This window comes from Myotis myotis, unplaced genomic scaffold, assembly GCF_014108235.1.
Source record: "Myotis myotis isolate mMyoMyo1 unplaced genomic scaffold, mMyoMyo1.p scaffold_m19_p_1, whole genome shotgun sequence".
In the NCBI taxonomy this organism is placed as follows: Eukaryota; Metazoa; Chordata; class Mammalia; order Chiroptera; family Vespertilionidae; genus Myotis; species Myotis myotis.
Genome location: NW_023416313.1, coordinates 151288688 through 151415609, shown reverse-complemented (window position 1 = coordinate 151415609; position 126922 = coordinate 151288688). Strand labels below are relative to the sequence as shown.

Here is a 126922-nt window from a genome sequence, read left to right as displayed (position 1 = left end):
AGATGCAGCATTATCTTCAAACTTTGTTAGATCTATAGTCTCCCATTCCTGTTGTCCAAACTGTAATTTAAAGAGCTCATCCACTATATCCAGAATGAGCCTATTTTCAGATATCCACAGAACTACCTATCTCCATTAATTTCAAACTCCTTATCTCCACATACAGATCAAACAAGACAGATGCTGGTCAACCAGGAAGTTATGACATTGTGAAAGAGAACAGTCCATTTCCTTTTCAAAAACTACTTTTTTTTTCTAAGCCTTCTTGCAGGTAGGTGTGCTCATGTAACTGAGCTCTAGTCAGTAGAATACAATTAAAACTGATATGCAACACTCCAGGCCGAACCCATGCATGGTCCTTGATGACGGTTGATGTAATTGAGCATGTTGACCTAGGAAGCTGAGTTTGAAGGTGATGGACTCAAAGATGGAAAAAGCCTGGGTTCCAGAATCCTCACTTGAAGAATAATCACCTGTCAATTAGGAACATCCATTTGGATTTTAAGTGAATAGTAAATAAATGCCTTTCATATTTGATCCACTAAAAAAGAATATTGTTTGGAGAGCAATAATGTGAATAAAATATTTACATTTTGATAAATGTATACAGAAAACAATCTGTGGGTGTCTATATCAAAAACTATACTTGTAGGCTTATTTCCTTCAAATCTAAAACAGCAGGGGGAAAATTAAGGAAACAATGTTTATGAAGGACAAATTCTGATAAGTGAAAATTTTGAGTCATAGAGTGAGTACATTTTAAATTTTGGTAAATGAGGCCACATTTCCTTCCAAAGAGGTTTCAGAGCTTTCCTCATTACAGTTACTTTTCTCTCTGTCCTTAGCATCAGGGCCTAGCTTTTCAGACTGTACTGCTGGCCTCGCTCTTCAAACTGGGGCTCATAGTGAATATAGGAACACTATCAGATGCCTCCATTATGACGATATGTGTCGGTATCAATTGAGATAACATGCAGTATATTCTTCAGTTAAAACTCTTTCATCCAAGGTGAACCAATGTCTACACTTTTAATTGAATACCTTCCCAACTTAAGGCCAAGAGACATATGAAAACTTGCTCAAAGTCACTAATTATCCAAGAGATGCAAATTAAAATGACAATGCAGTACCATCTCACACGTGTCAGAATGGCTATCTTCAACAAATCAACAAATGACAAGTGCTGGCGAGGATGCGAAAAAAAAGGAACCTTTGTGCACTGCTGGTGGGAATGCAGACTGGTGCAGCCACTGTGGAGAACAGTATGGAGTTTCCTCAAAAAGCTAAAAATGGAACTCCCATTTAACCCAGTGATCCCACTTCTAGGAATATATCCCAAGAAACTCAAAACATCAATCAGAAAGGATATATGTTCATAGCGGCAAAATTCACCATAGTTAAGATTTGGAAACAGCCTAAGTGCCCATCAGCAGACGACTGGATTAAAAAACTGTGGTACATCTACACAATGGAATACTATGCTGTGGTAAAAAAAGAAGGAATGCTTACCATTTGCAACAGTATGATGGAACTGGAAAGCATTATGCTAAGTGAAATAAGCCAGTCAGAGAAAGATAAATATCACATGAGCTCACTCATTTATGGAATATAATGGACAACATAAACTTATGAACAAAAACAGATTCTGAGACAGAGAAGCATCGATCAGACTGACAAACCTCAGAGGGAAGGTAGGGGAGGTTGGGGATAAGGGGGAGAGATCAACCAGAGGACTTGTATCCATACATATAAGCCTAACCAATGGACACAGACAACAGGCGGGTGAGGGCATGAGTGGGGAGGTGGGGAGGACAATGCAGGGGATAAGGACACATATGTAATACCTTAATCAATAAAGAAATTTAAAAAAAATTATGAGCCCCCCCCAAATGTATTGCTCAAACAGAGAAAATTTTGGTAGTGTAATGAAGTCCTATTAAAAATTATTCAGGGGTGAGAGAAACTAAGATGGCGGCATAGGTAAACACCTGGAAATTGCCGCCTCCCACAACAATTGAAAATTACCGCAAAGGACAGAGCAGACATCATCAAGAACAACAGGAAGGCTGGCTGAGTGTAAATTCTACAACTAGAAGGAAAGAAAAGCACGCTGAGAGCCAGAGGAGCTGCGGAGGTGAAGTGCAGAGGTACAAGTGCAGAGGTACGGCGGCTAGGTGCGCACGTGGAAAGGGGGTGGCACCTGAGGACGTAGCTGTCTTTTTGAATCACAAGCTCCCAACTGCTCTGAAGTCTCTGGGGACCCAGGACTCATACGGGGAGAAGCTGGTCTGTCCGGCAGCAGGCGAACTTGAAGGCGGCTTTCCCTCAGAGGTGCTTGCAGCAATTAGCGGGTCACTGAGACCCACAACTCCGGGCGGAGAATCAGCCATAGCTCCTTGATCTGCCCTTTGATTCCCTGAGACCCCGCCCCACCCAGGCTGTGGCAGAGGCTTTTGCATGTGAATGTACCTAACTGCAGCCGAGCCAGGCAGACCCGGAACTTCCAAGAGAAGGCCCAAGGCCCCGCAGCGGCTTGCATTGCTTCACAGCTGAGCCTCTTCGTGGCTCCTGCTGTGTGGCCTCAGGCAGAGGCTGAATTAGCACCTCCTTAGATCCAGGAGCCACTGTACCCAGTGGTCAGAGGGGGACCATCCAGATTGCAACTCCTCAGATCCATAAGGGACACACTCAGGGAGCAGACTCAGTGAGCACCAAAGCCCCACTGAAGCAAGTCTTGCCCCAGAAGGGTGTCTTCAGCACAGAAGTTCTCCCACTTTAGACACAGCTGATTCTCACAGCCAATTGTCCTGGAGTTCAATTCCTCCCAGTGGTCCTACAACAACCAAGGCACCAAGAGTGCACCAAGAGTGTCCACCCCAGGTAACTGGGGAGGCTGAGCCACTGGGCCCTACAGGACACCTGGCGTGCAGGGCCACTCTATCAACACAGGGAAACAGCCAAAATGCGGAGACAAAGAAACAGGTCACAAATGGCAGAAATGGAGGAAAGCAAACGATTGGATACAGAGTTCAAGGCCACATTTATAAGGTTTTTCAAGAATTTTATGGAAACCGCCGATAAATTTAATGAATCCCTCAATAAGTATAGGGAGACCATGGAGGACATGAAAAAGGACCAACTAGAAATTAAGCATACACTGACTGAAATAAAGAATAATTTACAGAGATCCAGCAGCAGAAAAGAGGATCCCAAGAATCAAGTCAAAGATTTGAAATACAAAGAAACAAAAAATACCCAACCGAAAAAGAAAAAAAAAAGAGATTCCAAAAATATGAAGATAGTGTAAGGAACCTCTGGGACAACTTCAAGTGTACCAACATCAGAATTATAGTGGTACCAGAAGGAGAGAGAGGGCAAGATATTGAAAACCTTTTTGAAGAAATAATGACAGAAAACTTCCCCTACCTGGTGAAAGAAATGGACTTACAAGTCCAGGAAGCGCAGAGAACCCCAAACAAAAGGAATCCAAAGAGGACCACACCAAGACACATCATAATTAAAATGCCAAGAGCAAAAGATAAAGAGAGAATCTTAAAAGCAGCAAGAAAAAGACAGTCAGTTACCTACAAGGGAGTACCCATACGACTGTCAGCTGATTTCTCAACAGAAACCATGCAGGCCAGAAGAGACTGGCAAGAAATATTCAAAGTGATGAATAGCAAGAACCTGCAACCAAGATTACTTTATCCAGCAAAGCTATCATTCAGAATAGAAGGTCAGATAAAGAGCTTCACAGATAAGAAAAAGCTAAAGGAGTTCATCACCACCAAACCAGCATTATATGAAATGCTGAAAGGTATTCTTTAAGAAGAGGAAGAAGAAAAAGGAACTCTTACCATTTGCCACAGCATGGATGGAACTGGAGAGCGGATAAAATACCACACGATCTCACTCATTTGTGGAATATAATGAACAACATAAACTGATGAACAAGGACTGATCCAGAGACAGAGAGGCATTGATTGGACTGTCGGGCCTTGGAGGGAAGGTAGGGGAGGGTGGGGGTAAGGGGGAAAGATCAACCAAAGGACTTATATGCAAGCATATAGGCCTAATCAATGGACATGGACAACGGGGGGGTGAGGGCATGAGCGGGGGGGGGTGGGGGGTAGAGGGTAACGTGGAGACAAGGACACATATGTAATATCTTAATCAATAAAAAAAATTAAAAAAAAATTACTCAGGGGTGACATTGGTTATTGAAATTATATAGTTTTCAGGGGTACAACTTGATAATACATTATCTGTATATTGTATTGTGTATTCACTATGCAGATTCAAGTCTAATTCCATCACCATTTATATACCCTTTACTCTCTCTACCCTCCCCAAACCCTCTTCTGATCCTCCCCCCACCCTCCTTTCTCTCTTACTCCAATACATGTAATAAATATTGTTCAGGAAAAATAAAAAATAAAAATAAATAAATAAAAATCTCCTCTTCAGTCATTCTTCAGCTGGTATTTCAGGGTGAATATTCCCCAATTTAGTTCAGTTTCCATTAGATTCTGGGAGGAGGTGGAAAAAAGATCCACTTACTCTGCACCATCTTCCAATCCTCCCCAATTTCAGTCAGGGCTCTCTTGGTAAAGGAGAATCACTTCTGTATTCCAAGGAGAAAGGAAATTAGCAGCTTACATGATGATTGGGAGGGTTGGGGAAGCAATATGGAAACTGCTGCTAGCTTGTGAAATCAGACCTTTAATTGGCACACTCTAACCCAAAGCCATATAGGAAAGTGGTGCTGGGAAACGAAGCCCCAGACCTCTGTACAGTGCAGAGGACGGTGGAGAAAGAGGAGGATGATACGAAATTGACAATCTGGTACAAACAAATTAAGCCAAATACCCATATCAAGGGTGAAAGGCACAAGGATGCCATCAGAGCCCATGGCTCTCCCTGTGTTAGTAAAGAACCTCGTGGATGCCCTGAGCAGAGTTCCTAGGGCAAATCAGGTCTAGGCAAATGCTGTGGTTTAATAATTTAGCCAGCTTCCATTTCCTTCTCAAATTGCCAAACTGCCTAGAAGTCTCAGATATGGATCTGATATGCACACATTATTCCAAAATTCTGGTGCCACGGGCTATCTTTCCCACAGCCTGCTCATGCCCTCAAGCATCACTTGGCTCCTCAAAGCTCAGACCCCAAAGAGCAAGATCCAGAAAGAGAAAGGAGAGAGACAAAATAGCGGCTGTATAGACGGACATGTCCTGAGCCTTGTCCCGGAGCAGATAGAGTGAGCAGCTGAAACGAGTAACATCCAGCCCGAATTGGTGAAGGAGACTCGGCTGGGAGACGGTTTGTAGCCGGGAAGGGCAGAGGACCCCTGGAGAAAGGTAAAGTCAAGGCTCTGGGAAGGATAATCTGCCAGACCTCTGAGCCTTGAGGGTCAGAGGGAATCCGCACGGCACCGAGCCATGTCCTCTGGGGCAGGCAGTGTCTGACTGTGGAAAGAAGGTCCTCAGAACTGCTGGATGGCAGGGGACTCTAGATCTGGGTCCACAGTCAGGAAAGGCTGAAGAGTGCTGGCAAGAGAGGAGTGCGCAGAGGTGCAGCTTCTGCCATCTCTGTGGCCTGTGCCTTTCTTCATTGAGCCTAGTCCATAGGACCTTTCGGATACAGACACTTACCCGTGGCTGGAGTGTGGGAGAAGGTGCGGACTTGTGGAATCTGGGGAGAAAGGGGGTTCCAGGAGAAATGGCAACGAGTTTGGTTCTGAGTCATGCCTGAGCCCGCGATCTGGGCAGCCATTTTGTCCTGAAGAGATAGTCCCTTCCTTCCAGTGTCCAGGCAATCAATACGGCCACACTCAGATTCCACCCTGAATGGTATAAAGGATTTTAAAAAAAAAATCTAAATAGTCCCTGAGTGTCCAAAGGGATTGGCCTAAAGAGAGACCTTCAGTCCCAGCAACGGGAACCTGAGAAACATTACAGTACAGAAGACTGGGATCTTAAGCCAGCCAAAGGAACAACACTTCACTTTTTCATTTTTTTTTAAATATATTTTTATTGATTCTTTACAGAGAGGAAAGGAGAGAGACAGAGAGTCAGAAACATCGATGAGAGAGAAACATCAACCAGCCACCTCCTGCACACCCCCTACTGGGGATGTGCCCGCAACCCAGGCACATGCCCTTGACCGGAATCGAACCTGGGACCCCTCAGTCTGTAGGCCTACGCTCTATTCACTAAGCCAAACCGGTTTCGGCTATTTTTTTTATTATTATTTTGTTACCTCTTTTTTTTTTTTTTCTTGTTTCTTTGTTTTCCTGTTTTTGTTTGTTGCTTTATTTTCTATTTCTTTTCACATTATTCTTCCATCACTCTATTTTATTTTATTTTTATTTGCTATTTTTATACCATTTTGAAATCAATTTTTTGGTAAATTTATTATTATTATTATTTTCTCTCTTTCTCTTTCCTCTTATCCACCCATCCCCTTCTACTTTCTCTATACTGAACTGAGATCCTCCCTATATTCACCCAATTCTCAACCTGATTTTCTGTATACAAGCTCAGCCTCTACAGATTCTGCCCCCACCCTCTTTGCTGGGGGTTTGGTGTTTGTATTTTTTTTGTTGTTGGTTTTTGTATTTTTTTTTTGTTGGTTTTCAATTTTCTATTGGTTCTGTGGTGTTTTACCCCCCTGCCCCCATATATATATTCTCCTTTTTCTTTTCTCTCTTATCTTTTTCTCTCTCTTCGATAACATTTATGCTGTCTTTTCTCTCCCCTAATTCTCTTTTCTCAGATGATCACTTATACTGGGGTTATTGTTGTTGTGAGTACATTCGTGCTTTGTTCCCTTTGTGTTGTGTCTTGTCGAGGTGAATTTTATCCTGTCTGGCCAAAGAGAGAATCTTACAGGCTGCAAGAGAGAGACAGAAAGTTACATACAAGGGATCTCCCATTAGATTATCAAATGATTTCTCAACAGAAACACATCAGGCCAGAAAACAATGGAAGGAAATTTACAAAGTGATGCAAAGCAAGGGACTGAATCCAAGAATACTCTATCCAGCAAGGCTATCATTCAAAATTGAAGGGGAAATAAGAAGCTTCACAGACAGAAAGAGAAAGGAGTTTCCTCCCTTGCCTATGTCCTCCCTGGGGCACCCATTTGCAGGGCCCAGAGCCTCCCTGATAATTGACACGAATATCCAAGGCCATCTGCTTTCGGTGACACGAGAGGGGTATGGCCTGAACCTATGGCCCCATAGGGCAGCCACATCATTGTGCAAAAAAAAATGACAACTCAGCATTTAAGTCATAAGCATACCCTATAGCGGGGGTCATTTTGTTACACTCCCAGATGTCTAACAGGGGAGGTGGTGGTATAATAAGTGCAGGAGAAAAAGAGGGTTTAGAGCAGGAAGGTAAATTCAGTTGAACAGAGTTTAAGCTGTCTGCAGGATAGCCAGGGAGAGGCAGCCAACAGGGCCCTGGAGCCAGGATTCTGTTTGTTCTTCTTGTTGAGAGTACACAAAATCAGCAGCTGCAAGCTCCCTAGCCCTTCCCAGATTCCCTCTTGTTTCTCCAGGTGTTTCATGCACTAAGGGTCATACTGCTACAGTCATCTCTCCAAAATCCTGCAGATCTGTCTCCCTCATTTCCTCTGCCACATCAGTCATAACTGTTTACCAATAGTCTGCCTGCTCTAGGCCAAGGTACTGTGTGTGATGCCTCGGTCATCACAGAGCAGTCACTTGATAAATATTTGTTGAATTAAATTAATAGGAAAGGCTAAAGTTGTTTAGGTTTTTACACTTTAACATGTTTCCAAGTCAGATTTGAGGAGGAGCTGGTCAGGGCCAGGTTGAGCCAAAAGCAAGAAGAGACCATTTATGCCTCTTTGTGCTGCCACATCCAAATCCACCAGCTAACGAATCCTAATTCATCAGCTCACTGCTGTGATGTAGACAGAATAATCCAGACTAGAGGAGGTCATTCTGGTCAATTCTAGAGGCATGGAGTTCTGGCTTAGAAGGAAGCAACTCACTCCTCTCCTCCCCAGCCTTACACACTGACTTGGTTGTGCTTGTCTAAGACAAAGCGTGATTAGTAATCTTCGCCCCCTGCTTCCCTTTTAATATGGTTAGAGGGTGCAAAAGCACTGGCCACCTGGTACCTGCTCCTTCTGAAGGTCTGAAAATCACATGATGGAGCTGAGCAAGATAGACCCTGAGGGTTGTACCTTTACTTTGTCATGTAGAGAATCCAACCCCAATCCTACACCAGTTATAGTGCTGTGTCTTGGTGGTAGAATCAGAACTCCAGGCAAAGCTAATATTCTAATACTTTATTGAAGGGCAAGGCAGCAAAAGTGAAGAATAGAGTGTGAGGGAGGGAGAACAAGCAAATTCAAAGGGGCCAGTTTACAGGCCTGTCCACAGTCTCACAAGAAACACTGCCAGGTGAGAAGGAATGGGGCCCAGGGCAAAAAGTGGAAGTGTTGACTTTACTAGTACAGGGGAGCACTGACATTTCATTCACTATAACAGAAGGAAAAACAGAGCTGGGACCCTATGTAGGGGTCCATAATATTTTTTAGATTGCTTCTATAGTTTCTGTACAATCAGAAGCAAGATCATCATCAAACCATGAGAAAGTGGGAGAGGTTGCAAATTTGAGGAAAAAGGAGACATTATGAAATAATGGTCTATAAAAATACAAGAAAGTGAATCAACTAGGGAAGTGAAGTGGTTTGAAAGAGGACAGCGCTAAAGAGACTCCTAAGGTTACTGTCCATGAGTTTAAAGGAAGTTCCTTTACCGTTGTTGTCAAGAGAATATCACTCGCTTGTTTTACCATTGTGCGGGCAGCCACCGCTTGCCAATACTGTCACGAGAGTGCACCAAGAACGCGGAAGGCTGATGGGCCTTGGGCATTAGCAGGGCTGATGCCAAGCACCAAGTGTTCAGATAGTGGTGGCACAAGGCAATTCCCTAACCTGATAATCCTTTTACTGTTTACCAAACTTTACCTTTGGTCTGCCTGTATGCATTGCAAAAGGGCAGATGGTATTCAAGTAAATAAAAAGCGGACTGGCCAGAGGTCAGTGTGCTCTTCATGAAAGAGACACCACCTGGCCCCCACCCCTTAATAATTCATATTTCTTGTCTAGTGTTTTCATTTGTGCATAGGCCCCTCCTTCAGATCCTGAACCCAGCTGTGCAGGTCACAGCACCATTGTTGTACCATTTTCCCTACTTCAACTTTTTCTCTAGCAAATATCATTTGCTGATGTGCTGTTGGGGAGTTAATGGAGAGTTATACTTATGCAGGGTTGGGGTTTTTCCCAAAAACTTCAAGAGAGGACGAGAAGAGCAAGGGAACAGCTACACATACAGAGAAGTGACTGTAAGATGGAGTGTAGATTCTAAGCCAGGTAAGATAGAAGCTGAGGATGGGGGGGGGGGGGGGGGAAGGGACATGAAAAATTGGCAGGTCAATGGATAGTAGATTCCATTATGATTGAGAAATGATTGAATCGGGCTATGGGAGGAAGTGTGGTACAAGTTTAGTGAAAGAGTTGGATGCTTGTCATCAATATATCAGGGAATGCCGTTATTGGTAAAGCGTGGTCTCAGGCAAGAATCTGGGAGTGGGTGGGTTGGTGGAGGGAGAAGAAGGATTACTGGATTGAGGAGATCAGGAACTAAGAAGATCATCTCTGTGGATATTAAAATTTCTAATAATTAAGACAGGCCTAGTACTGAGAAGAGAGGCAAATAAAACAGTGCTAAAATCTTCAAGAAATAAGGAGTTATAAGCTGGAGGTCAGATGACAGCAAAAAGTAGGATGATGCCAGCAGACTACCAAAAAAGACTGGTGTTCACAATATGCAAATAATCCTTAATAATCAATAAGAAACAGACAAACAATTCAATAAACAGAATGAACAGGCAATTTATAAAAGAGGACCCATCAGACTTGTAAAAAGAACCAACCTCACTGGTAAGCAAAAAAATGCAAAGTAATATGAGATGCTATTTTACAGGTATCAGAATGACAAATATGAAAATGTCTGAGAGCATAAATATTAGGAATGAGGTGAAGGAACAGGAGCTCTCATACAAGTATAAATTGGTACAATGACTTTGGGAAAACAAATTTGGCGATGTATAGTATAGATCAAGATATGTGTGCTCTTTGATCCAGCTTCCCCCTTCCAATATAAACTCTAGAGAGAAGCTCACACATGTGTGGTGCAAGGAGATGGGCATGAGGATGTTTGTGACAGCATTACATGTGCTAGGTTATAAAAACCCAAATGTCCATTAACAGGACATGGATAAGTAAATTGTGTATATGTATGCAATGAGGATGCTCTGTCCTGTGCAGTGAAAGTGAATGAACTATCAATGCATGTGTGAGGTTCAATTCCAAAAACATAAAGTGGATGAACACCGGTGAGTTGTAGAATTATATTACCACTTTTGGTAAAGCTTAAAAGCAAGCAAAACAATGTGTATTATTTATGAATGCATGTATAGTAAAAATGCAAAAACATGCCCGCCCAGTGTGGCTCAGTGGTTGAGCATCAACTTATGAACCAGGAGGAGGTCATAGTTCAATTCCTGATCAGGGCACATGCCCAGAGTTTCTGGCTTGATCCCCAGTAGGGGGCATGCAGGAGCCAGCCCATCAATGAGATCAATGATTCTCTCTCATCATTGATGTTTCTCTCTCTCTCTTCCTCTCCCTTTCTCTCTGAAATCAATATATATTAAAGCATGGACAAGAATGATGCACACAACTTTTGAACAGTGGCCACCTGTGGGGAGTGTGGAAAGAGGGCATCAGGGTCTTGAAGAAGCAAAGTCTTCTCTTTGATTTGCAATGTTGTTGTTTTTTTGAGGTCTTAACCCCTCCCTAGCCCCCCAAATTATTAGTGAAATCCTGGTAACCCAGGCTCTCCCCTGTTTAGAAGAATCTCCCCACTTCTCCACCCTCACTCCATTACTCTCTCAGGCAGAAGCCCCTCCTCTCTTTCTTCCCTCTTCTTGACTGGGTTTGCACTTTTACAAAAAAACAGAAGAGCATTTGGCTTTAAACGCTTTTGGCCTTTCCTCTTGCAAAAAAAGTCCCAGGAAAGGAATTACAAAAGACCTAGATACAAAGGACCTGTGTAGAGTAGGGTGGGGTGAGGTTGTGTGGAGGCTGAGAAATGATATGGTGAGCAAAACACATTGGTACAATTAATAAATTAACTTCTCAAAAAACAATTCTGGTGCATAATCATAGCCTAATATTTTTGTACTAGAGGTCCAGTGCATGAAATTCGTGCACGGGGGGGGGGGGTCCCCTCAGCCCAGCCTACACCCTCTCCAATCTTGGGCCCTTCAGGGGATGTCCGACTGCCAGTTTAGGCCCGATCCCCAGTCGGACATCCCTCTCACAATCCTGGACTGCTGGCTCCTAATCACTTACCTGCCTGCCTGCCTGGTCACTCCTAACTGTCCCTCTCCACCCCCCCTCCCACCAGCCGATCACCCCTAACTGCCCCCCCTGCTGGCCTGGTTGCCCCCAACTTCCCCCTCAGCTGGCCTGGTTGCCCCCAACTGCCTCCCCCGCCGGCCTGGTCACCCCACGCAGCCTGCCTATTCAGTCATTTGGTCATCCCTCACTAACCCCTTACTGGCCTGGGCGCCCCATGCAGCCTGCTTGTTCAGTCGTTTGGTCATCCCTCACTAACACCCCTGCTGGCCTGGTCATAGGCAGCCATCTTTGTGAGGGCATGATGGTCAATTTGAATATTACCTCTTTGTTATTTAGGATTTTTCCACCAGGACCCATTTTTATTTAGATAACTTCTTTCGTTTCAATTTCTTATTAGATAACTAGAGCCCCAGGGCACAAAATTTGTGCACTGGGGGAGAGTGTCCCTCAGCCCAGCCTGCACCCTCTCCAATCTGGAACCCCTCAGGGGATGTCCCACAGGAATCAGGCCTAAACTGGCAGTCAGACATCCCTCTCACAATCCGGGACTGCTGGTTCCCAACCCCTCGCCTGCCTGCCTGCATAACTGCCCCTAACCACTTCTGCCTGCCAGCCTGATCACCCCCTAACCACTCTGCCTGCTGGCCTGCTCACCCCCACCTGCCCCACCCCCGGCTGGCCTGATTGCCACCAACTGCCCCCTCTCCCAGCCTGCTCACCCTCAACTTACCCCCCTGCCAGCCTGTTCACCCCCAACTTCCCTCCCCTCCTGGCCTGATCTCCCCTAACCACCTCTGCCTCAGCTCCGCCACCATGGCTTTGTCCAGAAGGTCTCCCAGTCTAATTAGCATATTACCCTTTTATTAGTATAGATAGAGGCCTAGTGCACAGGTAAGGGCCGGCTGGTCTGCCCAGAAGGGGATCCTGGATCAGGGTGGGGGTCCCCTTGGGGGCAGGGCCAGCCTGGGCGAGGGGTCTAGGGTGATTTTCAGGCCAGCCACGCCCCCATTGGGGTGGGGGTCCCCACTGGGGGGCGTGGCCAGCATGGGTGAGGGGCTGAGGGCCATTTTCAGGCTGGCCACACACCCTTCGGGGTGGGAGTCCCCATTGGGGTGTGTGGCCAGCCTAGGTGAGGGGCTGATGGCTGTTTACAGGCTGGCCATGCCCCCATTGGGGTGAGGGTCCCTGTTGGGAGGCATAGCCAGCCTGGGCAAGGAGGTGATGGCCATTTGCAGGCTGGCCACGTCCCCATTGGGCCATTTGGGGGCAGTTAGCAGGCCGGCTAATCCCCCAGCTTTGTCTGGAAGGATGCCCGGAAGGTCTCTGGAAGGTGTCCCGGTCTAATTAGCATATTACTCTTTTATTAGTATAGATTCTGCAGAGGCACTGATAAATTCTGATTTTTTCATAGTCTTTCTTTCTAAGGACCTTTTTTTAAAATATGTTTTTATTGATTTCAGAGAGGGAAAGGGAGAGGGAGAGATAGAGACATCAGTGAGAATCATTGATCAGCTGCCTCCTGAATGCCCCCTACTGGGGATCCAGCCAGCAACCTGCACATGTGCCCTGCCCAGGAATTGAGCCCTGACCTCCTGATTCATGGGTCAGTACTCAACCATTGAGCAACAACAGGCAGGGTTTTAAGGATCTTTATAAGCCATGAAACTTTTATTTAAATTTGTCATTTATCCATGAACATTTATAATAATGCTTTTTTGTGTGTTAATCCTCACACAAGGATATTTTTTCCATTGATTTTTTTCGAGAGTGGAAAGGAGGGCGGGAGGGGGAGAGAGAGAAATATCAATGTGAGAGAGACACATCAATTGGTTGCGTCCCGCACATGCCCTGATCATGGCTAGGGAGTGAACCTACAACCGAGGTACATACCCTTGATCAGGAATCAAACCCTCAACCCTTTGGTTCGAGGGACGATACTCTGTTACCAGTGAGAGAACGAGAGGAGGCAATGAGATCTCTGTTCTTGTCTTCTTGAGGGAAAGATTTCTATCAAGAGGCAGTGTAGCAAAGCAAGCAGGAATGCACTGCCCACAGCAAAAATATACTTAGCAGAGTGAGACAAGGAAGGGCCAAGAAGCAACAGGAGCGCCTAGGCTGGGCTGCCTTAGCTCACTGGGAAGTCATGGAATAGGGGGCCTCAGAGAAGGGTTCAGGGGCTTTATCTCTCTGTTCAGTGTCAACTTACAAGCATTTTTGGAGGGCCCAAACATTGCATAACCGTGCTCTTAGAGTCAGGAAATCTGAAAAGTAGAATTTCCAAACACATGTCACAAGCATGAACATGCCACTCATAGAAACACAATTCATCATGACAAATATCAAGAGGATCCAGAAATGCTTTAGAAGTTCAGGCAACACACACACACACACACACACACACACACACACACGCGCGCGCGCGCGCAGGGTTCATGTCCACTTCCTTACCGAGGTCCTTTCTCTCTTACTGCAATCATCATCCCATGCCCCCTGTCTGTACTGTCCCTGGGAATGTGAACCCGTCTTGCTCCAGGAACTTTTGTTACCAGGAACCTAGTTGGGGCAGCTTTGGAGGCAGGATATTGAGGGATTATTCAGGGACATTACAGGTGATTCTAAGGATGTCACATTATCTTAGATATTCTCATGATTCAACAAAGGGCTTGGGAGTGTGGTGGGCAGGGAACGGGGTGAATTTAGGGGAGTGTCAAGAAAGACAAAAGGGAACAGGATGAAGCCCTTATATACCAGAATAACAGGGCCATCAGCAGAGTTCCATGATTGCTCTGGTCCCAGGCTTCTGTTCAAGGATCAGAGACTTAAAATTTCCAGGTATATGATTAGGGGGGAGGGAGAGAGGGGGTCCTATACCTTTGTGTTAATTTATATTTTGCACATAGGTCAGTGAATAAGGATGACCCACATAATTTCTGCTCTTCAGAATTTATTGAGATTTCCTTGTTAATTATTACATAAAATTCTCTATAATCTTACATCTTGCCCATTAAAGTGTTGATTTCAGAAAGATATATGTTAAGTTACCTGGTAACATTGTGGGTTTGTCAATTTTAAATTTATGTGTTAAGCCCTGGCCTGTTTTCTCAGTGGTTAGAGAACTGGCCCTTGAACTATAGGGTCTCCAGGTCGATTCTGGTCAAGGACACGTGCCTCAGTTGCAGGCACGTGCAGAAAGCAAGCAATTGATGTGTCTCTCACTTCGATGTTTCTTCTCTGTGTGTCTCTTCCCCTCCCTTTCACTCTCTCTAAAAATCAATGGAGAAAGTGTCCTTGGGTGAAGATTAACAACAAAGAAAGTTAAATTTATGTGTTAAGTACATAACAATAACTACTATAATTATTGTTTTATGTATAGTTAATGAATATAAATCATTAAACTGTTTTAATACCTTTTCCCTTGAATTATATTTTGTCTAATTATAATATTATCTTACTTGTCCTTTAATATTTGCCTGCTATGTCAGCATCTATTTCTTTATTGTCAATCTTCCTTAGCCATTTTGTTCTAATTGTGTCTGTTGTGAATTAAATTTAGCTGGGTTATTAAAAGATTTAATTTGAGAGGCTCCATCTTTTAGTATGTTAACTTAACCCATTTGCATTTATTATGAACATTCATGTACATTTGGACTTATTCCTGAAATCATTTTTTTATTAATTAAATCTTTATTGTTCAGATTATTACATTTGTTCCTCTTTTTTCCCCCCATAACTCGCCTCCACCCAGTTCCCACCCCACCCTCCTCCCTCACTCCCCATCCACTGTCCTCATCCATAGGTGCACGATTTTTGTCCAGTCTCTTCCCGCATCCCCCTCACCCCTTTCCCCCCCAAGAATAGCCAGTCCACTCCCTTTCTATGCCCCTGATTCTATGATAATCACCAGTTCATTCTGTTCATCAGATTATTCACTTGATTTTCAGATTCACTTGTTGATAGATGTGTATTTGTTGTTCATAATTTGTATCTTTACCTTTTTCTTCTTCTTCCTCTTCTTAAAGGAAACCTTTCAGCATTTCATATAATACTGGTTTGGTGGTGATGAACTCCTTTAGCTTTTCCTTATCTGTGAAGTTCTTTATCTGACCTTCAACTCTGGATGATAGCTTTGCTGGATCAAGTAATCTTGGTTGTAGGTTCTTGGTATTCATCACTTTGAATATTTCTTGCCACTCCTTTCTGGCCTGCATATTTCTGATGAGAAATCAGCTGACAGTCGTATGGGTACTCCCTTGTAGGTAACTGACTTTCTTTCTCTTGCTGTTTTTATGATTCTCTCTTTGTCTTTTGCTATTGGCATTTTAACTATGATGTGTCTTGGCGTGGTCCTCTTTGGATTCCTTTTGTTTGGGGTTCTCTGCGCTTCCTGGACTTGTAAGTCTATTTCTTTCACCAGGTAGGGGAAGTTTTTCTGTCATTATTTCTTCAAATAGGCTTTCAATATCTTGCTCTCTCTCTTCTTCTGGCACCCCTATAATTCGGATGTTGGTACGCTTGAAGTTGTCCCAAGGTTCCTTACACTATCTTCATATTTTTGGATTCTTTTTTTATTTTGCTTTTCTGGTTGGGTGTTTTTTGTTTCTTTGTATTTCAAATCTTTGACTTGATTCTTGCAATCCTCTAGTCTGCTGTTGGGAGTCTGTATAATATTCTTTATTTCAGTCAGTGTATGCTTAATTTCTAGTTGGTCCTTTATCACAACCTCGAGGGTCTCATTAGATTTCTTGTAGATCTCATTAAGTTCATTGGCAGTTTCTAGAAAATTCTTGAAAAATCTTAAAAGTGTGGTTTTGAACTCTATATCCAGTAGTTTTCTTTCCTCCATTTCTGTCATTTGTGTCCTTTTTCTTTGTCTCCGCATTTTTTATGCTTCCCTGTGTTCATAAAGTGGTTTTTTCTGTGCTGAGTGTCCTCTAGGGCCCAGTGGTTCAGCCTCCCCAATTACCTGAGGAGGACACTCTTGGTGCACCCCCTTGTGGTCTTTGTGCACAGTCTTGTTGTAGTTAAGCCTTGATTGTTGTAGTTATCACTGGGAAGAATTGACCTCCAGGCCAATTGGCAGTGAGAATCAGCTGTGTCTGCAGTGGGAGAACTTCTGTGCTGGAGACACCCCTCTGGGGCAAGACTTGCTTCAATGTGGCTTTGGTGCTCACTGAGTCTGCCCCCTGAGTGTGTCCTTTATGGTTCCACAGAGCTGCAAACTGGATGGTCCCACTCTGACCTCTGGGTTTCCTGGCTCCTGGATCTCTAGGGAGGTGCTAATCTAGCCTTTGCCTGAGGCTCTCCAACAAAAGCCTCCCTGCAGGACTTGGGCGGGGCAGGTCCCACTGGATCAACAGGGCAGGGCTAGCAGTTATGGCTGCTCTCAGTCCAGCCCTCAGAGGCTCTGCTTCTCAGTGTCCCGGTAATCGCTGCAAGCCCCTCAGAGAGAAAGCTGCCCTCGAGTTCCAACCAATGCCAGATAGTCCCGCTTCTCTCGTATGAGTCTGGGTCCCTTAAGACTCGCCCAGAACTGGAGCTCAGAGCCTGAGACTCCGTCCTGATTGAAAACGACAACCTCGCCCTCAGCCTCCAGCCTGCTCCGCATGCACCTCCGCACCTTAGTATTTTACTTCTGCACTGCGCCTCCTCTGAGTCTCGGTATGCTTTTCTCTTTCCTTCTAGTTGTAGAATTTCCACTCAGCCAGCCTTCCTGTGGTTCTGGATGATGTCCGTTCTGTCTTTTAGTTGTATTTTTGAAGTGGTTGTTCGAGTCAGCAAACTCCGGTGTTTACCTATGCCGCCATCTTGGTTTCTCCCTGAAATCTTATTTTGTGTTTTTCATTATGCTGTTTTTTTCTTGTTTTCTTCCTTTTATTGTATTAATCCAAGTTTTTTAAAAAAATACATATTTTTTAATTGATTTCAGAGAGAACAAGGGAGAGGGGGAGGGAGAAAAAAATGTCAATGATGAGAAAGAATCATTGATCGGCTGCCTCCTGCACACCCCCTACTGGGGATCAAGCCCACAACCCAGGCATGAGCCCTGACCAGGTATCAAACTATGACCTCCTAGTTCATAGGTCGATGCTCAACCACTGAGCCACAGTGGCTGGGCTAATCCAACTTTCTTCTGGTTTTTTTTGTGGTTACCTTCCCAGGGGCTGATACTCTTACTCAGGGGGTGATTGACAAAATGGCAGTGATTCAGAGAAGAGTTCTAATGGCCTAGGCCCGTGGTCGGCAAACTGCGGCTCACCAGCCACATGCGGCTTTTTGGCCCCTTGAGTGTGGCTCTTCCTAAGCCTTGGGAATACCCTAATTAAGTTAATAACAATGTGCCTACCTATATAGTTTAAGTTTAAAAAATTTGGCTCTCAAAAGAAATTTCAATCGTTGTACTATTGATATTTGGCTCTGCTGACTAATGAGTTTTCCAACCATTGGCCTAGGCTCCTCCAAATGCAAGTACCCTGTTCTGACAATTACCCAGGCCCCTCCTACTCTTTCTATCTGTTGCCTCTGAGCTTTGGGGCACCTACAGCTGCTCTCACCTTTTACTGCTGTTCTCCCATGCACGTGTTTTGAACTGGAGCTTTCTGTAGAAAGTTAACTCTATCTATCTTGCAAGAATTTCTCAATCCTTAATTTTCATAAAGTTTTTTGTGCTTTTTTTTTTTTTTACTGTATTTCTTTGGTTTTGTTCCCTTTCTTCCTTCTTTAAAAAGTACCTTTTAGTGGTGAAGGGAAAGAAGAGAAAGCTGAAGTACATATTTAATCTATCACTGTTATTCCATCACAGCTTATTTACTTTTAGGCTTATTTACCATATTTTTCTATGTAGACATTTATGCTAATATAATTTCAGCCATGCTGTATATAAGTTTGTGTCATGATTTTTCAGTTAGCATTTTAACAAAAACATTTCAGTATTGTTACAAACTACTTATGAACACCCTTTTTAATGGCTACATATATTCCATCAGTAACATGCATCCCATATTCAGCATTTAAGTTTATCTATTTTTTCAACTATTACAAATTGCATAATAAATGTCCTTATTCATAAATCTGTTTTTATATGTAAAATGTTTTAGGTGAATTTATTCACATCTTTAAAGGTCCCGTCTCAAATACAGTCACACTCTGAAGCTGTAGAGGTTAGGGCTTCAACATATGAACCTAGGGGCAGGAGGACACAATTCAGTCCATAACATTTCTTGAGATCAACAGAATTGAACTTGCTTGGAAACCCAGAGATTTAGCTAGTAAGTGCATGGTTGTTTAGAGCTGTTATGTTGAATACAGATGTGAACTTGTCTATTTTCAGAGCCCTATGATTTTGTTCCTGGGAAGGGTTAGGTTAGCTTTCCATATTGTGCAACAGCTTAATAAACTGGGATAGATCACTCAGAAAATGGAAGAAGAATTAAGACAAAAAAAAATGAACACTAGAGAAACAATGATTGGCTATTTTAGTCATGAGGGCCTAGAATAAAGTTTATGGCTCCCTGAGTGTGATCATCATTTATTTATGTCAAAATACCATTTTGTAAAAACCTCCACAAGCTTTTTTCCCTCATAAGAGAAAGTCCCAATTCCCATGGTGTTACCGCACCATTCCACCTTACCTAGACCCTCTGCTGTCTCTGCTGGTCACCTCTTTGTTCCACCCCAGGAGCAGTCCTCAGCTAGTGACTGACAGGAGCTGGATGTGCCCCTGGGCTGGTAACCGCCTGTCTGGTTTGTCTAGGACTTAGCAATTTGCTGGAATGTGGGCCTTTCAGTGATAAAACCTGGAGTCCTAGAAACAGGGATTCTTGGTCACCCTAAGTCCAGTCCTTTGTCCTCCCTAGCCAGGTAGCTCAGTTGGTTGAAGCACCATCCCATACATCAAAAGATTGCAAATTCAATCGCAGTTCAGGGCTCATATGGGTATCTCTCTCTCTCTCTCTCTCTCTCTCTCTCTCTCTCTCTCTCTCTCTCTCTCTTGTTCTTTCACTCTCACTCTCCCTTCCTTTCTCTCTAAAATCAATAAACATATCCTCAGGTGAGAATTAGGAAACAAAACTATTGCTCAGAGTTCCTCAAAAAGATTGACCTTCAGTTACCAATAGACATAACTCACTTGATAATGTACCATTTATGGGCTATCTTCCCTTCTCACTCCTTCCACTCCCCTAACATTGCTTCCCAAGGCCATCTCCAAAAAACTACTTGATTTTTAAATGTGATTCTGAGGTAGGCAACCCAAGACAACTATTGTTCCTTGATCTCCCCATAAGATGGAGGGAAGGTTTGGGATGAAAGGTGTGGGTTTAGAGAAAGTTACTGAAGAAATGAGGTATTGCTGAAACAGTTACAATGAAACAGTTGCCATAGGGTCTTTGGGAAGGTAGGGCTGGACAATATGGCCTGGAGTTCAAGAGATGTGAGGTATAGGCACTATGAAAGATTTTTAAACAAAGGGGGAGTGGCTGGACTTTTATCTCAGTTGGATCAGAGTCATTTGTGATGTGGGAAAACAACTTGCCTCCCAGAAATGCTGACACATCTGGTATATCTGATGAGGAAACAATTGCTGTTGCTTCAGGTGAAGAGCTGAAGGAAGAGGAGTTTGCAGCAGGTGGGGAAGGGGACAAGAACTTGGACCAGGGTGGTTGCAACAGACTTGGGAAAGATAAGAAGAAAGCCCAATGCAATTTCTTTGTGGAAGAATAGATGTATGGAGAGAAGTACAAAGGTGACTCTCAGAAGACCACAGTGATATTCTTTGTTTGGGGGTGTGGAGGTGAGTCAGGCAAGTATCACTCAGGCATCTACCAGGGACCCAGCATTGCAGGGAAGCCCATTTGGGGAACTGGTCATGGAAAGGATATGAGCAGCTCTGTGCTTCCTGGTATGTTTAAAGGATGGTAGGACACCTATCAGAGACTTCAGTGGTACCCTCCCACGAAGGATGGGTGGAGTCAGATTCTAACATGGTTCATGGTGATTGTTGTCTTCCCAGGTTCTTCCCCAGCTTTGGGTCCAGGAGGCCGGAGGCCAGACAATGACTAGCATGTTCAGAGCCACATCTTGGGCCTTTAAGGGTCTTCAATGCTCCTCAGTCCTCTCAGCAAGAATGAGCAGCAAAACAGCAGATAGAAGCGGTCCACTGGCTGGGAAAGTAGCTGTGGTCACTGGGTCTACAAGCGGGTGAGTGAATGGGAGTCCATGTAATGAACAGATTTAGAGTCCATCCCAGGGCAGGGGAAGTCCTTCTCACATATCCTTCCTGACACCCCCATCTCATTACACAGCTCTGGCGTTTATCATTAACCCCAAACTCAGTGTGTCTTCCTAAAACATCCCATTTCTAAGTTCCAAGAATGATAAGATTTGGAAAATCAACTGCTTCTGGCTCACTCAGAGCAGTGTTTGAATCTAGTCTCTGCCACTTACTGGCTGGGTAACCCTAAGGTATTTAACTTATCATCATCGGGACAGCTCTCTCTCCCGATCCTTCATGGGCAGGTGGCCATGGACTTTTAGGGTCCTGGTCTAATAGGGAGAAGCCAGAGACCTATTGGTCTCTCAGACTTAGAGAGTCCATTGACTGCAGAGTGTTCACTGACAGTAGGGCACTGGACAAGGCGATGTCTCAAGATCAGCTCAGAGAGCTTACATAGATGACCCTCTCCTGGTCGCATCTCTTCCTATGTACCTCCAATTCCACTTATCCTCTAACTGCCATAATGGGCCACAGTCTTTAATGAGTCATTACCACAGAAAGGAGGGGGGAATTCTGGTGTTCAGGGGTTCTGTCTTCCTTTTGACCTTTCATGGTCAAATTTAGATCGCTTTATTTTAGAACTGTTAATATCCCAGACTTCCACATCACCATGATGTTTTATTTTTTTTAAATATGTTTTTATTGATTTCAGAGAGAGGAAGGGAGAAAGAAAGAAAGATAAAAACATCAACGATGAGAATCATTGATTGGCTACTTCCTGCACGCCCCTTAATGGAGTTCCAGCCAGCAACCCAGAAATGTGTCCTGACCAGGACTCAAACCATAACCTCCTGGTACATAGGTCAATGCTTACTACTGAGCAAAACTGTCTGGGCCCCAATGATGTTTTAAATCTGCATGTCCCCATTGCCTAGCCCTCATCACAAATGAGTAATTGAAAACTCTATGTTGCCCCAGCAGTTTCTATAAAAGAAGGCTCGTATGCCTTCTGCCCTTGATCACAGATACTCAACCAGCCCAAGTCAAGAGTGCTTCAGACCTCCTTAAGGTAAGGAGGTGGAGAATGGAGGCAGAACACTTTCTCAGAATCGAAGTTTTTAAATTGCAGGACAGAGGAAAGCTTTAAGGCTTATAGAAAGTGCAATTTACACCTGAGGCCTCTGGCTAGAACCAAGGGAGAAAACACTGGGCAGTTAAAGATTCTCTACCATTCATGCTGGATGCCCCGCACATGTACACGTGTTCTGAAGGATCATTACTTTTTAAAAGTTCCCTTCAATTAAATTGTTATGAAAATTTTCTTATTCATATGATTATTATACATAGTAGAGGCCCAGTGCACAAAAATTTGTGCACTCGGGGGAAGGGGAGGTCCCTCAGCCCAGCCTGTGCCCTCTCGCAGTCTGGGACCCCTCAGGAGATAACAACCTGCTGGCTTAGGCCTGCTCCCAGGTGGCAGAGGGCAGGCCCAATCCCTAGGTGCAGCCCCTGGTCGGGCTCAGAGCAGGGCTGATTGGGGAGTTGAGGCGCCGCCCCCTGTCATGCACAGAGCAGGGCGGATCAGGAGGCTGCAATGCCACCCCCAGTCACACTCAGGGTAGGGCCAATTGGGGGGTAGGGGCACCGCCCCCTGTCACACTCAAGGCAGGGTCGATGGGGAGGTTGCGGCGCCACCCCCTGTCACGCACAGAGCAGGGCCAATCAGGGGGGTTGGGGCTCTGTACCCTGTCACGCACAGAGCAGGGTCAATCAGGGGGTTGGGGAGCTCCCCCCTGTCACGCACAGAGTAGGGCCGATAGGGGAGTTGGGGCACCGCCCCCTGTCACACACAGAGAAGGGCCAATCAGGGGGTTGGGGCACCGCCACTGTCACACTTAGGGCAGGGCCGATGGGGAGGTTATGGCTCTACCCCATCACACACAGGGCAGGGCCCGTGGGGGGGGGGGGGGGAGTTGGGGCGCTGCACCCTGTCACACACAGAGCAGGGCCAATCAGGAGGTTGGGCACTTCACGTTGTCACACACAGAGCCGCAGGGCGATCAGGGGGTTGGAGAGCTCCCCCTTATCAGGCACAGAGCAGGGCTGATCAGGGGGTTGGGGCGCCTTCCCCTGTCACGAACAGAGCAGGGCAGATAGGGAGGTTGTGGCCCCGCCCCCTGTCACACACATTGCCGCAGGACAATCAGGGGGTTTGGGTGCTGCCACCTGTCACACTGATCCTGGTGCCAGGAGGCCTTGCGGCTCCACTGATTCTGGTGTTGGGAGGCATACTACCCTTTTACTATATAGGATAGAGGCCTGGTACACTGGTGGAGGCTGGCTGGCTTGCCCTGAAGGGTGTCCTGGATCAGGGTGGGGGTCCCGCTTGGGTGCCTGGCCAGCCTGGGTGAGGGGATGATGACTGTTTGCAGCTGGTCACACACCCTTCAGGGTGGGGGTCCCCACTGGGGTGCCTGGCCAGTCTGGGTGAGGGGCTGAGGGCTGTTTTCAGGCTGGCGGGTGACTAAAGCTCCCAACTGCTCCTTTTTTTCTTTTCTTTTTTATTCTGGGCCAGCTTTAGTTCTGAGGCTTGGCTCCAGCTCTGAGGCCTCATCTGCTGAAAGCAGGTATCTGGTTTGTTTGGGTTCTATAATCGAAACACGGTTTCAACTCCAGCTCTGAGATCCCGGCTGGCTGAAAGCAGGTTTCTGGAGTTTGTTTACCTTCTATATTTGTAACAATGTTTCAAATTGCAAGCTCAGAGGCCGGCAGCAGCAGGCGGGGAATGTTGGCTTCCTTCGTCACTGAAGCAAGCAAGCCTCATGTTCGCTTCAAGCTGCCTGGCTGCCGGCCGCCATCTTGGCTGGCAGTTAATTTGCATATCATCCTGATTAGCCAATGGGAAGGGTAGCGGAGTGACACCAATTTGCATGTTTCTCTTTTATTAGTGTAGATAGTTGTGAGAATTAACTGGGTTAGTCTTGGTGAAGGCCTGATGTATAGAAAATGTTCAATAGTTCCTCTTTCCCACTCGAAAGGTTTGGAGGCAGTTCTTGAACCACACTGTGGAACTCAATTTGTGTCTAATGATCAGCCTCCCAGGAGGAGGGTGGGGAGGGGTGAAGCCGTCATAGCCATCTCTGCCCTCAGGATTGGCTTCTCCATCGCCCGGCGTCTGGCCCAGGATGGGGCCCACGTGGTGGTCAGCAGCCGGAAGCAGCAGAACGTGGACCAGGCACTGGCAGCGCTGCAGGGGGAGGGGCTGAGCGTGTCTGGCACCGTGTGCCATGTCGGGAAGGCTGAAGACCGAGACGGGCTGGTGGCCACGGTGAGGAGATGGGTAGGGTTTGGAGCTAGAAAGAGGAAGAGTGGTTATTTTAAAAACATAACCTGATCAAATGAACAAACGAACAAGCGCAGGAATGAAGGCTGACCATGTGCTCGGCATTGGTTACTCCAGAGCCTGAACAGGTTTACAGATCTGGGTGGAGAGATGTTTTAAGTCTGATGAGGAGAGACAGCTCTCCACCCTCACTTGGTGTGGTCCCCTCCTGGATTTAGCCAAGCAGAGACCCAGGGAGAGCAAACAGGAAATACCTCCCACTGCAACAGAAAACTTCTTTTGCTTCCTGATCTTAGTCCTCATTGCCCCGTTCTCCCTGCAGGCCCTGCGACATTCTGGGAATGTTGACTTCCTGGTGTGTGTGGCAGGAGTCAATCCCTACGTGGGAAGTACCTTGGGGAGCAGTGAAGAGGTCTGGGACAAGGTGAGGTCTGGGGACACCAGGTAGGGCTGACTGGATGTCATCCTCACCCTCTGCACGACCCTCTTTCCATCTCAGCTCCCACACACTTTCCCCTCACAGACTCACTGCCACCAAGCAGACCAGGTGTCTGGACTCTGACCCTTAATTCCCCATCTGTGAGACGGAGGTAAGAGTGTATACACCAAGCATGTCAAACTCGCAGCCACCACGAGTTTGACATGCTTGCTACACTCTAGTTCTGATCCCCACTGTTCATGAGCTCCCAGTTTGCTGGGAAGGTCCAACAGAGAGCCAGATCATCACAATAAATGTGGGGCACAGAGAAGGGAATGACTCCCTTCCTTGCCTAAGAATGCTTCATGTCCAAGGCTTAAACTCTGAAATCTAGCTGTATTAGTTTCAGAGGGCTGCTGTAACAAAGTACCACAGCCCAGGTGGCTTACACACAGAATTTATTGTCTCACAGTCTTGGAGGTCAGAAGGCGTCAGCAGGGTTTGTTCCTTCTGATGGCTATGAGAGAATCTATTCATGCCACTCCCCTAGCTACTAGTGGTTTGCTGGCAATCTTTGATGTTACTTGGCTTATAGAAAGAAGCATCACTCCAACCTCTGCCTTCATCTTCACATGGTATTCTCAGTGTGTGTGCGTGCGCACGTGCATGTGCAAACTTGCCTTCTTAGGACACCATTCATTTTGAATTAGGGCCCATTCTATGACCTCATTTTAACTATGTCTGCAATGACTCTAGTTCCAAATAAGGTTATATTATGAGGTATTAGGGGTTATGACTTTAACATAGAGTTTGGGTGGTACACAATTCAGCTTATAATACCAGCCTTCCCCAGACTCAATTGGCCAGTGCCTTCTCAAACCCAGATGGGGCATTTTTGTCTAACCAATACCCTTACAGACACAGGGAGACATCCTGCAGACTCTGGGTCTTATGCCTGCAAAGGCTTCCTGATCCCCTTATTCCAGCATTTTCAGGATGCCTCCCCTCCCCCCCCCCCATGTATGTCAAAGAAAACCAGCACTCTCCCCACTTCCCATTGTCAGAAGCCATCACGCCCATGTATTTGCTAATACAGTGAGAACATGCACTGGACTGAATGTCTCTCCTCCCCCACCCTCATTTGCTCTGATTTCAGATCTTGAATGTCAATGTGAAGGCCCCAGCCCTGCTGCTGAGCCAGCTGCTGCCCCACATGGAGAACAGGAGGTGAGGGCAGGGAAAGGGAGAGGGATGGAGACATTAAGTGTCAAATACGAAGCAGAGGTGGTAAACAAGAGCCAGGTGTTGAGTTAGATCTTTCTTCTGGGCAGCAGGCTTAGCTGAGCCAGTAACACAGGAGAAGTGAGAATTTGACTTTCAGACTCTATCCATAGTGTCATTCTCTCATAGCTAGAATGCCCATGGAATCTGGCAAGGACTCTACTAGTAGCACAATAAGGGATCTACAGACAGAAAGGTCCAGAGTCCTCACAGCTTTCCTGGAATCAGAGGAATGCATGTGGTCTCTCTAGACTAGTGAAAGTTTAACTTCATATTTCTAGGTCACAAAAGAGAAAAAAATCCTGTCTTCTTGCATGAATACCCAATTTCTAGAGTGCCCAGAAATCAGCAGGAACTGGAAGAGAGAAACGGAATTCTAATGACAGGAAGGCCCAGAGTTCCCATAACTGTCCTGGAATTGGGGAACTGAAAGTGGCCTCTCTTAGGCTGCATGCAGCAGGTCAGGGCACAAAAGTCCAGGTTGATGACACTGAGGCACCCTGCAGCCTGTCCATAATAAGGGTAGTGGAGTTTCCAAGTCCCACTCAACTCTTATCTCTCAAACTTTTTTACTCTTGGGCTAGCCATGTCCTCCATTATCTTCCCCATCATTCCTGCTCTGTGTGTGTTGCACAGAATGACCTCTAGATCCAGGATGAGTGAAGGGAAGAGGTCAGAGACAAGGCTGGACAAGCAGGATGTTGCTAAATTATGGATAGCCTTGAATGTTGTGATAAGGAATGTTGGCAACATTTAGGAGACGAAGGTGAAAATTATATGATTGTTTGTTTTAATTATTTTAGGCATACTTCATCTTCTCCCTAAACTAAAAGAGAGCATGAAGAGAAAACACTTGCAAGACAATGAAAGTATTTTGATTTACGGGCCTATACAGAATAGATACTGAGGGAAAGGGAATGAGTAGGCAAAGGGGAAAAGAGAGGCAAGAGTGCAGATTTCTCAAGAGGACAAAACAGGTTCCAGAAAGGAATTTTAGTCTACAGTATCTGATGTGAAAGTAAACTGGAGGGTAGAGAAGTGAGGTCTGAACAAGGGTCATTAGAACTTGGTGAGTGAGGGAGCACTGAGGATCCTTAAGAAAAACTTTTCCAGAGGATTTGGGGGTAGGATTGTGGGGGCTGTGGAGCTTCTGAGATTAAGATTCCAAAGGATCCACTAGGAAGTACTTTCAATATTACTCTTAAGCATGCCTAGTATAGAACACCCTCAAAGCCAGTAAATGGAACGATAGTCTAGAATAAAGGCAAGTGTTGGCTGTATTTGATAAAAGTGTTCATATTAGTACTCCTTAATGGATTGAGCATCCAAGTGTGGATGAAAACATAAACTTGGTCCTGGTCCTCAGAATGCTCTAGGCCAGAGGAGATAGGCTGAAGGAAGGCAGGAGCAGGCTCTAATCTGAACCTAAATTTCTTTCACTCACTTTCATGGTCCACCATCTCCACTTCCTTTCATGCCCCAGATGTGTCTATTTGCTTCACTTATATGTGGCTCCATCGTATTTATCCCATCTTTCTCTTCCCAGGGGAAGCTCTGTGGTTCTGGTCTCCTCAATTGGGGCATACTTACCAGAAGCTGTAAGTATAAACTTCTATGATGCTAGATGAAAAGGAAGGAAATAGCCCCATTTGCCAAGAAAAGTGGAGAGAGCCAGGAAGATCCCAGAATAGACCATTGCTGGTGGGGCACACCTATACCCACATTTGATCAATGGGTGTCTCAGACCCTCCTTCTCCATAAAGGACACACATGGCAGGCTTTTAACCTTTCTTTGTGAGATTCTCAATTATCTCTGCATTGCTGAAGAGATATATTTATGCACACAGGCCTAGGGATCCAATAGAAACTCTCCTCCTCAGTTACTTATTTGCCATCCACTTCCCTTTGTGTTCACAGAGGCTAGGGGCTTACAATGTCAGTAAAGCAGCCATTCTGGGACTCACCAAGACCCTGTCATTGGAGCTGGCACCAAAGGATATCCGGGTGAACTGCCTAGTTCCAGGACTAATTGACACAGCCTTCAGCAAAGTGGTAAGGACCAAAGACAACTTCTGCTTCTGCCACACTGAGTGCCAGGGTCCCTTCCCCTACCAGGCCATGTCCCAGAGACACTTTGCCCTGTGGCCTCTTGTTCTGATGCTCTGGTCCACCACCTTTGGGATCAGCAGCAAAATCAGGATTGTAGTCCTCTGTGAGGGACGAGCCCAGAGTGTCCCCCAGAAGCCCCTCCACAAAGGTGTTTATGGTGTGGTGCCATTGTGATTACATCTGGATGAGCAGCACTAACCTTTTGACTTTTCCTTTAGCTGTTTGAGGATCCAGACTTTTGGAACCATATGAAGGGTTGCCATGGAATACAGAGGTAGGTTGTGCATGAGGCAGTGTCCTTTGTAGATCTGGGTTAATGTAACTTCAGACCTTCATGATGAATAAAGATCACCATCACATCTCTGCATTCCTCTTTCTGAGATTTGAGCCCTGGGGTGAGTAAAAGTCCCTGTAGAGCCCACATATCTCCACTTGCAGCCTTTCTCTCATGACCATAGGGGTCTTGATTTCCCAGCATCTGACAGGAGCCCAGGGCTCACGGGAAGCATCATCACTCTCAACCCATCTCCTCTTTCCATACAGAGTGGGTCAGCCTGAGGACTGTTCGGGGCTGGTGTCCTTCCTCTGCTCTCCAGATGCCAGCTACATCACCGGTGAGAGCATTGTGGTGGCCGGCTTCTCACCCCACCTCTGAAGGACATGAGCTCAGAGCTCGGGCTTGCCTCTCATTGTAGAAGCGCCCTGTGCCTCTGGGGCCACTATGTTGGGATGCCTCTATAAATGATGAGCCTGTGCTTCAAATACACACTTTAAGTTCAACATAATTAGAGTATGAAACAATAAAGAACATCAGAAACGAAAGTTTACAGCATGAAACTGTCATTAATGTTTTCACTTTTCTTCAGCCCTTTCCCACCTTGGTAATTAGGAACCATGGTCTGAGAGATTTTATCAGAGTTCTCAGGGATGAAAGTCTGGGCCATTCCATGAGGGATGAGCAACCTAGACTATAGGACTTGCTGACTAAGGGTGAAGGGAATTTAGAAAGGGTGTAGACTGAGCTCATTTGTAGCTGCGGGTAATTCCTGGCACACTGACTTTCTCAAGCACCTGCATCTCCCAGCACCATGGGAGATTGCTTGGTTGTACACAGAAACAACTCAGAACTACAAGAGAGTTAATATGAGGAGAGACAACCCTCTACAACAGAGGAATGGAATGAATGAATCAATGCTGAGCCTCACCAGTTGGCTTTTCAGAGTGTCAGGCAAGAATGAGACTCTGGCCAGGCCTGTGTGGTTCAGTGGTTGAGCGTCAACCTATGAACCAGGAGGTCACAGTTTGATTCCAGGTCAAGGAACATGCCCAGGTTGCTGGCTCAATCCCTGGTGTGGGGCGTGTAGGAGGCAGCCGATCAATGATTTTCTCTCATCATTGATGTTTCTATCTTTCCCTTTCCCTTCTTTTCTGAAATCAATAAAAAAAGAAAAAATGAGACCCTGTTACTCACAGTGATAACCTTCACAATAATATTGACTTTTTTTCTTCATTGTCTCATTTTCCCCACTTGTTTCTTGACCTGGGTCATAGTTATATAGGCATTGGTTTTAAAATACTTAAACTCTACATTTACATTTTATTACTTTTTGTATATATATTACATTTCTCAATTAAATCTTACAATATACTAGGTGTGAGTAGGACTTTGGTTTTGATTCATTGTAACGTCAATGTAAGAATTCATAATTTAAACCTGTTTGGGGGCAGCATCCGGGAGGCGGTGGGAAGACCTGAGAAGCCACCTACGTGGGCGCTGGGTGTGGGGTTCAGTCCTCGACGGGTCTCCCAACTGTGGCCACGAGGTCACCCTCCTCACGGGGTCCCTGGGGCAGCCCCTCCCGGGAATGGCTTGCTGCGCAGCCTCACCTTCCAGGTCCTGCCTCTGGAGCCCTGGGCACCAACAGCCCGGCAGGACTCAGTGATTGTGGAAAAAGTGCAATAAAATGTGAATTGTGGGCCCTGCAAAAAAAAAAAAAAAAAAAAAGAATTCATAATTTAAAAAGTAATAAATAAGATGACATATAACTTGGAGGGGAGTAAACAGAGTTAGACTACTTTAGGTTCATATATTTTCTATGTCTCAGTTAGAATCCTAGGAAGAAACAAATAAACTTTTAAACTGAGTAATTTGAGAAGGGTTTCATAAAAGTATCATTTACAAAGCTGTGGACAGGGTTTAAGGAAACCAATAGTGGGGAGCCAGCACCACCTCTAGGCCCAAAGGAAAAGAGGCGAGAACAGATGCAGGAACCAAATGGGGTAGCTCTAAGGAATAGGCCAACAGACAGGTACCCCAGACTTGGGTAGAGTCCCAGCCCACGCATTGTGACCTAGCAGAGGGATTTGGGGAAATAAATACCCAACCAGAGGGAAGGGGCCAGTTGATCAATCTATACGGATCAATCTCCTGAGGCACAGAGCAGAGAGAGGAAGGGAGGAAATAGGCTATGGACAGGTAAACAGAAGCTATCCAGCTAGAGTAGGAGGATGGTAAAGTTATTAATCTTAGATTTTGACAGTTAAGCTAATGCATTGTAATTTCTAGAGTAACCACTAAATGAAACCAGAGATATTATACCAAAGTAGCCTACAGAGAAAAATAAAATGACTTTAAAAATCAATCCAGTGTGGTGAGGGCCTGAGGTGGGCAGGTGCTGGATGGAGGAGGGAAGTGGGAGGAAAATAGAGGACATCTGTAATAATGTCAACAATAAAAAGTAAACAATCCAGTGGTTGAGAGTCAAACTATGAACCAGGAGGTCACAGTTCAATCCCCCATCAGGGTACAGGCCCAGGATGTGGGCTCAGTCCCAGGAGGGGGGATGCAGAAGGCAACTGATCAATGATTCTCTCTTATCATTGATTTTTCTATCTTTCCCACTCCCTTTCTCTTTGAAATCAATAAAAAATAGATTTTTTAAAAAAATGAAAACAAAACAAAAATCAATCCAAAATAAAGCTTAAAAAGAAAATACCAAACACGTAGGATAAGTAGAAAATAAAAAATAAGAGGATGTATATAAACACAAATCTATATATAATATATGTATACTAGAGGCCCAATGCACAAAAAAATTTGTGCACTGGCGGGGGAGGGGGGTGGGGAGGTGTCCCTCAGCCCCACTTGTGCCCTCTCACAGTCTGGGACCCCTCGGGAGCTAACCACCTTCTGGCTTAGGCCCGCTCCCTGGGTGGCAGATGGCAGGCCCAATCCCTCGGTGCCTGCCCCGGCTCCCCAGGTCACGCACACAGCAGGGCCAATCCGGGGGTTGGGTCGGGTTGCACACGGGATGCCCAGGCGGGCAGGCCGATTGCTGCTGTGTTGCCCGACCACCCCAGGTCGGGTCGCACACGGACGCCCGCCGCCCCGGGTCGCAAATAACAGGCCCAGATGGCGGTGGGGCAGGCGGGATGGTGCTGTCCCGCCCTGCCTGCAGTATGCAAATTAGCCGCCATCTTTGTTGGTGGTTAATTTGCATATTGCACTGATTAGCTCATGGGAGGTGTAGCAAAGGTACGGTCAATTACCATATTTGTCTATTATTAAATAGGATATATATATATATATATATATATATATATATATATATATACACTAGAGGCCCAGTGCACAAAATATGTGCAGTGAGGATGGGGGTCCCTCAGCCCAGCCTGCACTCTCTTGCAGTCTGGGACCCCTTGCTCCTTACCATCCACCTTCTCACTGCTCCATACTGCTCAAGTCACTGCTCCTTAGTGCTGCCAAAGAGGCAGGAGAGGCTCCTGCTACCACCGCTGTGCTCGCCAGCCATGAGCCTGGCTCAGAGCTTCTGGCTGAGTGACACTCTCTCTATGTGAGCACAATGACCACCAGGGGGGAGCTCCTGCATTGAGCATTTGTTCTCTGGTGGTCAGTGTGCATCATAGCAACTGGTCATTCTGCCGTAACGGTTGCTTAGGCTTTTATATACATATATATGTATGTATAAATAGACTGACTGCTTTACTTTTAAAAAAAAGGTTATCAAACTGGATAAGAAAGGAAGCAAGGAATCCAACCATATGCTGTCAACAATAAACACATATGAAGTGTTAAAGATAAAATCTCAAGTATATAAGAAGGTTGAAATTAAAAGCATAGAAAGGGGTATATATACTGTGTTGAGGGCCCCCAAGATCACAGTCAGGCTTGATGATTCACTAAAAGGACTCACAGGACTCAGAAAAGTTGTAATACTCATAGTTTATTACAGTGAAAAAATACAGATTGAAATCAACAAAGGGAAGAGGCAAATCGGATAGAGCCCCAGAGCAACCAGGTGCAAGCTTCCATGGGTGTCCTCAAAGTGAAGTCATATGGGAACATGCTTAATTCGCCTAGCAACGGTATTGACAATTACATGCAAAGTGTTGTCAACCAGGGAAGCTCACCCAATCCTTGGTGTCCAGAGTTTTTATTGGGGGTTAGTTATGAAGCACTCACATGACTGATCTTAACTACTCAGTCTCCAACCCTCAAGAGATCAAACTAATACAGTGTGTCCCAAGGCCTCAGGCACACAAACACTTATCAGGAAAAATACTCCCAGTTTATCCTCCAGGAGGCAGTCATGGGCCAGTACTAAAAACAGGCCAATTTGGGGAATGTGTAGTTTGACCACACAGGCCTGCTGAGTTAACCCTTTCCTGCACATATATAGATGCTTTAAAAAAAAGAATTTATAGCAAAATATATGTATAATTAGATATAAGGAAGGTAACTTCATTTAAAAAGATCCAACTCAACAGAACAATATGTAAAATTTAGCTTACAGACCTAATGAGGTAGCTCAGTTGGTTGAAGCATCCCCCATACACCAAAAAGTTTATGGGTTCAATTCCCAGTAGGGGCACATACCTAGGTTGGGAGTTCAATCTCTGATTGCAGCATGTATGGGAGTATCAATTTTCTTTCTTTCTTTCTTTCTTTCTTTCTTTCTTTCTTTCTTTCTTTCTTTCTTCCTTTCTTTCTTTCTTTCTTCTTTCTTTCTTCTTTCTTTCTTCCTTTCCCTTTCTTTCTTTCTTCCTTCCTTCCTTCCTTCTTTCCTTCCTTCCTTCCTTCCTTTCGTTTCTTCTTTCTTTCTCTCTCTCTCTTTTCCCCTCCTCCCTTCCTTTCTCTCTAAAAATCAATAAAAATGTATCTTCAGGTAAGGATTAAAAGAATGTTTTTTTTTAGCTTACATAAACATAACCTTAAATTACATAAAAGAAACTTGGACAGAAATACAACAAGAATCAGCAATTATGTTGAACTTTTCTTGGTAACTGATAGCATAAGCAGATCAAAAGTCACTATGGCCCTAACTGGTTTGGTTCAGTGGATAGAGCAGGGGTGGGCAAACTTTTTGACTCGAGGGCCACAATGGGTTCTTAAACTGGACCAGAGGGCCGGAACAAAAGCATGGATGGAGTGTTTGTGTGAACTAATATAAATTCAAAGTAAACCTCATTACATAAAAGGATACAGTCTTTTTTTTTTTAGTTTTATTCATTTCAAACGGGCCGGATCCGGCCCGCAGGCCGTAGTTTGCCCACGGCTGGGATAGAGCATTGGCCTTTGGACTGAAAGGTCCCAGGTTAGATTCTGGTCAAGGGCATGTTCCTTGGTTTCAGGCACATTTCCAGTAGGAGGTGTGCAGGAGGCAAATGATCGATGTTTTTCACTCATCAATGTTTCTAACTCTCTATCCCTTTCCCTTCCTCTCTGTAAAAAAATCAATAAAATACATATTTTTTAAAAAGTCACTATGAGCATAGAAGATTTAAATGATGTGATTAACAAATTTGATTTAATGGTCATATATAAGATCATACACAGCATACACATTATTTTTATGAAAACTGACCATGTTCTAGACCAGCCGTGGGCAAACTATGGCCCGCGGGCCAGATCCGGCCCGTTTGAAATGAATAAAACTATTGGAAAAAAAAGACCGTACCCTTTTATGTAATGATGTTTACTTTGAATTTATATTAGTTCACACAAACACTCCATCCATGCTTTTGTTCCGGCCCTCCGGTCCAGTTTAAGAACCCATTGTGGCCCTCGAGTCAAAAAGTTTGCCCACCCCTGTTCTAGACCAAAATGTAAGTCTCAAAACTTTTTCAAATTATTGAAATTATGTAGGTTGTATTATTTGACCACAATGCAATCCAACTGGAAATCACTAATAAAATGAGAATTATACTGTCCCTATGTGTTTAGAAATTAAGGGTATACTTCTAAATTACCTTAGCTTGAAGAAGAAATTATAAAGGAAATTAGAAAATATTTAGAAGTAAATAATAAGTAAAACTTTCACTATCTAAACTTACCAAATGCAGTTTAAATAGTACTTAGAGGGAAAGTTATATCTACCTTATTTATATTAAAAAATCCAAAAATTAATGAAGTAAGCATCACAAGAAGTCTGAAATATATATATATATATATATATATATATATATATATATATATATATATATAAATTAGAGGCTTGTTGCACAAAGGGATTCGTGCAATAGGCCTTCCCTTCTCCTGGCTGCCGACACCGGTTTTCCTCCAGCACCCGGGACCCAGGCCTTCACTCCTGCCGGAGCTGCCTTCCGTCCTCCGTCTTCGCAGCCCCAGCCAAAGCCGCCTTCCATCTTCCGTCTTCACGGCTCCGGCTCACCTTCAGTCTTCACTCTGCCGCTTGGAGCCTACGTATGCAAATTAACCGCCATCTTTGTTGGCTGTTAATTTGCATATTGTGCTGATTAGCCAATGGGTGGTGTAGTGAAGGTACGGTCAATTACCCTGTTTGTCTATTATTAGATAAAATATATATATATCAAAATAAAGTATAAATAAGAATATAATGAAAATGTGAATGGAGATTAGCAAATAGAAAACATGTAATAGAAAGAATTTTTAAAAAGAATTGGTTCTGTTAAAAGACTCAGTAAAAATGACAAAAATCTGGAGAGAGTGGTTAAGAAAAAAGAGTTAGTGGAAAATAGTTAATATCAGAAATAAAAAAAAGAGGAGTAATAGAAAGGCTTTAGACATTTAAAATATTGAGATATTATGCTAATAAATATGAAAATTTAAGTAAAATGGAAAAACTTCTAAAAAAAATAAGCTGACTCAAGAAGAAAGAGAAAACTAACCAGTCCTATAACATAATCAAAATCTTCCTACATAGAAAAACCTCAAGCCTAAATGCTTTCACCGATGAGCTCTACAGAAAAAAAGTGCAAAAATGATGTTACTGATGTTATTAAATATACCAGAAAGAGAAAATGTCACACATTAAGAATATTTTAGGGAGGCAACTAAGATGGCGGCATAGGTAAACACCGGGAAATTGTCGCCTCACACAACAATTGAAAATTACCGCAAAGGACTGAGCAAACATCATCCAGAACAACAGGAAGGCTGGCTGAGTGTAAATTCTACAACTAGAAGGAAAGAAAAGCACGCTGAGAGCCAGAGGCGCTGCGGAGGTGAAGTGCAGAGGTACGGCGGCTCGCGCGGGCGAGCAAAGGGGGTGGCGCCTGAGGATGCGGCTGTCTTTTTGAATCACAAGCTCCCGACTGCTCTGAACTCCGGTTCCGGGAAGTCTCTGGGGACCCAGGACTCATGCGGGGAGAGGCTGGTCTGTCCGGCAGCGGGCGAACTTGAGGGCGGCTTTCCCTCAGAGGTGCTTGCAGCCGTTACCAGGACACTGAGACGCGAGACTCCGGGCGGAGAATCGGCCATAGCTGCTTTCTCCGCCCTTTGACTCCCTGAGACCCCGCCCCACCCAGGCTGCGGCAGAGGCTTTTGCATGTGAATGTACCTAACTGCAGCCGAACCAGGCAGACCCGGAACTTCCAAGAGAAGGCCCAAGGCCCCGCAGCGGCTTGCATTGCTTCACAGCTGAGCCTCTTCGTGGCTCCTGCTGTGTGGCCTCAGGCAGAGGCTGAATTAGCACCTCCTTAGATCCAGGAGCCACTGTACCCAGTGGTCAGAGGGGGACCATCCAGACAGCAACTCCTCAGATCCATAAGGGACATACTCAGGGAGCAGACTCAGTGAGCACCAAAGCCCCACTGAAGCAAGTCTTGCCCCAGAAGGGTGTCTTCAGCACAGAAGTTCTCCCACTTTAGACACAGCTGATTCTCACAGCCAATTGGCCTGGAGGTCAATTCCTCCCAGTGATTCTACAACAACCAAGGCACCAAGAGTGCACCAAGAGTGTCCACCCCAGGTAACTGGGGAGGCTGAGCCACTGGGCCCTACAGGACACCTGGCGCGCAGGGCCACTCTATCAACACAGGGAAGCTGCCAAAATGCGGAGACAAAGAAACAGGTCACAAATGGCAGAAATGGAGGAAAGCAAACGATTGGATACAGAGTTCAAGGCCACATTTATAAGGTTTTTCAAGAATTTTATGGAAACCGCCGATAAATTTAATGAATCCCTCAATAAGTATAGTGAGGCCATGGAGGACATGAAAAAGGACCAACTAGAAATTAAGCATACACTGACTGAAATAAAGAATAATTTACAGAGATCCAGCAGCAGACAAGAGGATCCCAAGAATCAAGTCAAAGATTTGAAATACAAAGAAACAAAAAATACCCAACCGAAAAAGAAAAAAGAAAAGAGATTCCAAAAATATGAAGATAGTGTAAGGAACCTCTGGGACAACTTCAAGCGTACCAACATCAGAATTATAGTGGTACCAGAAGGAGAGAGAGGGCAAGATATTGAAAACCTTTTTGAAGAAATAATGACAGAAAACTTCCCCTACCTGGTGAAAGAAATGGACTTACAAGTCCAGGAAGCGCAGAGAACCCCAAACAAAAGGAATCCAAGGAGGACCACACCAAGACACATCATAATTAAAATGCCAAGAGCAAAAGATAAAGAGAGAATCTTAAAAGCAGCAAGAAAAAGACAGTCAGTTACCTACAAGGGAGTACCCATACGACTGTCAGCTGATTTCTCAACAGAAACCATGCAGGCCAGAAGAGACTGGCAAGAAATATTCAAAGTGATGAATAGCAAGAACCTGCAACCAAGATTACTTTATCCAGCAAAGCTATCATTCAGAATAGAAGGTCAGAGAAAGAGCTTCACGGATAAGAAAAAGCTAAAGGAGTTCATCACCACCAAACCAGCATTATATGAAATGCTGAAAGGTATTCTTTAAGAAGAGGAAGAAGAAAAAGGAACTCTTACCATTTGCCACAGCATGGATGGAACTGGAGAGCGGATAAATACCACATGATCTCACTCATTTGTGGAATATAATGAACAACATAAGCTGATGAACAAGGACTGATCCAGAGACAGAGAGGCATTGATTGGACTGTCGGGACTTGGAGGGAAGGTAGGGGAGGGTGGGGGTAAGGGGGAAAGATCAACCAAAGGACTTATATGCAAGCATATAGCCTAATCAATGGACATGGACAACGGGGGGGTGAGGGCATGAGCGGGGGGGTGGGGTGGGGCGTAGAGGGTAACGTGGGGACAAGGACACATATGTAATATCTTAATCAATAAAAAATATATTTAAAAAAATAATAATAAAAATAAAAATAAATCAAAAAAAAAAAAAAAGAATATTTTAGGTACCAGAGCTGCAGCCACCAAGTCCGGATCCTACATCGCGCAACACTTAAGCCTGCCCACCATGCACTCCCGGTTCCTTTTGGTTCTAATTCCAAAATGGCAACACTCAAGGATCAGCTGATTGTGAATCTTCTTAAGGAAGAACAGAGCCCCCAGAATGAGATTACCGTCGTTGGGGCTGGTGCTGTTGGCATGGCTTGTGCCGTCAGTATCTTAATGAAGGACTTGGCAGATGAACTTGCTGTTGTTGATGTCAAGGAAGACAAATTAAAGGGAGAAATGATGGATCTCCAACATGGCAGCCTTTTCCTTAGAACACCAAAAACTGTCTCTGGCAAAGACTATAGTGTGACTGCAAACTCCAAACTGGTTGTTATCACAGCTGGGCCATATCAACAAGAGGGAGAAAGCCACCTTAATTTGGTCCAGCGTAACGTGAACATCTTTAAATTCATCATTCCTAATGTTGTAAAATACAGTCACAACTGTAAATTGCTTGTTGTTTCCAATCCAGTGGATATCTTGACCTATATGGCTTGGAAGTTAAGCGGCTTTCCCAAAAACTGTGTTATTCGAAGTGGTTGCAATCTGGATTCAGCTCGGTTCGGATACCTGATGGGGGAGAGGCTGGGAGTTCACCCATTAAGCTGTCATGGGTGGGTCCTTGGGGAGCATGGAGACTCTAGTGTGCCTGTATGGAGTGGAGTGAATGTTGCTGGTGTCTCCCTAAAGAATCTGCACCCTGATTTGGGCACGGATGCAGATAAGGAACAGTGGAAACAAGTTCACAAACAGGTGGTTGACAGTGCTTACGAGGTAACCAAACTGAAAGGCTATACATCCTGGGCCATTGGCCTATCTGTGGCAGATTTAGCAGAAAGTATGATGAAGAATCTTAGGCGGGTGCATCCAATTTCCACCAAGATTAAAGGTCTCTATGGGATAAAAGACAACATTTTCCTTAGTGTTCCTCACATCTTGGGACAGAATGGAATCTCAGATGTTGTGAAGGTGACCCTGACACCTGAGGAAGAGGCCCATTTGAAGAAGAAAGAGTGCAGATACACTGTGGGGGATCCAGAAAGAGCTGCAGTTTTTTAAAGTCTTCTGATGTCATACCACCTCACTCTCTAGGCTACAGCAGCATTTTAGTTGGAGATTGTGCATGTTGTCCTTTTTATCTGATCTGTGACCAAGAGCATCAGTTTCCTAAAGACAGAAATAGTAATGGTTTATAAAACCCAGCATCTGCATCCTGATGCTGGAGGGTCGTTATCTTTTGTAGTCCTAGACTAGTTAGTGTAAAATAGTTCTACCTCCTCAAAGGCACCACTGCCAATGTTGCTCACACTACAGTTGCCCTTCAGGCTAGATGTGTGTTCACTGTGTGTTATATAACTTGTGGTTCCTTTTTCTATAATTAGTCACATTCTGGGATCCAATGTAAATCCAATATTGCATGTTTTGTGCATAACTGTTCTAAAGGCTCTTATTCTGTGTACTGTATTATCAGATTAGTGTACATTGCCATATAATGTAAAAAGAAAAGTCTACATATAAATAATACAGCCAACTATCCAAGTGTCATACCAACTAAAATGCCAAGTAAGCCTTGAACAGTGAAAAAAAAATAATATTTTAAAATATTGTATTCCCTTATATTTTCCTCCAGTACTTTTATAGTTTCATTTTTATGTTAAACAATTTGATTTATGTATAATTGATTTAACTATAAATAATGAAGTAGTAGTCCAGCTTGGTTTTCCTCAACTCTAGCCTCTGAAAGAACTGAAAATAGGAGACTAGAGATTTTTGCCTTTCATTTGATATTTTTCTGGACTATTTCTCTTTTTTTAACCAGGCATATATACATCTTTTATAATTTTAAAACTAATTTTTAAAATGATTTGCATCTTTTTCATAATCTTTATCTGAATATAGTTGACCCTGGATTTTACACTCTCCTGGGATAGTTTTTTTTGAAGTTTTTCATACCTCCTCTCACATTATGAATCTATTATTCCCTGAGTACTGTCGTTATCCCTCCTACTAATGTCAAAACTGATGAGATTTAGATGGCAGAGGCCCGTAACTGGGAACTCAAGTAGAGGAGAATGAGCACTGGAGCCCGAGTGTAGAAGTGCCTAAATCAGGAGTGAGAGGTACATGCTATTTCTATGGACAAGAAACAAAGATAGGGCTAGGACCTTTGGCCAGATACTTTATAGAGTGAGCCCAGAAGGCCAACTTCAGCATGGCTGACTTGCTCAGAGGCTGTGTTAACTACAGAAGAAAGATGGGTCCAAGACAACTGAGAAGGTTCTCCATGTGACACATACACTCACCTCTTCTTGATGAAGCAAGCAGCCCCATCAGGCTGTGAGTCATGGGAATGGGCACTGGGACTGCACTCAGTACCATTCGCTCTAGTTAAACACCAGAAAACACCTGATCCAAGTTAGCAGAGTGGTTTAATATATGCAAAGTGCTCCAATCAGGACTGTTGCCATGGAAGAAAGCATTTAGCCCTATTGTCTTGTTCTTCTCAGAAGCTGTTGTTGGTGCAACCTAGTCTCAGGTCACAGAGCTGAGGAAATGAATCAAGAAACTGCTCAGGTCATGGTGTCACCAGGTGTGGCCTCCACATGTAGAACGGCACTGGCAAGTTTGTGGACCTGTACATGCAAATGCTCTTCCAGCAAATGCATTATTGACACCATGGACCACACCATCCAGATGAGCATGGCTGAAGTTGACAAAGTGACAGGCAGGTTCAATGTCCAGTTTAAAACCTATGCTGTCTGTGGGACCTTTTGCAGAATGGGTGAGTCAGAAAACTCCATTCTCTGGCCAAGGCTAACAGCATTATCTCACAGATGTGGAATATTTGTCATAAATAAATAGTAAAAAAGAAAAAAAAGAAATGGCTTTCACCACATGTTCAAATATGCCAGGAAGAATGCCCTACCCTAGACTACAGCCATCAGCAGCAGAGGGAACTAGGCGGAGACAACAGTACACTGAACCAAACTCCACCAAGGACAGGTAAACACAACACCCTCAAGTCCCAAGGCTTTACATTTATTGGTAAAGCTCATTATTGCTATTAACTAGAGGCCTGGTGCATGAAATTCCTGCATGGGGGGGGGGAGGGTCCCCTCAGCCTGGCCTGCATCATCTAGCAATCCGGGACCACTTGGGGGATGTCCGACTGCTGGTTTAGGCCCAATTCTGCAGGGATCCCTAAACAAGCATTTGGACATTCCTCTCACAATACAGGACTGCTGGCTCCTAACCACTTGCCTGCCTGCCTATCTCATCACCCCTAACCACTCGCCTGCCTGCCTGATCACCCCTAACTGCTTGCCTGCCTGCCTGATTGCCCCTAACTGCTCACCTGCCTGCCTGATTGCTCCTAACCACCTTTGCCACAGCCCCCACCGCCGCAGCTTCATCCAGAAGGATGTCCGGAATGATGTCTGGAAGGTCGTTTGGCTGTCCAGTCTAATTAGCATATTACGCTTTTATTATTATAGATAGTAATATTCTAGCACAGATGAGGAGCAGGCAGATCAGATTTATTGATAATTCAGGCAGCCACTGGAAGGTTTACAACTCAACAACTGTCAAAGCTCAGGCTAGCTCAGGCCTCAGGGACCGCCCTCCCACCACAGTGACAAGGACCAGCAAGGATCTCCTGTAGTGGTCAATCTAGGGGAGCAAGCCCAGGCCAACACACACAGTGAAAAACCAAATCAAAAAGGATGCTGAGGACTGAGAAAATTAAGTCCAGGTTTGCTCAAATATAGGAAGTGATAACCAGGTCTGGGGCGGGGGCGGGGGAGAGGCTGGGGAGGGAAAAGTCACTCCCTTTAAGCCAAAACCCCATGCTTCTGCAGTTGACCACAGTTCCTCATGTGTTCTGGACTCTCTGTGCCACAGCAGGATTCCAGAATTTCTAGGGATATTTCTGGGTGCAGGCAGAACTGATGGTCTCTTCTTGCCTTTGGCTCAACCTGACCTCTAAGTCTGGCTTTTCTTCAAATATGATTTGAAGACAGTTAATCCAAATATCCTTAGCCTTCATTAATTCAACTCAACAATCAATATGGAACAAGTATGGTGTGGTCATGTTATTACACAGTGCCTTAGGTCTCAAATGTTTATGTGCCATTGGTAAATAGGTGCCATTAAAGTCTAAGAAAATCAAGATAGTTGGTACGCTGTGATGGGGAAGGAGACAGATCTGCAAGGGCACCTGAAAACTCTAATTAGCTGCAATAACTGTGGGCATTGACGCCTCTGTGTGAATATAACAGAGACTGGCTTGGCGCTCCAATCCCATTTCTTCACCTGCAGACATAGGAAGCCTCCCTGACAATTAAGTTGAAGCCATGAAATAATTTTTGCCTGTGCCTGGCCCTAAAATTTCCCACAAGAGCTTTGACTCACTCTCCCCTATATGCGTTGTTGGAAGTGAAGGATTCTGAAATGATGGAGTCTCCAAGATGGAAGCAGCCAGAGTTCCTGACTTTCTATTTGAAGAAAATCTGCCCATGGGAGCCATAAAGCCTGATTGGACTGTGACACAAGCAATAAATTGTTATTGGGTTAATTCATTGAGGTTTGAAGATTGTGTGTTAGGCTGCCCTAACATTGAGCAAGTATGGATTGGGGAGGGTCAGGTAGCCATTTTCCCCACTGTTGATGGTGACCTCAAGCATAAATATGTCCCTGGAAGCCCAGAATAAAAGAAAGGAATTGGACTCCCTAGGCAGGTCTTAATCGGAGAGCAGGAACAGAGCCTCTTCATGGCCTACAGCCTCCCTGGTCATTGTCCGTCGGATGGCTTCTCCTTCCAGCAAAATCCCTCCTACTCACAGGGCTATGGCCTGTGACCTCACACGTGGATGGTGGCACCACCTGCCACCAACTTCAGGAGGAAGAACAGCTTTAGAGGAAAAGCAAATGCAGAGACTCACACCCATATTAATAAAATAGAAAGCTATTCACCAGGGTACTGTAGCTAGGGAGCCTATTTCCAGAGGTCATCCAAGATATGAATTAAGTAAATTTTTTTTAACTTTCCCTTTCCCACCCCTGGACACCTGCCTGATTGTTTCACTGTGGTGGTGTTGTTTACCGATGACATAATACTTTCTAAGCCTAAGGCGATGTGGGATCATTTAGCCATTATATAGTGACCACTCGAAAAACTTCTGTTGAAATTAATAGGTACAACTGAGAGAGCGTGGATCAGAGGCACACCCTTAGCATCTCCAAATCAGATTTGAAAAGAAGCAGTGGCCATACTAGTCCCACGGCAGTCCCACAGTAGGACCAGGGGTACCACAGCCAACTGCAGAGTCATGAAGTTCTGGCTCAGAAGGAAGAGCTCTTCCCTCCCCCACCCCATACACTGCCCACTTGTGTTTCCTGCGTCTGAACCAAAATGCTAGAGATTTAGCATCATTAACCTTCCCCCAGTGTCCCTGAGGAATTCGCACTTCCTTGGGAAGACATGATAATCCCAGAGAGGCAAAAAGAGACAGAGCCTGAGGGCAATGACCAAACCTGGTAATTTTGTGGAGAACCCAATCCTGGTTACCAGCGATGTAACAGAATTTAACAATGGAGTGTTTCAGCCCTTTGTGAATTATTTGTATAGGAATAAAAGGGCATTAAACTGAATGAGAGCCTGGATTTAGACTTCATGGCAAATGGAGTCCTCAGTCCTTCCCCTGAGGTACCTACTGGAATGTGATATATGGTTCTTGGATGCTACCAGGCATCCAAATGAACCCAAACATATCCCTCTTTGCTCCCATACATTTACATGGAAGCGGAACTCCTGAGAGAAAAGAGCCTGAGTCCCTTTGACATCAAGCTCCGATGGTGTGCCCGAGGAGCTAGCGTGTCCCCGACTGAGACCAGCTGGCACGACCAAGCTACTGTGTGGCCTGAGAGGGAGAGAAGCAGGAAGTCACAGGGGAATGAGATCTTAGCTGATCCTAAAACTTGCCCTGACCCCACCAGCCCCAAATCAGGTTTATACCCACCAAAAGGGATTGGGGAGGCTCTGAATGGTAATATTGGAGGCTGTGTCAATTGTTATGCTGTATTCCTTTGACCAGATATAACCCAGGGGAAAGGGCATTACCCCCCGCCACACACACACACACACACACACACACACACACACACACACAGTTTATAACTAGACATAACCCAGTAAGAGATGGCTCCCCTTACTGGGAAGGCTGAGGGGGTGAGAAGTTGCCAGGTGATGAATGGATTCTTTACCAGGCTGCTTTTTCTGAAGTCTTAAAATTTGATTCACAAATGATTTGAAGTCCAAAATGGGAGCAAAATATTAACCTGTTCCCACTTCTTTTTCTGATTTCTGAATATTCTTAAACAGCATTCAATCATTTTTAAAACAAAAATTATAAAGAATAAAATTTAAGTGACTTACAATACCACTTCTCAGACATTTGCTATTTTTTTAATAAATCTTTATTGTTGAAAGTATTAGACATTTGCTATTAACTATAAATGAAAGCAATATGATGCCTGGATATGGTTAGATAAGTCAAATATTATAGAAAGGTATAAAAAAATTTTAAGCCTGCCAATTTTATTTCCTAAAGGCAGCCACTACTTTTTTTAAAATGTTATGTGTCACTCAGAAAACTATTGAGTGCATATATCATTATGCATATCTGTATTTTTTATTTATGTAGATTATTCTGCACACTAATTCCTGCACTTACTATAAAAAGTTTAGGTAGACCATAATCTACTTAACCAATTCCCTATTAATAAATATTAAGTAGTTTCCAAATAGGTTATTTTGTTGTGTTTTAAGCTTTGCAATATAAATAATTCCAATATAAACATTCTAGTACATACATGTTGGCACGTTTTTACAAGTACATCTATGAAGTCAATTTCTATGGCAGACAGAAAAAGACTTGTACTTGAAGAGATTTTCCATATTGCCTTCTCCATGTGCTCCTTCCTGCCCCCACTGTGTAACAGCAGTTCTGTCTTATTAAATCATCAGGGTCAGTTAGTCCTGTCGGGATGGTGAATCTATTTCTTTGCTGCCCTTTGTCACAAGAAGCCCAAAATATTCAGATGGCAGCCAAAGCTTACAGTTCAATAAAATCCTTGCTTTTTCCCAAATGAAAGTGTTTTCTCGTTGGGAATGCTTTAAATTCACAGAGCCCAGGGATATAGGGGTGGGGAAAAATTTCCCTGAAGTTGGTCACTGGGAGTGACAGTACGTAGGGCCACCCCTGCTTCTACCCCTTGATTCCCAGAAGAAAGTGAAGATTTAAGATTCCAGGGTATCAACTCTGATGGCCCATCTCATGTGTAGGGGCCCATTCTCTCCCACCGAGGGCCCTGTCCTTGGCATAGCAGACCTGCCTTAGCTGAGAGTTAGACCTTCAGTGGAGCTCCTCTGCTCACATGGTTAAGCCCTGAATCTGATTCTCAGCTTGCTCTGCCTCTGGCTGCAGGGGATAAGAGTTTACCGTATATGCCTCCAAGGAGGTCCTCAGCTTTGACTTAGCTTTTTTTAAAAATATATTTTATTGATTTTTTTTACCGAGAGGAAGGGAGAGAGATAGTTAGAAACATTGATGGGAGAGAAACATCGATCAGCTGCCTCCTGCACACCTCCTACTGGGGATGTGCCCGCAACCAAGGTACATGCCCTTGACTGGAATCGAACCTGGGACCTTTCAGTCCACAGGCCAACACTCTATCCACTGAGCTAAACCAGTTAGGGCTGACTTGGTTTTTAATAACTGATTAATTACCCTCAGCTCTTTTCCATAGCGTGAACACAGTTACTGTTTCTCCCATATTTCTCAAATGCCTTGTAAGTAACGGTTGATGCATTCCCTTCCACCAGGCCACCGCCACAGTTCATAACCAGTGAACAATTGCACTGTCACCTTCTGTCGGCGCTCTGACTACCGGCAGTGGAACTAGCCAGGTGGCCAGTAATCCAGCTCTAAAACCCTATCTCATCATGTGCTTTCTTAGAACAGTCCTGGTACCCACTGTCCCTGCTTGGGTTTCCCAGGAAGCAGACTCTGAGATGGAGACCAACATGCAAGAGGTTTATTAAAAAGTGCTTTTGGTATCAACACCTGTGAAAGGGAAGAGAGGGAGGCAGAGTTGAGCAGACAGTGAAGTTTAGCTGCAGTGTAGTCTCAGTGGAACTCCTCCGTCATCTCTGCAGGGAGGTCTGAAGATGGATGACCCCTCAGAGCTCTCCTGAGTTGGGGGAGAGGGCTGGGCTCTGTACCACTCATTAATCAATCACTGGATGTGGGCTGCTGGGAAGGGGGCATGACCTGGGCATGGCAGCCTTCTTCAGCTAAAGAAATCCGTGAAGGATTTGATTGTTGAGAGCTTTCTGCCAGCAGCACACCAATAGCTGGGTAATAAATCCTCTAATCATGAAGGGTGACCCGGGCAGCAAATATTAGCAACCACCACATAACCTGCACTCTGGAACTAGCCATACCTGTCAACTAACCCCTTGAGTACTCTTTGTCAACAGAAAAAATGTACCTGGGGACTATGTGCTCTTTCCTCTGCTCATTCCCAGGAACAGGAACCCTGAGCAGCAGAGTGTTCCTGACATCAGACAGCCTGTGCCCTCCCAGGTGGCAGAATACAGTACAATAATACAATCATGTGGCTTTATCAGGAGACCTCAGTTCCCCACCAGATGGGCCTCTCCGTAGGTCTGCTTGAGTCTATGCACCGCATAGCAGCTTGCTTCCCCCAGAGCAGGTGGTCTGAAAGAGTGAGAAAGAGAAAGACTCAAACCCATTCAAGTCCTAATCTTTGACACCATAAACCATTCTTTCTACTCAATCCTAGGCTTTTAAAGCAAGTCACTGTGTACATCTTACACTTAAAGGTGAAGAGAATTACACTCCATCTTTTGAAGGAAGTAATATCAAATCATTGTACACATATTTTCAAACCACTACATATAGAAAAAGGTTATTTTCCAAATCAACAATGAAAAAGGGAATAGATTGGAGGAGTCAAGTAAAAAGGTTTCTGTTTTTCCTGTGTTTTTTTAATAGTAAAAGTGTAATCTTGTCATACTTTTGTAATTAAAAAATAGAAATATTAATTGAAAATGTGGCACCAGTGAACCTGAGTTAGAGCTAGACACTCATCTAAGGAGCAAACTGTGACTTACTGCCCGTCTCTGTCATGATTTTTCCTGCCTGTCCCCACCCAAGGGAATGAGGGGCAAAATGATCATTGTTAAGGGCTTCTCAGAGGAGTCATCATTTTCCTAGCAATAAACAAGGAGTCAGATGACCACTTTATTGAGAAGCAAAAGGTTGGGGGAAAACATTAGACCCATTAGTCTGTTTCCTGCATCCCCATTCTTCACCCACAATTTCATTTAATATGGAATCATTGTAATGGCTTTGATGACTTGATTACTGGCTCTGGCTGGGGTACAGGCATCCAGGGAAAGTGTCCAAGTGGGTAGACTGAGGGATTCTACACCCTCATAGACCCCTCAATCCAGGCCCTTAGGCTCACTCCCTTTCCTGTATCCCACATAGACTTCCATTCTCCAACATGCAGGGCCCATCCCAGTATCTCCAGGCAGGTAGGGGAACTCTGTGGGAGGATATATCAGTGTCCCATGGGGGAAACCATTATTATGCTAAGTGAAATAAGCTAGTCAGAGAAAGACAAGTATCAAATGATCTCACTCATATGTGGGATCTAATGAACAAAATAAACTGTTGAACAAAATAGATCCAGAGACATAGAAGCATGGAACAGACTGTCAAGTCTCAGAGGGAAGGCAGGAATGAGTGGGCAGGAGGGAAGAGAACCGAAGAACTTGTATGCATATGTGCATAACCCATGGACACAGAAAATAGCCTGGGGCAGGGGTAGAGGGGAGGGGTAGTCTAGAAGGGGTTAATAGGGGGAAAGGAGGACATATGTAATACTTTCAACAATAAAGATTTTAAAATAAATTAATTAATTTGATTTTTAAAAAGACTTAGTATGAAAAAAATGAATGCAAAATACCTGATTAATAATTTTAAACTGATAAAATGTTGAAATGATAATATTTTACATATTGGGCTAATAGATTATTAAAATTACTGTCTGTGTTTCTGTTTAATTCTCTATGTGGTAGCTCAAAATTTTACATTATACATGTTGCTTGCATGTATGACTCACATTTTTATGGGATAGCTCTGCCCTATCCTTGTATGCCCTTAGCGTACAGACAGAGGATGAGCTCCTTCTCCCTGAGTTCAGACACCTCAAAACTGTTGCTTACAGTGGAAGAGGCTTTTGACCCAAGGTATAATCAAGTTGGCTCAGTCTGAATTGATAAAACATTTTTTCATCCAAAGGAAAGCTTCAAATAAGCTATTGAAATGCGAGGTTTTAGAAATATTTGATAGTTTCCCATGTCATAGAGTGGTAAATGGAAAAGACAAGATTTGAACACAGGTTTGCATGATCCCAAAGCCCATAACCAATCAGACCCAAATAGATTGCTAAACAAAGAAATATAGAGAGGGCTTGATTAAATAATATTCAGAAAGTCTGTGCCCTCCTCTACCTGCTGCAGGATCCTACTGTCATTTCCTCCTGTCGTCCTTCCCTTTTCCAACCTAGGACAAATAGGAGCTAGTAACATGGACCATCACCACCCTTCTGACCATCCTTTAGCATCCATCTGGATAAACACACTTCAAGCAAAGCTTACAATAAACAGAAGAGGGCCTACATAACACAAGACCCTGATCAATGAGATGATGTGATTACAAGCAAAAACAGCAAGGTGATTTCAAGAGGGTGGGGAACAATTTGGAGTCACTGTAGAGGGGACTATGAAACAGAAAGGTACCATGTTGAAGCTCTGTTACTGGGAGGATAATTACTATATGATCAGGGGAGATATCAAAAATGAGAACTTTCAAGGAGGGCTGAGTTTTTAATCATTCAATTTACTAAAACTGGGTTAGAATTTTTTAAGATAAAATAAGACCTGAAGTTTGAGACATGCAAAATTTTGCCAAAATGGGTTTCCTTCTATGTCAGGAATTTTTCAGAATACTTTTCATTTTTATGGTAATTTTATCAAAGAGAAAAATCATGGGGACTGTTCTCATCTGGCCACCGTGCACAGATGATACACCATGTAGTAAATACTCAATTAAGTGATTTCCTCAACATATCTATTCATTCATTAAATGTATGTATATTAGCCATCTATTGTGTGAAAGATAGAATAAAAAGGGGAATTCACTCACACTCATGTGGTGAGATATGTCCAACATCCAGTGGAATGCAAAGGTGTGGTCTGCAGGAAAATGCATAAATTTCTAGAATTTCTGGCTCTGACTCAAGGTTATTGTTTAAGGGAAATATCTTTGACTCCCCTCCCTTTAATTGTTTGTTTTCTCCTAATGACTCACCCCCCAAAAAAATGAACACTGGGAGATGTCTTGATTGCCTTGTAGGGCACACAACTTTTTTTTTTTAGTCCTGAAAAGGACCCAACTTAGATGCACAATCTCTTACTTCCAGGAAGTATGTATCTGTTGCCATCTCAGGCTTCTTGAGGGATATTCTGACCCTAAAAGGCTTTCACTGGGGTGAGGGGAGAAGATATAAGTTGGAACATCAAACTTCCCACTTCAAACTATTCTACAAAACTATAGTAATCAAAACAGTATACTATTGACATAAAAGCAAAAACATAATTAAAAGGAATTGAGACTTCAGAAATAAACCCATGCATGTACAATTAACTAATATTTGACAAGAGAGCCAATAATACTCAATCTATTCAATAAAATTGGACGTTTACATGTAAACAAATAAAACTATACCCCGATTTTAGACCATTAACAAAAATAATTAACTCAAAATTAATTAAAGACTTAAACATAAGACCTGAAACCATAACACTCATAGGAGAAAACATAGGGGAAAGCTCCTTGACATGGATCTTGACAATGACTTTTTGGATATGACATCTAAAGTGTAAGCAAAAAATTAAACAAGTGCAACTATATAAAACTAAAAAGCCTCTGCACAGAAAAAGAAACCATCAACAAAATTAAAAGACAACCTATAAAATGGTAAAAATATTTTCAAAACCATCTATATTATAAAAGGCCAGTGGCCGGAACACCGGAATGCAGGAACAACCAAATGACCGGTCACCAGGAGGTGCATGGAGCACCTCTCTGTCCCTCCCCAAGCCCGCAAGCCACTCGCAGCAGTGGAGCAGGGTTTTCAGCTCTCATGGCTTGCACAGCAAGGCGGGGCTTGCATTGGTGAGCTACTTGTGCACAGCTCAGTGGGTCTGGGTCTCACGCAATTTCGAGCGCTGAGCCTCTAGTATTTCATAAAAGGGATTGATGTCCAAAATATATAAAGAACTTACACAACTCAACAGGAAAAAACAACAAGTAATTTGGTTTCAAAATGGGCAAAGGAGACCCGCCAAAGTGGCTCAATGGTTGAGCCTCAATCTACAAACCAGGAGTCACAGTTCCTTTCCTGGTCAGGGCATATTCCCAGGTTTCAGGCTTGATCCCCTGTGGGAGGTGTGCAGGAGGCAACCAATCAATGATTCTTTCTCATCATTGATGTTCCTATCCCTCCCTCCCTCTCCCTTCCTTTCTCTGGTATCAGTGAAAACATATTTAATAAATAAATAAAATGGGCAAAGGATCTGAATAGACATTTTTCCAATAGATATTTTAAATGAAATAAGCCAAAAAAAAAAAACCAATACTACTTGATCTCATTTATATGTAAAATCTATAACTTTTTTTAATCATAGAAAAAGAATTCAGATCTGTGGTTACCATAGTGGGAAAGGAAATTGGATGAGTATGATCAAAAGACACAAATTTCCAAAATAAGTACTCAGGGTGTAATGTACAACATGATAATTACAATTTACACAGCTGCATGATATATATAAAGTTCTTAAGAGAATAAATCTAAAGAGTTCACATCAAAAACACATTTTTCTTTTCTTTTCTTTTTGTATCTGTATCTGTATTTGATGATGGATTTTCATTAAACTTATTGTGGCAATCATTTCATGACATATGTAAATCAAATCATTATGCTCTGCACTTTTAATTTACACAGTATGTCAACTATATCTGAACAAATGATATGAGTAGTAACAAAGAAATGCAACTATAAAAATGAGATATAAATAGTTTTCTATCAATGTAGAGATAAATGTTTTAAGTACCATCTTTATGTTAAAAAGGATACCATAATATGGCATATTCATCAACAGAGCTTTTGAGAATATATGTTGGAAAATAATGTGGTAATATAATTAAGAAAAAAATTTAAAGAAGAACAAAGTAGGTGGGATCTCAATACCAGATATCAAACTGTATTACAAAGCCACTGTTCTCAAAAAAGCCTGGTACTGGCACAAGAACAGACATATAGGTCAATGGAATAGAATAGAGAACCCAGAAATCGACCCAAACCACTATGCTCAATTAATATTCGACAAAGGAGGCATGAACATAAAATGGAGTCAAGACAGCCTCTTCAATAAATGATGTTGGGAAAATTGGACAGATACATGCAAAAAAAATGAAACTAGACCACCAAGTTACACCATACACAAAAATAAACTCAAAATGGATAAAGGACTTAAACATAAGATGAGAAACCATAAAAATACTAGAGGAATCCACAGGCAGCAAAATCTCAGACATATGCTGAAACAATTTCTTCACCAATACTGCTCCTAGGGCAATGGAAACTAAAGAGAAAATAAACAAATGGATTACATCAAAATAAAAAGCTTTTGCACAGCAAAGAAAACCATCAACAAAACAAGAAAGCCCACTGCATGGGAGAACATATTTGCCAATGTTATCATCAATAAAGGTTTAATCTCCAACATTTACAGGGAACTCATACAACTTAACAAAAGGAGGATAAACAACCCAATAAAAAAGTGGGCAACGGACCTAAATAGATACTTTTTGAAAGAAGACAGAAGAAAGGCCAAAAGACATATGAAAACTTGCTCAAAGACACTAATCATCCGAGAGATGCAAATCAAAACGACACTGCAGTACCATCTCACACCTGTCAGAATGGCTATCATCAACAAATCAACAAACAAGTGCTGGGAAGAATGTGGAGAAAAAGGAACCCTTCTGCACTGCTGGTGAGAATGCAGACTGGTGCAGCCACTATGGAAGACAGTATGGAGTTTCCTCAAAAAGCTAAAAATGGAACTCCCATTTAACCCAGTGATCCCACTTCTAGGAATATATCCCAAGAAACTCGAAACATCAATCAGAAAGGATATATGCACCCCTATGTTCATAGCAGCACAATTCACCATAGCTAAGATTTGGAAACAGCCTAAGTGCCCATCAGTAGATGAGTGGATTAAAAAACTGTGGTACATCTACACAATGGAATACTATGCTGCAGTAAAAAAGAAGGAGTTCTTACCATTTGCAACAGCATGGATGGACCTGGAGAGCATTATGCTAAGTGAAGTAAGCCAGTCAGAGAAAGATAAATATCACATGATCTCACTCATTTATGGAATATAATGAACAACATAAACTGATGAACAAAAACAGATCCAGAGACAGAGAAGCATCCATCAGACCATCAAACCTCAGAGGGAAGGTAGGGGAGGATGGGAGTGTTGTGGAGTGTGAGCGACAGAATGACCAGAACTCCAGACTGATTAAAATTTAGAGAGCCTTTATTGACTGGCCAGTGTCCTCTCCTCCACTCAGGAAGCCCAAGAGAGAAGCGGCCCCGACCATCTGCAGAGTCCAATATTTAAAGGGGACAACTACATCCGTGTTCATGTTCCCATAGCAAGCAAAGCCAAGTTACAAAAGCTAATTGCGTAGTTTTAGCCAAGCTATTCACCATCCTCCTGTTATTCATTTCTGGGTAACTTAAAGGTCAGGACTATTCTTAATTGTGATCTGTCTGTTCTTGTAAGCCATTGCTCAGGTGTGTTGATCTGTCTGTTCTTTGTAGGCCATTGCTCAGGTGTGTGAGTTCAGTTCCTAGAAACTTTGCACAGGCTGTCAAGCTGCTGAGGTGGCTAGGTAATTAAGCAGGCCTAAAAAATTTCCTACTCTGTAACAGGAGTAAGGGGGAGAGATCAACCAAAGGACTTATATGCAGGCATATAGGCCTAACCAATGGACACAGACAGCAGGGGGGAGAAGACATGAGGGGGGAAGGGGGATATTGTGGCAATAAGGACACATATGTAATAACTTAATCAATTTAAAAAATTTAAAAAATTGTAAATATCTTTTGACATTATAATCTTTCAAGCAGTCTATTCTAGGGAGATTTTGTAAAATTAAAGCAACATTTAAACCTAAAGATTTTTGTTGTATTACTTGAAGATTAAAAAATTTAAATAGCCTAAATAAATACACACTGGGGGATGTTAAAAAAAAAAAATAACACCATTCTGCAGCTTTTAAAATATTTAAAAGAATTTTAATTACAAAAAAATGCTTATAGAAGCAAAAGATTAAATTGTAAATGCTGTCTGATCTCATTTTTTTTTCATTTATCTTTATTGTTGAAAGTATTACAGATGTCCCCCTTCCTCCCCCATTGACCCCTCCATCCTGCACCCACACCCCACATCCCACCCCAGGCCTTCACAGCATTATTGTCTGTGTCCATGGGTTATGCATGTACGAATATAAATTCTTTGGTTAATCTCTTCCATCCCCCTCCACCCTTCCCTCTGAGATTCTATCCTCCCCTCACCACTCCTATCAGGCAACCAATAAAAAGTTCTATTTATCTATGAGTCTGTTTCTGCTCTGCTTGTTAATTTTGTTTGTAGATTCAATTGTTGATAGATATGTATTTATTACCATTTTATTCTTTATATTTTTTATATTCTTCTTCTTCAAGAAAACCCTTCAACATTTCATATAATACTGGTTTGGTAGTGATGAATTCCTTTAGCTTTTTCTTGTCTGAGAAGCTCTTAATATGTCCATCAATTCTAAATTATAGGTTTGCAGGGCATCGTAATCTTGGTTGTAGATCATTGCCTTTCATCACTCTGAATATTTCTTGCCACTCCCTTTTGCTCGCAAAATTTCTTTTGAGAAATCAGCTGACAGTCTTATAGGAGCTCCCTTGTAGGTAACTAACTGCTTTTTTCTTGCTGCTTTTAGGATTCTCTCTTTGTCTTTAGACTTTTGCATTTTAATTATGATGTGTCTTGGTGCAGGCTTCTTTGGGTTCAGCTTGTTCAGGACTCTCTGTGCTTCCTGAACTTGTATGCCTGTTTCCTTCACCAAGTTGGGGAAGTTTTCTGTTATTATTATTTTTTAAATATATTTTTATTGATTTCCAAGAGGAAGCAAGAGATATAAACAACAAGTATGAGAGGGAATCATTGACCAGCTGCCTTTTGCACCACCCCTACTAGGGATCGAGCCCACAACCCAGGCATATGCCCTGACCAGGAATTCAACCATGACCACCTGGTTCATAGGTCAATGCTCAACCACTGAGCCACACCGGCTGAGCTCTGTCATTATTTTTTCAAATAGGTTTTCTATGTCTTGCTCTGTCTTTTCTCCTTCCAGCACCCCCATTATGTAAATGTTGGCATGCTTGAAGTTGTCCCAGAGTCTCCTTACATTATCCTCATTTTTTTGGTTCTTTTTTCTTTTTGCTGTACTGATTGGGTGTTTTATGCTTTCTTATATTCCAAATTGATGGTTTGATTCTTGGCTTCACCTGCTCTACTATTGATTCCCTTTACATTATTCTTTATTTTAGCTAGTGCATCCTTTGTTGTGACTGATTCTTTTTTATGCTGTTGAGGTCCTTACTAAGTTCATTGAGCAACCTTATAACCAATGTTTTGAACTCTGCATCCAGTAGATTGCCTGTCTCCATTTTGTTTCACTCTTTTTCTGGAGTTTTGTTCTATTCTTTAATTTAAGGCATGTTTCTTTATCTCCTCATTTTGGCTGCCCCCCCTGTGTTTGTTTCTATGTATTAGGTCAAGCTGATATGTCTCCTAGGCTTGGTAGCAGGGCCTAATGTAGTAGGTGTCTTATGTATAGGGTCCAATGGCACAGCCTCCCTCATCACCCCAGCGGGGCACTCAAGATGCAACCCCTGTGTGGGCTGTACATCCTTCTGTTGTAATTGAGTCTTGATTTCTATTGGCAGATCAATGGGAGGGATTTACTCAAGCTGATCAGCTGCAAGGACTGGCTGTGACCACAGATCACTGATCTCCAACCACCTTGGAAGATCAGCTGTGTAGGAGCCCACAACACAGAGCAAGACTTACTTCGGCAGGGCTCTGGTACCCACTGAGTCCACCCCTTAAGTGTATTGCTCATGGAGGTGTTTGAGTAGTGATGCTTTGATGTGGTCTGAAGCTGTTTACTGGTTGTGCTGGCTATGGGGTCTTCCATAGGTCAGCCACCACCTGTGTTCTTCCTTGAGCCACCAGTCATAAGCTATAAAGTGATCTGCATATGGCTGCTTCATGTGCTGATTTTGGAGGTGCCCAAGCAAGATCAAGGCTGGCTGCTACTAGTGCCAGGCCTGGGACCACTTAATGAGAAGTATGGGGCTTGCTGGGCAAGATGCTTCTTGTTTGAGATATTTTAGGATAATCTGAAGCCTGAATCAAGACAGGCCATTCCTATGGTGAAGCCACCAGAAACAGCTTAGGTGGGCCCGAAAGTTTGGTGGAGCAGGACTTCAGGGAATCACCAGGGTGGGGCAAACAGTGTGAGCTAGGTTGATAGAGTCTCAGATATGGCACCCATCTGCTGGTTCTGTGGAGAAAGGGCTCATCAAAGTAACAATGGCCTCTGCCAGAATTTCTGTCTGGGAAAAAGTTGCCCCTTCAGCTCTTGCCCTGACGCCAAGCAATTCAATTCTTCCCCATATGTCTTTTGTGCCTTTCAAGCTACTGCCCCCGCACTGGAGCTTACAGGGAGTGAGTTCAAGTGAGTCTGTGTGCAGGCTCTTTATGAGAAACTGCCTGGGACTCCAGCAGCCTCAGCCTCCCTCCCTCCTCAATCCATGTTGGTTTTTACAGCCAGAAGTTATCAGGACTTCTCTTCCTGGTACTGGAACCCTGATCTGGGGGCCTGGTGTGGAACTGGGATCACTCATTCCTCAGAGGAGACCTCTACAGCCAAGATACCCCTCCTAATTTTTATCTGCCACACATGGGTATGGGAACAGCCTTTTCATGCCTCTGCCCTGATGTGGCTTTTTCTTTAATTTCACAGTTGTAGGACTTCCATTCAGCTCAAGTCCAGGTGATTCTGAATGATGATTGTTCTGTAGTCTAGTTGTAATTTTGATGTGTATGGAGGAGGAGGTGAGTATCATGTTTACCTACACTGCCATCTTGACCAGAAATCCTCTTACTTCATATGTTTAAAGAAAAAGTGTTAGAACAAGGAAGACCACAGGAAATATGCCAAGTTTTTACATGAATTTCTCTCTGCTTCATAAAAATTTCACTAATTTTTAGCTCCCTCAACTCTTCTGAATCTTCTAAATTTTGTTTAAACACATATTACTTTGATAAGTAGAATTTTAAAAAATTATAGCAGTGATACCTGGCACACAGGGTGTTGCAATAATTAAATAAAATGATTTTTATGAAAGAATTTGCCATGGTGGCAGGCATGAGATGAGTTATCAATAAGTAATGTTTTCTTTCACTGCCAAGTAAAGATTCAGGGTAAAGAGTTTAGTACTTGAGAACTCAAGCTCCGCTCTCAGAAAAAACTACATTCATACATTTGCATTCCCATTTATAAGATGTGACACTTTGAACAAATAATTTATCTAAGCTTCAATAACTTTACCTATAAAACAAAAACCATAGTAATATCTAACATATTGAATTATTATGGGAGTTAAATGAGCTTATTTATAAAAGTTACTTATCTTACTGACTGGCAAGTAATAAGCTTTTAATAAATATTAACTACTTATATTTATAAAAGGCAAAGTAAAAGGGCAGCTAGGAACAACATAATTTGATGAACAAGAATAGATCCAGAGACAAATGGCAGGGAAGGGGGGAGGTTAGAGAGCAACCAAAGGACTTGTATGCATGTATATTAGCATAACCAATGGACACAGACACTGGGGTGGTGGGAGTTTGCCCGGGGAGGGAATGGTTGGGGATGGGGGGTCAACTGGGGGAAAAGGAGACATATGTAAAACTTCAGACAATAAAAAAATTATTTAAAAAATTATAAATAGATAGATAGCGTTTCAGAAAGGCAAAAAAAGGGGGTGGGGGCAGCTAGAACAAACAAGATAGGTGTTCCTTTAATCAGAGAAAGAGGCTCAGAATTGCATGCCAAATGGACAGTGCAGATGGAATTGAATCTTTGGCCTAATGTGAAAAAAAGAACTTATCAGATGTTTGAAATAAAATCATCCAAAGCTGGGTCCCTGGGGTAATGTCCATCCAGCTGAGAGAATCTCAGCACAGAGTCCCTTTAGGGAAGTTGGCTGTGGTCCAGCAATAGTTTCACAGGGGACAAGTGGAGAATCCAGGCTTTCATTCTTATTATTGCTGGGGGGATGAGGGGCCGGGGGGGGGGGCACATATTTTCCAACCTCAAAAAAAAATTTCCCCAAGTGCGCTGCATGTGAAAGGCCCAGGGACAGAACTCTGAGATCCAGAGGAAGTGAAGAGCAGGGGAAGGCGTATCTGCAGACAGTTCCTTGTTCCTAATCAGTGACTGAATCGACTCCAATAAAGGGAAGGTACCAATACTTCATGAATATGGGGCAAAGAAAAATATGTTATATTTTGAGTGTGGAAATGTAAGTTTGATAAAGTGCCTTTCTAGTTGAAAAAGAAACTATTACTTTCAAATTTTGTCAACTGAAAGGCAAAATTATTTTATTATTTTTATATTGTCTTCATTTCATCCTTTCTACTATTTGCCATGGGTTTTGTGACATTTATTCTAAACTACAGGGTGCTCCTTAAAATAAAACACACTAAAGAAAAGTAAAAGCCACATTGGAAACTAATATCATTTTCCTTTTTGTTTCTTGTAGGGAAGAAAAGTAAACCGAAGATGAGATGTGACTCTTCCCAATGGGAAAGAAGTAACAACACAAATCCTCTCTGGAAGGTGGTGGCTATTATTTCTCACAACACTGCATTTGAATTTTTAAACTTACCTTCTAATTCCTGTCCTAGGCTTATGAAATGGTGTTGGCCACCCAAAAGTAAAATGCAGCCTTCAGATGCCCTGTTGGGAATGTTCCCTTTCTCCTCGGCCCTGGCACAGAGGCTGACTTCATTGACACGTGAAGGGGAGATGATACCCTGCATGGTAAGTCAATCATGACACAAATAGTGATGAACTTGCTTATTATTAATTTTTTCTAGACCTCTGATTGTTACTTAATGGGTATAAATGTTTTAAAGATCTGGGTATTTCCAAATTACCTGCCAGAAAAAAAATTTATGAGTTTATATTCTCTCCAACAATTCTTCTGAATATCCTTTCATTGCATCTTCACCAACACTGCTATCATGATTATTTATCTGTGCTAATTTGAAAAGCAAAAGAAAAATTATATTTTTCATTCTTAAATTAGCAACCTTCATCCAGAAATATAGAGGTCCTATAAACCTAACTCCCACAATTTACACTAGGATTTCATATTCACTTCTTAAAATGTCCCTTCACTTTACTGAGAAGAATAGTCCTAATTGCTAAGACATTTCAACATGCAGAAATATAAATATACATCCTTAAACATCCCTTGCATTGAAAAGTAAACAAGAATACAGTAGGCCCTCTATGAACTTTCACTCAGTTCTTGAAATGCTTTAGGCCAGCAATCAGCTATGAAGTTTAGAAGCTAAGCTTGAAAAGACTGTACCCACCACATCAATATTCAATAAATGGTGGCTAAGTGATAGTTAATAGAAAATGAACTTAAATTCATGGTGGACAGTAATAAAAAGTTAATGCTGATATTTAAAAACATTTTGCCAAAAATGTTATGAAATATTGTTCTTTAATTATATAAGTACTGAAGCTATATAAGATGGGTAGTGTTGTAGCCAGTTCTTAAATTTCCCAGGGTCAGAAATCCAAAGTCATATTGTCATCTTAGAAGTAACTCTAAGGAAATAAGTAACTGGAGGGAAAGAGAGGAAGAGACATACTAAGAGACAAGTGAAATAAAGTGATTATAAAGAAAGAATGAGTTTCTCTAAGGAATTTAGTGAGCTTTTCGCTGGATTAATGCCTGAATAATAAAGTATTTCTATGTAATACCTTAATCAATAAAGAAAAGGGGGAAAAAAACTGAAGAAAATGAAAGAACGTATTTCTAGCACCACGTGATAGCATTGTGGTGAAAGTCTCCTTATTTGCAAAGTTTATGAGATGAAAGGAAAAGACTGGGCCATGTCTTTCCTCTGGAGAGAGAAAGAGATGTAACCCCTCAATTTAAAATAGAGTACGGACAGCTCCAAAGGAAGATCTTTCCAAAAGTAGAAGTACTTGAAATTAGTCTGAATTGATATGTGCTATAAGCATAAAACACATGCTGGATATTTTAGACCTGGTATTTAAAAATGCAAAAGAGCACATTGGTAGTTTTTTAAAGTAATTTCATGTTAAAATGACAGTATTTGGAATAAATTGGGTTAAACAATATATATTATTAAAATAATTTCACCAGGAAAAGGAGGGATTGACATGACAATAAAATTAAACAGCACTCAATTATCCTATATAATAAAGAGCTACGTGCTAATTAGACTGGACGGCAGAGGGATCTTCAGGACGACCAGTGGGCAGGAGGTGGGGGGGCAGGGCCGAGAGGCAGCCGGGGCTGCTGTGAGGACCAAGCCCCTTGCACGAATTTCATGCATCGGGCCTCTAGTTTTAAATAAGCTTAAACTTTTAGACATAGGAAAATTATATCCCAGGGTGCAGAGCAAATTTACAGATATGATTTAAAAATCACTAATGGTGCCGAAACCGGTTTTGGCTCAGTTTCTTAAAACTCTAGAAAAAGTTTTAAGTGATCTGAAAAACATTTTCTTATGTTCTACATAATATTTTAATCAAAGATGTAGGTGAAACACACAGGAAATTTTATCAAATTTATACGCAATAAAAATAAGAGGGAAGGCTAATATTTGAAAGTATTAAAATCTTAATAGGCCCTAACCGGTTTGGCTCAGCGGATAGAGCATCGGCCTGCGGACTGAAGGGTCCCAGGTTCGATTCCGGTCAAGGGCATGTACCTTGGTTGCGGGCACATCCCCAGTGGGGGGCGTGCAAGAGGCAGCTGATCAATGTTTCTCTCTCATTGATGTTTCTAACTCTCTATCCCTTTCCCCTCCTTCTCTGTAAAAAATTAATAAAATATATTTTTAAAAAAATCTTAATAGACTGAAACACTTGGTAAAATTTAGTCATTAACGTCTCTCACTTAAAAAAATTAATGACTCAAGCATCAGATGGGACCAATCTGGTTTTAAAGAAATCCTTGTGAACAAACTCTAAGGGCTTTGGTAAAATGATAATACAATAAAAGTATAAAGTTACTGCCAATGTCAACTAAAGTTGACATGACTTTCTAGAGATTACTAGAATACTACTGTGCACTGCATCAGTCAAAGTATGAGGAATATTGTGTTTGGTTTTAGTAAGATCACATCTTAGAAAGCATAGAACAATCACAACAAGGCACTTAGGATGGTGAGCACCCTGGGAAGTATGTCACATTCAGTTGAAGAAACCAAGAGTGTTTAGTGTAAATAGAGAAGGCTCAAAGAACACATGTGTACCTTCCTCAAATACATTTTTTAATCTTTATTGTTGAAAATATTGCATGTGTCCCCTTTTACCCCCATTGACCTCTCCCATCCCCGCCTACCCCCACCCCCCAGGTCTTCAACGCCCTATTGTCTGTGTCTATGGGTTATGCATATACATATATGAATTCATTTGTTGATCTCTTCCCTTCCCCACCCTCCCCTGCCTTTCCTCTGAGGTTTGACAGTCTATTTAATGTTCCTCAAATCTTTTTTAAGTGCTACTGTGTAGACTTATTCTGAGCAATCAGTATAATGTGGTTGAAAGAATTCAAATATGCCTAGCACTGCTACTTGTGGCTTTCATATGGCTCAATCACTACCTCTGTAATTGTTAGAAGAGTAAGAAAGAGAATGCATGTTCAAAATCCTAACAGAGTCTGTGCATATGATGTTCACATAGTGTTAACCTCTCTCCCCTGAGGCAGAAGTAAAACCAACAGGATAAATCAAGATGGCAAAATTACCCAGGAATGTAAGCGAGAACAAGGAAGTTTATTACAACTTCTAAAAATGAAAGCTGTTTGCCTTTCAGCGAGCACTTTGTCATGGATTATTCCAGCAGAAGCTAGATAACCAACTAGCAAGAGGGGAGAAGAGAGAGGGTCTTACTGCTGATTGAAGGAGAGCTTAGAGAACCCCTTAAGTCTTCCTGCTCCAAGATTCAGTGAGTTCAGATCAGTAAGAAAATGTGATTTTGTATATCCATTCTAATCCATGATATCTCTGAGACTAGTGAATATGAGCAATACATTATTCCAAGAAACAGAAGGCTTGACTTGACAGATTTTTTATTTCCTCCAGAGTACAGGAGAAAACATGTGAACATGGCACAGAACTCAACTACTCCCTTAAGTGAGTCCTTAGGACATAACACATTGACTCAATCGTCCTTTATGCTACAAAAACAATTGGAAAATAAAGACTCAGGAAGGCAGTGGTAGAAATCAAATAGCATTTAATTGGTGAAAAATTCTTAAATGATGAAAGTAATGATAAATCAAAGGCTCCAACAAATAGAATTATAACATCCCAGAATATAAGGAAATGTGTGGCTGTATCCCTTTTCCATGTCTCCTCAGCATCTATCGTTGCTTCCTAGTTTATTTTCTCTATTTTTTAAATCTATTCTTTTTATTTTACTTCATTTATCTTGATTTTGTGTAAATGGATGAATGGTGATTTGCCTCAGGTTATGGATAATGATGGGGAGCTGAATATTGCAGATCATACAGGTCAGGTAAGAGTAAAATAACTCTACATATAACTGCCTCTCTGCCCTTCTCATGTCAGTTTATTTGAGAGGGATCACCCCTCCTCTCTTTTTTTTAAATTACTGCCATGAAATAACACCTTCAACATCTCATCTTCAATGGCCAATTGATGCCATTTTATGACCATACTTGGGAATACATTCAGTTCAGCTCTTGAAGTATGTATATGCTTTATAACTTATTACAAAAAATAAGATAGTCATATAAAAATGAAAAGAACGTAATTCTACCTAAGTGGTATGATTGAGGGGTATTAGGAAGGACTCACTTTTTCCCTTCAAATGCTGTGTCACACTAGCTATAGTTACTCATTTTATTAATCCAATTAACTTTTTTTCCCCTGCAGTGAGGGACATTTTGGACATTATGCTGGAGGTCCTCTAAAGCAGTAAAAAAAAAAAAAAAAATCTGTAAAGTAGGAGCCGAAAAGCATGGAATCTTGTCCTGACCCTGTCATTCACTGGTTTGGGTTTAACCTCTTCCAGTCTTTAATCTCCTCCTATATAAAATAGAAGCCATAATCCTATCATTCCCCCACTGAGTAATTAAGAAAGCCCTTCCCAAAACAAAATACATGTTAGACATAAGGATTAACTTGTTCAAAACTAATCCCTTTCAAACTGCCCTCCCAAAGAGGAAGTTGCCTCCTGTTAATCTCCATTGAATTGGAGCAACTGTTGCCCAGTGGTTAAGGCAATTACTTTCTCTGTCACATGGCTGATGTAAAGAATCCTGCTATTTGCTTTATCATTTCCTACAACTGCAGCTGCAAAGTTTGAACCACAGCCCCCAATCACACCAGGAGAAGATCTGGTGTCCCCTTTTCCCCCAGCCACAAGCTCTGAGCCTGGGAACAGGACTAGAGCCAAGTTTTCTTCATCTTGACATTAAAATAGCATTAAGGGAGAGGTTAGCACTTCCCTAATGACACAGTTAAAAGAAAACTCACAGTTCAAAGGTTGTGGTGCTCTCTTGGAATGGAGTATCCTAGATCTCTGTGTGCCACCGTAGTTACAATGAGCAAAAGGGACCTGCACACCTGTGACAGGTCTGCAAGTTTCCTCCAGTAAATGCCACTCCAATAAATTTGGTGAGTGTGCCATCTACTAAAATCTTCACAGATGCTGGATTTAAGCCTATGCATGTGTTTATTGGATTTCTTTATCCCCAGATAAGAAAACCTGAACAGAGAATGTGAACTCTGAGCACTTAAAATGGGAAAGCAGGAAAAAAAAAGAAAAAGAGATGAAGCAAAGATGTAAGCCCATATTCCAAACTTCATCTAGATTAAACTTTTGCCTAGGCCAGTGATGGCGAACCTTTTGAGCTCGGCGTGTCAGCATTTTGAAAAACCCTAACTTAACTCTGGTGCCGTGTCACATATAGAAATTTTTTTATATTTGCAACCATAGTAAAACAAAGACTTATATTTTTGATATTTATTTTATATATTTAAATGCCATTTAACAAAGAAAAATCAACCAAAAAAAATGAGTTCGCGTGTCACCTCTGACATACGTGTCATAGGTTCGCCATCACTGGCCTAGGCCAAAGCCTGTATTTCAGAAATTCTTCTCTCTATTCTCCTTTATTCAAAATAGTTAGGCTTTCTGCAAAGCTGAATAAGCCACAAAATCAAAGAACACCAGGAATAAAAAAGATTGCACCCAAAACCTGATTTTCATAAGGCTGCCTATGTTGAAATAGTATCTGTTGGCGCTCCTCTGTTATGAACATTTGAGCACAGCTGATCCTCATTTCCCAGGAAATCCCACAGGTGTGTGTGGAGGGTGGGGATGAAGTGTGGGAAAGGATCACTCAGGAAGTTTGGCAGATTCTACTAGGTGGCCTTAGTACAATCTACAATGTAACTATCAGGGAAATGATCCTATCATTTTTTTTTTTTTTTTATTAAATTTACTAGAGGCCTGATGGACGGGGTCCCTAAGCCTGCCCAGTGATCAGGCCGATCTGTGGGGTGGCCAGCAAGGTGATCGGGGGACCCCTGCAGGCACCCACCTTGGACAGCCTGGGGCCTGCAGGCTGGGGGCAACTCCTGCATTGAGCATCAGCCCCCTGGTGGTCAGTAAGCATCATAGTGACCGGTTGTTCCATCATTTGGTCTATTTGCATATTAGGCTTTTATTATATAGGACTAGAGGCCCAGTGCATGAAATTCATGCATGGGCAGTCCTTCAGCCTGACCTGTGCACTCTTGCAATCTGGGACATCCCTCTCGTAATTTGGGACCACTGGCTTTTAACCACTCACCTGCCTGCGTGCCTGCCTAATCGCCCCTAACCACTCTGCCTGCCTGCCTGATCACCCCTAACCGCTCTGCCTGCCTACTTGATCACCTCTAACTGCTCGCCTGCCTGCCTGATGGCCCCTAACTGCTTGCCTGTTAGGCCCCTAACTGTGCCTGCTCAGTGCACATCATAGCAACTGGTAGTTCCACTGTTCAGTCAATTTGCATATTAACCTTTTATTATATAGGATTGGGGCAACATTGGTTAATAAGATTTTATAGGTTTCAAGCATACATTTCTATGATACATTATCTGTATATCACATTGTGTGCCCACCACCCAAATTCAAATCTTCTTCTGTCACCATATATTTGACCCCCTTTACCCTTTACTATACCCCATCCTTCTTCCCTCTGGGAGCCACCATACTGTTGTCTGTGTCTATGAGTTTTTGTTTGTTTTTCTTGTTTGTTCATGTGTTGCTTTCAGTTTTATATCCCACATATAAGTGAAATCATATAGTTCTCAACTTTTTCTGTCTGACTTATTTTGCTTAGCATGGTATTCTCAAGGTCCATCCATGCTTCTCAAATGGCAGTATTTCATCTTTTCTTATGCCTGAGTACTAATCCATTGTATATATATATCACATCTTTATCCACTCATCTATTGAAGGACACTTCAGTTGTTTCCATGTCTTAGCCACCATGAATAATGATCATTGAAAACTATAATGGTAATCCCTACAAGGAAGGCAGTCAATAGAGAATAAAATGAGCACTCTGGTGTGTTTGATGGTAAAAAATTGTCTTAAGAGGAAGCTTATTAGAGAGTTGTAATGGTTGTGGTCTGTGAGGGCTGAGGAGTGCCCTCCTATTCATACACACACACATACAAACATGTACTTAGCCTGTCACATGACCAAAATCCCACAAACAAAAAACTTTCCTTGGCATTTTGAAATTAGCTCTATTTATAAAGATTAATAAGGGATAGTTAATAAGCTAGCATCATAATAACATAAAATCCTATATAATAAAAGGCTAATATGCAAATCGACCAAATGGCAGAACAACAGGTTGCTATGATGTGCACTGACCACCAGGGGGTAGACGCTCAATGCAGAAGCTGCCCCCTGGTGATCAGTGTGCTCCCACAGGGAGAGCGCCACTCAGCCAGAAGCCAGCAGTGGTGGTGGTAGGAGCCTCTCCCACCTCTGCAGCAGTGCTAAGGATATCTAACTGATGGCTTAGGTCCACTCCATCCCCCAAGGCTCCCAGACTGTGAGAGGGTGCAGGCCAGGCTGAGGGACACCCCCCAAGTGCACAAATTTCATGCACCAGGTCTCTAGTAATAACATAAAATTCCTGAATGGTTTTTAATAATTTACATTTCTATAACATTTTATAATTTGTAAACTGCTTTTGTACATATCATTTTATGCAATTCTCATACCATCCTTGCTATGGAGGTATTATTATTCATATTTTACAGAGCAAGTAACATAGTCTCAGAACTTAAGTCTTTCCCTGAGGAAATGCTCCTCGGGAAGTGGGAGAGCCAAGACCTGTAATCCCAAAGCCTGTGCTTGGTTATGCCCAAACCCGAGCTGGAGCCCAGAAATCTACACCTTTCAATGGTTCCTCCATAAAATTCTGATAATATCAAAGTCTGGAGCCAATGTACCACACCTTCCTACAAAGAGAGAAATCTATATATATAAAAGCCTAAGTGACCGAACAACCAAACGACTGGTCAACCGATCTCTATGATGTGCACTGACCACCACACTCAACACAGGAGCTGCCCTCTGGTGGTCAGTGCACTCCCACAGCAGGAGCGCCACTCAGCTGACTGACGGGTGCCAGCCGTAGGGTTCATGGCTGGCAAGCCTCTCCCACCTCCGCTGCAGCGCTACCAAGTGACGATGGCAGGTGTAGCAGGGCCGGGATGAGAGGGAGCAGTCTGGGCGTGGGCTCCTCCCCAGCCACCCTCCACTTTATGCACTACTACATCCCTAGGGGGATGCTGGACTGCCGGTTTCAGCCCGATCTTCGGCCTATCCTGCAGGGACCGAGCCTCTAGTATACTAATAATGGCCTATAAATGGTCACTTAATATAGCCAAATTGTAACTTGCTTAAAGTCACTCTGTAGTTATTTTCACTCCTGGCTATCTCATGCTCCCTCCTTTATGTCACTTACCTGATATCACTGTTTTGTTCGGTATATTTGTCAGTTCTAGTTGTTTTAGGATTGAATTGCCCATGTTAAATTTTACATCTCATTTTTAAAGTTTATCTTTATTGTTGAAAGCATTACAGATGTCCCCTTTTCTTTCCTCCATTGTACAACTCAAGTTAGCTTTAGCCAGCCACCTATCTGTATTGTATAGACCAATGTTCTTCAGAGTTGGGTGTACCAGGAAACCCAATGAAGGATGCAGAAAGGAAGTATCTGAATTCCTATTTTTATTTTAATTCTAAGAAAGTTTTTGTCAAAATATTTACCAATATTTACTATAGTGATTGATAGTAGTTTGTATACAGTTTAAAAGCAAATAGTCTTATATAATAAGAGAGTGTACTCAACAACTGTATTGTTGGGGTGCCCAATTAAAAACAGAAACCACTGGTCTAGCCTCTTTCCCTATGAGCAGGAAAATGTGCTCACTCTCCTGGGGAAGAATCGGGAGGCAAAATTCTCTTTGTATATGTAATTTCTGTCGTAATCCTCACAGGATGGAAGAAAATGACCTCAGAGCCCGGTAACATTTCTCACACTGTGAGTGAGTTTATTCTCCTGGGCTTCTCTTGCCGCTGGGAAATACAGATCCTCCTCTTTTCCATATTCTTAGTGACTTACATCCTGACCCTCTTTGGAAACATGGCCATCATGTGTGCAGTGCGCTGGGACCACCGGCTCCACACCCCAATGTACATTCTGCTAGCTAACTTCTCCTTCCTGGAGATCTGCTATGTCAACTCTGATGTGCCCAACATGCTGGCCAACTTCCTCTCCCAGACCAAAACCATCTCCTTTGCGCGATGCCTGCTCCAGTTGTACTTCTTCTTCTCATTGGGCACAACCGAATGCTTATTTCTCTCCATCATGGCCTATGACCGGTTCCTGGCCATCTGCCGCCCCCTGCACTACCCCACCATCATGACTATTAAGTTCTGCAGCAGCCTGGTTATTTTTTGCTGGGTTTATGGATTCCTCTGGTTTCTGATTCCGGTGATACTCGTCACACAGCTACCATTTTGTGGCCTGAATGTGATTGATGACTTTCTGTGTGACCTGGGTCCTCTGCTGGCCCTGGCTTCAAGCTGTGCCCCAATTCCAGGGACTGTTCTTATGTGTGGCACCATGAGCTCCCTCCTCATATTTGCCACCTTTTTCTACATTATTGGCTCCTATACCCTGGTGCTGAGGGCCGTAATCCAAGTCCCCTCTGCTGCTGGCCGGAAGAAGGCCTTCTCCACCTGCTCCTCACACCTGGCCGTTGTGTTTTTATTCTATGGTTCTGTGATGATGACATATGTAAGCCCAGGAACAGGACAAGAAGAGAGCATGCAGAAGTTCACAACTTTGTTCTACTCAGTTTTGACCCCTTTTTTCAACCCCATGATCTACAGCCTTCGTAATAAAGAAATGAAGGATGCCCTGAAGAAAGTTCTAAGAGGTTCCTGAAATTGGTCTGTGACTTAGTGACTTATTCCCCAATGAATTCAAACTGTGAGTCTCCTGTCAGTGAACTTAAGAAACTGGAAAATAAGTGTGAACTTTTTGAAGGAGCTATTTCAAAATCCTAAGTGCCAGGACACTAATGAAGTCTTTCCTTGGGCAGAATTAATTGCCTCTTCCATAGTACATTACTTATACTTCTACTTAACATGTCCTTTCTTCTTTCTTGTGTTATAGTTAGCTGTTCACAAATCCATCTCCACATGCCTCCCCATCCTTATTAGACTGTGAATTTCTTAAGAGCAGAGACTATGCTTTATTTATTTCTATATTCCCAGAACCTAGCACAAAAATGTCAATAATGTCAATTTAAATAAAAATTTATATACTATTCATATTTCCTCATTAGACTATCATTCCTGACATTCAGGACAATATATAAAGAAACTATGCGGATGAGAGCATGAGTTTGTGTGTGGGGCGGGGGGGGGAGGTTGGGGGTTAATGGGGGGGATGAGGACACATTTGTAATACCTTAACTAATAATAAAAAAAAAACTATGCAAATTCTGTAACAATCTGTATTTTATATGTCCTATGGATGAAATGAAAAGAACTTTCTTAGAAAAATGTGAGATTGACCTGAATTGGTTGGACTAATCATTACATGATAATCCAATCAATGGAAAAGTCTCACCAGATGAAAATTAATGTCTAAGAAATTACCTGCTTCCTGCCCTTCACCAGTCCCTTTTACCTAATAAGGTAACTACTTTATTTCATTTTCTTCTTACTAACCATACTTCCACTACTGCATATTTTAAAACATATTATGCAACCCTTATCACCGAAATATGGTTTGGGGATCATTAGCCAGGCATCACTAGGAAACATTTATTTATTTTTATTGAAAACTATTTTTCTTTATTTTTTAAATTTTATTTTTCAATTACAGTTTACATTCAAAATTACACAGCATGATCAAGTGAGATCTAGCTCTGGGATAAAATGTGGTTTCAACATATGCAAGTTAATAATTATGATCCTTCACATTGACAAACTGAAGAAGAAAAATCATATAGTCCTCTCAGTAAATGCAGAAAAGTATTTGACAGAAAATTTAATCATGCATGAGTTTTAAAAAACTTCCAACAAATTAGGTATAGCAGAAACATACCTCAACGTAATAAAGGCCATATGAGATAAACCCACAGCTAACATCATACTCAAAGGTGAAAGCTGGGAGCTCTTCCTTTATATTCAGGAACAAGACAAGAGTGTCAATTCAACTCTAAAGGCCCAATGCACAGATTCGTGCACTGGTGGGGTCCCTCGGCCTGGCCTGTGGGCATTGGGCTGAAACCAGCTCTCCGAATCCCCTGAGGGGTCCCAGATTGTGAGAGGGTGGCTCGCAGGTGATGCACCCTGGAATCAGGCTCCCTCCTCTTTGGTTCTGGGTGCATTACCCAAGAACCACAGCTGCCAAGTCACCACAGTTCGGTAGCTCCTGCGTTGTGGTCAGTGGACTTCATAGCTACCAGTCAGAGTGTCTGCCCCCTGGTGGTCATTGCTCATTATAGCTACCGGTCCAACGGTCCCATAGGCATATATATATATATAATTGCTCTGGCTAGGACTATTACTGGAAGTCCTAGCCAGAGCAATTAAACAAGAAGAAGAAATAAAAAGCATCCAAATTTGAAAGAAATAAAACTGTATTGGTTGCAGATGACATGATCTTACAAAAATAAATAAATAAATAATAAATAAATAAATAAATAAATAAATAAATACAATTTTTAAAAACATCCTAAATACTCCACCAAAAAAATTGTTAGAACTAAAAAACTATTTCAATAAGGTTCAGTAATACAAAATCAATATACAAAAATCAGTTGTGTTTTTATACACTAACAGCATACTACCCAAAAAAAGAAATTACAAAACAATCCCATTTACAATAGCATAATAAAAAATACATAGGAGTAAATTTAACCAAGAAAGTGAAAATCTGTACACGAAAAATGATGAAACATTGATGAAAGAAACTGAATAAGAGGCAAAAAATGGAAACGTATCCTGTCTTGGTAGATTGGAAGAATTAATATTATTAAAATGTCTATAACACTCAAAACAATCTATAAATTCAATACAAACTCTATCAAAATTCCAATGGCATTTTTTACAAAAATAGAAAAAATCATTTTAAAATTTGTATTAAAACCATGAAAATCCTGAACAGCCAAAACAATCCTGAGAAAAAAGAACAAAGCTGGGGGGCGGGGGCAGGGTGGAAGAGGTCAATGGGGGGGGCGGGGCGCGGGGACAAAGGGCACATCTATAATACTTTCAACAATAAAGAGAAAAAAATAGAAAAATAACAATAAATTAATTGTCTAGCTAAAAAAAAGAACAAAGCCAAAAGTATCACACATGCTTATATCAAACTCTACTGCAAAGCTACAGCGATCAAAACAGTAGCACTAGCATAAAAACAGACTCGTAACCCAATGTAATAGCATTGAAAGGCCAGATATGTGGTAAACTAATCATGACAAAGATGCAAAGAATACACAATGAAGAAAGAGTAGTCTCTTCAATAAACAGTGTTAAAAAAAACAAATATCAACTTGTAAAAGAATAAAATTGGAATACCTTACATCAAAATTAATTCAAAATAAATTAAAGACTTACATGTAAGGCCTGAAACTATAAACGCCAAGAAAAAAAAAAAATACAAGGAGAAAGCTCCTTGACATGATATCAAAATCACAAGCAACTGCCTGGCCAGTGTGGCTTAGTGTTGAGCATCAGCCCATGAACCATGAGGTCAGGGTTCAATTCCCAGTCAGGCACATGCCCAGATTGCAGGCTCAATCCCCAGTAGGGGGTGTACAGGAGGCAGTCCATCAATGATTCTCTCTCATCATTGATGTTTCTATCTCTCTCTCCTTCTCCCCTCCTCTCTCTGAAATCAATAAAAACATCTTTAAAAAAAAAAAAATAACAAACACAAAAAAAAGATGGAGGTGGGGAAAACTACATCAAACTAAAACATTTCTGTAGAGCAAAGGAAACAAGCAAAATGAAAGGCAACCTCTGCAATGGGAGAATAATTGCAAACCATGTCTAATAAGGGGTTCATTCCAAAGTATATAAAGAAACCCTATAACTCAATAGCAAAGTAAACATATAACCTTATTAAAAACGGGCGAAGGACCTGAAAAGTCACTTTCCAAAGAAGATATGCAAATTGCCAACAGATATAAGGGAAAAAATGCTCATCATCACTAATCATCTGGGAAATGTAAATCAAAACCATAATGAGATATTACCTAACACATGATATAATGGCTTTTGTAAAATAAAATAAAAAAGAGAGAGATAGCAAATGCTAGTAAGAATATGAAGAAGCATGATTTACAATAGACAAGACATGGAAACAACCTACGTGAATAAATGGATAAAGTTGTGGAATACAGATGCAATGAAGTTTTACTCAGATCTAAAAATAGAATGAACTTTTGGCAAGCTGATTTTGCTTGTGTTTGTTTGTTTTCCAACACATGGACTTTAATCAGATTTCACCCATTGTTTTATTTATCTTGTGTAGTAACAATTTTTGAGGGATAGCATTTAGTCCAAGATCACCTGTTACACTTCAGTTTGTCATGTCTCTTTAGCCTGCCTTCATCTGAATCAGTCTTAGTCTTTCTTTATCCTTTAGCTTTGACATTTTGAAAAGATGGGGCCATTTATTTTGTAGAATGTCCCTCAATTTGGTTCATCTGATACTTCAGTAGAGTCAGGTTATGCATAGTTGGCAAGAATACCGCAAAAGTGATGCTGTGTTCTCCTCATTGATCCTATCAGGTGACAGGTGATTGTGACTTGTTCCCATATTGGTGATATTAGCTCCATCACCAAATCCTGGACATGTCCTCCAACTTTCTCTAATGTAAATTACTATTTTCCCATCTGTAATTAACAACTAACCTGTGGGGAGATTATTTGAAGTTATGTGACTATCCTTACAGTACATTACTATAAGGATTGCCAGGTAGTGGTTTTTAAGCTCTATCATCCCTTCTGCATTTATTACTTAACATTTTACTGTAAGGGTCTTTCCTTCTTCCTTACTTATTTGCTTTTGTTAATATGGATCCATGGTTTCTGATTTCATTTAATGGGTTATAACTAATTATGATTATTACTTATTTTGAAGCTCAGATTGCCCCAGATTTGGCCAGTGGGAAGCTCCTTTCAGCTAACTTCTATGACTGTAATTTTTTGAGAAAATTATTACTTCTATCACAAGGTGGTCCAGGCTTACTATCCCAAACATAGCCCTGGACTCAGCCATTTTGCTAAGGTCCCCTTTTCTTTTTCATGAATAGTGATTTGAACCTGAGATCACTAGGTGTGTTCATAGCTACTAAGGTGTCATTGCTCGTCCCTTTAGTGGACAAACTGGGGAAAATAGCCATTTCATATAATTCTTTTCTTTCACCATTTTATATTGATAGCTCCTTCCTCTCACCATGAGAAGTCTGGCTCCTAAGAAAATAAATATACTTACTCCTTTGAACAATTCTATAATGCACATAAACTTGTTTCAGAATTACTATACCCATACCACTATTAACAATAAACATACTGGAAAAAAACCAAGATGGTGGCATAGGTAAACACAGGAGATTGCTGCCTCGCACAACCACTTCAAGAATACAACTAAAAGACAGAACAGACATCATCCAAAACCACAGGAAGGCTGGCTGAGTGGAAATTCTACAACTAGAAGGAAAGAGAAAAGCATACCGAGACTCAGAGGAGGTGCAGTGTGGAAGTACAGAGGTACGGAGGCACATGCAGAGAGGGCTGGTGGTTGAGGACACGGTTGTCTTTTTCAATTGGGAGGGAGTCTCGAGCTCTGGGCTCCAGTTCCAGGCGAGTCTCTGGGGACCCAGACTCATAAGGGAGAAACTGGACTATCTGCCACCGGTGGGAACACAAGGGCGGCTTTCTCTCAGAGGTGCTTGTAGGGATTGCCGGGACACTGAGAAGCGGGGCCTCTGAGAGCAGCCATAGCTGCTTGCTCCGCCCTATTGATCCACTGGTACCCCACCCCACCCAAGCCGCAAGCCACAAACGGAGGCTTTTGCATATAAAAGGCCTGGCCCTTTGCAATCTGAAAATTACCTAATAAATGACAGTTGGCCCAAGGCCCCAGGGAACTTGCATTGCTTCAGACCTGGCTCCTGCTGGATAGCCTCAGGCAGAGGCTAGATTAGCACCTCCTTAGAGATCCAGGAGCCAGTGTGCCCAGTGGTCAGAGTGGGACCATCCAGATTGCAGTTCCTCGGATTCATAAAGGACACACTCAGGGGGCAGACTCAGTGAGCACCAAAGCCCCATTGAAGTAAGTCTTGCCCCGGAGGGTGTCTCCAGCACAGAAGTTCTCCCACTGCAGACACAGCTGATTCTCACAGCCAACTGGCCTGGAGGTCAATCCCTCCCAGTGATACCTACAACAATCAAGACTTAACTACAACAAGACTGTGCACAAAGACCACAAGGGGGTGCACCAAGAGTGTCTACCTCAGGTAATTGGGGAGGCTGAGCCACTGGGCCCTAGAGGACACCTAGTACAGAAAGCCACTCTATCGACACAGGGAAGCATAAAAAAATGCGGAGACAAAGAAACAAGACACAAATAACAGAAATGGAGGAAAGCAAACTACTGGATATAGAGTTCAAAACCACACTTTTAGAAACCGCCGACAAATTTAGTAAGACCCTCAAAAAGACGGGTGATACCGCCGATAAATGTAGTGAGATCCTCAAGAAATCTAGTGAGACCATCAAGGGTATGAAAAAGGACCAACTAGAAATTAAGCATACACTGACAGAAATAAAGGATATTATGCAGAGTTCCAACAGCAGACTAGAGGATCGTAAGATTCAAGCCCAAGATTTGAAATACGAATAAGCAAAAAACACCCAAACAGAAAAGCAAAATGAAAAAAGAATCTAAAAATATGAAGATAGTGTAAGGAGCCTCTGGGACACCTTCAAGCATACCAACATCCGAATTATAGGGGTGCCAGAAGAAGAGAGAGAGCAAGATATTGAAAACCTATTTAAAGAAATAATGACAGAAAATTTCCCCTACCTGGTGAGAGAAATAGACTTACAAGTCCAGGAAGCACAGAGAACCCCAAACGAAAGGAATCCAAAGAGGACCACACCAAGACACATCATAAAATGTCAAGAGCAAAAGACAAAGAGAGAATCTTAAAAGCAGCAAGAGAAAGAAACTCAGTTACCTACGAGGGAGTACCCATACAAATGTCAGCTGATTTCTCAACAGAAACTTTGCAGGCCAGAAGGGAGTGGCAAGAAATATTCAGTGATGAATGCCAAGAATCTACAACCAAGATTACTTTATCCATCAAAGCTATCATTCAGAATTGAAGGTCAAAGAGCTTCACAGACAAGGAAAAGCTAAAGGAGTTCATCACCACCAAACCAGTATTATATGAAATGCTGAAAGGTATCCTTGAAGAAGAAGAAGAAGAAGAAGAAGAAGAAGAAGAAGAAGAAGAAGAAGAAGAAGAAGAAGGAGAAGGAGAAGGAGAAGGAGGAGGAGGAGAAGAAGAAGAAGAAGAAGGAGAAGAAGAAGAACTAAAAGAAGGTAAAGATACAAATTATGAACAACAAATACACATCAACAAGTGAATCTAAAAATCAAGTGAACAAATACTCTGATGAACAGAATAAACTGGTGATTATAATAGAATCAGGGGCATAGAAAGAGAGTGGACTAACTATTCTTTGGGGGGATGGGAGTGGGGGATGAGGGAAGAGACTGGACAAAAATCGTGCACCTATGGATGAGGACGGGGGGGGGGGCAGTGAGGGCAGAGAGTGGGGTGGGAACCAGGTGAAGGGGAGGTATGGGGGGGAAAAGAGAAACAACTGTAATAATCTGAACAATAAATATTTAATTATTTTAAAAAACAATAAACATACTAACTTATTTAGCTAAATTAAAGTTTTTTTGGGGAGTTCGTTTGGTTCTTTTATCTTCAGATCGAGAGGGGTGAAAGTACTGTAGCTAAAATTTACTTGGACTCATCCTTTTCACTTTTCTTTAATATGATTGTTACCTATTTGATATACAGTTTAAGTTTACAGTTTATTTGATATACAGTTTAAGTTTAAGTTTATTTTATTGTTTGTTTCCAACTTTGAAGTTTTAAAAAATATCCTTGCTGATTTAACTTTTGGCATTTTAACTATGATGTTATATTATGTTATAATATGATGTTATAATATGTTAATTATGATGTGTGTTGGTGTGGATCTCTTTAGGTTCATCTTATTTGGGGCTATCTGCACTTCCTGGACATGGATGTCTGTTTCCTTTACCAGGTTGGGGAGGTTTTCATTCATTATTTCTTTAAGTGGGTTTTTTGGGTCACTTTTTCTCTCTCTCTTCTCCTTCTGGTACCCCTATAATGTGTACACCTGATGTTGTCCCAGAGGTTCTTTAAACTACTCTCATTTTTTTTATTTTTTCTGTTTCTGTTCCAAGTGGGTGTTTTCTGCTACCTTGTCTTCCAAATCTCTTTGACCCTCTGCTTCATCTAATGTGGTATTGATTTCCTCTAATGGATTCTTCATTTCAGTTATTGTATTCATCATTTCTGACTGGTTCTTTTTATGTTTTCTATCTCATTGCTGAAATTCTCACTGAGTTCATCTATGCTTCTCCCAGGTTCATTGAAGATCCTTATAACCAGTGTTGTGAGCTCTTTATCTGATAGATTGCTCATCTTTGTTTTATTTAGTTCTTTCTCTGGGCTTTTGTCTGGTCTTTCATGTGGGACATATTTCTCTGTCTCCTTATTTTGGCTGTCTCTCTACATTTGTTTCTATGAATTAGACAGAGGAGTGACCTTGTGTAGGAGCTACCCCTCTCTAGACTGTGTGTGCTGGGTGTCTTTGATGGACCAGCTGGAGCTGGAGCATGCATGGGTCACTGGGGGCAAACCTTACCAGGGCCTGGAGTGGTAGCTGGAATGGAGAGGGGCCAAGGGCAAGCTGCACTGGGACACTCTTGACAGGCCACTTGGAGTTGTAGATGGAATGGGCTCAGGCCTTAGGTAATGCCAGGGACAAGTCACACCAGGACCTGGAGCTAAAGCTGGATTGGTGTGACTTGTAGGGATTCCCAGAAGTAAGCCACTGGGACTATACCTGAAGCTGATGTGGTCTACAGGAAGTCCAGGGGATAAGCCACACCTGGGAAGGAGCTGTAGCTAGAAATACAGCTGGAGGAAGTCACATGGCTAGAATCTGGAGCTAAAGCAGGCTGCAGAGAGACCTGCTTCTGTGCCATCTCTCTCTCATGTGCAGAAGCTGTTCATTTGGCCCTCAGTTTTTCTTCAGGGGAATGCTCTGTCTGCAGATGTAAATTAGATGTGTTCCTGGAAGGAGGTGAGTTCAGGATCTTCCTATGCCACCAGCTTGGACTGAAAGCCAAGCTAATTTTTAAATTCATGTGGGAATGCAAATAGCTTAGACTAGACAAAACGAAGTTGGAGGAGTAACACTATCTGATTTTTAAAAGCTTATTATAAAATTTTAATGATCAAAACAATGTGGCATTGACATTAAGTTGAATAAATAGATCAATTGTACAAATAGAGAATCCAGAAATAACACCATTACATGGAAAGCTGATTTTTAACAAAGGTGCAAAAGCAATTCAGTGTGGAAAGGAGAGCATTTTTAATAAATTGTGCTGAAATAGTTAGATATTTGTATCAAAAAAATAAACTTTAATATTTCAACACCTCACAAAATACACAAAAATTAGCTTAAGTTGTTTGTATGTTATAAAACCTAAAACTATAAAATATCTAAAAGAAAATATAAGGGAAAATCTTTGTGACTCTGGCTTAGGCAAAGATTTCTTAAACACATCACCAGAAGCACAATCCATAAAAGAACAAAGTGATAAACTGGACTCCAATCAAAATTTAAAATATCTGCTCTTCGAAAGACACTATTAAGAGAATGAAGAGGGAGCTGCGGGGGTAGTCTGGGGCACGGCGCAGTGGCGGGGGAGGAGCAGACACGGGGCAGCAACAGTGGTAGCAACTCTGGAGGCGGAAGTGGCATTGGCCCAACCTCCCTGGCCTCTGGCTGTCCTCCCCTCCGTCCCAACCCAAGGCAGCCAGAGCTCCCACCTCGCCTCTCCCTAGTCGCACCTGTTCGCCCTGCTCTCTTGTTTCCTCTGATTCTCCAGCAGCAGGGCCCAGTGCCGGGTGCCGACCACCGCCACCATGGGGAAGGGGGTTGGACATGACAAATATGAGCCTTGCGGTCGTTTCAGAGCATGACAACAAGAAAAGACCAAGAAAGAGAGGGATATAGATGAGCTGAATAAAGAAGTGTCTATGGATGACCATAAACTTAGCCTTGACGAACTTCATCGCAACTACGGAACAGACTTGGACCAAGGCTTAAGCTCTGCTCCAGCTGCTGAGATCCTGGCCCGAGCCGGTCCCAACGCCCTCACTTCACCTCCCACCACCCCCGAGTGGGTCAAATTCTGCGGGCAGCTGTTTGGGGGGCTCTCAATGTTACTGTGGATTGGAGCGATTCTCTTTCTTGGCTTATGGCATCCAAGCTCCCACGGAAGAGGAACTTCAGAATGATAATCTGTACCTCGGTGTGGTGCTGTCTGCTGTCATCATCACTGGCTGTTTCTCCTACTATCAAGAAGCTAAGAGCCGAAACTGGTTGGCTCGGTGGGTAGAGCGTCGGCCTGCGGACTGAAGGGTCCCGAGTTTGATTCCGGTCAAGGGCATGTACCTGGGTTGCGGGCACATCCCCAGTAGGAGATGTGCAGGAGGCGGCTGATGGATGTTTCTAACTCTCTATCTCTCTCCCTTCCTCTCTGTAAAAAGTCAATAAAATATATATTTTTTTAAAAAAGAAGCTAAGAGCTCAAAGATCATGGAATCCTTCAAAAACATGGTTCCGCAGCAAGCCCTGGTGATTTAAAATTGTGAGAAAATGAGCATAAACATGGAGGAGGCGGATGTTGGGGACCTAGTAGAAATAAAAGGCGAGGATTGGATCCCTGCTGACCTCAGGATCATATCTGCCAGCAGCTGCAAGGTGGATAACTCCTCGCTCACCAGTGAATCAGAGCCCCAGACCAGGTCTCCAGATTTCACAAACGAAAACCCCCTGGAGACAAGGAACATTGCCTTCTTTTCAACCAACTGCATCGTCATGTACACTGGAGACTTCAGTGTCATGGGAAGAATGGCCATGCTGGCCTCTGGGCTGGGAGGCAGCCAGACTCCCAGCCCTGCAGAAATCGAACGTTTTAGTCAGCTCATCACGGGTGTGGTCGTGTTCCTGGGGGTGTCCTTCATCCTCTCGCATATCCTTGAATATACCAGGCTTGAGGCCATCATCTTCCTCATTGATATCGTTGTAGCCAATGTGCCCGAAGGTCTGCTGACCACTGTCATGATGTTTCTGACCCTCAATGCCTAACGCATGGCAGGAAAAACTGTTTAATGAAGAACTAAGAGGCTGTATCCACATCCACCATCTGCTCCCATAAAACTTGAACTCTGACTCAGAACCGGATGGCGGTGGCCCACATGTAGTTTGGCAATCATATCCTCGAAGCCGACACCACGGAGAATCAGAACAGTGTCTCCTTCAACAAATCTTCAGCTACCTGGCTCGCCCTGTCCAGAATCGCGGGGCTTTGTAATAGAGCCGTGTTTCAGGCCAGCCAGGAAAACCTGCCTATCCTGAAGTCAGCTGTGACCGGCGAGCCTGCGAGTTGGTACTCGAAGTGCATTGAGCTGTGTTGTGAATCCTTGAAGGAGATGAGAGAGCGGTACCCCAGAATCATCGAGATACCCTTCGACTCCACCAACAAGTACCAGTTGTCCATTCACAAGAACCCCAACACGGCTGAGCCCGGCTGGTGATGAAGGGGGCCCCAGAGAGAATCCTGGACCGCTGCAGCTCCATCCTGCTCCACAGCAAGGAGCATGGTACAACATGGATAAATCTCAAAATAATTTTACTGAGTTAAAAAAAAAAAACTACCCCCCCCCAAAAAAAAAGAGTAGAAATGGTACGATACCATTAATATAAAGCAGTAGAAAATACAAACTCATCTATAATTGAGAGAAAGATCAGCAGTTATCTGGGGCGTGACTGAGATTTTACCTGTGAGATTATGTCCAATAACAGAACAGCATGACCTATCTGAGAGTGGCAGACCAGCTCATAATAATCTTGAGGCCTAGTTGTGAATGTCAGGTCCGTTATGAACGTCTGGAGCTGCTTTTATCCCCTTCAGGTTTGTAAAATCTTTCATTGACCACATAGTAAGCACTTAGGGGAGTTAGAGACAGACTTACTGGTGTGTTAATTCATCAAACAATCAGTCAATTGATTTGTTAACACTAGTATTTAATTCTATCTGTGAGAGGTTTAAAGCAAAGAAAAGGCATCATTTAAACTTGAACAGAAGAAAAAAAAAACAAAAAACAGAAATTGAGACAGGCCCCAAGGGAAGTAAATAACAAGCAGAGAGATGTCTCTTGACACTGTTCCTTTTAGGAAGCGGTAAAGGAATCCTCAAGGACCAGGAAGAACAGGGCTTACTTCCTGGCAGGCTCTGCTTATAACGCCTCCCTCCTTCAGCAGACACAATCTAGGATCCTTATCATAACCATTTACCCTCTTTTCTCCTCTCCAATTATTGCCAAGAAGACTATCTCTTCTCTCTATGAAAGTAAAAGAGAAACTTTTGAGAAGTTTCAGTTTGGAATTTCCTTTGCTGATCCAGGTAATAAGGTTATGTAGTGTTTAGACGAGTAAAAAATATAATCAACTAGTATTTACTGATAGTTCTCTTTGAAGTTGCTATGATCATATACATATAACCAATATTTCTTAAGCATGGGTCAGGCAATTATCAAGATACTTCCACAGATATTTACCTCATTCAGTAATCTTTATAACAGCCTTTTGAAGAAGGCATAATTATGCCCATTTTATAGTTTAGAAATCTGAATATTAATTTCCTATAACTAGTTAAAAAAATCTCTTGACTCTAAATTCAATGCTTTTTCTATTATATCCAGCTGTCTACCACTCATCCCAAACTTGAAAATTATCTTTACTTTTAAGTATTTTCCAGAAATAGATTTCCCAGTGTTACAGATGTGGCAGCCCCCTCACAAACTAGCTAAAGGAAATAATTGAGTTGTCATGAAACATCTCTGGACTGGCTGTGGAGAGAGGGCCAACAAATGAACATACCAAGATTTCTACTGTACTGAACTTTGAGGGAAAATTAAATTATCAGGGAATGTCTTCCTCACACTGACATAAACTACCTCAACCTTTCTGGAATTGACTAATTTAACAAGTAAACCATAAAAAGGTGATTGTTGTTAGTTGACTCATACTTGTGTGCACAGAGCCTTCTGCAAAGGATGAAGGATGACTCAACCAGCCTAAGGTGAGTAACAATACAGTCTGGTTAAATATATTCGATTGAGCATAAAATGGTGATGGTCATTCCTGTATTCTAGAATACCTCCCTGTTTTCTTAAACAGCTTTGTAAGACTTTCTGACAAAGTTGTTCTGAGAGGGAATGGTTTTACTCAAAAGTCTAACATCATTTCTTTTGGGTTGGTTTTGTTTTGTTGGTTTTGTTTTTTCATTTTTAAGGCATACCCTGCTGCTGTGTGGAAATGGAGGGGACAAAGGTAAGGAGAGGCGAGGAGCTGTTAGGATGCTTCCGCAGAAGTCCAGGGAAGAAAGGATGATAATTTGAACTTGGAAGATGACAGTGAAGACAAAGAGAAGTGAATTATATGTCAGATTTTAGAAACAAAAGCATCTTGCTGGTGAGTTGGATGTGAGGGGTAAAAGAAAGGAAGACATAGAACAATAGACTAGAGCAGGAAAATAAGTCCTTGAACATTAACTAAACTATTCAAAGTGCTAAAAAAATATTTTGAGATGATGGACAAAGTGATTATCACACAAAAATAACCATTTAGAAACACCCTGCCGAACACTTTGGTTAAAGATGCCCCAACCAGCCCTTGCTGGTTTGGCTCAGTGAATAGAATGTCAGCCTGAGGACTGAAGGGTCCCAGAGTTGATTCCGGTCAAGGGAACATGCCCAGTTGCTGGCTTGATCCCCAGTATGAACAATGCAGGAGGCAGCTGATCAATGATTCTCTCTCATCATTGACATTTCTATCTCTCTCTCCCTTTCTCTTCCTCTCTGAAATCAATAAAAATATATTCTTTTAAAAAAGAAAGATGCCCAATAATTAGTAACAAATTATTTTGACCTATTGAAGACTAAATGACTTTCCTCTCAGTTGGTGGTAAACCTAGAGGCCTAAAAGGGACTTTTTTAACATTATGGTATTTAAAGTCCATAAGTGACCTTCACATGTTATAGCAAATTTTTTGAGTCACTCCTACAATTCATTAGCAGTTGATGTATTCTCATGGCCCCAACATTTGTTAACAGCCCCATTCAAAAAATGAGGCATTTGGGAAAATGGTTGCCTCAGAAAAGACCATATTCTGAATATTTTCATCCTGAATGAGACTAATGTAAAATAATGGAAATATTTATTAAATACTTTATGTCTGGTTTAAGTTCACTTTCAAAAAAGATGACTCTTTGGTATCTGAAACTTAATCTCAGTCCATAGTCACATATCCTTAAAATGGAAAAAAGAGGAAAGGGCATTTAGAAAGTGTAAGTTTATGGTACAAGAACCAAAACCAGTTCATCCCACAGCTAGGCCACTACAAGACCCAAGGCAATATAAGTTAATACATACACTAGCAGGATCATGGTAAATTTTATTGGCCACATGTGTCACCCATGTCATAGAAATATAAAATCCAAAACTAGATCTGACTCAGAGAGGGAAGCTTTTGTACATATTTTATAAGTTCCAAAATATTATTCAGTTTGCTGGTCCCCTGTCACACATTTTCATGCTCTCCAAAAACAAACAAAGAAGTACATTATAGTCAACTAGCTCTTCCTTGGTACCTTCTGCCATTTATTCAGGGAGGTCTTACTGTTTTTGAATATTCCAAAGAGACCACTGGCAGACTCCTTGGATAACCATGTCAACACTTGAAACTTCCTTATTATTGATTAATTGATATATCTTGTTATATTCAAGATAATGGAAAAATAAGTTATTTTTCATGTTTCTATTTACAGATACTATAATAGCCAAAACCAAGGTCTAGATGCAGAATTATTTAGCAAAGGTTGGGGTAGGGTTTTTTTTACTCTGAAAAACATAAAGTCATTATGCAGATGTATAACCATCCAAAGTCATTCTGCCTTGAGGTGCTCCCAAGACATGATTAGGAGAGAGAGCAAAAAATTTAAAGTTTTCTCTTCTTTACAAGTGTTCTGCTACATGTATCTTAACATTAGATCCATAACATCAGGATGCACAGTTTATATGGATTTTTCAGCAATATATTTCCAACCTAGACAATTAGAGACCTATTTCAGCAAGACCAGATTAGTGCTAGTCTACCCTCGATAAACCAGGGCAGTATTTCAGGTTTGGAAAAAAATAGTAACTATTGATACATAAGTGTTTATTGCTTCCCCCATGGTGGCGTCAATACATACCTGGGTCCCCATCTATCTATATACAGTTATTCAATGATTTGATGGTCTTTTGCAGCTCACAGACCCATGAAATTTTTCAACAACTCCAGCACCATCACTGGCTTCATCCTCCTGGGCTTCCCTGGCCCCAGAGAGAAGCAGGTCCTCCTCTTTGTGCTCTTCTCTGTTGTCTTCCTCCTGACCCTCATGGGCAATGGTTCGATCATCTGTGCTGTGCGCTGGGATCAGAGACTGCACACCCCCATGTACATCCTGCTCGCCAACTTCTCCTTCCTGGAGATCTGGTATGTCACCTCCACTGTCCCCAACATGTTGGCTAACTTCCTCTCTGACACCAAGGTCATCTCCTTCTCGGGGTGCTTTCTCCAGTTCTATTTTTTCTTCTCCTTGGGTTCTACAGAATGCTTTTTCTTGGCTGTTATGGCATTTGATCGATACCTTGCCATCTGCCAGCCTCTACACTACCCAACCATTATGACTGGACGTCTCTGCACCGATCTTGTGGTCAGCTGCTGGGTACTTGGCTTCCTCTGGTTCTTGATTCCTATCACTATTATTTCCCAAATGTCCTTCTGTGGCTCCAGGATCATTGACCACTTCCTGTGTGACCCAGGTCCTCTGTTGGCCCTCACCTGTACCAGATACCCTGCAATAGAGTTAACTAGCTCCACCTTAAGTTCTCTGCTCTTATTTATTCCCTTTATTTGTATCATGGTGTCCTATTCTCTGGTTCTACAAGCTGTGTTGAGGGTTCCCTCAGCAGCTGGACGAAGAAAGGCTTTCTCCACCTGTGGATCCCATCTGGCTGTGGTTTCTCTTTTCTATGGCTCAGTGATGGTCATGTATATAAGCCCAACATCAGAGCATAAAGCTGGAATGCAGAAGATAATGACTTTGCTTTATTCTGTAGTTACTCCACTCATTAACCCTGTAATATATAGCTTGAGGAACAAAGATATGAAACATGCGATAAAGAAATTATTTGGGATAGAAACAGAGGCACAGATACATGAAACAGTCTGACAGCTGTCAGAGGGAAGGTTGAGAGGACTGAATGAAAGAAGATGAAGGGATTAGCCAAAGAATATATATGCATAACTCATAGACACAGACAACAGTGTGGTGATGTCAAGAGGGAAAGGGGGGCTAGGTAGAAGGGGTAAAGGGGAGGAATGGGGACATCTGTAATAGTGTCAATAATAAAAATAAAGAAAAAAAGAAATTATTGGGGACATAAAAATAAGAGTCTTGATTTAAAATATTTGGGGGGACATTATCTGTTTTTAATTTCTTTGATTAAAAAAAGACTATCTGACATCACTCAGAAAATTGTTCATTGCTTTGGGCAATGAGCACATGATGCAGTGTGCAGATGATGTTTTGTTGAGTTAGACACTTGAAACCCATATGGCTTTGTGAACTGATGTCACCCCAATAAATTCAATAAAAAGAAAGAAATTTAATAGAATTTTTTTAAAAAGAAAATTGTTCGTGTTTTTTTGTGTGTTTTTTTTATTTCCTAGAATTTATAGGACTATAAGGAATCTCAAAGATGTACTCCATCCTCCTAATTTTACAAATGATAGAACATATATTGAAAAACTGAGTTGAGTTTGTTAGGAAAATATAATTAAAAACCAATCTCCTGCCAGCCCAGAAAAATCTCTCCACATGGGTAGAAAAGAATAAATATTTTTATTATTAAATAAGCATGAAAGCAATAGAATATGTACATCACAGGCAATCTACTAAGAGACGGCAAAGACAGAAAGGAAACTAATCCTTTTATATAGCCAGGCAAATACATCCATTACATGCATGGTCTCAAGATAAACAATAACTGGTCCTCAAAAGACTTGACTGCATCATTTATCACACAGAGTTAACCCTAGATTCACCTGGTAATTGGCTCATACAAAGGAAAAATAAACACATCTGCATGGACAGAGGTAGTTTTGCAACTTGGAAGTTAGGGCACCAAAGTTAGACTCCTACCCTCCACAGAAACTGGGGCACTGGGGGGTGCTACCTACCTTGATGATTACATTTCAAAGTGACTTGCCAGGTCCGTCCTTGACAAAGACATTCTGGAGTCATAAAGCTGGCAAGAGTTTTTTTGCTTTTACATGCATTTCAAAGATTTACATGTATTTCAAAGACAGAGAAAGAACTTAATTACATGTTTTCTTAAGTATGTCCTAAAAAAATTTTTAAAAATAAAATAAAAGAAGAGAAGAAAGTCTCTTCCCTTGTTTTCAACAGAGATAACTTTTTATGTGTATTTGCCGTTACAAATTACACAAGGTTATAACCCTAAGGCAAAACCTATTATTTTTTTAACAACATTAAATTGTCTTTTCTAGCTGAACTTATAGCATTATCCTTGAGAACATCTGTCATGGTGGCATCAGTTATAAACAAAAGATAAATATGCATAGTATGGATAAATATCTTCAGATCATTAATGAAAATAACACCCAGACAGCATGGATCAGTGGTTGATGTTGACCTATGAACCAGGAGGTCATGGTTCGATTCCCCTTCAGGGCACATGCCTGAATTGTGGGCTCTATTCCCACTAGGGGGCGTGCAGAAAGAAGCCCATCAATGATTCTCTCTCATAATTGATGTTTCTATCTTTCTCTCCCTCTCCTTTCCTCTCTAAAATCAATGAAAATATATTTTAAAAATAATAATAATGAAAATAACATCAGCACAATAGGAAAGATGCCAAACATATGAAAAAAGACATTCTATTTCATTCAGAATTAGAGAAAACAAAGAAAACTATAACACATGTACCTATTTTCCCTAAAAATTTATAAAGATCACAAATGGTGTTGTGAAAAGCAGAACTCTAATTCTTTGCTCATAGGGCATAAATTGGTACAACATTTATGGAAGACATTTTGCCTAAAACCATGAACATTTAAAGGGCATTCCCTTTGACTTAGCAATTCCACTCCTAAATATTTGTTTGAGTAATATTCTCACACATAAGAATAATGGTGTATGTACAAGAATATTAACTACTGTTTTTAATAACAAAATATTAAAACAATCTAAATTCCCATTAATTAATAACTAATTAAGTAAATTATTGTATATCCATAGATTGGAATATACTATATCACTGTTAAAAATGAAGATCTGGTCTGGCCAGTGTGGCTCAGCAGTAGAGCATTGACCCAGGAACCAAGAGGTTGCTGGTTCGACTTGGTTCAATTCCTGGTCAGGGCACATGCCCAGGTTGTGGGCTCCATCCCCAGTAGGGGGTGTGCAGGAGGTGGCTGATCAGTGATTCTCTCTCATCATTGATGTTTCTATCTCTTTCTCCCTCTTCTTTCTCTCTCTAAAAATCAATAAAAACATATTTTTTAAAAAAAACGAAGATCTGTACATGTCTGTTGATATAAAAATATCCTTAAAGTGTACTGTAAATGAAAAGCAAGATAAAAGAGTTCCAGATCTTGGGCTATCTTTCATGTGAAGAAAAATTATGTAGATATGTATATGTTTATGTTCATAAATACATTGTATGCTTCTTAAATAAGAAAAAACTAGTAACTGAATGCTTTTGAGAAAGAGAATTGGGTGTCTGGAGACAGAGAGGGAAGGAGGCATTTTCATTTTATATGCCTTTATATTTTTAAAATTTCATTTTATATGCATGTATCACTATTAAACATACATTTAAACAATATTTAATATTTACATTAAAAATAAAATTTTTAAGTATTTCACTATAAAATTAAAACCAGGGAGGTATTTCTTCATAATTCTTCAATACTTTGGGTAACTAGAAAGAGGACTAATCATTGATGGAAAATGAAAAAGAACAAAACTGATAACCTCTAGGTATCATCTCACTAAAATTCTTTGGTTCTATTGGAACAAAGTAGTAAATATCTTCCTTCTATGAGAGTAAATAAAGTATAAAAATTGAGAGTAACCTTTTTTCTTTAAATCTTCACCCAAGGATATTTTTCCATTGATTTTTAGAGACAGTGGAAGAGAGAAGGAAAGACAGAGAGAAATATCTGTCATTCCCTCTCTCAAAATGAGAGAAACACATCAATTGTGTTGCCTTCTGCATGAGCCCCAACCAGAACCTGGGACTCTTCAGTTCGCAGGCCGACACTCTATCTACTGAACCAAACCGGCTCGGGTGAAAGTGGCCACTTTTTTTAATAATTATTGTATCTACTTCCTCCTCTGTCATTTTTTTTTCATTTAAACAGTTAAACACAATCAATATGCTAGGCACTGAGCTAGAAAGTGAATCATATACAGAAGTGAATAGGACACATTTCCTTCCCTTGTGGAGCTCATAAACAAGTGGTAAATGAAATAAGATGTGCTGTAAACAAGGAAATCATAAGTTTTTATGGGAGCAAGGAAAAGAACAGTAAAGATAAACTCCAGGAGCATTAAAAGGCAAGAAAGCATGGCAGTCCTGGCCCGTGTTTCCCAATGGTTAGAGTGCTGGTCTGTCCCTCCAAAGCTTATGGGTTCGATTCCCAATCCAGGGCACATACTTTGGTTGACGATTTGCTCCATGAATTAATATGTCCCTAAAGAGTTGACAGATTGTTTACATTTCATTTCTATTTAAATTGATTTATCTTACAAGTGTCAATAAACTCCTAGAATGGAAGTAGGACTACAAAATATAATACAAATCACAACTTAGAACCCAGTTTATTTAAATATAGATATATATATACATATATGTGTGTATGTGTATATATGTGTGTATATATGAGAAAATATGAAAAATAATTTTAAAAATATCACAATGTGTAACTATATTACTGAAGAAGTTTTCACATTTTAAAATATATTTTTATTGATTTCAGAGAGGAAGGGAGAAGGAGAGAGAGAGAAAAACATCAATGATGAGAAAGAATCATCGATCGGCTGCCTCCTGCATGCCCACCACTGGGGATCAAGGCTGCAACCCAGGCATATGTCCTGACCGAGAATCGAACCATGATCTCCCGGGTCATAGGTCGATGCTCAACCACTGAGCAACACTGGCTGAAGAGGAGTTTTCACATTTTACTCCAGTGACAGATCTACATGAAATATGTTTCAGATCATGAGTAGATCTTTATATTTAGAATATAACTCTTCTTCTAACCTAAGGTAAATGGCCTTCAGAGCTCCAAAATTCTTACACAGTAAATAATTCTGTGAAATCACTTATCCATGGAATCTTTTCCATATTTTCCTTCTGAAATATTCATGTTAATTTCCCCAAGATAAATGCTTTATCTGTGAAGACAATCTTTTTTGTAAATTGATTTCAGAGAGGAAGGGAGATGGGGAGAGAGATAGAAACATCAATGATGAGAGAAAATCATTGATTGGCTGCCTCCTGCACACCCCCTACTGGGGATCAAGCCCCCAACCCAGTCAGGTGCCCTGACCAGGAATTGAACCATGACTCCTGGTCAACCCTCAATCACTGAGCCACACCAGCTGGGTGTGAGGACAATCTTTTACAGTTCTTCGCATTTCTCTACTTTTCCAATTTCATATTCATTCACAACCCAGAAGAGTGGTAGTTACAAAGTAAATGTTGATTAACTAGTCGCTAATGGATGAATTAGTTGCTAATGCATGCTCAGTTGGGCATAAACCACAAAAGATCTGCTGTGGTTTAAGGGCTGATTCTAAAAGTGACCATGAGGTACTAAAAATGAAAGCTCCTAATCACTTGATAAATATAAGTAATCTGACTGTTTTTTATGCTAACTAGGTTTTTTATATGATAGTAAAGTGACAAATTCAGTGTTCTAAAGTAGTTTTCTAAAAATCAAATCACTCCTTCAAGTACATGTAAACGCATCAGAATTCTACAAAAAAAGTACACTTCTACTTTAAAAATATCTTTGACACTGGAAAATAAAACTGGCTGCTGTGCAACATAAGTGAGTTGCAGAATGGAGTAAGAAACTCTGAAATATTCATGAACGTCTACTCAAAAGGTTCTGTTTTTTTTGTTTTTTTTAATAATGAAATAAAGTATTTTCAGGTATTACCCAGAATTCATTGGTGAACACTAAACTGAATGGCTCTGCTAGTTTAGTTTCATAATTAGGATAAAGAAAAAAAGAAAATTCACCCATAATCTAATCTCTTTCAGCTAGTATGACCAATAGAAAGGAGACAGCAGAATAGGTAAAGCAAAAATGTTTTGTAGTTTCTCCTAAAAAGTGGGGGGCGGGGGGAGAGAATATGACGAATGTGTATAGATGACATATTTAGATACATTCTTAAAGAGCTAAATTGTTTGATGTTTTTTGTTTCACAAACTTTCATAATTCACCTTTCCAAATAGAGTGAATAGTGCTGTTAAAAATCTATAATAATAAAACCATAATATGCTAATTAGACCAGAAAGTCAAATGTCCTTCCAAACAAAGCCTCAGCACTGCAAGGGCTGAAGGCAGGCAGTGGCAGCAGCTGTGGGATGATGGGGGCAGTGCCTTCCCCTGATCGGCCAGGGTTGCCTCCTGCAGAGGGAGGCCAGACTGTGGCTTAGGTGCGCTCGCAGTGGGGAATGGGCCTAAGCTTTCAGTAGGACATCCCCTGAGGACTCCCAGACTGTGAGACAGGGCAGGCCAGGCTGAGGGAACCCCCACCCAGTGCACAAATTTTTGTGCACCAGGCCTCTAGTACCATTATATGACTGTTAGGAGATTTGACTTGTGGTGGTGAGCACAATACAATATACAGATAATGTATTATAGAATTGTACACCTGAAACCTTTATAATTTTATTCAACAATGCCACCCCCAATAAATTCAATAAAAAAGTTTTTAAAGAAGTACTAATTGGTAGTTACAAAATAGTCATGGGGCCCTGGCTGGTTTGGCTCAGGGAATTGGCCTATGGACTAAAGGGTCCCAGGTTCAATTCCGGTCAAGGGCATATGCACAGGTTGCAAGCTTGATCCCCACTGTGGGGTGTGCAGACGGCAACCAATCAATGATTCTCTCTCATCATTGATGTTTCTCTCTCCCTCTCCCTTCAACTCTGAAATCAATAAAAAAAAATTAAATAGTTGAGGGGAAGTAAATTACAGCATAAGGAATGTAGTCAATATTATGTATGGTGCCAGGTAGGTACTGGAAATATGCCAGGAAAAGGGTCATTTTGTAAAGTATATTTTTGTTTATCCACTATGCTGTACACTAAAACTAATACAAAATATTAAATGTAGGCTGTAACTCCAAAAAAGGAAGGGGAATCTGCAGATCTCTTCATAGCTTCTGCTGGGTAACCTTAGGTAGAGGCTAAATTAGCACCTCCTTAGATCCAAGAGCCAGTGTACCCAGTGGTCAGAGTGGGACCATCCAGATTACAACTCCTCAGATCCATAAGGGACACACTCAGGGGGCAGACTCAGTGAGCACCAAAGCCCCACTGAAGTAAGTCTTGCCCCAGAAGGGTGTCTTCAGCACAGAAGTTCTCCCACTGCAGATACAGCTGATTCTCACTGCCAATTGGCCTGGAGGTCAATTCCTCCCAGTGATACCTACAACAATCAAGGCATAATTACAACAAGACTGTGCACAAAGCCCACAAGGGGGTGCACCAAGAGTGTCCACCTCAGGTAACTGGGGAGGCTGAGCCACTGGGCCCTATAGGACACCTTGCACACAAAACCACTCTACCAACACAGGGAAGCATAAAAAAATGTGGAGACAAAGAAACAGGTCACAAATGACAGAAATGGAGGGAAGCAAACTACTGGATATAGAGTTCAAAACCACATTTATAAGGTTTTTCAAGAATTTTATGGAAACCGCCGATAAATTTAGTGAGACCCTGGAGGATATGAAAAAAGACCAACTAGAAATTAAGCATACACTGACTGAAATAAAGAATAATATACAGAAATCCAACAGCAGACAAGAGGATCCCAAGAATCAAGTCAAAGATTTGAAATACAAAGAAACAAAAAATACCCAACCGGAAAAGCAAAAAGAAAAAAGAATCCAAAAATATGAAGATAGTGTAAGGAGCCTCTGGGACAACTTCAAGCGTACCAACATCCAAATTATAGGGGTGCCAGAACAAGAGAGAGGGCAAGATATTGAAAACCTATTTGAAGAAATAATGACAGAAAACTTCCCCTACCTGGTGAAAGAAATAGACTTACAAGTCCAGGAAGCGCAGAGAACCCCAAACAAACGGAATCCAAAGAGGACCACACCAAGACACATCATAATTAAAATGCCAAGAGCAAAAGACAAAGAGAGAATCTTAAAAGCAGCAAGAGAAAGAAAGTCAGTTACCTACAAGGGAGTACCCGTACGACTGTCAGCTGATTTCTCAACAGAAACCATGCAGGCCAGAAGGGAGTGGCAAGAAATATTCAAAGTGATGAATAGCAAGAACCTACAACCAAGATTACTTTATCCAGCAAAGCTATCATTCAGAATTGAAGGTCAGATAAAGAGCTTCACAGACAAGAAAAAGCTAAAGGAGTTCATCACCACCAAACCAGCGTTATATGAAATGCTGAAAGGTATTCTTTAAGAAGAGGAAGAAGAAAAAGGAACTCTTACCATTTGCCACAGCATGGATGGAACTGGAGAGCATTATGCTAAGTGAAATAAGCCAGTCAGAGAAGGATAAATACCACATGATCTCACTCATTTGTGGAATATAATGAACAACATAAACTGATGAACAAGGACTGTTCCAGAGACGGAGAGGCATTGATTGGACTGTTGGGCCTTGGAGGGAAGGTAGGGGAGGTTGGGGGTAAGGGGGAAAGATCAACCAAAGGACTTATATGTAAGCATATAGGCTTAACCAATGGACATGGACAACGGGGGCGTGAGGGCATGGGGGTGGGGGGAAGGGTAGGGGGTAACGTGGGGATAAGGACACATGTAATATCTTAATCAATAAAAGATATATTTTAAAAAAATACAGAGGGGATATGGACAGGGAACCAATGACCTCTGTACTAACACCACCTCTGAGAATTCTGTGAGAATATATCTGGGATGAAGGAACAATGAGAAGAGAAGCTAAGAATAAAAAAGAATGAAAGAAAAAGAGGACATTTCATAAGTTAGCTCTCTACATCCATGTGAGTAAATTAATCTCCCTGGGTTCCTCACTCCACAGGGTTTACCTCTCCCACCATAGTCATCAATGCAGAGTGTTCCTGTCAACTTTTCAGAGGGTAAAATTACTCACTCAACAAAAATATATTATCTTCCATTATGTGCCCGTATCATAAGGTGCCTATGACACAAGGACATATGCAAGAAATGGTGAGGAACACGGAAAACAACAATAGCAATGATAATAATAGGTTATGGCTAAATCACAGGGGTCCTGGTTTGCCACTTTTGAATTTATGTTGTGGACAGAGGGAAACATCAAAGCTATTCAAACAAGGAAATAAACTGGACTGACAAGTCTTTGAGATGAAACTCCTTCCACAGCTGGGGGTAAATGGACAGAAAATGAGAATGAAGAAGATGAAGAGCCCCACTCCCAGACGCACCTGCTGGAGGGGAGCTACAGATGCCCTGCTCTGCCCTCTCTTGGACCTGGGAAGTGTTCCCTGAGCTGTTTGAGGCTCACAGGGCCACCATGAACAAGAAATGAAAAGATTTATAAGAAAGCCAAGGTGATCCTGGGAAGAGATTGATTCCTGCTGTAACTGTACAGCCCTCCATGCCCGAGGTCTCATCATACTTCCAGCCCATCTCTTCTTTCTAGGAAATCAAAGGAGGCTTTGTCCTCAAAACCCATAACTGGCACCGCTCATTAGATGTCCAATGAATACTTTCCTGCATTGGAGCTACTACACCGTGTATTATGTGGGGGAGGTGAAAATTTCCCCCTTCCCTTCTTGGTTCTTGTGGCTGGTTGAGTAATTAACATGATGTAGGACAGATTAACAGAAGAAAACCAAGTTTTGATACTTATTTGTGGGGAATTCACATAAGCAAGAAAATTCCATGGACACTAAGGGAAAAAGAGGTTTATGTGTCATTCGGGACTAGAGAGAGACAGTAGTCTGGAACTTCAACAGAAATTAAGACAGGAACAGGCCTATCTTAAATTCCTTGAGGTGATTTGAGAAAAGGTCGAATGTTCTTCCTGAGTCTTTTGTTTCTTAAAAATAAAATAATGCTCATGCCAGACACATTTTGGGATGGCAAATCTTGCTTCCCTACAGTTGGCAGTTACTCTGAGTTGGCTTAGAGACTGATTAGATCTCATGCTGTCCCTGAGAAGTTTGGGGCTGGAAAAGGTAATATTTTCTACTCTTACTGGGAAGCAAAGGCAGTAGGCATCACGGTCTCCAGAGAAGGGAGGCTCTAGGGAAAGGGAAGAACGAACACAGAAAAGTCTCCTGACACTGCTCTCCTTCAGGAAGCGGTAAGTTAATCCTCATGGAGCAGGGCTCACTCCCTGGAGGCTCTGCTTATAATCCTTCCATCCTCCAACAAACACTGAGAGCTTCACCCTATCTCTACGCCTCTATCTCACTTATGGTGATTGTCGAGGAGACCACCTCTCCTCCCAGGAAGCTCAGACACCATCTTCAGGTTTGGATTCCCCTCTCATCCATGAAAGGAGATGATATAATGCTTAGATAAGAAAATAAACATTAAACATCTAGAAAAGCTCCTCCCCTCTAAGTAAGGCTCCTGTTCACTTTGCCTCAGCCATTTTACATGGCTAACGATTCCCAAGCATCACTGTGTGCCAGGCCCTAGAAAGTACTTCCACATATGTTACCTCATTCAGAGTCCTCAGTACTTTGGTGAAAGTGTTACTGTGCCCATTCTACATTGAAGGAACTGGGAAATAGTTTATATGATTGAAAAGGTCCCACAATTGGCAAATTATGAGTGTTCACTTCGGCAGCACATATATTAAGTTGAAACGATACAGAGAAGGTTGGCATGGCCACTGCGCAAGGATGACATGCAAATTTGTGAAGCGTTTCATATTTTTTAAATAGCAAATTATGGTTTATAATTCAAACCCTAAGTTCCTTGCTCCAAATCCTTGGTTTTCCTACTGCTTTAGCGGCCTACTACTGCTCATAAATAGGAAAATTGTTCTTATTTTCAAGGGCTTTGCAGACATGGGGCAGGTGTGAAAACCACCTGTCCGAATGGAATAAAGCAGGCAGATGTGCTGCTGTGAGAGCAGGCCAATCATACTTCCACACCATTGTGCCTTCTTAGACCAACTTTGGGGGGAAAAAATTAAAGTATCAAAGAAATGCCTTTCTCTCATGTTATATATTATAGCTCAGGACCAGCTAACCTGATTGGATCTACTTCCACCTTTCCAAGATATAATGGGGGTGAGGGTGTAGTTTGTTTTGTTTGGCTTTGTTAAGTAATTCAGCAAAGCATTCTGTATGCATAAACACAGCTGGGACACCACTGCATCCACACTCTCACTCTGCCACAGTGCTTTCGGTAGCTGACTCAGACCTGTCACTGTGGACAACGCCAGCTTACCTTTGTGCCTAGTACACACCACTGCTGCTTCTGTACACGGGAACCCGATAATAAAAGGTGAGTAGCACTACTTGTTAGAAATCTTTTTCACCCACTGTCAATTCTGACACACAGAGATGACACACAGAGAATCATTTTTCACACACTGCTTGTTATGTAAGGCAGCTTTGTCAGATTCTGAAAGTTGAAGAATTGCCTAGAGGGAGTTGGCAGGATCTTTGGGCTTCGTGTATAAGTGACAAGCTATCCAACTGATGTTTTCATCTGAGAGATCAATGTAACTACAAGATCACCTCTAGATTTGTTAAAGTCTTGATATCATGAGTATTGTGATATACTTGCAGTGGGATTAAAGCATTTTATAATGAAAAGTGATCAAAAATCATACAATCCTATTCCCTTTTCAAAGAAAGAAAACAACTCTTACAGAGATTTAAGGACTCCACTAGCACCACTAAGCAAATTTGTTGCAATGCTGAAACAAATTTGTCCATCCTGCTCTCTCTCCTATTTCAACATCCAGAGCTGGGGGACCGTAATTATCTTCAGCAGTCAGAGAGGTAACATCTGGGTGGGGTGGGGCATGTCCTACCACCCAGAACATTTGATCTCCCGTTACTTTCTTTCCATGGAATTCCACTCAAGTCCCGGCCAACACTCTGGTAGCTTCATGTTATTTGGAGCCTTTCTTGTATGTTTTGTATGTTTCATTTCCTAAAATTTCACATCTCAGGTTTTCTGAAGTTCAAATGAAGTAATTGGCCAATATCTATTATCTATCTATATTTTCTGTCTTTATAAACTGTTAGACAATTGTTTCTTTGATAAGTATTTACAAAATTCCTAGTATCTTCCTCAAACTGTGCTGAGCACTGGGGACAACAAGTGAACATGAAGGACAACAAGAACAAAGACCCTAAGTTAGGCTGTTTCTAAAAACTGAAAGAAAGCCAATGTTATATCACTGAAGTGCTGTGAGGAGGAGGGAAGGTGTGAGTGTGTGTGTGTGTGTGTGTAAAAACAGAGAGAGAAAGAGGTAAATCCTGATGACTTTGGGAAATTATTTTTGTAATTTAGTGGAAATCTGGCCCCAAAGTTCTGTTAACTCAGCAAACAGGCTGATTCCAGCTGCTGGCCTCTAGAGGTCTCCTCACTTTCTGATAAGGTCACTTGCTAGACCAAGAAGCTGCCATGGTTCCACCGTTAAATAGATGGCCCTTGCTTTCCTGTCCCTATAAATGTGTAGGGCTGCACTCAGTAAATTATGGCCAGTGGACCAAATCTGGCCAGCTCCCTGTTTTTTTACTGCCAGTGAACTAAAACTTCTGCCATTTTAAATTTAAAAAGCAATATAAGCCGAAACCGGTTTGGCTCTGTGGATAGAGCGTCGGCCTACGGACTGAAAGGTCCCAGGTTCGATTCCGGTCAAGGGCATGTACCTGGGTTGCGGGCACATCCCCAGTGGGAGGTGTGCAGGAGGCAGCTGGTCGATGTTTCTCTCTCATCGATGTTTCTAACTATCTCTCTCCCTTCCTCTCTGTAAAAAATCAATAAAATATATTTTTTAAAAAAAAGCAATATAAGATTAACATTCTGCAACACATGTAAGTTATATGAAATTCAAATTTCAGTGGACATAAAGGTTAATTGGAGCACAGCCATGTGCATTCATTTGTCTATGGCTGCTTTCACACAACAGCAGAGGTCAGTAGCAGAGACTGTAGTCTGCAAGCCTAAAATATTTTAAAAAAGTTTGCTGACCCCTTAAAGAATTACAGAAGTGGGTCCCTCTCCACTGAAATGCTGGCTAGTGTGGGTGTAGTCCAAATATACAACCTCCCAGTGGGATCAGTAGTGCACAGAGGATGGTGTACACCCTGCTACCCCTCTGCTTGTTGAACTCTATATTTTCTGTGTTTACGCTAGTGAAGTATGTTTGTGCCTCCTTTGCACAAAAGTGTGTGGGGTGGGTGGGTGTGGGTGTGTGTGTGTGAGAGAGAGAGAGAGAGAGAGAGAGAGAGAGAGAGAGAGAGAGAGAGAGAGAGAGTTTCATTAATCAAATCATGAGATGAAGTTGGAGAAGTTAATAAGGGTCAAATCAAAGACCCCAATTGGAAAACTAAAGGCTGTAAGCAAGGGAGCAGACCGAACTGATTTTCTTTTTCAAAGAGTGACTGGCTGTGGCATGGATGACAGGTAGTAGAGAGGCAGGAGTGGAAACAGGAATCCAGTTAGAACAATATCACAGTGGTCCGGGGGCGGGGAGGGAGGTAATGGTTTGAAGTTGAGATCAGTGTGTGGACATGAGCCATAATGGAGACAAACTAACAGACATTGCTGCTAAAGTAGACATGAGGGTAAAGGAAAGGCAGAAAATAGTACATTGAAATAAATTCAACCAGAAAAAAAGGAGTTCTTAAATATTTAATCCAAGGAATCAATTATTAGGTTGCTGAGTAGATACTTACTCCTAAAATGAAATTTCAGGAACATCAGCTAAACAACCTTAGTCAAAAATACCTAGTCATTATTAGTAACAACTGTTTTTAATTGATCATAATAAAATTACCTTCCTCTGAATTGGTACTAGACTTAACCTTTTTTAGAATCCATTGAGGACATTTACACATTGCAGAACTCATCTTTTGTGTCTGTTTTTATTCATTAGCAATCAGTGTGCTCATGTGACTCCAGCCTGACTTTAAAAACACAGTACAAAAGCCAGGGTGTGTTGCTAAAATGGCTAAATACTTAATATCCTTGAACTGATACAGAATGACTTTTTAAAAAAATGTTAGACTCCTGATGTTTGCTTTCAACTCCCCTTCATAAAAGATAAATGTGTACTTTCAGATATTTATTGGGCTCCTGCACAGATGACTTTTAGAGCAAATAAGGAAAAGACTAATAGAAAATAGATCATGGTGCAGATATAAGACCCTATCTCCCCATCTCCCCCAGAAAAGCAGAGTCTATTAAACCCTATTCCAGTTATGTACATCAAAATAGAGTCTGTAGATCTGTGGAGATTTTATTGTCCCAAGCATCCATCACACAATAGAAATCAGGAAATCTTGAATTTAAAATGACCCAGAATAGGTTTTAAAATATTATAAACTAGAGGTTCAGTGCATGAAATTCGTGCACTGGTAGGATCCCTAGCAGCTGCCAGCTGCCGGCCAGGGCCTCCCTCCCTTCCCCCCGCCAGCCCTGCCCCCTGGTCGAACTCCCAGACAACTCCCCGGTCGAGGGGACAATTTGCATGCTATGCTTTTATTATATAAGATTGTGTTATAAATACTCACCCAGGCTCCTCACCCCCCAACAAAATTGTAATCCTCCTCCCCCATGACACTCTAAACACCCACACCTATATTTGAGAAGGGGTGTCATCTTGCTGCTACCACCTTTTACTCTTGGTCCTAGAGGTTTCTCGGGCCTTGACTATTCCTAGTAAAAAATTATTAGACTCCCTGAGCCCCTTGCCAAATTTCAAAAACCAAAACATGGACTTAGCATTGAAGAAAGGGTAGGGGACACAGACTCCCTCTATGTTGCTCACGTATACATTTATTTACAGAGGATTCTAATTGATTCCAAGGCCTGAGTGCATGATCATTTCACAAAGGTATTCTGGCTCATTTAGGACCAACGAAAGTCATTATGCAGATATTCAATCTCTAGAAGCCACTCTGCCTTGAGATGCTCCCAAGTAGTTACTGGGGAGTGGAGCAAAGTTTTCATTTCCCATCCCCTACAAATCCACTGCTATTTAGAATTCCATGTCACCAATAATATCCACAGTTGGTGTTATTGGAATAGAATTATATCTATAACTATACACTGGGAAAATTCATATCTCTTTTCCAAGTAAGCACACACCTATTTCAGCATTAATAATTATTTTACCTTGGTCTTTCTGTTTTAACACAGCAGAAACTAAGGCTAATTTTCTCTAGTTGATCTCACTGTTTTACACATGAAATAGGTATGCAATATTATTTAATTAATAAGTTAATTTAATTTTAAATAAGGCCAGTTTTGAAAGTCACATAAAAGAACTAATTCAAAAAGTTCTATGAGTTCATGTTACATGGCTACAAATTTGACTCAGTTTCTGCCAACTGTCATTGGTGTCACCTCTTCTGTAGATGAAAGAAATTCCGTTTTTGTAAGAATACAGAGATAGTAGATAGAGACTCTATTAAGTGTAACATTCGATGTAATCTTTAAATATCTCTATGTCACTCTCCTTCAAGAGCTTATCAATTCTGATCAAAGTTTTCTTGAGTCCACAGTGAAAATGTGAGTGAGAAGAAAGAAGCAACCCAGGTCAATATTCAGTTAAAGGAAAAAAGTGGCTATTGATATATGTCTTTATTTTCTTCTCCAAGATAGTTTAAATATAAATCTGGGTCCCCATCTATCTATACCTAGTCATTTAATATTTAGTGGTCATTTCACACAAACCCATGAAAATCTCCAACAACTCCAGCATCACCACTGGCTTCATCCTGCTAGTATTCATTGACTTCTAGTGCTTTTACAGTCCAACAGCTAAGCCAGGGCAGTATTTCAGGTTTAGAAAAAAATAGCAACTATTGATATATAAGTGTTTATTGCTTCCCCCATGGTGGCGTCAATACATACCTGAGTCCCCATCTATCTATATACAGTTATTCAATGGTTTGATGGTCTTTTTGCAGCTCACAGACCCATGAAATTTTCCAACAACTCCAGCACCATCACTGGCTTCATCCTCCTGGGCTTCCCTGGCCCCAGAGAGAAGCAGGTCCTCCTCTTTGTGCTCTTCTCTGCTGTCTTCCTCCTGACCCTCATGGGCAATGGTTCGATCATCTGTGCTGTGCGCTGGGATCAGAGACTGCACACCCCCATGTACATCCTGCTCGCCAACTTCTCCTTCCTGGAGATCTGGTATGTCACCTCCACTGTCCCCAACATGTTGGCTAACTTCCTCTCTGACACCAAGGTCATCTCCTTCTCAGGGTGCTTTCTCCAGTTCTATTTTTTCTTCTCCTTGGGTTCTACAGAATGCTTTTTCTTGGCTGGTATGGCATTTGATCGATACCTTGCCATCTGCCAGCCTCTACACTACCCAACCATTATGACTGGACGTCTCTGCACCGATCTTGTGGTCAGCTGCTGGGTACTTGGCTTCCTCTGGTTCTTGATTCCTATCACTATTATTTCCCAAATGTCCTTCTGTGGCTCCAGGATCATTGACCACTTCCTGTGTGACCCAGCTCCTCTTCTAGCACTCACTTGCAAAAAAGCTCCTGTGGTAGAGCTTGTCTTCTCCATTTTAAGTCCTCTACCGCTCATCATTCCCTTTCTCTTCATCATGGTGTCCTATGCTCTGGTCCTAAGAGCTGTATTGAAAGTCCCTTCAGCAGCTGGACGAAGAAAGGCTTTCTCCACCTGTGGGTCCCATCTGGCTGTGGTTTCACTGTTCTATGGCTCAGTACTGGTCATGTATGGGAGCCCAACATCTGAGCATGAAGCTGGAATGCAGAAGATTGTGACTCTGTTTTATTCCGTTGTGACCCCACTTCTTAATCCTGTGATATATAGTCTTAGGAACAAAGATATGAAAAAGGCCCTGCAGAAATTTCTGAGAATATAAAACGTGTTAATCAACAAAGCTCTTGGGCAATAAGAGCTCAAAAATGTATTTTACCTATTATAAAACATTTTTAAATATTTTTTATTGATTTCAGAGAGGGAGGAAGAGAGAAAAAGAGATAGAAACATCAATCATGAGAGAGAATCATGGATTAGCTGCCTCCTGCACATCCTCCACTGGGGATGAGCCTGCAACCCAGGCATGTGCTCTGACCAGGAATCAAACTGTGACCTCCTGGTTCATAGGTTGATGCTCAACTATTGAGCCATGCCAGCCAGGCTACAAACATTTTTTTAATAGCATTTAACTTATGTTCAGGTTTAAAAACTGATTTTACTCGATAATTGTTCATTTTAGCACTGGCCAAAACCTCATTCACCTATGAGCATGTGTCTGTTGTTTATTTCTTCTCTTGGTTTTTTATCATTTGTCTTGTTTCTTAGCATTCTTCAATTTTTTATATTGAAAAATTAAAGAATTATATTGAAAAATTGTGAAGATAATGGGTGTAATAGCTCAATAAAAGTTGTTTTCTTCTTAAAACATAAATACAGTAGAGGCAGATGACTTTGATCTCATTTAAGGACTATTTTTAGGTGTTATAAACAGAGTCTATGCAAGTTTTGTTCTTATTTCTGAGATGTAACCCTTACTCTGGGAACATAGCTTTTCTGAGATCTTACTGCAAAAGCCTGGACTGTTGTTAGGACCCCTCTACCTTAGCGGACAAAGATTACTATTTTTGTGCTCCTTGAATCCTATGACTCCTGAAACCTCTCCTCAGTTCTTTAGCTACCCCCTTAGTTTCTGCTTTCTGCTAGATTTCTTGAAATCTCATCTTGCACATGAATGGCTTAGAAATCCAAAAATGTTTTGAAAAGAGATTACATCATATATTGAGCCTCACTTTTCTGTGGTCCTTCTCTCTCCAGGATTTCTCAAACCCCAGCTGGTTTGGCAGCCACAAACACCAAATCCTTTATCTCCTCAGTTCAGTGAAACTACTGCTTTCTGCTGAGACTTTATTCTTCCTTCTCCCCCTTCTTTCCCTCCTGCCTCCATATCCCATACTCCCTCTACCCAGTGAATTGTCATGTCCTCAAGGAAAAATGTCCAAGGCGAATGTGAAATTCATCTCCTATCCCTCCCTTCTTGGAATTGTAGCCCCTGAAGCTTTGCCTGTGTTGATTGATCTCCAGTGCCTCCCAATGGTTGTTTTATGTATTTTGTCCAGATTTTATAGTTACTTTTGGCAGAACAGTTTGTTTAGTCATGACCATAACCAGAAATTCTTTTCTATTATACCAAAATTCCATATATTCTCACTTATTTCCCCATTTTCAGAAGATGATCTTATAACCATATTCAGAGATAAGTGCATATAGGACTGGTATTGACACAAGTCTGGATATAGACCTGTTTTTCTTTTCATTGCAATCATCTCCAGATTCCTAGGATTCTACCCCTGCAAGCAAGGCTAGGGCTGGAGGTGGGGAGCTGCTTACAGTAAAATGGAAGGTAAAACCAGGACCACAGAAAACAGATTTAAATCCTTTTTTTTTTTTTAGAAATAAATTTATTTATTTATTTTAATTAATCTTTATTGTTGAGATTATTACAGATGTCCCTCTTTCCCCTCCCCCCCCCCATAGCTCCCCTTCACCCAGTTCCCACCCCACCCCACCCCAGACCCTAATCACCCTATTGTCTGTGTCCATAGGTAATGCATACATGCATATAAGATCTTTGTCTAATCTCTTCTCACACACCCCCACAACCCCCTTCCCTCTGAGAATCATCAGTCTGTTTCATTTCCATGCCCCTGGTTCTATCCCATTCATCAGTTTATTCTGTTCATCAGATTTTTTATTCATTTGATTTTTAGATTCAATTGTCAATAGATATATATTTGTTGCCACTTTGTTGTTCATATTTTTTATCTTTACCTTTTTCTTCTTCCTCTTCTTCTTAAAGAATACCCTTTAGCATTTCATATGATACTGGTTTGGTGGTGATGAACTCCTTTAGCTTTTTCTTGTCTGTGAAGCTCTTTATCTAACCTTCAATTCTAAATGATAGCTTTGCTGGGTAAAATAATCTTGGTTGTAGGTTCTTGCTATTCATCACTTTGAATATTTCTTGCCACTCCCTTCTGGCCTGCATATTTCTGTTGAGAAATCAGCTGACAGTCGTATGGGTACTCCCTTATAGGTAACTAACTGCTTTTCTCTTGCTGCTTTTAAGATTCTCTCTTTATCTTTTGTCCTTGTCATTGTAATTATGATGTGTTTTGGTGTGGTCCTCTTTGGGTTCCTCTTGTTTGGGGTTCTCTGTGCTTCCTGGACTTGTAAATTTATTTCTTTCACCAGGTAGGGGAAGTTTTCTGTCATTATTTCTTCAAATAGGTTTTCAATATCTTGTTCTTTCACACTTTGGAACCCCCATAATTCAGATGTTGGTACACTTGAAGTTGTCCCAGAGGCTCCTTATACTATGGATTTGTGCACAATGAAAGGAAATTAATTAGAAGGTGGCCAGTGGGGTGGAACTGGGCAAGCCAGGCTGGAGCCAACCCCTGTGGTCCCTCCCCAGCCAGCTGCACCTGGAACGGTGCCAGGGCTTGAAGGGCATCTGTGGAGTGAGTGAGGTCCCTCCAGCAGGTGGGGTCCCTTGACCTGGCCTGTGGGAATCAGGCCAAAACCAGCAGTCCAACATCCCCCGAGGGGTCCTGGAGTGCAAGAGGGCACTCTGCAAAGTTGCTGTTGCTTGGAAGCTCCTGCATTGAGCATCTGCCCCCTGGTGGTCAGTGTGTGTCATAGCTACCGGCTGGTTGGCCGGTCAGCTGGTCGCTTGGCCTTTTAAATCGAGAGATATTTTTGGATTCTTTTTTCTTTTTGCTCTTCTGATTGGGTGTTTTTTGATTCCTCATATTTCAAATCATTGATTTGATTCTCAAGACACTCTAGTCTACTGTTGAATCCCTGTATATTATTCTTTATTTCAGTCAGTGTATGCTTAATTTCTGACTGGTCCTTTTCCTTTTTTTTTTTTTTTCATCCTAACTAAGATCCTTGAAAGTGTCACTAAGTCCCTTCAAGGTTTCTAGAAGATTCTTGAGTGACATTATAACTGTGGTTTTAAACTCTATATCCAGTGGTTTGCTTTCTTTCATTTCTTTCATTTGTGACATGTTTCTTTTTCTCCGCATTTTAGCTGCTTCCCTGTGTTTGTTTCTATGTATTGGGTAGAGCTGCTAAGTCTCCTTGAGTTGATAGAGTGGCCTTGTGTAGTAAGTGTCCTATAGGGCCCAGTGACTCAGCCTCCACAATCACCTGAGGTGGACACTCTAGGTGCACCCTTTTGTGGACTGTGTGCACAGTCTTTTTGTAGTTGAGCCTTGATTGCTGTTGGTGTCACTGGGAGGAATTGACCTCCAAGCCAATTAGCTGTGGGGACCAGCTGCAACTACAGTAGGAGAGCTGCTGTGCAGGAGACACCTTTATGGAGTAGGACTTGCTTCAGTGGGGCTTTGGTGCTCACTGAGTCTGTCTCTTGAGTGTGTCACTTATGGATGTGAAGAGATGTAATCTGGTATGGTTTCACACTGACCACTGGGTATACTGGCTCTTGGGTCTCCAGGGAGGTGCAAAGTTAGCCACTGCATGGGGCCACCCAGCAGGAGCTACACAGAGACCTGCAGATTCCTCCTCTTTGTATTGGGTTTGGAAGTGCCCAGACGAGGCACAGCTGTAAAGCAAAGCAGGCTGATGCTGGTTCCAGTCTTGGGCCTTTTATTGATAGGTTTGGGCCTCTTTTACCCAGCAGCAGCTTGTTTGACAGGTTTTTAGCCTGAGAAAGGAGCAGCCATTCATATGCAAAAGCCATTGCCCACAGCTTGCGTGGGATTGTAAATTGGGTGGTACAGGGTTTTAGGGAATCACCAGGGCAGAACAAACAGAAATGGCTGCTGGTCAGCCCTGCAACTGGAGAGGTCCCAGCATGGAAACAATGACCACTGCAAGCACCTACATCTGGAAGAAAACCACCCCCAAGTTCCTGCCCCAATGCCAGACAATCCAGTTTCTCCTCTTATGTGTCTGGATCCCCCAGAGCTTTGCCTGGCACTGGAGCTCAGAGGAAGCGGGGGCTTGTAAATTTAGTTCGTGATGCCAGCCATTTAAGAGTAGTAGCTGGGTCTACAGCAGCCTGTGTGTCACTCAGCCCCAATCCACACTGGTTTTTACAGCCCGTGGTTCTTACTGCCCATAGGCATTTCTTTTCCCAGCTCTGTGATCCTGGGCTGGGGCCCCTTGCTCCTCTAGGCAGCCTCCACAGAGGTGATCTCCCTCCTGATTAAAAAAGCCACACATATGGGTGCTAGACCAGCCTGTTCCGCACCTCCACACCTCCTACCAGTCTCAATGTGCTTTCTTCTTTACTTCTCTAGTTGTAGTACTTCCATTCAGCCAGCTTTCCAGCAGTTCTGGATGATGGTTGTTCTATATTTTAGTTGTAATTTTGATGTGGAGGCAGCGAGGATAGGCATTTGCTTACACCACCATCTTGGTTCTCCTCAAGCCTTTTTTTATGGGAGGTGCTCAGCAACTACAGATCAATAAAAATATTTACTCAGTATTTGCATTAGTAACTTGGGCTAGTTCTCCTTAAACTCCCTCCTAGGCCTTGAATAAAAGGCCATACTGTTATTAAAGTGTCTTTACTAATCCAACTACCTGATTGGAATCAGGAATGATTTGCTGAAGATAATAACTTTAATGGTAAAAAGATAATAATAATTTCCTATCTACCATCCTTTTTACTAGCCCAAGAAATCTGGAGAGAAAACTCCATGACATTGGATTTGGCAATGATTTCTTGAATGTGACATAGAAAACACAGGCAACAGCCCAGCCACTGTGGCTCAGTGGTTGAGCATTGACCCATGAACCAGGAGGTCATGGTTCAATTCCAGTCAGGACACATGCCTGGGTTTCAGTAGGAGGTGTGCAGGAGGTAGCCAATCAATGCTTCTAGCTCTCTTTCTCTCTCTCTCTCTCCCTTCCTCTCTCTGAAATCAATAAAAACATATTTTTTAAAAAGAAAAAAATAGATACATTGGAGTACATCAGAATTGAAAACTTCTGTGCATCAAAGGACACTATGAACAGAATAAAATGGTGAGAGAAAATATTTGCAAATCATTTACCTGAATATTCAGAATACAGTGGTGGACAAAAGTAGGTTTCTAGTTGTAACACAATAATCAATAAGTAATAATAATATAAGAATGAACTCTGTGTTCATTTACTCACACTGTAAACCTACTTTTTCCCATCTCTGTTATATAGAGAACTTTCATAACTCAATTAAAAAAACACATCTTTTTTTTTTTAATAAGGCAAAGGACTTCTCCACAGATGTACAAATGGCCAATAAGCACATGAAAAGATGCTCAGCAACATTAATCATTAGGAAAATACAAATCAAAACTATGATGAGTTACCATTTCACACCCATTAGAATAGTTATTATCAATTTTCTTAAGTAAAAAAGAATCTAAGGCCATACCACCCTGAACATGCCATATCTCTTCTGATCTCAGAAACTAAGCAAGGTCTAATCTTCTTAGTACTTGGATAGGAGACCACCTGGGAATACCGGGTGCTGTAGGCTTTTCCCTAGCCAGTCTCGCTCTGTGGATAAAGCATTGGACCATGGACTGAAGGGTTCCAGGTTCAATTTCTATCTTTGAAAAATAATTAAACATAGAAAGAATTACCATGTGATCCAGTAATTCCAGTTCTAGGTATATATTCAAACAAACTAAATGTAGGTGATCAAATAGATATTTGTACATACACATTCATAGCAGTGTTATTTACAACTAGTGGCCCGGTGCATGAAATTCATGCACATTAAAAGAGAATTAATTAGAGGAAATATTTTAATATTGCTATTTGCCCTTTCTCTATAATAGAAGTGTCAGAGATGAAAGAAAATTAGTAAAATGTATATGGAAAATCTTCCTCCTGTTGGAGTTTGTCAGAGTTTGGGGCATGTTGCAGGACCCAGAGTCAAGTCCCCACCCACTCGCATGCACCTCAACATTGCACGAGACTCAGACCCGGCTGGCCTCACCCCCATTGGATGAGATCCAGACCTGCCCCCATCAAGCCCCACCAGGTGGGGGGCACAGCCTCAGGTCCCCTGACCTGGCATCAGGTAGGGGGTGCAGCCTCAGGTCCCCCAGCACACCCCCAGGTCCCCTGGCCCAGTGCTGGGGCAGGGGGAACAGCCTGAGGTCCCATGGCCTGGTTCCAGGGAAGGGGGCATGGCCTGAGATCCACCAGCCTGGTGCTGGGGTGGGGGTTGTGGCCTGAGGTCCCCTGGCCTGGTGCTGGGGTGGGGGATACGGACTGAGGTCCCCTGGCCTGGCGCTGGGTTGAGGGGCACAACCTAAGTTCCCTTGTCAAGCCCCAACAGGTGGGGGGCACAGCCTCAAGTCCCTGCTGATCGCTCATTACAATTCATTACAGGAAACCCGCCTTCATTGTGGGCGCAGCCATCTTGTGTTACAGGAACCCTGCCTCTGCTGTGGGCACAGCTATCTTGTGATGGTGTGACAGAGTGAGGGTCAATTTGCATATTACCTCTTTATTATATAGGATAGCCAAAAGGTGGAAGCAATCTGTGTTATTCAATAGATGAATGGATTTTTAAAATGCTATATACACAAACAATAGAACATTTGTATGTTTTTTAACTTTAATTCTTTTCATCACCATTTATCCCCTCATACCCGCTTCCACCTCCACTCACCTGCTTCCTCCCTGCAATCACCACACTGTTTGTGTCAATGAGCTCTTTCTCTTCTTTTTTTTCTATCTGCTCAATCCCTCCACCCTTCTTTACCTCTCCCAGGTGTCAGCCTGCTCTCTATCTATGAGTCTGTCTCTATTTTGTTAGTTCAGTTTGATGGCCATTATACATATGAAAAGATGCTCAATGTCACTAATCATCACAGAAATTCAAATTAGACCACAATAAGATATCACCTCACACCTGTCAGAATGGCTACCATCAATGAATCAACAAACAACAAGTGTTGGCGAGGATGTGGAGAAAGGGAACCCTCTTGCACTGTTGGTGGTAATGCAGATTGGTACAGCCACTGTGGAAAGCAGTATTGAGTTACCTTTAAAAGTTAAAAATGAAACTGCCTTATGACTCAGTGATCCCACTTCTATGAATTTATATGAAGAAACCCAAAACACTAATTTGAAAGAGTAGATGCACCCCTATGTTCATGGAAACATTATTTATAATAGCCAAGATTTGGGAGCAGCCCAAGTGTCCATCGGTTGACGAGTGGGTAAAAATGCCGTCGTACATTTACACAATATAGTACTCCTCACTCAAAAAAAGAGAAGGAAATTTTACCCTTTGCAACAGCTTAGATGGACCTGGAGAACATTATGCTAAGTGAAATAAGCCAGTCAGAGAAAAACAAATACCATCTGATTTCACTCATATGTAGAATCAACTGAGCTAACAAAGAAATATTATTCAGCCTTTAAAAGGAATGAAATTCTGACACATGCTACAACATCAATGAACCTTGAAGAGATTATACTATGTGAAATAAGCCAATTACAAAAGTACAAATTTTGTGTGATTCTAGTTATATGCAGTATCTAAAGTAGTTAATTTTAGAGACAGAAAGTAGCATGGTGATTGCCACAGGCTGGGGTAGAATGGATTTTGTTTTCTTTACTCTGGCCACCCCTAGGAACTGGATGAGCCCCAAAGATTGGAGAGAGGCTACACTCCAGGGGACACTTAAAGAAGCCACTGAGACCACTTGGGGAGAGACATGGAGTTTTAGAAAAATCCCTGAGAGGAAACATAGATTAAACCACTGCTTCACATGTTAAATGTCTGAGCCAACTCCTAGAAAAAAAGCATCTGGAACCTCCAGAAATGAAGGAAGTCCAATGAACCACAGAGAGTGCCCTCAGCTGGACTTTTCATCATTGGAGCCAGTGAAAAGGAGATGCCTTTATGTTCAGCACCACTGTGCCCATCCCTCTCTCCAAGCTGAGCCAACAAATCCATCACTGTATGTAGGAGAAAAAGGACTAATTGTCCACATTACAACTGCCACTGTGATATAGTGCAGAGTGCCTTTTACTTTATAAAATCTGATTAGTCATTGTTCCTCTACAGTGGGATAGTGTAAACGTTCCATCTGTGAGTATAGGACACTTAATGTTCATTGGGTGAAAAGTCATGCACCCTCTGTGAAGCCTGTCTGTAAAATGTGTAGTTAAAAGAGATCGTCTGCACCATTTTTTTTTCCAACTTCTATGATTTTGCTTATTAGGGACCATCTTTCTGAAAATAATCGCACTTTCCAGGAGTAATCAGGTGGTATATACTCTTCTCTCAGATTACCTGAGAAGACAGTATACCAAGTGAGGGAGATTTGGAAGAAGACTATGTAATCAAGTTATTATTCTTGAGGTGGGTAGACTGGTGAATTGATTGATTGATTGATTGATTGATTTTTTTTATTGGAAAGGAGAGTATGAAAGAGCTAGTCCCCTAGGATTATAGCTTATATGATAATTTATGAATCCCAAAAACATAAGAAACAGTATGTTTATGGCATAAAATGGTGAACATTCCATTCTAATACCCTAACTATTCCCAGCAAGTAATTTTGGAGGCTTTGGAGGGTAGAGTTATGCTTGAAAAAGTCAGTTTATTCTATCAATGATTAAAATGAAAATTGATTACTCTTTTCCACTAAGCTCCTCACCCTTTGAACATCTCATTACTTATCTTCACTTTCACCAAAGGCTACAAGAAAAATAATGTTGCTAGGAATAAATCTTATATGGACTTGTGGTAGAAAAGACAAAATGAGGTATGAAGTTGTCCGTGTATAATGGAGAGTGTCCTGAACTGTTATTCACAGTAAGCAGACACAGTCCATTTTTCAGGAAGAAGGACAGGAAGCAAGGATCTCATGAATCTGCTTCCTGGTTTAAATCTATGAGCTGGACTTAGTTCATGACTCACAGAAGGGAAAGTGATTTATTTATACTTCATAAATAACAGTTTGAGAATCATAAATTGAGCGTCTTGTTCAGTGAAGGTGACTTTTTAAAATGTCAAAAAATGCCTTTGGCCCTGGTCGGTTTGGCCCAATGGGTAGAGGGTTGGTATGCGAACTTAAGAGTCCCGTATTCAATTCTGGTCAGGGGCACATACCTCGGTTGCAGGCTCCTCCCCATCCCGGACCCTGATCGAGGCTCTGCAGGAGGCAGCCAACTGATGTGTTTCTCTCACATCAATATTTCTCTCTGTCTTTTCCTCTCTCTTCCACTCTCTCTAAAAAAAATTAATGGAAAATATCCTTTAAATTCAACATTGATTGCAAAACTGTACTTTAGAATTTGGATGCTGAAATCTCCTTTTTTATTTTTTTTTTTTATCCTCACCCAAAGACATGTTCTTCATTGATTCGAGAGAGAGAGAGAGAAGAAGGGAGAGGGAGAGAGAAACATTGATGTGAGAGAGAAACATAGAACAGTTGCTTCTTACATGTGCCTAGACCAGGGATCAAACCTGAAATCTAGGTATGTGCACTGACTGGGAATGGAAATCATGGCCCTTAGGTGCACAGGACTTCTCTCCCAACTGAGCCATACCGGCCAAGGCTCAAACCTCCTTTTTTTAATATATATTTATTGATTTCAGAGCGGAAGGGAGAGGGAAAGAGAGTTAGAAATATCCATGATGAGAGAGAATCATTGATTGGCTGCCTCCCGCACGTCCCCCACTGGGGATCCCGGCATGTGCCCTTGGCAGGAATCGAACCTGGGACCCGATGCTCTATCCACCAAGCCAAACCGGCCAGGACACACCTCCTTCTTTTTATGCTTCTTAAAAACCACCAACAGGGGACTAGTGATACTGTATTGAAGTTCAAACCTCCTTTTTTTATGCTTCTTTAAAACCCACAGGGGACTAGTAATACTGTATTGAAGTTCAAATCTCAATTCCTTCTCTGTTCTTTGCCTTTCAAATTTCTTTATCTTCCATTCCTGACAAAGTTATGACTGGTGACCTTAAATATACAAGGCAAGAAATCTGAATTTAAAAAGAAAACTCAATATTGAAACCTATTTTTAAGACTAAAAATCAATGCCTTTTTAATATTAATCAAGTGCAAGATTACTGTGTTGCTAAAACACCAAGATTTGTAAATTTTTGTTTAACTTTTAAGTATAAATTCTTAAATAGCACAGAAAAGTATCCACCTGTCTAAATATTTGAAAATGTCCTCTCTTCCCTTTCATAGAACAAAATTAATTTTACAAGATAAAACTGCAGATAAAACCCCATTTGATCTCCAATCCCTTTGTTCCTATCACCTAAAAATACTTACTATATAAACTAAACCTTTGTATTCAAAGCCCCATTTTCTTTATTTTATCTAGGTAGGATCTGAGTATGAAAAGTAAGACAGTTCATTTTGTATAGTATGTGTAAAAAACATGAAGATAAACATTTGCAAATAATATTCTCACTCATCCTTTAGAGCAAAGGTATTTTATATGTTGGGTCTTTAGTACATTTTTTTAGGTGTCACTCAACTGGTTAGAGTGATATTTTAAAAGAAAATCTTTGAAGTAAAATTTAAGAACATCCTTGAGTCTTGACATCTGTGACAATTAATTCAGTTGATTAGACTATTCTGAAAAGCCAGTGTCCTGGAGTAAGTTTTATATCCATGTGCAATTCAACTAATTCTGTTCGGTTGCCAAGGATTTAACCCACAATTACACCAGCTGCCCTCAAAATATATTCCCCCCACACACACACACTTTTTTAACAATGTAAGCTGAATAAGGAAGTGGATGAATTTGTGCATAAAGACCTTTAGAAAAACAAACTCAAATCTGAAATTTTCTTCTTAAGGATCAAAGCAAAACTGAAATGAATTTGTCTGGTTGTACCACTGGTGTGGAAAATTACTGCTGCATTTGGATTCTAGAAAACTAATACTGAGATTTAGAACCACAATCATTCCAAAATAAGGGAATTTATTCCCATCTGGTCTCAAAATATCTCATATAAAGGGTGTCCCCAAAAAATGTACATGTGCTGTAACAGATGCTAGCTCAATTTTGAAAATGAAATGTATTTTCATAAACACTGCCTTGATAATTGTTCAAAGTGTGTGTATACATTTGTGGGCCACCCTATATTTTTCCTGTAGAGTTTAAGTTCCCTTCTCAATAAAGTCTTTGAGATAAGTAGGAAGCAAGTCAACTTGAGTTTACACTCATGTCTTTCTTCTTCATAGATTTAAGACCCATGAACAGGTCAGCAACACACCTTGTGACTGAGTTTGTTCTCCTGGGATTCCCTGGTTGCTGGGAGATACAGATTTTCCTCTTCTCACTGTTTTTGGTAATTTATGTCTTGACCTTGCTGGGGAATGGAGCCATTATCTGTGCAGTGAGATGGGACCCACGACTACACACACCCATGTACTTTCTGTTGGGAAACTTTGCCTTCCTTGAGATCTGGTATGTTTCCTCCACTGTTCCTAACATGTTAACCAACATTCTCTCCAAAACCAAGGCCATCTCATTTTCTGGCTGCTTCCTCCAGTTCTATTTCTTCTTTTCCCTCGGCACAACAGAATGTCTTTTTCTGGCAATAATGGCTTATGATCGGTACCTGGCCATCTGCCACCCACTGCACTACCCCACCATCATGACTGGGAAATTCTGTGGACTGCTGGTGTCTCTGTGCTGGATCATCGGATTCCTTGGCTACCCAATCCCCATTTTCTTCATCTCCCAACTCCCCTTCTGTGCATCCAATATCATTGATCACTTCTTGTGTGACATGGACCCACTGATGGCTCTGTCCTGTGCTCCAGCCCCCATTACTGAATTTATTTTCTATACTCAGAGCTCCCTTGTCCTCTTTTTCACTATTATGTATATTCTTCGATCCTACACCCTGTTGCTCAGAGCTGTTTTTCAGGTCCCTTCTGCAGCTAGTCGGAGAAAGGCCTTTTCCACCTGTGGTTCTCATTTAGCTGTGGTGTCTCTTTTCTATGGGACAGTCATGGTAATGTACGTGAGCCCTACATATGGCATCCCAACTTTGATGCAGAAGATCCTCACCCTGGTGTATTCAGTAATGACTCCTCTCTTTAATCCCCTGATCTATAGTCTTCGTAATAAGGACATGAAGCTTGCTCTGAGAAATGTTCTATTCAGAATGAGAATTAGTCAAAATTCATGAACCAAAAAAATGTGCCTTACTTCCAAGTTCTCATAAGTAATAAGGTGAAGATGTATACGTTCTTTCAATGGTCTCACTCTGAGTAGTTAGAGGCCATATTTTTTTTCCTGGAAGTGTACCCAATTAAATACCTATGCTAACTGCAAAAGCCTTAATTCACTGGATTGCAATATACATTTAAATCTTTTAAAGGCTTTCCTTAATGAAATAATAAAATGGGATTCCTATATGAGGGAAGTTAGACTTCCCTGAAAGGTGTATTATCAGTTTTAGGACAAGTACAGGTATCCCCCACTATCCAAAAGTAGAGCATTCCTATGAACACTTTCTTAAGGCTATTCTATAAAGTGGAGAAGCAATTACCATTCATTTAAAGTGAAAATCTTCGAATTTCTTATAGTTAGCAAAAACGGGGACTAATGCAGTTATTTCATAAAAGCAAAGTAGCATAATGCAAACTTTTGAAGCATGGGGGATACCTGTAGTTAAAGGTGCAGTGACTTTTTTAAAGATTTTTTTTTTAGGTATAATTGATATACAAAACAACTGCACATGTTTAATGTATAGTAAAGGTGCAGTGACTTTTTACTAGCCATGAGACCTTTCTATAATCTTTCACACTCGTTGCTTATACCTAATCTAGCAATCCTATCTAAACGTACTTTCTCTCTATTAAGAGAGAGAGAAGAAGAAGAAAACTTATCTTGACTTGACCATAAGACACTCTGTTGCCCTAGCTGCTTTGGTTCAGTGGATAGAGCACCGGCCTGCGGACTGAAGGGTTCCAGGTTTGATTCCAGTCAAGGGCACATGCCTGGGTTGTGGGCTTGATCCCCAGTATGGGGTATGCTGGAGGCAGCCGATCAATGATTCTCTCTCAATGATGTTTCTATCTCTCCCTCTCTTCCTCTCTGAAATCAATAAACCATATTTTTTTTTAAAAAAAAAAGAAACTCTTTCAACAAGTTTTCTTAGAGATATAGTTCCTTTGTGATAAGTTTAAAATAAAACTTGGATACATGCTAAATAATAATTTGTTGAAGTTGCTTTCAACACTTCTGTTATTACACATACTACATGGTCGTGTGATTTTTTTATTTACATGTACTTCCCCTGAGGGGCCATTCCCCAACACACAGTGACAGAGCGGAAAGCAGTCCCTGGCGGTTGGGAACTGGCCTGGCGTCATCAGTAGGCCTTGGTGCCCAGAAGCTCCTGGCACTCACAACCGGGCTGAGGTGTTACACAAAAATAATATTGAATGTGAACTGTAATTGAACAATAAAATTTTAAAAAGAATCTACAGACAAAAATAAATAAATAAACAATGAATACATCAGTGGTCGCCAGGGGCTGGAGGAAAAGGGAAGGATGAATAGGTAGAGTACAGAGGATTTTTAGGGCCATGAAACTGCTCCCTACATGATAATGGTGGATACAAGTCATTATACATCTGTCAAAACCCACAGAATGTACAACATTAAGAGTGAACCCTTATGTAAGCTATGGACTTCGGGTGATAATGTGTCAATGTGGGTTCACTGATTGTGACAAATGTACCACTGATGCAGGATGTTGGTAGTGTGAAGGCAGGGGTATATATGGATATTCTCTGTACTTTCCACTCAATTTTGCTGTGAACCTAAAACTGCTCTAAAAAATAAAGTCTATTTAAGGAATATTTTTTAATGTAACCTAATAATGATTATTGGCCAGAGCTGTACAACTAGTGTTTATTCTCCTTGTGCAGTGACAGACAAAGCAGACAAAGTTAAGTTTTCCACAAGGCTTTTTGCTAATAGAGAAGCAATCTGTGGACCAATATATCGAGGCTCACAGTACTCAAATGATAAGGTTTTCACCTTGCTTCTCCCATCATTCACTAGGTCCTTTTTGACACTTTAACCAGACATCATCTTCTCCCTTCTCTGCTAGCAGGAACAAAATGCTTCAGGCCAAACGGTAGCTGGCAAAGTCTAGAAGTTGGCACCATCCAGGTGCTTCTGTGAAAGCAATGCCCAAAGGACCCCTATCCCCCAGGCCTAATTCAAAGACAAAGTTGTTTTAACAGTTAGAAAAGAAAGTTGAAGAAAAGGAATTGTGGCAGAAGAACCTGGGGTCCCCAGATGCCAGTTTAGGACTCCGCAGCAGCTCTGCCTTGGCTGATTAAAGCAAGTGTTGAAAGCCCCTGAGAACAAATTAGAAAAGGAAGTCAGGGTGAGAGAGGGAGAAATGATTCCAGCAACTACCAATTAAAAGTGAATGGATCCCACAGCACCAAGGGACCATGACTCAAACTGTTGCATCAGCCAAGTTCCAATACCAGCTCCCTAAACACGAAGAGGGAGCAAAGAGGAGGGGTGAGGGAGGGAGACAGAGGTGTCCCACCGTCTGGCAAGCTCCCACTTCTTAGCCCAAGTGCTTACACACCTGACAATTAAAGTGCAAGTGGTATCTCTTGATTAGTCATTTAGAAAACCCAAGAACATGCCACGAGAGACAAGACCTGGGAAACACACCCAATAGAGTTAGGCTACTGACACAACAGCCCTGCTACCAATTCAGAATTGCTCTTATCACAGCAGATCACATGTGACTCATTGTCCTTTGTGAAGGACAATGCTACTTCCAAGGCTACCCTCCCCTCCATCCTGTACTTGTAAAATACCAGCTGATTTTCTTTTTTTTATTATGTTCTTTTTTTAAATTTCTTTATTGGTTAAGGTATTACAAATGTGTCCTCATTTCCCATTAACCCCCAACCTCCCCGCCCCCCACCCCCACTCATGCTCTCATCCCCGTTGTCTGTGTCCATTGGTTTGGCTTATATGCATGCATACAAGTCCTTCGGTTGATCTCTCCGCCTTACCCCCTCCCTCCCCTACTTTCCCTCTGGGGATTGATAGTCTGATCGCTGTTTCTCAGTCTTTGGATCTGTCCCTGTTCATCAGTCTATGTTGTTCTCTATATTCCACAAATGAGTGAGATCATGTGGTATTTATCTTTCTCTGACTGGCTTATTTCACTTAGCATAATACCCGCTGATTTTCAAACATGTTCGAAAGCACTACTTCAATGGTTGCCACAAAATCTCTGTAGGTTTTGTTGGGTATTATTATTTCCATCGAGGATTTTAAATAAGGTAATGCTGAAGTTCAAAATATTTGCCTAAGATCACACAGGCAGTATTTTTGTATATTTTTAAGTGATATGCCACTATGCTTATATGCACGGAATATCTCTGGAAGAAAAGAAAATGGAGTGGACACTAACTATAAGGGAACTAGGGGGTCCGAAGTGAAAATGTTCTTTTCACTGTTACTTTTTTTTTGTAACTTTTTTAAAAATATATTTTTATTGATTTCAGAGAGGAAAGGAGAGGGAGCAAGAGATAGAAACATCAATGATGAGAGAGAATTATTAATTGGCTGCCTCCTGCACGCCCCCTACTGGGGATCAAGCCTTCAATCTGGGCACGTGCCCTTGACCAGAATCAAACCCAGGACCTTTCAGTCCACAAGTCAACGCTCTATCTACTGAGCCAAACCAGCTAGGTTTTTTTGTAATTTTTATTCTACACTATTGTATATACAACTTCCTAAAGTTAAATGAAAAAGGAAGTTATAATTAGGGAGCAGAAAACCACAATCCAATTCTCCTTCCCAATATAATGCTGCCTCCCATGTTGGGTAAGAGACCAGAGCAGTATTCTTTCTCCTGTATCTTCCTACTTATTCCCCATTCCATCACCTCCACCCACATGTACAAATGTTCTATGAGAATTTTCCCGTGATTGTCTGCTCTACGCAAATCTGAAAACCAACCAAGTGATAGAGAAATTGAAAATGTGATTCTGATTTATGTGTTCTGATTTTTATATATTTATCTTAATAAATTTCATTTGAAAAAAATAGTTTTTGTTCAAACATTTTAAGAGAATAGAAAAATAAGCTAACACTACAGCATAAAGGATCAAGATTAGAAAGAAAAGGTCATAGAACCTGCCAGTACCAGAGACTGTGGTTTCCCAGTGCTCAACAGGATGGCCAGTCACTGACAGAGGGGAAAACTTCCTTTCCTGGATATCGAGGGAAATTAATTGGCCTGATACAAAGAGACAGGTTCCCACAAGAAGAAAGGGGAGAGGATACATGACACAATGGGAAATGCAGCTACACATATCTAGAGATAAAATGATATCAAACTAGCCCAGCCAATGTGGCTCACAGGTTGAGCATCAACCTATGAACCAGGAGGTTATGGTACGATTCCCCGTCAGCTCAATTCCCGGGGGGGGGGGGGGGGGGGGGGAGCTTTCAGGAGGCACCCGATCAATGATTCTCTCTCATCATTGATATTTTTGTCTCTCTTTCCATCTCCCTTCCTCTCTGAAATCAATAAATACATCTATAATAATAAAGGCATAATATGCTAATTAGACTGGACATTTGAACAGCTGAACGACTGTCCAGACAATCTTCTGGACAAAGCCCAGCAGGGATGCAAGGGCCGAGTCCTTTGCACGAATTTCATGCATCGGGCCTCTAGTATGTATATAATCAATAAATATACATATCAAACCAAACTGAAATTACCTCTCAGGTCACTTTCAACACTTACACTCTATAGGTAGCTCAGTAAATAGAGAAAGTGCTAACAGAATATAACACCAGGGATAGTCATTAATGTGGACTAAAATGGGAGACTACCATGGGAACAGCATAAATATTCTTTTAAAGTTCATTCATTTATACCATGTAACTTTATTGTGCACATGTGCCAGGTACCAAGCTAGGACCTGAGACCACAAAGATGAGAACCTTCAGTAAGCTCATAGCCTAAGGAAACTGGCAAATATTTAAAAGACAATGTCATAGGTACTCTTAAACACAGACACATCAAAATTTGCCTTGAGTATGCTCAGGAAGGACTTATAAAAGTGGTAACATCTGCCCAGCCGGTATGGCTCAGTGGTTGAGCATTAACCCATGAACCAAGAGGTCCCTGGTTCAATCCTGGTCAGGCTCCATTCCTGGTAGGGGGCATGCAGGAGGCAGCTGACTGATGTCTCTCTCTCTCATCGATGTTTCTATCTTTCTATCCCTCTCCCTTCCTCTCTCTCTAAAATCAATAAAAAACACATCTAAAAAAAAAAAGAGGTAACATGTGAGCAAATTCTCAAAGGACAATTAGGAGCTCTCCAGGAGGGAGGACATGTTTCAAGCAGAAAGAATCACATGTGCAATAGTACTGAGATATGAAAGAGCATGGAATTTTCCAGATATTAAAAATATTTTGGGGTTGTCATGCATTAGGGTTAAAAGGAGAAGAGGGCAGAAATGAGGTCACATAGATAAGCAGATCAACACATGAAGGTCATGGCCCATGTGAAGGAGTGTCTTACTGAAATTATAGAATTGCTAAGTGTTTTTAAATAAGGAAACAATGTCAGATTTGTGTTGGGGAAAAATGAAAATGTTGGCATCACTACCTACTTCTGAAATAGTGGAAGAGCACATTAGCATAATGAACAAGAGTACAAGCTCTAGAGTTGGGATGAATGGGTTCAAATTCCAGCTCTAATGATTCCAGCATAATTGAATGTGCTCCTGCTTGTCTCTGCTTTAGCTACACCCCCATGTAGAATATATGTTAGTTCATTTAATCTTCACAACAATCCTACAAGGTAAGTATTTAATATTAACTCAATTTTACAGATAGGGACACAGAATCTCAGAGGTAAGGAACTTGCCCAGAGCCTTTGAATCAGAGTAACAGTTGAGATTTCAAATCCTGGCTCTGCTACTTACTAGCTTATAAACTTTGACAATACTATTATTATGATCATTACTAGAGGCCCAGTACACAAAATTTGTGCAAGAGTAGGGTCCGTAGGCCTGGCCAGTGATCAGGGCCAGTCAGGGCCTTCCTTCCCCCAGCTGCCAGCTGCCCTACAGGGCCTTCCTTCGTTCCACGCCACCCCCTGGTGGTCAGCACATGTCATAGCGAGTGGTTGAACTCCCAAGGGGACAATTTGCATATTAGCCTTTTATTATATAGGATTATTAAAAAGTGAAAAAATGTAGAAAAGATTTAGCAATAGAAAAAATATAAAAAGAATAACATTGTAACAGCCAGGCAAGAAATGCCAAACTATTGAACTAAGACAATATGAATGGAAAGAATAATAAATGAAGAGATATTTAAAAGACATGATCAACATATCCAATGACAGAGTGGATACTGAAAATAAAGGCAGCTGATTGATGTCTCTCTAATTGTCAGAGGTGCCTTCCAAGGTTTCTGGCTTGAATAACTGAATACATGTTGATGTCAGCTGTTAGTTGCTAGAGATGAGCTCTATTCAGACATGTTGGATTTACATAGTCTATGGCACATACTGCCTAGTAAGCAGGTATAAAAATAGCACTAGTGCTAAGCAAAAGATCTGAAAATATAGATTTAGGAAATTGGTACTTAGTTTGGTAATTGAACACAGGGTGTGAATGAAATGGTCCAAGGAAACTATTTTGAGGAAGAAAAGCAGCAGGACATGAGTAGAACTCCTAAGGCCACCATAATTTAAAGATAGGATGAGGAGTCTGGCCAGCATGCACAGTGGTTAAGGCATTAGCCTGCACACCAGAGAATCAAGTGTTCAAATCCTGGTCAAGGGCACATATCTAGGTTGCAGGTTTGGTCCCCATTCCTGGTCTGAGGCAACCAATTGGTGTCTCACATCAATGTTTCTTTCTCTCATTCTCTCTCTCTCTCCCATTCCCCCTCCCTTCTACTCTCTCTAAAGATCAATGGAAAAAATATCCTAACTCCTCAGGTGAGGGTTAAAAAGAAAAGATGGGATGAGGAAGAAGTGTCCATATAGGAAGCAAGATTCCAGATTCTGACTTCTTCACTAGGACTATGATCATAGCGACATGTCAGAAACAGTTTATGCTTTGGCATTTACCTGAGTTCACTATGTTCATGGTACCCACTCAGATTCAACACCTTGGCTCTCCCCCGTTCAGTTCTTCCCCTAATCACTGTAACTAGACCTGTAGTCATAGAGTATTATCCTAGAACTTCTGTGTTGGATTTTTACTGTGCTGACCAGACAAACTGGAACTACATTTCCAAGAATCCTCTTCCCTGTATAGTCTAGTTAAGAGTTGGCCAAAAAGGAATGTTCACAAGACCTGGAAGGTGGAAATGAACCAATAGCCATTAGTCTGAAGGTCACTGTGGTGAGAGGTGGTGACAGACAAGAGGTGCCAATATGCTCCAGCTTGTTCCCACTCTCCTCCACTCTGTTCTGCTCTTCTTTCCTGCTGACCTGGCTGGCCAACCATGGTTGTAGACCCACCAAGGCTGTGTTTACAGAGGCACAGCCACCCGGCCCTCCCTACAAGCTTTCCTTCTGTAGTCCCATTCAGTGGTTGGTTTCTCATATTAACTGGCTGGTGGCTCCTGACTTCCTCCAGTGGTCCTCAACCTTCCTAATGCCGTGACCCTTTAATACAGTTCATGTTGTGGCGACCCCCCCACCATAAAATTATTTTCGTTGCTACTTCATAACTGTAATTTTGCTAGTTATGAATTGTAATGTAAATATCTGATATGCAGGATGTATTTTCATTGTTTGCAACCCACAGGTTGAGAACTGCTGTCTAGACCTTCACTCCCTCAGCTCTTCTGACAATTGCATAAGGTCTAATTTGTATAATAAATCCCTTATCCTATACCTCATAAAGATTCTACTCCCCTGATTGAACCATGACTGATATATTACATCTAGTTCCCTAATTCTGACCTCCATGTTTCATCCTATATAATAAAGAGGTAATATGCAAATTGACCATCACACCCTCACACAAGATGGCTGCCCCCATGTGGTCAAAGATGGCCACCACAAGATGGTCAGCAGGAGAGGGCAGTTGTGGGCGACCAGGCCAGCAGGGGAGGGCAGTTGTGGGTGACCAGGCCTGCAGGGGAGGGCAGTTGGGGGCAATCAGGCTGGCAGAGGAGCAGTTAGGAATCGATCAGGCTGGCAGAGAAGTGGTTAGGGGGGGATCAGGCTGGCAGGCAGAAGCAGTTAAAGGAATCAGGCCATCCAGGCAGGTGAGCAGTTGGGAGCCAGCAGTCCCGAATTGTGAGAGGGATGTCCAGATTGGAGAGGGTGCAGGCTGGGCTGAGGAATACCCACCCCCACCCCACCCCCAGTGCACGAATTTTGTGTACCGGGCCTCTAGTATTCTGATAATTAGCAATTTCCAGGGTTTCTCTGAAAGGCTAGAAACCATGTTGACCTATAAGAGAAACAACTACTACAGCAGAAGCCCTGCTCTATAGGTTCTTCAAGTTAATAGAATAGTTTCAAAATCATTATTATTCTGCACACCCAGTTATCAACACCCTTTATATTAGACTAATATATCCTGTTTTCCTAACCCACCATCTATTAAGCCAATTAGCCATTCATTAGAGAGTCAGGCAATGTGTAACACTCACAGATGTCTATGATAATAACTAGAACTCAAAGATGAGTATAGCCCTCGCCGGTTTGGCTCACTGGATAGAGCGTCGGCCTGGGGACTGAAGAGTCCCAGGTTTGATTCCGGTCAGGGGCATGTACCTTGGTTGCGGGAACATCCCCAGTGGGGGTGTGCAGGAGGCAGCTGATCAATGCTTCTCTCTCATCGATATTTCTGACTCTCTATCCCTCTCCCTTCCTCTCTGTAAAAAATCAATAAAATATATTTTTTTTAAAAAATGAGTATAAATTAGCATCTGTTCTTAAAGAGTTCAAACTATACAATCAAGTAATCTATACTAATAAATGGGTAATATGCTAATTAGACCAGACATCTTCCAGACGACCTTCCAGACATCCTTCCTGACAAAGCCGGGCCCCGGGCGAAGCCACCCAGGGTTCTGGGCGCCTGTGGCCAGCTCTGGTGAAGCTGCCTGCAGTGCTGAGTGCCTGCAGCTGCGACTGGCCCAGGCAAAGCGCCTACGGTCCTGGGCACCTGTGGCCAGCCAGGATGAAGCCACCCACAGTCCTGGGTGCCTGTGGCTGGCCAGGGTGAAGCCGCCCGGAGTCCCAGGCGCCTGCAGGATTGGGCCTAAACAAGCAGTCGGGCATCCCCTGAGGGGTCCCAGATTGGAGAAGGTGCAGGCCGGGTTGAGTGACCCCCACCCTGGTGCATGAATTTCATGCACCAGGCCTCTAGTTCTATATAATAAAGAGCTAATATGCTAATTAGACCAAAAAGCCGAATGACCTCCAGACAACTTTCCAGACAAAGCCAGGGCTGCAAGGGGCTGCGAGGGCCAGCCGAGGCAGCCGGGACTGCCAGAGCTGCCAGGGCTGTAAGGGCTGGCCAAGGCAGCAGGGGCTGCAAGGGCCGAGCCCCTTGCACAAATTTCGTGCATTGGGCCTCCACTTGGAACATAATAAAAAATGTGCCATATAATATAGAATGTACAGAGTGTTATATCATGTCCTAAATGTATCTCCCTAAACTTTTTTCCTTAATACAGTTTCTCAGTCTTGGATGTCCTCTTTTACATTTCACATCAAATTCATAAGTATCTAACAAATATTTTCTTTTAAAATGTTCAACATTACAAACAAAGGAATGCTAATTAAAAACAATGAAGTGTCAAGTTGCCTATCATATATAAAAATAATATCCCAGCTCATGAACAGGCAGTCCTTATAACAGTTGAGAAGGATTAAAAAAAGGATATTATGAAGATAAAAATAAAAACTACTGAAACAGAATAAAACATACAAAAGATAAAGGTCAAACAAAGTCAAGTTCTTACAACACTTTATAAGAGACAAACTGCTGAAAAGAAAAGAGATAAGGTACAAATAAACTATTATCAGTAAAGAAAAAGAGAACAAAATTACTGCTACCAGAGAAAATTTAAAAAATAAGGAACATATTACAAATAATTTAGAAAATATTTGAAAAGTAAATGAAAAAAAAAACAAATTATCAAAACTCAATCAAGAGAAAGCTTGCATAAGTTAATCCAGTAAACAGTAAAGAACTTAAATCTGTAATTAACCTTTCCATAAAGAAAATGCCAGCCCAGCCGATATGGCTCAGTGGTTGAGCATCAACCTATGAACCAGGACGTCACAGTCAATTCCCAGTCAGGGCACATGCCCGAGTTTGCAGGCTTGATGTGCAGGAGGTGACTGATCAATGATTCTCTCTCATCATTGATCTCTCTCTCTCTCTCTCTCTCTCTCTCTCTCTCCCCATTCCTCTCTGAAATCAATAAAAATGTATTCTTTTTAAAAAAGAAGATGTCAGGTGGTGATGACTTTATAGGCAAATTCTACCAAGAAAAAGATAAACCAATTTTATATAAACTTTTCAGATAAACACGTAAAAGAAATACTTTACTCACTGTATGAGGGTAGTATAACTTCTATATCAAAACCATACTAGATTAAAAAGTAAAAGGTATAGACTCTCAAACTAATATCACTTGTGACCCACAGGTACAAAATTCTAAAAAAGTGAATCCATCAATGCATAAAAAAATATGTATATCCCGACCAAGTAAGGTTTGCACTAATAATGCAATTTTTGGTTTATTAATCAAAAGTTGAGTACTCTAATTCAGCAATTACCAAATTAAAAAAGAAAAATAATTTGCCATTTCAATTAATGCAGAAATAGCATTTAATAAAATGTAATACCTTTTCATGATAAAAACTTAAAACAGGCTTGGAATTTAAGAGCATCCTATATACTAGTAATAAAAGCCTAATATGCTAAGTGTCTGATCATTTGGTGGTCCATTCAACCAATCAAATTTATGCTAATAATATGCTAAGGCCACTCAACTGCTCGCTATGACATGCACTGACCACCAGGGGACAGTTTACAGGTCAACCAGTCGCTGTGATGTGCACTGACCACCAGGGGGCAGACGCTCCAACCAGTAGGTTAGCTTGCTGCTGGGGTCCGACCAATTGGGACTGAGCAAGACAGGCCAGACATGCCCTGGAGCCCTCCTGCGTCTCTCCCCAGACCCAATCGTGCACCAGTGGGGTCCCTGGGCCTGGCCTACGCCTTCTCACAATCTGGGACCCCTTGGGGGATGTCGGAGAGCTGGTTTTGGCCCAATCCCACAGGCCAGGCCGAGGAACCCCACTGGTGCATGAATTCATGCACCAGGCCTCTAGTGTGTATATAAAAATTTAAAATTTTTTTTTTAAAGAGCATGAGTATATAAAAACTATAATCTTAAAGACCTGTACTCGGAAAACTACAGGACATTGAAAAAAGAGATAGAGCCCTAGCCAGTTTTGTTCAGTGGATAGAGCATCAGCCTGGAGACCAAAGGGTCCCAGGTTTGATTCTGGTCAAGGGCACATACCTCAGGCCCTGGTCAGGGCTCATGCAGGAGGCAACCAATCGATGTGTTTCTCTCACATTGATATTTCTCTCTCTCTTTCCCTCTTTCTTCCACTCTCTCTAAATCAATGGGAAAATATCCTTGGGTGAGGATTTAAAAAAAATTAAAAAAGAGAGAGGAACGCCCTAACCGGTTTGGCTCAGTGGATAGAGTGTCAGCCTGCGGACTGAAGGGTCCTGGGTTCGATTCCGGTCAAGGGCATGTACCTTGGTTGCGGGCACATCCCCAGTGGGGGGTGTGCAGGAGGCAGCTGATCGATGTTTCTCTCGCATAGATGTTTCTAACTCTCTATCCTTCTCCCTTCCTCTCTGTAAAAAAATCAATAAAATATATTTTTTTAAAAAAAAAGAGAGAGGAAGACATAAAAACTATTACCTTATTTAATACTGAAAATATTGAAAATATTTCCATTAAGTACAGGAACAAGACAAGGATACTTGCTATCACTTGTATTCAGCATAGCAAAGGTTCTAACTAGTACAGAAAACAAAATAAACATAAAAAAATTAAAAAGGTCCTGGCTGCTGTTGCTCAGTGGTTAGAGCATTAGCCCACATACAGAGGGTTGTGCGTTCAATTCTCAGTCAAGAGTACATACCTCGGTTGTGGGTTTGTGCGGGTTCAATCCTGGCCCTGGCTAGCGGCACGCTAGGAGGCAACCAATCAATGTGCCTTTTTCACATCGATGTTTCTCTTTCTTTTTCTCTCCCTTCCACTCTCTCTAAAAATCAGTGGGGGAAAAAAATCCTCAGGTGAAGATTAACAAAAAATAAGGATTGAAAAGGAAAACACAAAATAGTCATTTTGTACACAGAAAAGTCAAAAGAAATCAACGTATTATTAGAATAAGCGAGTTCTATTAGAATAAGCGAGTTCTAAAAAGATCACAAATACAAAAATATACATAAAATAGCCAATTGTATTTATATTCCCAAGTACAGTTATCAAATGTAACTTTTTAAATTATACTATTTATAATAGTATCAAATACTGTAAAGTATCTGGGAATAAATCTAATAAAAGATATATATAAGACTTTTGGGGGAAAGTATACAATTGTATAAAATATACTGAAAAAACTAAATGAATGAAAAAAATCATGAATAAGAAGATTCAAAGTTACAAAGATGTCTACCCTTCCTATTGATCTATAAATTGAATGTATATCAATAAAAATCTCAGAGGAGTTTTTCATGAAAATTTGCAAGCTAATTCTAAAATGCAAATGGGCCAGTTGTTAGGAACAACATGAAAGAACTTGTTTGATCAGATAACTGACTTTTTATAAAACTCTAAGACAATGTAGTACTGGCATAGAAATAAACAGACCAGAATATACAAGGACAGAGAACTCAGAAACAGCCCTACATATATATGGAAAGTTGGTTTAAGACAGATTGGGCTTTAAAGATCAGTAGTTAAAAAATGGATTCTTTAATAAAAGGTAATGAGTTAATTATGCATTAAGAAAAAAATTATATACTATACCACAACATAAATGTCATAATGCAAGAAAAGAACAAAATGATAAAACATCATAAACAAGAGGAGAAATGTCTTTATAACTTCAGGATAGAGAAAGACTTCTTAAAACATAAATAGCACCTTAGATGGTTTGGCTCAGTAGATACAGCATTGGCCTGCGGACTGAAGGGTTTCAGGTTAGATTCTGGTCAAGGACACATGACCAGGTTGTGGGCTCGATCCCAGTTGGGGGCATGCAGGAGGTAGTCGATCAATGATTCTCTCTCATCATTGATGTTTCTCCCTCTCTCTCCCTCTTTCTTCCTCTCTAAAATCAATAAAAATATATTTAAAAAGAAACTGAATTGTTAAAAAAAAAAAAAATACATAGTGCTAGCCATAAAAAAAAAAGATTGCAAATTCAGTGACACTGATATTAAGAACCTTGTTCAACAAAAGATCCAAGCCAGAGAGTAATAAGACAAGCTAAAACTGTTAGATGTTTGCAGCACATAAAATGACAAAAGATTAGTACAGGGATGCATAAATAAGTCCTACAAATAAATTTGAATTCCATTACAGAATGGGCAAAAACACAAGTAGTCATTTTTACCATGAGAAAATATCAGTGGCTTGTAAATATACGAAAAGATGCTCAAGCCCATTAATAGTGAGAAAAATACAAATTAAGGTAACAAGAGTTATCATTCTAACCTCCTATATTTGCAATCTCTTAAAAGTAAGACACCAAAATTAGGAGAGGATGAGGAGCATTTGGGAAGACTCATCTACGGATAAAAGAGACATAAATTGGTACAAATTTCCACTTTGGAAATGTTTGGCATTTCTCAAAAAAGTTGGGCATGGGTATACTCTATAACCCTGCAATTCCATACTGTGCCAATATTCTGAAACAATGGTTCTCACAAATTAGTGTACATCAGAATCACCAGAAGGGTTTGTTAATCACAGATGGCTGGACTCTTCCTTAGTTTCTAATTCAGGGATTAGAGCCTACAGATTCGCATTTCTAAGGAAGTTCCAGGTACTGCTGATGCTCTAAGAACAATCACTATAAAAGGAACGCTTGGACTTACACATCATTACATGTACAGAATAATAATGCATTGGTTGATAGGAAAAATAAAAATATATATATCATTTAACAGTAAGATGAATAAACTGACATACAATGAGATATTATACAGCTATGAAAACAAATGAGGTCATGAAAAGGCACACAGGACTTCTAAGATACTAGTGATGTTTTAGTTTTTAAGCCAGGTGGACATTTGCACAGGTATTCTAATTACTCTTTAAACTGTACAGACATATTTTGCATACTCATTTGTTCACATATTTCATCATAAAATCTTTCCAGTTGTGCTTCTACCATCTACTGGCCATTTTCCTTTTGTTTGGCCCAACACAGAATACGTCAAATCATCTCAGGACTTGAGTAGAGGGTAACAGTTATTGGATCTCATCTCTCTACTGGCATCCATCACCCTCGCAACACACCAGTTCCTTTCAACTGCTTCTCAAGATATTTTACATCCCCTCAAGTTCCTCATCACTCTTCATGACTGCAATCCTCAAAATCAACATCCAGAACTGAATAACTGAATACAAGACTCCACCTGAGGTCTAACAGTTTATTAAAAACTCTCTGGCCCAGCCGGTGTGACTCAGTGGTTGAGCATCGACCTATGAACCAGGAATTCGGGGTTTAATTCCCAGTCAGGACACATGCCCGGGTTGCAGGCTCAATCCCTAGTAGCCCCGTGCAGGAGGCAGCCAATCAATGATTCTCTCTCATCATTAATGTTTCTATCTCTCTCTTCCTCTCCCTTCCTTTCTGAAATCAATACAAATATATTTAAATTCAAAACAAAAAAACTCTCTCTGGCTACCAGATTCATGGTGTAGTCTAAGAGTATTTTTGCAACAATATCATACTGGTTATTCATGCTGACTTTATCTTACCTACTAAAAGTCCTAGTATTTTTTCATACATGATGTTAAAGATATACCTCTAAAATAGGCCGTTTGGACCAAATGAATAGACTTTCAAATTTTATTCTAGATTCAGTCCTTATACCTTCTTTAGATAGCTAGGTGCTTATTCTATCATGCATTATAAGCAG

At 41.6% G+C, this 126922-nt stretch overlaps 6 protein-coding genes, 1 non-coding gene and 2 pseudogenes across 8 annotated transcripts; all 9 read left to right on the top strand.

The window, feature by feature from the left end:
• Positions 1 to 5161: 5161 nt before the first annotated feature.
• Positions 5162 to 28660, top strand: LOC118664261 (dehydrogenase/reductase SDR family member 2, mitochondrial-like). 2 transcript variants are annotated; one of them, XM_036324203.1, is made up of 9 exons: positions 5162 to 5357; positions 20474 to 20661; positions 23828 to 24005; positions 24343 to 24444; positions 25595 to 25665; positions 27266 to 27317; positions 27637 to 27771; positions 28047 to 28102; positions 28372 to 28660. In XM_036324203.1, exons 2-9 carry the CDS (start codon positions 20516 to 20518, stop codon positions 28481 to 28483), a joined length of 852 nt encoding a protein of 283 aa, XP_036180096.1. In that variant the 5' UTR covers positions 5162 to 5357; positions 20474 to 20515; the 3' UTR covers positions 28484 to 28660. The 2 variants fall into 2 exon arrangements, with proteins under 2 accessions (XP_036180096.1, XP_036180106.1); XM_036324213.1 differs by having other exon boundaries at positions 5172 to 5319.
• An 8880-nt stretch (positions 28661 to 37540) lies between these two features.
• On the top strand, positions 37541 to 38552 carry LOC118664257 (L-lactate dehydrogenase A chain-like). Its single transcript, XM_036324190.1, has 2 exons — positions 37541 to 38234; positions 38508 to 38552. The coding sequence occupies exons 1-2, from the start codon at positions 37548 to 37550 to the stop codon at positions 38550 to 38552; spliced, it is 732 nt and encodes a 243-aa protein (XP_036180083.1). The 5' UTR covers positions 37541 to 37547.
• Positions 38553 to 40096: 1544 nt separating this feature from the next.
• LOC118674096 lies at positions 40097 to 40351 on the top strand (annotated as a pseudogene).
• A 26333-nt stretch (positions 40352 to 66684) lies between these two features.
• LOC118664251 (olfactory receptor 11H6-like) lies at positions 66685 to 67626 on the top strand. The gene has a single exon (XM_036324178.1). The coding sequence runs from the start codon at positions 66685 to 66687 to the stop codon at positions 67624 to 67626; it is 942 nt and encodes a 313-aa protein (XP_036180071.1).
• A 9338-nt stretch (positions 67627 to 76964) lies between these two features.
• On the top strand, positions 76965 to 80302 carry LOC118674046 (annotated as a pseudogene).
• Positions 80303 to 82381: 2079 nt separating this feature from the next.
• LOC118664245 (olfactory receptor 11G2-like) lies at positions 82382 to 83392 on the top strand. Its single transcript, XM_036324166.1, has one exon. It carries the CDS (start codon positions 82436 to 82438, stop codon positions 83390 to 83392), a length of 957 nt encoding a protein of 318 aa, XP_036180059.1. The 5' UTR covers positions 82382 to 82435.
• A 9876-nt stretch (positions 83393 to 93268) lies between these two features.
• Positions 93269 to 93374, top strand: LOC118661291. The gene has a single exon (XR_004969261.1). It is a non-coding gene; the product is annotated as a U6 spliceosomal RNA (small nuclear RNA).
• Positions 93375 to 98273: 4899 nt separating this feature from the next.
• LOC118664242 (olfactory receptor 11G2-like) lies at positions 98274 to 99536 on the top strand. The gene is made up of 2 exons (XM_036324151.1): positions 98274 to 98355; positions 98596 to 99536. The coding sequence occupies exon 2, from the start codon at positions 98610 to 98612 to the stop codon at positions 99534 to 99536; it is 927 nt and encodes a 308-aa protein (XP_036180044.1). The 5' UTR covers positions 98274 to 98355; positions 98596 to 98609.
• Positions 99537 to 110885: 11349 nt separating this feature from the next.
• LOC118664232 (olfactory receptor 11H4) lies at positions 110886 to 111869 on the top strand. Its single transcript, XM_036324141.1, has one exon. It carries the CDS (start codon positions 110895 to 110897, stop codon positions 111867 to 111869), a length of 975 nt encoding a protein of 324 aa, XP_036180034.1. The 5' UTR covers positions 110886 to 110894.
• The last annotated feature ends 15053 nt before the right edge of the window (positions 111870 to 126922 follow it).

Coding starts and splice junctions, on each gene's coding strand:
- LOC118664251 (XM_036324178.1), top strand. CDS start 66,685: ATGACCTCAGAGCCCGGTAACATTTCTCACACTGTGAGTGAGTTTATT.
- LOC118664245 (XM_036324166.1), top strand. CDS start 82,436: ATGAAATTTTTCAACAACTCCAGCACCATCACTGGCTTCATCCTCCTG.
- LOC118664232 (XM_036324141.1), top strand. CDS start 110,895: ATGTCTTTCTTCTTCATAGATTTAAGACCCATGAACAGGTCAGCAACA.
- LOC118664257 (XM_036324190.1), top strand. CDS start 37,548: ATGGCAACACTCAAGGATCAGCTGATTGTGAATCTTCTTAAGGAAGAA. Junction 38,235..38,507: donor ATAAGGAACAGTGGAAACAA/GTTCACAAACAG, acceptor AAGAAGAAAGAG/TGCAGATACACTGTGGGGGA.
- LOC118664242 (XM_036324151.1), top strand. CDS start 98,610: ATGAAATTTTCCAACAACTCCAGCACCATCACTGGCTTCATCCTCCTG.
- LOC118664261 (XM_036324203.1), top strand. CDS start 20,516: ATGACTAGCATGTTCAGAGCCACATCTTGGGCCTTTAAGGGTCTTCAA. Junction 24,445..25,594: donor GTGAAGAGGTCTGGGACAAG/GTGAGGTCTGGG, acceptor CTCTGATTTCAG/ATCTTGAATGTCAATGTGAA. Junction 27,318..27,636: donor GGGCATACTTACCAGAAGCT/GTAAGTATAAAC, acceptor TTGTGTTCACAG/AGGCTAGGGGCTTACAATGT.